Source organism: Amia ocellicauda, chromosome 5 (genome assembly GCF_036373705.1).
Source record: "Amia ocellicauda isolate fAmiCal2 chromosome 5, fAmiCal2.hap1, whole genome shotgun sequence".
Classification (NCBI taxonomy): Eukaryota; Metazoa; Chordata; class Actinopteri; order Amiiformes; family Amiidae; genus Amia; species Amia ocellicauda.
Genome location: NC_089854.1, coordinates 23,348,861 through 23,488,029, shown reverse-complemented (window position 1 = coordinate 23,488,029; position 139,169 = coordinate 23,348,861). Strand labels below are relative to the sequence as shown.

Here is a 139,169-nt window from a genome sequence, read left to right as displayed (position 1 = left end):
AAGGTGTTTACCCTTTAACCCTATGTCTGTGTAAATTCAATTCCAGCATCATAGTTTACACTATACCAAGACTGCTTTGTCTAAATAGGGGTCAAAACAAACCTTTAGAAATGTGAACATATTTCTGATGAAATTCAAGTAGCATATCGAGTGTTCTTCCCAGTTCTAAATTGTTCTAAGTCGACATGGAGTTTTTGTGGATATAAATACACCTAGCAAAATAATATTGACATTGTAGATAGAATAAGTCTTAACATATTTTTAATATCTCTTCAGAAGTTTTTATTTATAGAAGTTCAGTTTCTTTCCTTTTAATGTTTGAATTTTTCCCATCGCCCTGTGGTTGTGGTGTGGGTCTCTGTGTTTGTGGCTTTGGGCTGCAGCAGCAGGATGAGATGCCCTCCTATGATACTGTCCTTCCCCGGGCTGTGGTCAACACCCAGGCCCACGGTGGCAATAGCTCCATGGGCCGCGCTGAGGAGGCCCATCCCACAACCGGACCGCAGCACAACGCCAGCGTACGTGGACAGCAGCCCCCCGCACCAACTGTCTCTCAACTGTCTACCTCTTTCTCTTCTGGAGATACATGTTCTCATAATGTGTTTTCGTAAAGAACCACATCTGTGCATTCTGCAGTTTTGAGAAACTCCCTTCTTTTCCCAGTATCCTTTCCCGTTTTTTAGTTTCTGTTTTTATGTTGTGCGTTTGATCTCAGTGTGGCATCAATGCGTGATTGTTGACACCCATTCACCAGTGTTGCCTTCTATCTCTCAACATTTGCCTTTCTTCTCTTGAGCACCCTGCTTGTGTCATTCGACTTTGTGTGCCATGTCATTTAACATCTCATTCACGTTTATTTTGGAAAACGAGACATCCATCAATAAGGTTGTCTGACCTCGATTCTTCTGCGTGTAGTGGCACACATTTTAGATGCAACAAAGCTCTGGTTTTAACACTGACAGTGTGTTAATCTAGAACTATAGGAAGTGTAATTACAGGCAACATTTTAAATGTGTAATTTAACCTTTTATAGTGTGTTGAAATGTGTAGAACTTAATGAGTGAATTAATTTATCCTTCTTGTTACCCTTTCATTTTAGGGCAACGGCTTGTACAGAAATGGTCAGTGGTGAACCCTTGTCTGCCCCCTCTCCTGGTTTGCATCAATTAAAAAAACTTCTTGTGGATTCTGTTTGGCTCTGGCTTCTTCCTCCTGTTTTCTTTGATTTGATTTGATTTTTGCCATTGTTCTCCGATTACTGTTGGGCCAACCCTGACATAACTAAAGATGAGGCTCCGTTACAAACTCTGCAGAGATCCCAGCACCTCACTGCGGGGATACCCGAATCGGAGAGGGTCTTGTGGGAGGCCAAGTCAATCCAAGGTTAAACCCTCGTTCACTCTCCTCGTCATCTCTGTCCCAGCCAATGATGTCCCGGTGTGAAATTCCACTCCAAACCCAACAGCATGCACTGTTGTAACAGACAAAAGACTTATGATTTTCTTCTTATCCGTGTGTTAATCCTAATGTGACACAAAAAACAGAAAAACACCCACACCATGGGTCTCTGACCGAGAAAGAGACAATGGCATTTTTCTGAGGAGGATTTTTTCTTTTTGTGAAAGAGACAATTTATGTGGCAGCCTCATAGAGCGAGAGAGGAGCAGGGGCCAAAGGTCACGGCGTACCTGTCATATCTGGCGCACACGTACTTCCAAGCACAAGCCGGACATTTTGACCATTTTCGGGAATTCCTCCGGAACCTGGAGCTGAGCTGAGGGTGGGCAGATAACCACAGGAAGAGACTGACAGACAACAGGACAATCCCTTATCCTCAAGAGCATGGTATCAGCAAGGACAGTGTTGCATAGTACTGAGTGTTCAGCAGCCTTTCGTCCAACACAGTACATCTGGTATAGAAATCTATCGTCACAATGTATCTTTGACACAATTAGTTGACGACAGTTGTACTGGTCTTCTTAGCTAGATAAATTACACTCACCTAAAGGATTATTAGGAACACCTGTTCAATTTCTCATTAATGCAATTATCTAACCAACCAATCACATGGCAGTTGCTTCAATGCATTTAGGGGTGTGGTCCTGGTCAAGACAATCTCCTGAACTCCAAACTGAATGTCTGAATGGGAAAGAAAGGTGATTTAAGCAATTTTGAGCGTGGCATGGTTGTTGGTGCCAGGCGGGCCGGTCTGAGTATTTCACAATCTGCTCAGTTACTGGGATTTTCACGCACAACCATTTCTAGGGTTTACAAAGAATGGTGTGAAAAGGGAAAAACATCCAGTATGCGGCGAAAATGCCTTGTTGATGCTAGAGGTCAGAGGAGAATGGGCCGACTGATTCAAGCTGATAGAAGAGCAACTTTGGCTGAAATAACCACTCGTTACAACCGAGGTATGCAGCAAAGCATTTGTGAAGCCACAACACGTACAACCTTGAGGCGGATGGGCTACAACAGCAGAAGACCCCACCGGGTACCACTCATCTCCACTACAAATAGGAAAAAGAGGCTACAATTTGCACAAGTTCACCAAAATTGGACAGTTGAAGACTGGAAAAATGTTGCCTGGTCTGATGAGTCTCGATTTCTGTTGAGACATTCAGATGGTAGAGTCAGAATTTGGCGTAAACAGAATGAGAACATGGATCCATCATGCCTTGTTACCACTGTGCAGGCTGGTGGTGGTGGTGTAATGGTGTGGGGGATGTTTTCTTGGCACACTTTAGGCCCCTTAGTGCCAATTGGGCATCGTTTAAATGCCACGGCCTACCTGAGCATTGTTTCTGACCATGTCCATCCCTTTATGACCACCATGTACCCATCCTCTGATGGCTACTTCCAGCAGGATAATGCACCATGTCACAAAGGTCGAATCATTTCAAATTGGTTTCTTGAACATGACAATGAGTTCACTGTACTAAACTGGCCCCCACAGTCACCAGATCTCAACCCAATAGAGCATCTTTGGGATGTGGTGGAACGGGAGCTTCGTGCCCTGGATGTGCATCCCACAAATCTCCATCAACTGCAAGATGCTATCCTATCAATATGGGCCAACATTTCTAAAGAATGCTTTCAGCACCTTGTTGAATCAATGCCACGTAGAATTAAGGCAGTTCTGAAGGCGAAAGGGGGTCAAACACAGTATTAGTATGGTGTTCCTAATAATCCTTTAGGTGAGTGTATATGTATAATCAAATTTCCTATGAATGTTTTTCTAAAAAGGCGGCTAAGCAACTAGTGTCTTGTCATTCTGCGTCAGTGTGTGGGGAAAAAAAACGCTAATTCATCTGCTAGATGTTTCCATTGTCTCTTTAAAAGCATTCTACAGCATTAATGGACTTAATAAGCAAGTCAGGATCATAAAAGACTCCAATCTATTTTGTAAATTATGTTTGTTAATTGTTTTTTTTTTATGTATTATTTTCATTTAAAGTAAAATGCATTTGAGAGGTATTAAAATGTTAAATACTGGCAATTTAGGGCCGAACCTTTTGTAATAATACTAGATGGATGTAGGATGGGACACAGGACCACACTTTTACAGCTAGCTTTATTTACTTGACATTTAGTTTCATTTCCAATTTCCTTGTTATGATCGCCTTTGCATTTACCTTTATGACTGACTGGTCTGTTTGTACGTAAGTACTAAATGGGACATAGTGATAACACACTAAGCCGCACTGAATAGGAAAAATAGGGACCCCTTTGTATTCACCTGCAAGTGATATTTAACACATTTTGGGCCTGGAATAAGACAATAATTACCTATGAAGAATTTAACATTAAACTACAGTCTTTTCAAAGGAAAGTGTATTGTGTTTATATATATAATGTGAGAAATTAAAAATAAAACAATTAATGATGAAAGTTAATCCTGCAATGGCTGCTTCAGTTTGTTAAAGGCTGGCAATGAAGGGACTGTCTACAGGAAGTGCAAAGAATGGAAACATTCAGTAAAATATTTACATAGGTCTATTACAGTAAGCCAAATACAACCTGAAAATACTTCGGACTTGTTCATTTTTGAGTATTTCAATACAAAAGCTGATCAGAGACAATGGTTCACAACATATGTAAAAATAGTTTATTCAATACTATTTTGCATTTTATGTAACTGTACCTAAAGCTTTAATGAAAGTGGTCTTAATGGCTTTTGATGGCTTTAGTGTCGTTTTTCCTTGTTATCTAATTATCCCACTTGAAAACTTTGCACATTATCTTTAGAGAAGCGGTTCAGATGAGTCTCATTTATCAAGGTCTGAAAGGCCTGCCCCAGTTCTCTGCCTTATCGTTGCACACACGCCAGCGACAAGCAAATAATAATTTAATCCATCCTTGTACATCACAATGTTACTGCTTTGTCAGCTTTGACGCATTGTATCTCATAGACCGTACATGATAGTAATGAAAATCAATACAAGCTTTTATTGTCTTCTAATTTTATTATGGAAATACTGCCGTTGTAATGCCCACAAAAGTGGAAACTAGGAGTCTTGTTTCACCACACCTGTTTCATTACTTTGTGTTCGTTTAAAAAGCTGCATGTTTTGTAATCTGTTACACACACAGACAAAGCCCCCTGGCTACACTGGGAATAGTGTTTTATATTCCTGAATGTGCCATTTATAATACAGTGCATTTAGGGGACTTTATTGATTAGTTCAAAAACAACACCAATTGTTTCAGGGACTCATGCTTAAGGGTTTTAACACAGTTTGACTTTAATCGTCATGATTAAAAGAGCTACAGTAACTTTTGTGGGTGTTTTTAGAAGGGTAACTGCATACATTATAGATATTATCATATAGTTTCCCAAGGCAAACCCACTTAAACAAAATGGTATGTGGTTCACCACTCCCTGACACCTGCCCACAGCATTCAAAACATACATACAAATCTTACTTTCAGAAAGAAACCTGTGGTTGTTCTAATGTACATAATTGTTTAAGTTTGGTAGGGATTATTTATTTAATGTTTAATTTGTCTCTAGCGTCTTTTCCAAAAATCCGTGGCACTCCTGAAATATGGAAAACTTCAGAACTGGCAGTCTTAATACGGGATAAAGTAGCTACCAATGTAATACAATGGTATATAGTGTAAGGTCTCTCCTTTCGACACTGCAATACAGAACCTCAGTGCCGAATAAAGAGTCTGAATATTGTTTAGCTGTTATTGTATTTTTCTCGTTTGTGTCTTTTTTGTGGTAAACCTGCCCTCTCTGTTGCAGGGTTTGGGAAATGCAGGAATGGACAGTGTCAAATGTTGCCTTTTGGTAGTTTGAGTTGAAACTGCTTTGACGTGACTTTACAGCCCCTTGTTCCCTGACAAGACCAGCAGTGTGTCAGATAAGGACCGAGGGAGAGAAAGGGCTCCTCTGTTCCTCGATCCCAGTACACCTGCAACCCAGGCATCAATGTTCCTCTTTAGTGATTAAGTAACACATTTTTTTCTTTAACTCTCCCATTACACATATACTGTGTGGCAAGAGTGTTCCTTAGCTTTTTCAAACTATCAATATTAACAGTGTTGAAGTGATGGTGCACCAGCGTGTCTCTCTCTTGGTACGCCTGTCAGCTATGGTACATATATGATTCACAATGGTGCTTAACATATTTTCCACCAGTTGTTAATTGTAAAAGGAGTAACTCACCAGGGTGTGTGCATGACTAATTGGCCACATACCTGACGACATATTTGTCAGGGAAACCAAAAGAGCGGCATCAAATGCGAATGCTCGGCTTCTGGGTGGTTCTGACTGCAGGGCAGGTAACACGGAGTATCACTGAGTACTGTGACCATCCTCTGCTTGCACAACAACAGCAGGGACATCAACCCACAGCTGTGCAACCATGTATTATTGAAGAGCGCCCAGGGGCAGCAGACAGCCAACGATCGCAGTGCCGCCTGCCCGAGGGAGATCACTGCGGCACCGAGAGCTGCGGCCCCCTGCCCTCGCGCATACCGGCCTCACAGGCAGCTCATTCATCCTCCCTTCATCCTCCCCGCCTTCCTGAGAGCAGCAAGGAGAAGTCAACAGGGGCTCGGGTTTCACCTGAACCCAGATTGCAGCTCCTCAGCTCAATGATACGCTGCCCAGCTTGACTGCGGCTGACATTGGCACCACGCTGGTGACATTCCCTGCCTTCAGTGTAACCTGTTATTTATACTGATTATTTAAGTTGCTTGCAAACTTATTTTGCAGCAGTAGCGTGCAAAATAAAAGGAATGTGTATTTTAACCCTATGATGTCCGACAGGAGTTATTTTATATATTGCACAAATATTCAAACAATAAAAATAAAGATTAAAGTGTTTACATAAACACAAAACGCCAGTAAACCCTTCAGATGACATTATGCAACTTTCTCGGCTATAGAGTGTATTTCATCTGCTCCCAAAATAGGTTCATGGAAGTTTTTGTAGAGTAACGGGTAAAAATGGGAAAGAAAACAACAACAGAAAAAGAATAGATCAATCCGCCAGCAATCCGGTCTGACAGGCCAAGGTCAGACCTGTTAGGAAATCTTTTGCTGGAGCCAATCCATTCCCTATCACATTCTCTGTCTGTCTGTGTGTGCAGGGGTATTGTCTCCCGTTTGCTATTCAAATATTACAGAAATACATCCCTCGTTAAATTATACATGATACAATTATAGAAGGTAATATTTTTTCAATTCCAAAGCTTTTCTGTATAGATGCCTTTTATAGATTAGGTATTAAATAACTGGAAGGCCTATACCAGGAAAAACATTCAGGCAATTAACAGAAAAAACCTCACAACTAGACAGGGGATTATGCGGATTTCATAAACCTAAACAAGTGCCAGAGAGGAGCCATTCTGCGCTCGCACCTTGACCTGGGGCAGTTTTCCAAAAGGTGAATAAAGGATAAATAGTAGATTAGGAAGTGAGGGGGTTGGGATTTTCTGCTCACTACGATTCTGTGTCCACACCCAAGATATTCCTAAAGGGAGCAGCATTCATAAATAAATAAATAAATAAATAAATAAAACCTTATCATGTATCTTGAAAAAAATTCCACAATCACACCCAGTTCTGTGAGAAGCTACTTTTAATTCACAATCACTTAAAGACGAAAGATTTGTAAGCAGCGTTTCAGGTTACACATACCACCCAAATATATTTTATTTTCTACTTGTAGTTTCTGTTGTGAAAAAAACAACATAAGCACAACAACCAAACTCGTACTAAAGATCAACCAACTCATTTATTAAAATTAATACAACATCCTTTGTCTTTGTTCAACTGTTTTAAATTGTTACAATGATTGTATCACATAACTTTGCTTGAGCAGCTTTTCACAAAGAAAATGGACATGCAGAACAATGTATTAATGTTAAGTCACGTTTACAAAGCATCACCCACACCAACCTAATATACTACTATATTCTCTAACTATACTAATCATAATCATAAAAAAAAAAATATATATATATATATATAAAACTTTGTGAGATGAAGCTTTGGTTTCTCAACCACTTCAATACAGCACATCCTTGGCTTCATGTCAGGGTTCAATTCTCAAATCATTCATCTCCCAGCAGAAACGGACCTAATTCCCGATTGTAGCGTAACAACAGGACCTGCTCAAAGTACTCATCGTTCATGCAGTTGTGCTGTGGGACAAGAATCTGTCCTTTGTGGCTAAACAGGCGCTCCACGGGAGCACTTGATAGCAACGTGGTGTTATACTTAATGAAGAGGTGCTTCACAGTGGGGTACTTTTTCAGAGACGAGATGCACTTGTCTGTGTCCTGCAGGTAGTTTTTTACCTCGTCTTCTACAGTGGGGTTTGCTTGCTTGTGGGAGGTGGCAAAGCTGAAGAAGTTGTCCTCCGACTCCGAATCGGAGTCGCATGTGGCCTTGGCATCTCTCCCGCCACGCCACATGTCCTCCACTACGGCCGCTTCCACCAACATATTCTCCACCTCCACCTTCTGGTCCAGGGGGAGCCACCACGTGCGGAATTTGGGAATGGTGACGGTGGCCACTTTGGCATCCCGGCTACTCATGAGCTTCTCGAAACGACGGTCGATGGCACCGATGAGGGCATCGACGAGTTGCGCACAGAAGCGCACATGGGGCTTCCTCTCGGACAGCTTTGTCTTGAGTGTGAGCAGCGTTGGCAAGAGGTAGCCGAGAAAACATTTCTTCTCCCCTTGAATGAAGTCTATGGAGTATGCCAGAGGCTTCAGCACCTCCACGTATTCCTGCAGGAGTGATATGTCTTCACTGTGGAACTTGTCCACACCCAAGCTCTCACAAGCTTCTCCCAAATGTTCCTTCGAAAGCAGTACTATCTTCTGGATGGCACGATACTCATGCAGCCACCTTGCTGCGTTTCGAACAACCGTGTCCATATTGGCAAGGTCTTCTAGCGCTTTCGAAGCAAATGTGTAATTGTGCGTTTTGATCCACAGAGCTGAACATTTCTCCATTGCATTTCTGTACAGACTGCGAGTTACCCCACTCGACATTGCTCTGTCGACCTCTTCAGAGGCAATGTCACCCAGGGCGTTAGCAGCACAGCGCTGGTGCGGTGGAAGCAGGAACTGGAGCTCCTTGATGTCACTCTCCAGAATCTCATTCACGTCTTCGAAGATTATCTCAAAAGTCTGCACCGCCATTTCTTTTTTCTCCCTGTAAGCAAACTCATCGAACGGCTTCGCAAAGCTGCTCCCGTTGTCTGTCACCGTGCAGCGTAACTTATTCTGGAGGCTGAATGTCGAGTGGACTTCGTTGAGCTTTGCGACAATGACATCGCAGGTGGAGCTGCCCTGTATCGGTGCACATGACAGGGCTACCGACTTTCGCTCCAGGGAGCTTTCATCTATCCAGTGGCAGGTCACCCCAAAGAAGTTGCGCCCGTGAGCTGACCAGATATCAGCCGTACTGCACACTGAAGAGACACCGTTCAGCGTCGCGGTCACCTTTTCTTTCATAGACTGGAAAGCCCATCCAATCCTTTCCAGTAGAGTCTTCTGGCACATGAGGGTCCTGCCCGGCTGGAGTCCTTCAATGAGCTTGATGAAGGAAGGCTGTTCGAGGAGGGAAAAGGCTTGTACGTCTTCCACAATGAAGTTGAATACCAGTGTGTTCACCTTCTTTTGCGACACTGTCTTTATGGAGGTTTGAAGCTTTGCTTGCTTCACCGGCCTCTCCTCAGCACCCTCTCTCGGCACTTTGATGGGACAGTCTTTCTTGGTGTCAGGCAGATGGCTACTCTGCTCTGAACTCTCTGCATGTCTTTTGCGTGCAGAGATCTTTGAAACGTAGTTGGCACAGGTGTTGGGATGTATTCTCTGAAAAACAATTATTGAACAGTATAAGGATAGCAGTATATTTGAGCATCAACTTAAGCATAACCAACACATTATATTGCCATACTTAATGCAAAATGCCATGCTTTGACATAACTACTGCTTTTTTGTTTGAATTTTAATAATTAAGTATATCTTTTTTTTATTAATAAAACATTATACACCCCCTAAACAACTGTATTTCTACTATACCGTTTAGGAGAACAAACTACTTTAACATGTCATATTCTGTTATTGTTTCAAAGCTACTTTAAGTGAAATTATATTTTTTTCAGAAAAAAGGCACATACTGATTATTGAAATGACAATTTTTGATAATTACTGAAAGTGTGTGATGAAAGGGTTCTTTTATAATACTCCAAATACATTGTCACATTTTTGCTGTGTTTAAATCATTACTGTAAGTGGTCTTAACATGTTTTTTTGTATTGTTTTATTGTTATTTACAACATAGCTGAAAAATGTATATGTTTCGCCATTAAATTGTATTTTCTCATTTTGCAGAGGTTTTAACTGTACATTACTTGTTTGTGCACCATTTGGATTACAGCTGTGACTAAACATACACAGCAAATACACAGTTTTTAATATAGATTAAGAAAACTGCAAAGGTGTAAATGTGGCTACTGTCTTGCTTTGGGACCGATCTGATGTATTTCCAAGTCCCCCTGGTGTCTACAAATTGAGTGGGCATCTTCAGCAGTGGACTTGGGGGAGGGGTGACGTGTAAGGGGCATGTGACGTCAGCGTGAAGCCCTGTAAACATTCGGAAGCAGAGCATTCTGGCCCTGAAGCGACAGCAGCTTTCCAGCTCCGGCTGAAACGGGCTTTACAACTATTACAGAGAAACGTGAAAAAATGCAGAAATGAGACGTGATTCATGAATTGTATGTAAACATACTCGGTAGTCAGTCAATGCACCATTTCATGGCACTTTCTTTGCTTATCGCTTATTTTAGAAAGTTTGTAGCGTGACCTCTTTTAAGGTAAAGCGGTATTTAGCAACATTCAGAATAAATAAACGAGCCCTTACCTCCAGGTGCTTCTTCAGGTTGGAGGTGGAGCTCTTGGAGGTGGACAGGAACTTCTCCAGGGGTTTGCACAGCTTGCACTGCACCGTCACGTTCTTGCCCTTCTCCTGCTTGAAGATGAACAAAGGCGCAAACTTCCAGGAGGAGAAGGCAATGATCTCGTGTGGGTTCATGCCGCCCCTGGCACCCGTGTCCTCCATCTCCAGGGAGTGCGGGCAGCTCACAGAAATGTGCAGGTGTTAGTGCTAATAAACAGTTATTTTTGCCAGGACAAGAGACAAAGTGATCAACTAGTGGGTGGCAGTGTTTCACGGGCAGCGGTTCCCCTTTGCAATCGCGTACCTGGGCAGACTGCACTACCCTACACTGTGCAGTTTTTCGTTTTTTGTTTTTTTTTCCTCCTTGTTGCTTGATGTAATCCTCCCAAAGTAACGTGGACGTGAAAACTTGCAAACACACGTTGTTTATGCACCACTTCCGGAGAGCTGCTCAAAACACTGGGTTTGCACAGAGCAGCAGGGGGCTGAGCGCCTGCAGTGCATTTCCTCTACGCAATGGTGCTCAGTAATCAGATTACAGGGCCATGTAATCCGTTACCGGTAGTTCTACCAACCACAGCTCGGGACACTGGTTCAAAACTACCTATCAACATCGGCGAGGAAGGATATGGGGGGTGGGGGGTGGGGGGTGAGTGAGGACAAAGAGGGGTTTAAAGAGACAGCCAGCATTTTTTTGCAGCAGCAGCAGCCTGATGCAAACCACTTGAGTCTGCTGCTGATTTATCAATAACAAATGCAGTACCACAAAAAAGACAATAGATAAAACCATGACCAGTTATTACCTTCATGATTGCAATCTCCCTTATGTGCAGATTATGTGTGGCAAATTCTAAACTATACCAACACATAAAGGTTTAATCTAAAGCTCATTATAGTGGTCAAGGAAATGTTTGTGTAATTATTTTGCACAGATTAAACAAAGCTACTATTAAGAATGGCATGTGCCAAATAAAATTCAAAGTTAAATAATGGCATTATTAAGCCCCACACAGAAGCTTTTTTTTGTGATGTGCAAAGAGCCTGTCGGTTTGCCCGTTGGTTCAGTCTGTTTTTGTGACCCTCCGGATGACCCTTGTGTGCTGACGTGGATTGTGTTTACCCAGGCTGACTGGCCACTGATAAACCCAGCCCGATTCCCTGTGGATTACTCTTACCTGGCCTCCATCCAGCATTTACACAGAGCAGCCCTGTCAAAGCTCCCGTGCAGCACTAAAATAATCCCAAACTTTGTGCCTTCGGGCCCCTCAGTAAACTAAAAAGCACCACAGTGAAAGCTTGCTGTTAAAATCGATGAGTCTACAGTGGCAAGTCTCTTGGCCTTATAAATATCTCAGGGTTCGGCTTCCACTGTTGCTCTCAGAGCTGCTTTTCAGCACAGGGTATGTAAAACCAACCTGAAACAAGGTCACCTGGGATGTAAAATACATCCTGTATCATTACGGCAGTTTAATTTTGAAGCTTTTAGAAGAAAATCATTTATACTGTACAGGCCGTAAGAAGAAGTGGCTCCCGAGTATTCTGTTGAGTATGAACTGTTATTTACTTATACTTACTTTACTTAGCTGACTGAGCTTGGACTGATTCTTCGTTGATACGGATAAAATCATTAGTGTTTAATTTCAGATGAAGGATCTTTGCTATTGTATTTGTACCAAGTTTTTAAAACTTTTGTTTTTTTCTATATGTCAACCATGTCTTAGAAAGTGCCTATAATTTGGCATACATGGACAAACAAAACCTACACTGCTATTGTAACAATTACAAAAATGGACAAATCATCATTAGAAGGATGTGTATGTACTTTCCAGAGTTTCAACTAAATAAAAAAGTGCATCCAACATCCTTTTTTACTCCCGTTTGTCCCACAGACTGGTACTATGTAGAACAGAATCTCCCCAGTCCAGTTACAGCTACTTCCTTGGTTTCAAATTTCCCTTCTCTTAGCATTTTTTACATGTCCCTGCATGCCCATGCCCATTCCCCACACATTTACCCAGACCTGTTTAGTAGATAATCAACAGCAAAGTTGTATTAATGAACAGTTAGTACTGTTGCTTAAATCACAATGCTTATAAAATATGCTTTCCAGCAGTGCATGGTGTTGTCTGATAGTTAACTTTTAAATTTAACCTTGTGGTTTGTTTTTTATAGCAACTGTGGAACATTGTAGTGCCTTGTGACTCGTCTCCAGAGCCCCATTAATGCCCAGTCTTAGCCCACATCCTGGTTCAAGAACTTGCCGATGGTGGTGTCTGGGGAGGGTCCGTCGTGCTAGCTGGGGATGAGTTATCTCTGAATGGATATGTATTGTTGATGCTAATATCCATTTCAGGACAACTCCCCCCCACCTGTGTTAAAAACCTATAACCTGTAGGTTTATAACCTGTCAAAATATATAAAAGGACAAATATAGCATAATTGGATAATCACGTAAGTTTGGGGCATTTACTGATGTGTCATTTATTTCATATGCAAATGATCCAGAATCCACAGAGGATGAGAGATCAAAGGGAGTTTTGGAGTGGCATTTCGATTTAAATATAGATATATGAAGAGCTGCATCTTTTGATATGAGTAATGACCTTTGGTGATACAAGTGTGGACAACAACATCATATTAAAGCTCAGCTGACAGATGCAATACCAAGGATTATTTGCATTTTCAAGCACAAATTCAAAGCCAACAGGGAAACCCTGACTGGAGATAACAAGAACCACAAATGTTCAAGTTGAAGTCTGTCATTTGAATTGTGCACAGAACTTTCCTTGTGTTTTACATTCTTTAAACAAAGTAGGTAAAAGTCAGCACAAAAATGCACAACATCAAATCACACTAGAATTAAATACATTTACATGTTCTCTTTCCTTTTGAATCTCCATTTCTTAAATTTTTTCCTCTCTGCTCAAGGTACTTGTTGATTCAATATATTAGTGTTCTTCAAGGGCTTATATCAGTCTTATATCAGTAAGGGATCATCAACTGGGCTTCGTTTAGTTGAACTGGGGCGGTATAATTGAACCTTTGTTTGTCTCATTACCAGTCATGCTCTTCCTCAGGGACTGTGTTTGTTGTACTCAGTGATTTATGATTACGCACAACAATCCTGTGTACAATTAACCAGCTAACAATCACCACGTGGGTCTGCCAGCCACCCAGCACATTTGAATGAACATGTTTGAAATTAAACATGGTCAGCGATCAGCTAGAATCAGTCTTTACCTTTCTTTCATCATGGTTTTATGTTAATGCTGTTATCAGATAATAAAACATCCTGGAGCATTTCTGCTTCTATCAGGTGTATCAGTCCGTTCAACTGAAATCGTAAAACAGTGTGTTAAGAACGCAGAGGTGGTTATTATTATCATCCTCATGTGATAATACATTTTAAACTATTTTTGTACTGTTCAAATACTTTTTCAAATCCGTGAGTTATGGTATTTATTGAATTTTATTCCACAGAACTGCTGTACACAATGTTCTTAATGATTGTCTCTACTGTGCCAGCAGGGAGCCTTGTGCCCTGTTTTAATGAGGCTTTTATACCACGAGGGGCTTCCTGTGGGCCTATATTCTGCCAGTCTTCACCCAGCACACAGCACACGGCACACACACGCAGAGTCAATCCATTTGGGATTGCTGCTCGTTATCGCACACAGAGCAGGAGTGTTGCCACGGTGTCGGGGGCTTTGTCAGAAGGTTCAACAGCCAACGAGATGAACAGAGTTCTTTTGTCATTTGGGGACAAAGCAAGACCGGTGTAGATTGAAGCACACTGATAAATCACAAGCCAGGAAGTGGACGGTACTAACCTCAGACAACAGGGAAGGACAATCTGTTCTCCTTCCTTACAATTGAGGACACACGCTTCTCACTTCATCTTTCCTGTGCAAGGAGAGAAACGCTATGGACGAAGAGGAACCTAAGGATGGTTTCCTCTCATGTCAGAAAGGGCGAAACAGCTGACCTGACCTCTGGTGTTAAAGCCACACTACTCACTGTACATAGATCAGTCCTGGCCAGCTCTACACTCATTGTGTATGTATGCATATGTGTGATCACCTGGGTGCAAAAGGTATTTTGATTTCCAATGCAAATTTCCATTGGTTTCACAGTGGTGATGACAAGATGTCATTCTGTCAATGCCCTTTTTCATAATCAGAAATGGTCTCAAAAATATGAGCTTATGTAGGTGTTAAAAACATATATTGGGGAAAATAAGATCAAGAAAAGATTGAGACAACATATCTAAATTATTTGACTATAAAAAGTTGGATTTGACACAAAGGTTTGTTTCTGTACATCAAGTTTCAAAAGTGAGATCTAGTAATGAATTTGCAGTTGGAAGAAGTAACTGATCTATAAACTGTTTAAAGGCTGTAAAAAAATTTAATAGTGACCCACCTTGGGACAGAACTGCTTACGGTTCAGGAGGCACTGAGGGCTAAATGTGTTTATTCAGTCTATTGACACAGCTGTGTCGGGAACCTGCGAAAGAGCCTCACACCCAGGACCACAGACTTAAATTGTCAGGTTGGACCACAGACAGGCAGCTCTGCACAGACACAGTGCACCTTGCACACGACCGGCAGCGGGGAGAGAAAAACAACCCAATCAGACCACAGAGGCACAGGCAGGCATTGATAGCAATTGTAACCTGTTACGCAGGCTGGAGGAACAGTGAAAGGGAATGAGGGAAAACCACAACAACAAGGGGCAGACAGGGAGACATGTTTTCTTTGGACTACCAGTTGGAAAAAAGTCTGCTTTTGTTTTTATTTGTTTGTTTTATTTAAACCCTTTGGTTTCGCCTTTATATCTTTCAGTTGTGCAGTCTGTCCAGAACGTCTGGAAAAATCTCCTGCAGTCTTGCAGTACTCATTTTCCTGGTGAAATCAAGGGTCTCTGTGTGAGTAACAGCCAATGTGTGTGAGTTGGACACAGGCAAGATAATAACACAATGGAATAACACACTCTCCCAATGGAAGTGGCCTTAGATATTCAAAAGAGAGGTTTCCCTACTGAAGAGCAGTCATTTGCTTAATATAAAATGTGTTTTAGTAATCAAATGCAAATCTATAACTTTAACCGTGAATATGAGCTGTTTTCTTTCCTGGGTTTAGTTTGGCAGGTACCATGTGTGCTCCTGTCTTTAGGATTTTGATTTACCAGCAGCGCAGAGGCAATAGAAAAGGAAAAAATTGCTTATCTGAATAATGAACGTCCTGTTTCCTATAAAACATTGGGCAAAACTGTATGTCAACCAGTGTGACTTAAAGGAGCCCTGAAGCTGTTCCATTGTGTTCCAACCTACAATTCAATTTGTATCATCATATCACCACTGTAATGAGATTTGCTACACAAAACTTTGTGTACAGATTTAGGAATGTGCAGGCACTCGCAATTCGTATAGAAAGTCATTTTGCAGTGAGGCCAAATGGAAACACGATTAAAAAGCTTTGTCACACGGAGAGAGTATTTCAGAGAGGGGTGAAGTGAACAGCAGTTTCACAGTTTAACACTTGCTTTCCTGAGTTCACGGAGAGACAGCTGCAAGCATCCTTCTTTACCAGTGTGGCCTGTTCGGTAGTCTTGTTACTAAACTGTCACCGTATATGCTTCAGAAACAAACGTAACAACGGGGACATTAACAGGGAAAGTATATTGTGAAATCCCCAAAAGCCACCTTGTGGAAATAGCCGTGGCTTGAGGTAAAATAAGGTCTTTAGTTACCAAGGAAACAAGCCAGGCTAAAAGAGCAGAGCAAGAAACATGAGCTGTTGCAGCTGAAAAAGAGTCTACTGTAGAAAGTGTACTGTCTTTGCTTCTGTTTACCGTACAAGGCAGGCCGTGTCCCTGCATATTCTCACTGGAAAACTAGCAGTCTGTTTTAAAACATTGTCTAAACATATTACTAAAGAAGGTGAAAACTCCCTTGAGGAAATAGTCTCTTTGTGTCTCCCCTCTGTCGCAAATACAGTTTCACTTTTACTAATAATACACATAATAATCAGCTGTTAATAGATTTGCCCTCTTTCCTGCTGGAGAGCAAAAGCAACTATCAATACCTCATCATGTGATGATAAGCCATTTAAGACATTGTTGACATTAATTTTTCTTCTGTTTGTGTTGTGTTTGGTTAATTCCAGTTGCAATAGAAAAGATAGTATCGCTGTTTGTGCTTTGTAACCAAATTATGTCAGGCAAGCAGGGTTTAGTTATCAGTTTCTGGCAAAAGTTACCTAGTGTTGCTAATAAGAAAATATGACATATCTCAGTGTACATTGGAATATTAAAACAAGCATGTTATTCACACATTTCACACAGTACACAAGCAAATACCAGAACCAGGCTAGCATAACAGATTAATAGAAATGTACCTACAACATATTTGACCTATGAATAAGCAATCGCTTATTTGTCTTCATGCAGGCTCTTATGAAATACTTTCAACTCCAAAAGCCTGACATTCCTATAGATACCACAGAAAGACCCAAAGGTACCCTTTGAAGAATCAACCTGGCAAAGATCAACATGGCATGCAAAGAGTCTATCATTACGCAAGAAAACCTATATATAACACCTGACAAAACCAAGAATCAATAAAGACGTTTTGGCCCTTCCTTTGCACAACATCACAATACCTAACATGTATGAGCAACACATCGATTTTGCAACCTATCTGACCAACTCCACAGCCATTCACTAGAAACCTAACCTGGGATCAGCAAACAGCAGCAAATTGTCAGGAGGCCCAGCCAGCCCATCCCTTGTGTGATTAGGCCTGCCTTGTGAAATATCAGTGATTTATATTCCTTCTATAGTTGGGCGCAGATGTACAATATCACAATCGCAATCCTCCTTTCCCTGCCCTCCACACCTAGCTGCAGACATCCCAATAGGTAAGTAAATATACACAAACGTAAAGCAAACAGATGTACAAAAGGCCACCGTATTTATCAACTGACATCATGTATTTATAGTACCGGTACTCTGTGTTCCATTGCTACATACGAGTGTGTATACATAAAGCACACAGGATTTGTATGTAAAGGGGATGTAAATGTCACTGGCACTGTGTTGATTCTCATCCCGTTTCACTGTTTCAACTCAGAAAGAATTAAAAAATAGCCAAATATTTTTCATGTGATTCTGCATTCAGACATTGAAAAGTGGGCATGTGCTCTTGCTAGTTTATGAAATTAATTTGCATGAGCCAATCCTGTAGTATATATATGGTAGATGTATTACAAAAAAGCCAGTGACACATTGATATATTTATATTATTTAAATACTAAATTAATATACTTTTATTGTATCTTAACTTATTGGTAGTTTCATACATTGGTGTTTGAAAGAAAAACTTTTACCTGCACCTGCCCAATAGCATGTAGCTTTGTGATTTGGGTTCAGGTTAGATTTCCCTGGAAATGTAGACTTCTATTCATGTTCCGTTTCTACTGGATTAACCAAGAGAGATTCAGTCGTGGACGTGCTGTAGCTGCAGATGTTGGTGTCGGTTTGATTGGGGGCTCTGGTTATGGTTAGGGCACAAAGGGGGTGGGTATCTTATAACCATCAGCCCAATTTATCCCTCTCTCCAAAGACAAGTATATACAAAGCTTGCTCCTTTTACTTTACCACCTTAATCTCAAGATCTTCCTTATAGGAAATCTAATCTCAAACCCAATGCATTACCATCCCCTGACTATTTGGATCACTAGTCTTCTCTATTGACATTTTAATTCAGTATAACCGTTTGAATAAAGATTTAAAATGTTATTTTCCTGTCAATTTTGATGTTTAAAACCTTTTTCTAAATAATACTTACATTAAATAAATAATAGAAGAAAACAAATAATTATATATATATATATATATATATTCAGTAGGCCCCTGTAAAATAGTTTTCGATTGCTAGAGGCGGTCCCAAAAGGTATTGTTTTCTGTTAAAACCCTTTGGACGACATTCTGTTGGCAATTCTACTTACAAATAATTAACATTGAATGAAGGTTTATGTTATGTTTGAAACACAAGCGCTAAGAACTACTTAACATTCCTAACTTAATTAAACAATTAAAATGATCCCTGCTGTAATGTTTTTCCCTTTCCCAGGCGCCACACTACACATATACATTTTCATTATACAACATTTATCCTGCCCCAGGGTTACCAGTGTTTTGGTTCAGTGAAACCTGTGCTGTTACCATGGAGGCGGCGTGTAAACGGAGTGGGTTTTGGTGATCTACTATACGACACTTTGTGAACCATAAAAAGGGGTCAGAAAGTCACTTTACTGGTTGATTGGTTATGTTAGCATACATAATTGAATACCAAACGAATGTGTAAGTGTCCTATACGGATAATCCTAAACGTGCACCACCAGTTATCCATAATTTCACCAAGAACTCATTAAACAGCCTACTGCACCGTTGTACAAATAACCAATACAACAAAAAAACTGCGTAACAAATTTTATTTCACTTTTTGCTGAAATAGCAGTTATATAATCATGCTCAAAGACAATATTTCAGACTGCTCAGTTTATGAGACAGGCTGAAATCGCTTTACATGAACTAGATTCTGCCGCACGGTGGTTAAATATAGCTGAAGGTCAGTGTCATGTGTCATCTGTACACAGGTACAGGTTTAGGGAAGTGTAGCTCAACCCAGGAACAAGGTAGTGTGACGGGGAAGTATGCATGGAAAGACAATGGTATTTTTAACGCCATTTTGCACAAAACAGCACAAAGGCCTGAACGGCCGGGTGCTGTTGTTATCTTATTCTTGGCAGTGCTGTTCTCCACTCGGGTATCCCAGACACCATGTTACTTTGCACTAGACTGAGGGGAAAAAAGGTTGGGGTCGGGGGAGGGGAAGTTAAATATCATTGCGAGAACGGAGAGAAAATCATGAATAAAGGAACCATCTTGCCGAGAAATCACAGACTGTGACAATCAAGACTCAACTAAACAAAAAAGTCATAACAATATTAATTTGATGATTTAGGGTATCAGTCATCATGAGTGTCTTTGTAGAGAAGGAACAAACAGGTTTTCAAAGCTTCTCGAAGACGTACCAGGAGAGCCTTCACAATGAATTTGCTGCTTCATGTTCCATCACCATGGCCACAGCAATCAGCAAGCAAAATTCAGGAAGACAACTATGTAAAGCTGAATAGATGAGCTTAATTCTGAACATAAGGAAGAGAGATAAGAAAAACTTCTGTCAGTTTGCTGACCCCTCTACACAGTCCCACCCTCACACAGGTGCTTCTTCTTTATGGTTATGAAATTCAAATGCTGCAGCTCTCTGGCATTTCCTAGCAGTATTATGCAAACCTGTTGCACACCATTTCCAGTTCAGCTGGGCCCAGAAGCCACTCATGACAAACATTTATTAAAGCCGGATAATTACTGCATTTTACTTACTTGTTTGTATAGAGTAAATATGCACAGCACTAATTATTTAAAAAAAAAAACTAAAGATGTTCAAAGGAATACAAATGAAGTAGATTTAATAACTGTATTGGTCTATATTTTCATTATTCTTATGATGCTTAAGCTCATCTGAGTCGAGGGGAAAGGCACCGTGTGATCAAGTATCAAAATCAGTCACTTCAGCCAGGCAGCTACTCCCACCTAGTGGCAGTGAGGATGCATGGCCATGTCCCCAAACCACCCTTTCCACTGAAAATTGCTCCTTTCTGCTCACTCTAGGCTGTTATTATAATCACTTAGCATTTGTACAAAATGATGTTATGTTGAAAAAAGGCACACGTGAGTTGGTGAAATAAGAACAGAAGAAATGTACCAGTGGCCTCCTTATCACTTATCGTATCTTTAAATCCAGACAGTACCTTGCACTATACAACCTTAACCTCACTTCACTGTCAGACACAGCCATCAGAAAGAAAGAAAAAAAAAATACGGCGTTATATAAAATCCCCCCTATATGGATTTCTGTTGATAATACGATTTCCAGTTTAAACTGCTCAAAGTTGGTTTCCGAAGCATCCGAGCTACGGGAGAAAAGTTACAAAAGCACCCGAGAGGCTGCTAATGTGATTATCTGCCACTGTCATTTTTTCTGCACCCCTAAAGGCCCTGTTTCCAGCCTGTCATTGGCCAGAAGCCCCTGAGAAGTCAGTTGTGTGGTCTCTCAGTGCCTCGCACGCCGACGCTAACCCATGTGGCCAAGCACTTCGCCGGGGGAGGCACACTCCGAGAAGGACAGAGGACTTATTCCTTCCTTTTTACTGCAGCTTTTTGTTCCGTCTGTCTGGCCTGGCTGCGGCGGAGTCCCGCTTCTCCTGCTTTGCTGCTTTGAGACGGCGGTAGGCCAGCACCACGCGTTGCCTCTCCTCCTCCATTATCCTCTGCCGGGCCATGGAAGGTTTGACGGCGGAGACCAGGGCCGAGCCGAGCAGGGGACTCAGCAGCAGGTTCTTGCATCCACCCTGCAACACAAGACACGGCACTGTACATACACCCCTCTGCCAACCAAGAGCACTGCTGCTGACCAATCAGCAGACACAGGAGACGGTGTTTTATCTCCTAGACAGATGGAAGAATGCTCCCACAGAATAGTTTTATTTCACTGATCATTAGGTCTATTTAAAGACAGAAGGCACTATATAAGTGTTTGATATGAGCAGTTTTTTACCCAGCTACTCGCAAAAGTAAGACAAGAAAAATAATTTATATCCCTGCCTATGTTTCTCAAACCTCACCTTTGCCTTGATCGGCGCTTTCCTGGGCTTCGCGGTGAGGGATGGGGGTGCCATGGCAACCTCACCAAATTTCACAGTGTCTGCAAAAAATAAAACAAAAAACAAAATGTTACACCAGGTTTCTACCCCCAAAGCACATCTTTCAAAAGCATCCACAATGTCACACACACAGACCAACACGCATTCTTTACATACCTGTGAACATCTCCTTCTCTTTTCTCTGCTCTTTCCTTTCCACCTTCTTCTTCAGCAGCCTGTTGAGTCTGGTCTTGTCGAAGCTACATTCAGGGGAAAGATATTCAGGATTTATTCATATAAAGATTAAGGGTTATTTGCAAATGATGAATGGCAATTTTCTCCGGGTACACAATTAACAATATTAGCTAATGACAAATGGGAAACCTCTCAATGAGACAGGGATTATAACACAAGCTTCCCCCAAGACATACTCTTTCTTCTTCTCTGACTTGGCCTTCTCCTGGGGCGCCTCCTTCTCTGGTTGGTTCTCCAGCTGGTTGTTTGTGAGGAAGAGGACGTGCTGAGTCTCCTGGTTCATGCGCCTGAAGTATGCTTTCTCCGACTCCCTCTTGCCTCTGTGGAACTTGGGCACGGGGATATCGGTCTGCAGCTGGAAGGCCTCGGCCTGGAGCCGCTTGGAGTCTGCAAAACACAAGCAGACCGCAATCCTGGTTAGTGGCAGTCTGAGCACATCAATCAACCAACCAACCAATTTGTATTTGTATAGCACCATTCGCATAAACTAAAATAAAGCAACATAAAATAAACAATGAAGAAGAAAATCTAACCCCTTCTCTCAGATTCTGTTCAACAACACACCAGGGTTTAAATGAGAAACATATTTCAGGGGAGGAAGGATACAGAGTAGGGAAATAGGTTTTGTTGAACTTGCAAAGGTTCAATATGCCTTCATTTCGCTTTACTACAATGATATATCACAATACATTTACTTAAATAATGCTAAAAGATCATTCAGATGCATCACGTCCACAATATTTCATTGCCTGCTGAATTATTCTTATTTCTACCTTTTTTCTTGCTCTTGCCCACTTGTCTTTTCATCCTTTCCTTGCTCTTCATGATCTCTCGAAGCCGGTAGGGGATGTGGTCCAGATCTTCTCCGAGATTGGGTTTAGCATCTTTCTTCGGCGCTTTACTGCAGAACAATTCAAAGATCAGTTTGGGAAGCATAATATAACGATTCAAAACGACGTGACCAATACAGATCGTACTAATTCACAAGAACTGACGTCACCAACAAAACAAAAGTTTCGATAGATATAAAGGAGCCGTTCAAACTCAGTTGTACGTCCCTAGTGGAATTTAATCATTTTTAACAGTGCGATTTAGCTCATGTTATTATCAATTTGCATTACAATTCCTAACATACCTTTGCGGTTGATCTTTTTTGGACCCTTTCTTAAAGGGATCGACTTTCTTAATGTTTCTATGTTTGCCCATATTCTCAGGTAGTTTGATTTGGTAGGTTCAATATTTTTAATCTTCACCCCTAATGGAAAACAAACCACATGGCTTCAAACAGGAAACCAACAGTCTTTGACCCCCGACCTCTAACCCTGGACTGCTGTGCCTTAATGCGAGTTTCCGATTGGGCCAAGAAACAGGCTATGTGGATTCCTATTGGTTGAGCTGGTATACGTAACGCTATGTGGATTCTTATTGGTTGAATTAACAGAGCCGCTGATGTAAGGGTCGCGCCTGCGCAGTCATTTGACAGCTGTGAGGACGTAAACATGGAAGACAGAGGAGAAAGTATTAACACTGTATCTTACCGGACATGTTCTAATATCACGCTCTTAACCTAACCCACAGGGCAAAACATGTACATAACATCAGGTTCATATTAGAATGCACTGTTTAACTTTAAGGAACATGGGAGTGGCGTCTGGTCTTCAGAAGGTAAGATAATTAACAATATCAGGTTAATTGAGTCGGGGGTTAAATCTGTTATCATGACACTAAACATCCCTTTAGTCAAACAATCCCTTCTTCTGATTTCAGAGTAGTATTGTTAGTTACTGTGGGGCTGTTAAAGTATTTCAGCAGCTGACCAGCATTTGACACAAATTAAGTATTTAAAACTTAGTCTTAACAGATCGAGTTTAATCAGACCAGGTGAATCTTAATCCTAAATTAAAATGTGCCCTCCCTGTTCATGATTAGAGAGCAATTGATTTCAGATTCAAACAACTTTGTAACTGTTGTTATATTGTTTTTAAACTGGAGTAAAGTGGACAGAGCCTAGCAAAACTATTGTTACAGTCTATTAAGAAGCCAATTAAAATGATCATTTATTAGCCTTTCTGTTCAATGCATCTATTTCTTCTGTCTTTATTTTCCATGCCTTGTAGCTGTGCCTCTTCTCGCTGGGAGAGCTGAGACAGAGGCTGGTAGTGTCTCCACTGTGGCAGCAGAGTGCAGCAGCCCTGGCCCTCCACTATCAGACCCACAGGGGCCTCTGCAGCGACCCCCACCCCCAGCCCACCACGCACCCCCAACCCACCCCACACAGCACGGCCACAGATCACAGCCAGGCCCGTGTGGAGGCGCTAGGGGGTCCGGAGCGAGAGGACCTGGCCTCTCTGGGCTCCCCGCCCCCTCCACCCACATACTGCTGCATGAGCGGCTGCCCAAGTTGCGTGTGGATCGCTTATGCCGAGGAACTGTTGCAGTACTACAAGGATGGAGGGGAAAAGGCCCTGGCAGCCATCGAAGAACACATTCAGGATGAGAACATGAAGACCTTTCTAAAGATGGAAATCCGACTAATGAAAAAAACATAATGATGTGTGACATGCACGGTGTCTCTTGTGTGGTCGTGTTCTGGATTCACTGCAGCTCAATGTAGCTCTTTCACCCTAAATCCAGAAACCAGTAAACCCTTAGTACAGGTCATTATTAATTGTGAACATGATGAGATGTTACACCTAGAGTGGGGTAACGTTCCAGGGCATGGACCCTACACACCTTCTTTCTTTCCGTCATTTTATGTACAAGTCGAGACTTGGGATTCCTTTAATCACGCACAGACGTCGCAACGACACCCTGATTAGATTATATTATAATACCACTTAATATTTTTTCATAGGTGTAAAACAGTTTTTTCCATTTTCTGTTTCACCACACAAACACTGGGAGTGTGAATTTAAACCATATAATCCAAAATATTTTGCAGTTTTTACAGTATTTATTTAAGTCTATGTGCAGTATTGTATTTTGAACTGCATTGTGTTGTAAACATTGTATGTGATTTAAATTAAAGAGTTCCATCACATTTAAAATGGATTAGCAGTCCATCTGCAATGGCAAAATGCAGAAATATAAAATAGAAACTATAAGGAAGGTTTCTGCACTCACTGGTCATGAATTCTCAGTACCATTTTGTACCATGTTTTTTAATTATGTGTCTTACCACTAGGTGGGGTTTTAGCTTGTAAATTGAATTAATAATTCCCTTTACTTAACTGAGTAAATAATCTGTAGAAATAACTGGATCTATCAGTAAAATACAGACTAATCACTCTTGAGTACTGTAACCTAGTGTGTTAGGAAAGAACAATATTCTATAGTCATCTCTACAATAATCAATTTGTAATAATATACCAATACAATTGAAGGGATGGAGGTGTGACTAAATAGTGAATCTATCTTCACCTTTACTTTGCTGCATTTTTTTGTCTAGCAACCAGAAATAAGGTCAAGAAATAATTGATGGATTATCAGGCATATTTTATAATCATTTTGTGCCTTTGTCCATTGTGCAGTGATTCTGAAGAGCATCTGTCACAAAGCTGTTCATTGGATGTCTGTTCAGTATTAATTATAGCCTTCAGAATAATGTCAATCCTATAATCCTATTAAACTATCTATACAGAAGAAAGATAACTCATGATATCTCTCCTCCATCACTTAATTTAGACGTGTTGCATTACGTTTCCACATTTTGATTCAAGTTAAAAGGGTTTTTGCTCTCAAGGAAAACTTTTTTCTGTAAGGTTTACATCTTTTAGCCACATATCACAGAGAATCGGGTATTAAGAGATCATAATATTGTCAGTGTTTTTTTAAGAAGTAAAGTCTTTGAAAAGGGGGTGGGAATTCGGGACACTTTTTAATACTGTTTACTTTAAAGCAGAGGAAGCTATAATTCAATACTCACTGTGAGGAAGATCCTCTTGCTGTAAAGGAAAATCAATGTTTTTCCTGTTACTATCAATCAATCTTATTTCCTTAATGAGTAAAATGCCCATAAACAAAAAAAGGTGAGACTTTAATTGCCACGTGAATGTAACTCGGAGAACCAGACAAAAGGAGACGCTGTGAAATGCTCCTTTCAAGAATATGCTTTCCCTTGACAGTAACCCTGACATGAAGTGTGGTGAGTCAGCATGGAAAATTAAAGCCTGCGTCATGATATCAACAGTGATTAGGTGTCCTTTGCATTATACCAGTCTGACATTATCTGATCTGTCCTACTGGAATTAAAGGTAAGGTCTTTCTGTATTGTGTGGTGGTGGGAATTTGTGATTGGCTGGAAAATAAGCTTACATAACATGTGACTCCTGCACCTTCAGATACATGATTTGCAACATGAAGAAGGGTCTTTAACTTTTCAAATAGAATATTAATTCACTGACTGCATATTCAACGCCAGTAATATTAACAGTAACTTTGGGACAGAACTCAGATTTACTGCAGTCTAACTGTTGCATCTGTGTTGTCCTTGACAAAGTCCACACCCACAAACAAGCACCAAGCCAGTTTTCAAGTGAAACACAAGTGATCTCCACACACTGACATATCCTGTAAATGTACCCAAAATCCTCATGCCATTTTTATTTATTTAGCCCTGGCGAGTATGATCAATACTCAGGTATGATAGATAATGTGTTAAAGACCAGTTAAGTGGTCTAATTTGTACATTAAACGTCCATCCATGCACGCCTTTAATACGATACCTATGTAAACAATATAACTCCTTTTCAAGGCTGAAGGGAGTCCATCAAAGCAGAGCAGCAACTGAAGATCATATAAAGACAGTTCTGTAGCTGTAGCAAAGCACGAGGAAGCTAATTTATTATAATGTTCCTGGGGCTCTGGTACATGTTGCCTTATTATATGTGTGTGGTCATACTATCATTCATTCTGGAATTACAATTACAGACCCATTGAATTAATAATAGGCATTTGTACATGCATTCACAGAAAACATCTCTGTATAGGATTAATGTATTTTAGTACTTAATACATTTCATGCACCTCATTGCAGTCTCACAGCCCTGAAATTCATGTAAAACCCCATAAGATTTTCATGTTGATGTTGATGACATTTCTTTGCTTGCCTTTTAGTCAAGCAATGCTACTGGTGCCAAACATTTTGCTTAATTTCTACATTTTAATCCTTACACTATCAATTTTATGTCATCAGCTGTTTCGTGGTCCCCCAGGGGTTAATTTTGTACCCATTGACAGATGACTTGAGTGTTCAATGAGGCACAATAATCCGGGTCAGAGTCTCTGAAAAAGTAATTGCCTGTCCCTGACTAATAAAAAAAAAAAATAGATTATATACCTCAGGACTAATTATTTTTCTGATTAGGGTATGGCACTTGTTTTTAGTACAGCCTTGAGATAAGAATATTACAGAGTGTAATCCGTTGGTTGAATGGAGGTTTACTTACTATGCCTGAAAAGGATTACCTGGAAGGTCTAATTAATTAAATCTTCAAGATTGCTGACTTATACAGATTCTAGTTCATTATTATTAGGACAATAAAAAAGCACTCCTGATGTGACACTATAGAAGACTCTTTATTACATAACAACGCTGACAGTATCTACCACACCTGTTCATAATATTGGTAAATGTTCTTGCAGCCAATTGGAAATCCAAAATGTTTATACTGACTTCAAGGGACCAGTAAAATGCTACTTTTGCCTTTACTTAGCCACTTTTCTATACATTTATAACATTCATTTAGATATTACATTGTTATCCCTTGAGATGGATTGTTCTGAAAAAAGAATATCATCCATCTTTACAAAAAGTAACTAAGATGAAAAAGACTCATTCTCTGTTCGTGAACTGACTTATTATGCTTCAAACAGATCAGAACTCATCTCATGGTTTTTGATTTCCATGTTATTGTCATTTTTCACGACTTCAACCAGAACATTGTGACTTTAACCAATTGTTCCTGGATAAACTATAGACATGTATGATTTCATAGAAAGAATAGTTTAAAGCAGTGTTTTCTCAAAAGGTGACATCCTTTGTTTAAATTGGTAATCTGATTTATAGAGGGAAAAACAATTATAATAATACTTCCTTCACAGTACCAACCAAGTATTCATTGAAATTACATTTTCCAAATTACTATTTTTCCTGTCATAGTCTTTAGTATAAGATAATGCGCATTTGCAATATCTAGGTTTTCTCTTTGAACAACTGATGTTATATCCACACATTTGAAAACATATTGTCCATATTCAAGTGATATTGATTTGATGTAATCATGATTGAATCTTTCCATTCATGACTGAGTTCCTTGCTTTCAGCCCCACACTAAATCCCTGGATGGTGTCCTTCAACCCAACCCCCCCTACTTCCACCCCCCACCCCTCCAACTGTTCCCTATTGTTGTTATCAGTAGTGATGACAGTGGATCAGCACTGACGGCTTCTTGCCCTAATCCCCTCTGTGGCAGCGGGTATAAGAGGCACCCAGGCTGGGCTCCACACTCAGAGCAACCCTGGCTTAGAGAGACAAGCCTCGGCCAGAGAGAGCCGTGGTACGCTCTCGCCTTTGTCTGGCAAATGGTCACCGCCACATAACCGGTAAGTGAGGAGACACGGGGGCACGATGGTGCTGAGAGAGAGGAGGCAGTTGGTTTCAGAAAGGAACTGTGTTGTACTTTTGGTATCTTAAATATTTGAATACAAGGCATAAATAGTTTGGATTTAGTTTTTTCATACTGCTCTGATTTTTTAATTATTCATTGCAGATTGAGTATATAGAAAGGACTATAAGCAGTCGTTTTACTTACTGCTTTGTGTCTTTCTTCCTTGAACAAATTTTGGGTGATCAGTGAGAATTAATATTAACATAGTCACTATTAAACTATTGAACCGTATTGAATTAGATCATATTTAAGATCTCCTGTTGAATCTATAGTTGTTCTGCAAGTTACCACTGTCAGTGTGTGTGACACTGCTGAGAAGTGTCCCACAGAGAGATGGGGATACTGATGTCAGGGAAATGTGCAGGAAATTGAAGTATAGGGAGTCTGTTAGACTGTCTTAGGTTAAATTAAATGGAGATACTGATGTGTTTCCTCTTCTTTTGGAAGTTTATTAAACTGAATGTATGTTCCTTGCTATGTACCTTATGCTTCTGATGTTTCAATGGCTGTAGGTCTGTAACATTATTTCTCAAGCACATTATGAAGGAAACCATGAACTCTTCTTGGCACAAGGTGTCCATTTTCCAGTTAAAAGAAATATGTAGTAAGTTTAGTATTGAGAAAGGGTTACAGGAAAGTTACACTGTGACTTGTGCATCTGTCAGGACACTGTAATAATACATAATAACAATGTATTAAATGATAATGTTGATGTTCCATTAAGCGGATACAATTGTTAGAGCAGGTTTTGTGGATGTTTCTGTCTTGTACAAAACAATGATAATAATTGAATGACATAATCCATTCAAATCCCTTGTATAAAATTACATGGGTTGTAAGTAGACTCTAGATGACATAAGAGGATACTAGAAAAAATCAGGGAACGATCTGGTTGCTTTCCTGATGCATTATCTTCTGGTATTTTTCTGGACAATTTGTGAAGTTCTTGACTGTCATTTAAACGTAGTGAATATGCAAGGAAATAGATAACTTAATAAGTGGATAGAGATGGAACAATATGAACTAAATGGAAGTGGTCACCTAAGACATAATGGCACAGAAATCCATAATGTTCAAGGATCATATGTGGGGACAACATGTTTCCATGTCAGCAGATTTGAGTCAGACGGACCCTGCAGATAGGGGTTAATATCTCCTGAGGTTAGTGCAGTGATGCACACTTAATTCTCAAATACTGTGCTGTTTGGATTACCGTCGGCACACAGCTGTGAAGGAGGAGCAGGTACGAGGCTTAAGCTGATTTAGAGAGGTGGCTCTGTCACATCAGCACATCTCGCCTGCAGCATTTATTCAAACTGGGAGACTCTAGCTCTCTGAGCCATAGAGGAGGGGGAGACAGAAACTAAATCTAACCTGCATCTGAGGTAAGCGTAACCAGAAAGCTGGTCTTAACAAGATTTATAGTCATTCATTTTACTCTTAAATCCACTGACTTATAATCACTGTTTAACGTACATCTTTTCTGGTTTCTTATATCTTCCTCAGTCACGAATGTCTGCAATTGTTGAACATGATATTGTTCAGGATGTTTGTTTTCAAGACGTTTATTTTGTCTTCTGTTAGGCAATGATGCTTTGGACTGAAATTAATGGGCAGTTGTTTTCAGTGAATTACCTGAAATGTTGCATTGTACTGTTAAAAGCTTCAAATGGGGTCCAGGTGAAGCAAAGCATAAGTCCACACTTTTCCAGCTGTTGTTGTTTTTTGCAGTTTTTTTGTGATCAGGTTGCATTAAATCAACAGGTTAAAGCAAAATCTCAATTGAAGGTTATGAAATACTAAACTTCCTACATATGCTTAAAGGACTGTGTTATGTCTTGCAGAATGGCAGTAAAACTCCCAATATCTATGATCAACCAGCTTCAGTTGTCAAGTGTAGCACCACAGTTATTTGTGCACAAAAGATACTAAAACAACAATTAACAAACTTAAAAGTAATTTCATAAAAGCATTACCAATCAATAAATGTGCCAGTACTGCTATTACTAACACTAGTAATGATGATGATAATCTAAATCTATTTTTCTAAATGATCAATTAGTTTGTAGTATCTTTTTATTACTAATGATACACAGAAAACATATAATACATTCACCAACATATTCAAAGATAAGGTTTTGCAGGTTTGTTTTCTGACTCTGGTGCGCTGTGTATCAATATGGAGGGCATATGTTTACAAGTTTTAGAAGGATTTTAAAATCTTTTCTGTATGTTCAGCATATTCCACAGTGTCCTTGTTCTAATGGGATTACGACTGATCCCCACTCAATAGCACAGCAGAGGGATGCTAATTAAATCGAGCAAGGTTGTTGGAGGGGATTAAATAAAGTGGGTCATCGCCACCGCAGTCATACATGGCACCTTGGAAAAGCCACAGCCAATCACACTGCAAAAGAAAATCCTCCTTGGGATTTCTTCTTATTGATATATTTTTAATCCTGCTCGGTACTCCTCAAAACAGGAATAACGTGTCTCTACCGAGCTCAGTGTGATGTTTGTGGTGCACTGGGTCACCTCAAGTGAAACCAAGAGGACCTTGATTGTGAGACGAGATGAGAACATCGACTCACTCTGTGTCCCCCACCCCCTTCCATCTCCTCTCTGCAGTTCCAGCAACTTAAAAACACCAGCAACTCTCCATAACATCCAAGGAACGTGACTCGGCACCACCGTAACAAAACCCACGCCGGCAAGCGCACGGCATCCTCAACGCACCCTCTCATCATCCGCAAAGCCACCGTCGGCCCCCACAATGAACCTGGAGCCCCCCAAGTCCGAGGTCAAGTCAGCCACCCGAGTGACTGGTGGACCAGCCACACCCCGCAAGGGACCCCCCAAGTTCAAGCAGAGGCAGACCCGCCAATTCAAAAGCAAGCCCCCAAAGAAAGGTGTTCAGGGGTAAGCATCACCATCTGTCCAGCTCATTCTTTGGCAATATTCCTTAGGCTTTGGTGGAATCATAGGAAAGGTTAGAATGCAGGGCACACACACAATATTTCTGTCATGTGGAATGTGGAAGTTTGAGAACCATATTTCCTTTTCCTTTTATAGATTCGGAGATGACATTCCTGGAATGGAAGGTTTGGGCACAGGTGAGTTTCTTTCGGCTGATTCAGTGTGATGTGACCAAATTCATGCCATTGTACAGCAAACTTTGACTCATAGAAACACACCCACGGTAGACAAGTTCAGCCTGCACTGGCCTATGCTTTTCAGATAGCCTATGCGTAGCCCAGATCAAAACTTTGACCTACCCACAGATTGCAAATAACAAACATGCAACCTATCATGATCAAATTTATTGTCAGAAGCCACTTTTTGCCATTTATAAATAAAACACAATAGGGTACAGAGGTGTAATTTTGTGGGTACATTTTGATTTAGTCCCTAGTCTTCAGAAAGTGTTGTTAGTTGTGCTGACAGCTGTTGCTTTGCTTTGCAGACATCACTGTCATCTGCCCCTGGGAGGCCTTCAGTCACCTGGAGCTCCATGAACTGGCACAGTATGGCATCATCTGAGACCTCCAGCTGGCCCACAATCCTCTGTACATTTCACTCCTCACCTCTTCCCTGTTCAACACCCCACCTAGTCCTTTCTGGACAGAAACATATATTCTACAAAACTATAAAAAAAAGAGCAAAAAAATTGAAAACAGAACATTTCTTACAAAAAAATATATATTTCTATTCTAAGAACTCTCTTTCCTATATTGTTTCTGCCTTTTTTTTTCTGCCAGAATTAATCTTTATTTCTGCTCAAGTCTAGTATTCTCTTAGCATCTCTGTACATAAATGGCATCTGTCACCTGCAGTCTACTTCTGCCTACTTCTCTTGTTTTTGTACAGCCTAGCAGCCAACATCCATATCTTAGTCTATCCTCTCTGCCCTAAACTTTCTCTTCTCTTCTCTTCACCCTTCTTATCTCTTCTCTTCTCGTCTCTTCTTCACCCTTTTTATCTTATCTCTTCTCTTCTCTTCACCCTTCTTATCTCTTGGAACAAAACGTGAAACTTACGCAAGCGACGCAGCCTCATGTGAGAATACAAGCAGACAAACCCATGAAACATCTTGCATTTGTTTCATGAGCCGAGTGTTTTCACCAACATCTTGAAAACCCACCCAAGCTAGAAAAAAAAAAATATCTGGGACCTGTAGAGGTGGGACTAAGATCTGGGACATTTGCTGACCATCGCAGAGCATAACTTTCACTTCAGTCACTGCAGACACCCCCGTGCTGGGTTCCATTTCTTCACCCGGAAAACTCAAACTGAACCCTTCTCTTTCTCCTCCTCCTTGTATCTTCTATTAATTTTTTCTGTTTCAATTTCTTACTTCTGTCTTTTGTATCAATGTATTATTATTTTTATTATCTCTTCGTTTATTGATTTTTATTATAAAATACAGAAAAAAACATACACTCAGGGATAAATGCTTTCTTTCTCTATGTGCGGCAGTCACAGCAGCATTTACCAAGCTTCTATAGTCTTTCTTGTGATCTTTTATTTCTATTAAATAAATTGTGCCCTAAGTGACATGGGGCACCTCCATGTTTACATCCTTGTTTGTGAAAATGCAATGTGTTCCCAGACACACAGAGGTGGACAGACATGCTTCAACCAGGTGCTTGTAAACACTCCAGCCTGGTACTGTAACACAACCTGATGAAACCTGTCTTTATCAAGGTCACTCAGTGGCTGAGTAGCTTTTGCCTGTTAAGCAGCGTGTCTTGTTTCACATTTTCTGATGCTGATAAAGCTGAGTTCATCTTTGTTGCATTTGTTTTGTGTTTCTTTTTCTTGAGCTCACCTGTTTACATTTCTTTTCCATGCTATTATATTAGAAGCACAGTCCTTGTCAACCCGGTGTTCATAATTTTCTCTCTGTTTCAGTGTTTTCAACCCTTTCTTTTTGACATACTTTTCTGTTCCATTGTGAATTCATCTGTAGCCCCATCGTCATGACTTGTTTTCCTGTTGTCTGCATGTTTACACAAGCTATTGAGTAGCTCTGTAGCTTATTGTCATTGCATGCTCATTTTAAGTGTTGTTTTTTTTCTCATGTGGCAGGCTTCCTTTTTATTGCACGGTTATCTTGCATGTTACTATGTGTTCAAGCTTGCATTTTCATTCATCTCATTTCACTGTCATGTGCATGTTATCATTGTGTTGCATGCCTTTGTTTTCTTGCATGCTTATTTGCATCTCATTCCTTTTACCATTGCATGGTCATTCTTTCCTGTACATTTCATTTAACATTGTGTTGTATTGTATTGTAGGGTGTCTCTTTCATTATCTTTCTCTTTTTCCATGTTAGATTCTTCATTTTTCTGTGCTTTTTTTATTTTATTATGACATATTGTTTCATTAAATACATCTGTCTTTACTTTGCACCATCCCTTTACATAATTATATTTTGCCCTTTTCCAATTCAAGAAAAGCTAAATATTCCTGCATCACCCATATATCACCTTCTGTTGAGCTTAAGCTGAATTTGTGATATACAGCTTGAATTATAAGGAGATATAAAAAAATAATTATGCAAAGTGATGGCACCTTTTTGCACTACTTGCTTCCCTGCTTGCTTCTTTTCTTCATATGAGTTTGTACTGAAATACTGAATGTATTTTTGGGCACATTTTCTCTCCAACCTTTCAATCTTTATCTGTCCTTTTTTCTTTTATTTTCTCCTATTCTCATGTGTGGGTTCAGGCCACTGAATACCAAAATGAGATTAGTTTGGTTTGGCATCCAGTGTGTTTTGTGTGCTGCCGCTGACAATAGAGGCACACCTTTAAATCAGTGCATTGTGGGTAAACGTCAGAATGATCTGGCAATGCAGACCTTGATTCAGCAAAGGCAGTGGTCCCATGTCATCAGAAACCAAAGTGAACTAATGTCCTCTCTACAGGACCCAGTGAAAATAAAGCTTGAAAAAAAGAGGGAAAAATTAAACTTGCTTCATTTTCTGTGTGTTTATTTCAGTGTTCTTTAGAAAGTAATTTTAGTATACATAAAACACATTGTGATTATATTCTTTACAAAATACAACTTGCCAAAGATAATTGAATTACTCTTTTACATGAATGTGTACTACACAGAAGAAACTGATATAGTCTAGTCCTCAACCTTTCGTTTTATCTGCAGTGCCTGAAAACTGATGACCCTTACTGATCCTTACTTCCCTGTTTTAATCTTATCAAACCCACAACATATCCCAATGAAGAGCTATTTCTTATTACTTGTTCAAAAGAGTTTGCTATTTATAACCTATTAAACATTTAATGATATTTCTGCAATGTGTTTCTAGGATACTATCTAGCACTGCACCACAACAGCTAGGTTTAGCTAGTTAAACTGGTATTCTTCATGTGTGGAATAGTCAAGACTCTCCCTCTACTGGCTGGAGTACGTATTTAAAACAATACTAAGCTTTCCATGATGGGTGCCAGTTGGTTTCACAGACGAGGACTGACACCAGTCCTGGACTACCCTACCTAAACTTACATTGAGTCGAAGACAAGTACTAATCTGGCTCCATGAAATCAGCTCTGATTGTGTCTGTGAGGAAGAAAGCCCTCAGATTAAGTTTGATTCTTTGGTGTTATTTTAAATGCTGGGCTGTATAATCAGGTTTCTGAGTCCCAACACCTTCTGATTCTATATTGCAAGATGAGTTTTCAATAAAATATCTTTCCATGACATATTATTTGTGTTCACAAACCTTGAAGTGTTTTAATAAATAGAACATTGCCTTTCTTAGTACTGTGTAAGTGACTGCTAGAGAGCAATCACATGTCACCCTGCCAGTATGCTTTGCTCTGCTGAATGTTGTCCACCATGTGGGTGGTAATGAACAGGCTCACGACTTGAACACCCAGGAGCACAATGCCCACTGCACCCACAGTGCCCGTATGTTGCCCAATCCAGCGTGAGATGCCACCCAAGCACCCGCCCAGGTAGACTTCGCTCTGGGCCGAGAACTCGTCCAGCCGCTGGGCCCCCAGTCCGCACTGCGAGTTCCACACCGTGCCGTTTTCCAGGGGGTTGACACAGCAGGAGGGGGGCACGCCACACGCCTGGATACCGGGAGCGGTGCAGTTAAAGTAACTGTGAAGTGAGGGACATCAAAATCATTCTCAATTGGGCACTGTGACCTACTGCATAACTGTAACACTGGGCCTTTGAGAGCAACGGACCTGCAGGTTTATATCTTAACAAGTTAACAATGGTTAAATGACCAGCGGTAAAATAGTAATTTCCACCAGTTAAGTAAAATCCATTAAATTCTGCTGGTTAAAGTAGAATCTAAACCAGACAGTGTTGCAATGTTAGCTACCCATGCTGTTATGGTGTATCTAATTTAATGGCTAATAGGTTTACCGATGTATTTTATTATATTTTACAGTATTATACTATTTCTTCTGAGGCTGTTTTTCACCTGTAACAGTGAGCACCTACATTTTACAATCTTTATAAAACTACAAAGAACTAACATTAACACTTGAGAGGGGAAGCTAAAAACATATTGCATTTCCTAACTCATGTTCCTTTCATATTCTGTGTAAGCTGCAGCCTGCTATTCATTGCTGAATGTTTCCAGTTGTATGGAATGCAGTGGCGGTGAAATCACTCACACGTTGAGCTCCCAGTCACGATAGCTGTCCGCCCCGCAGCACCGCAGGCCAGTCTGGATTTCATCCATGATGAAGCGCAGATCCAAGTCATCCTGGTAGCGTCTCAAGGCAATAATCATGCCGTCACGCAGGTATCCCTCAATCTGATCCCGGAGAGAGTATGCCACGATGGCAGACAGTATCTGCAGGGTCAATAGGACCAACACTCCCACAGAGAAGACCTTGAGTAGGCACTGGTTCTCCCGAAGGGCGCCGACACAGCCCGAGAGGCACAGCACTGAGAGGATGAGCCCTAGGGTCATGAAGAGCAACATGGGGTCAGAGCCGATGTGCCCAATTTTCTCCTGGGCAAAAGACTCCTTGTCCACCAGGCCCCACAGCCCGATGGCCAGTGTCAACAAACCCAGTACAGTGAAGGTAAGATTGCTAAAAAACAGCAGGTATTTCAGACAGCAGTTGGCCATGCTCTTGGGTTTCCACTCCTGCCGTGGTCCAAAGCGGTGATCCAATTCTGCCTTCGGTGCTGTCCTCTTCCAGAACACTTCTTTCCTGGGTCGCATTCTCCCCATCAGCCTGGACAGCAGTGAGGTGACAGCTGTATTTCCTCCATGTCTATCAAATCCAGGGGGATTTGGTTGCTCTTGCTGTATCTTCGTCTCTTTAGGGGATACTTCATACCTTTGTGTAAATTGTAAATTGGAATTTGTAAAATGTATTATTTTGAATTGCTATGTTTTAGCTAAGTTGAATTTGTAATGATTGATGCCTTGTACTTCTCTGTATTTTTGCATTTATGTTGTAAGTCGCCCTGGATAAGGGCGTCTGCCAAGAAATAAAAAAAAAATAATAATACCTGTCTCCAGAGTCTGCGTATGCAATCGGTGCTAACAACTCCTTATACCTGTTACCCTTCAAGAAAAGGAGAAATCCAGTGAAACACATGGAAGGAACAACCCTGAAAAGCTTTAAAGAGTCACCCTTCATTTCAGAAGCAAATGTAATGGCCTCCAGGTCCCCAGTTTAACACCTGACTATTACAGGCAACAGACATTTTGGTTTCTTCCACTGAGATTTTCTCTGTAACTAAAGAAAACTAGAGTAAAATACTCAACAAATAAATATTATTTTCATATATTACTGGTTTGTCTAAGTACAGTAGCTCCTCTTATGCCTTTGCTGTGTTTTCACAGTGGACATTGAAATCACATATTGTTGTTGGCAGATACAAAAATAATTATAATCATAAATACAGTTTATTTTTACCTTTGGTATCAGAAGACTTGTCTCATCACTCTGACTTGCACTCCTCTTCATCCAGAAGAATGGAAAACGTCTTCCTTCCAGGTACCACCCCATACTGTAAGACTCAGAACTGCCACCAGTAAAATCCCAAGGTGGAGGATGTCTCTGTAGTTGTAGATGGGAGAATGAGACCGTTCCTCTCGGAGTAGGAGTAAGGGCTGTACAAGTTTGTAGCCCAGGGCTGCCAAGTCATGCATTCCCACATCATGTGAGAGTCACAGCACACAGATTAAAAAGCTCTCACTGTGTCTGGGGTACTGGCAGTGTTGTATGTGTGTGCATACTGGGATGATTGTTGAAATACTATATAGAGTGCAATATCCTTTGTACCAGTACAGAATTATAATGGTTTGTAATGTTTTGTCATGCATTTTGTGTTTGTATCCTTCACTGAACTGGAATAATTTCACATACAAATGGCTCTTGAAATTTGAGACGTTTAATGCACTAGCATAATTTACATATTTTCAGTGTGTGTAAACTGACAGGTTAAATGTTATAAAACAAAACAGAAAGAATGGAGAGAAATCACAAATCAAATGTGAAAGTAGAACAATGCATGATTGTTAAAATTGTATATATATATAACTTTCAACGTTGCGCTTTATCGCAGTGTTTGAAGGGGCGGAACCAACGTCATCCCGGAACCGTGCGTCCCTCTCCCATGTTGCAGCCAGCTCGGCTATTGGCGGCGAGCCCTGTCGGACGTGTTAGCGTGTGACACCCGGTGCCTGAGCTGTGGGATGGAGTTTCGGTGACTCCGACAATTGCAAAAATAACAGACGAAAATCCTGCGGGTGGTAGTTGATCGAGATAACGCACATCGGGAGGGAGAGTGGATCCGGGAAGCATGGCCGAGAGCATCGTAAGTACCGGAGCGAGGGGCCGGGCGGGGAGTTCTGCGGGACGGAGGGACTGTCCGGAGTGATGAGGCAGCAGAATTAGCAGGAACCGCTCCGGGCCTCCGAGGAGCCGGAGACCAAACCCGGCCACAACAACAACCCCTCCGCCTCCCGGAGAGAGACCCGAGTTCATCCCGGGGACAGGCCGGGTGTCCGGATGACGTGGGTGGCAAATAAACGGCATATTATTGTTAATAAACTTGGCATTTATCAAAACTATTCCCCAATGAAGGAGCATTGGTGGATTTGTGTTTGTATCAGCAAATGCCGTTTTTTTAAACACATTTAAGATCTAAATCAATAAATCCCTCTTTGGATGTGTTTTTTCCGACACCCTCATCCTTCATTTTGGGTGCAAACTAGTGATGGAGCGTTCGGTGATCTTTGACGTGTCAATCAAACTAATCCGCGTAACTTTGTATCTGCTGTTCAGTTTATCCATAACGATACGCATTGCCCTGGTTGTAAACTTTGTAGATGTGTGTGTTTTGTTACTGTGTGATCGTTTTAAAATGACACGATTAGATACCGTGACAAGATAATATTTTAATAAACCCGAATGAAAAAATGCTCCTTTAAATGCAGTGTTAGTGTCACCCCAATCGCGCAATGATAGAATGACGGCCAGTGTTTACAACTGTATGAATCCTCTGAAAGATGGAGGACAGCCACCAGATACCCCCTCCCCCATTGCTTTTTTTTTTTTTTGCTAAGTCACTGCCCGGCTGGCTTCAGCTAAACGTTTACTTTAACAAGTTTGTGTACCTGAAACATATATAAAACCTGCCAATTCTAATTGTAAATGCATCTCTATATATTTATGGATATTTCTAACTACCCCCCTTTCCACCACAGGGACAATGCTGCAAACTCGCCTGCAAATACATGTAGTCACTAATTAAGTCAGAAATACAAATTCGTTTATGGTTAGTTTCTATAATAATATTCCAGTGTTTTGGTGGATGACTTTATTGGAAGATTTTCCTTTTGGCATTCACATACTCAATATTCATCTCAGCAATATACTAATGTCATCACCTGCAGTCTAATGTTCATGATCATGATTTCTCTGACTTTTTTTACAGGTCATTCGAGTACAGTCCCCTGATGGGATGAAAAAAATATTTGCAACTAAGCGAGAAACGGCTGCACTGTTTTTAAAGAAGGTACACCAATCCTGTTACTCAATTATTTTCAAAATCGATCTTCGGTTGTAATCTGTTGCTGCTGTCATCTTGAAAGCTGCATGGCAACGTGGAATTGTTTGATCGATGGTTTGGGAGATCGTTCAATGGAAAGGGAAGTGTATTTGTTATGTTAGTGTCTTTAATGAACTGCAGACACTGCACAACAAAATAGTCATCCTGAGGCAACCAAACCCTAGAAATAAATAACAAGAAGTCTATTTCAAATATTACCATACCTTGCTGAAAATCATTCTTTACTGCATTTTTTTGTCATCATGCCACAAAAAAAGCAAAGAAGGAATCGCTTTCCCTCAAGGCTCAGGAATGCACTGCACCACGTGTTAATTTATTTATAAGCTCTGCAGAAAGTAGAACATAGCTCTGCAATGGATACAGTTTTTTGCTGCCATTTACTTCTAAACTGTACAGAGACATAAAATATGACAGTTCCACAGTGCAGCCCTGTAGTGCAGATCCAATATAAATACATTTCTTTTTTGGGAGGGGAGGAGAGAGGGCACACCAAAAAAATGTTTTTTAACTGGTTTTGTAGATTTCACTTATTTACTTTCCTAAAAATTTGAATTGTGGGGGTAGAAATGGAAGATTTTAACATTTATTGCTGACTAAACTCACAATTTTGCTAGATCTTGCTGCATTTAAAGAGAGTACATTTCCCAGTTCTCTTTAATGGTGTAGATTAGATCACTGTTTAAACCCAGTTAGGAACTCCTGTTTTAGTCTGGGAAATGATTTCAACCTCTGCAGTTCCTTGGTGGTATTCAGATTAATCTCATTCTTGGATGAAAAAAAAAGTTTGCAGTTCCCAGTGTAAGAGTAAGATAGGCTAGAGCACAGCATTAAGCTTTAATGCTCTCAATCCATATGTAGATGTACATTTTCGACTACATAATGTTTAATTTCATATGATTAAGTGTTTCTATGAAAGCTCTTATGAGTTACAGTAACACATCTACTTAACGTAGCTCTGGGACTCTTGTCTTTCTTTCATTTATCTGATGGGGCCACCTGATCTCAAAAAATGAAACAGAATAGGACAAAAACAAGAGGTGCTTAATCTTTTTGCAGAATATTTAATATCCATTTGTTCAGTGTCTCAGTGCAAAGACAGTTATCCTGCAATTACATACAACAGTCCACTCCGATGCCGATTGCTTTTGGGGATGCTGCTGAAATATAATATGGGGAATTAGTTTCTAATGACACCAGGTTCATGGGAAGTAATCAAGGTATGCTCCCTGGTTTGTGCCAAGAAAGCTTTGTAATCCAGAGTTCGGTTGAAATGCATACAAAGACTCGATGTTGATTTGAGCGCAGTGCAGCTGCCTGCTGATGGCATGCTGCCAGGAACTTGTCTGCAAAAAGTACCATTCCAGGTATTTAGCTGAAGAAATTGGTCCATTTGATTGAATATAAGCTTTATCAATCTTTATCATCCTGTCTCTTATTAAGTATTGCTGCAGAACACACAATCCAAGCAGTGCAACCTACTTTTGCTCCCAATGACATAATATGATATTATCTCTAGTGAAGAAGCATCCTGCATGTCAGATTTACATCCAGTGCAGAAGTTTAACATGCAGAGAGGAGGCAGCTTGGAAGCCATTGCATACTGATGCCATACTGAATTGACTTGATCTTTCCTCATGGTGCTGTACTCTGATCTGTGTGCTGCTTCCCTCCAGGTCGCCAAGGAGTTTGGCTTCAGTACCAACGGCTTCTCCATTTACCTGAACAGAAACAAGACTGGAGAGATTGTCTCCCAGAACAAATCACTCAGTCTCCTCAAGATCAAGTGAGTATTACCTCAGACAGTAATTGACTTCATATCAAAACATTATGAGACTATGTAATGAGCTGCTGACCCACAGGAAATTGTCTGTCAATTTTAATTCTTAATCGTTTTTTTAAGAAATATTTCTGAGAAATGCAGTCAATACTATGTTTGTACTCTGCATAAATGTTTTTCTCTGTAGAAATGTAAGACACCTGATATTCATTAACATGAGGAGATTAATACTTGTCACACTGATTTATATTTCCTGCCCTCTTTACAATGAGTGGTCCTACGCTTAAGCTTTTGATTTGTTTTTACTAAAATGTAAATCTTTATGGACATACTTAGCCGATAATGGTAGTTCTCCACCACTGATCTCTGAGTCACGCCTGTGCGTTATTGCCCTGCAGGCATGGAGACATGCTGTATCTGTTCCCCTCCGGAGTCCCTGGACCCTCTGGTGAAGTTATGGATGTGGTGGCTCCTCTGGCATCATCATCATCATCTTCATCATCATCATCCTCATCATCGCTGTCACGAGGTCAGAGTGGTCCGCAAGTCGTGGAAGATGAGATCGACCAGTACCTGGCCAAGCAGGATGGCAAGATCTACAGAAACCGAGATCCCCAGTTGTAAGCACTGATTGCACCTTTGCCATGTAAACGATCCATCTTTATACCTTGGAGAGAATCTAATTCATTTTTGATAGTCTGCCAATGTTAAATGTCAGCTTCTCTTGACATTTCCATGATCACCTTTAAGCACTTGTTGGAAAAAAGGCAGGGGTAGCTAACAGTCAATCATGTGACCAAGCTACAAAAACAGGGTTTCTTTATTTTCCTCTCTCTCTCCAAAAGTCTCTAGATGAGCGGTCTTTCATTCTTTTACATCAAGCACTGCTGGATTTTACCCCTCCTGCTTTTCTCCGCTTTATTTAGGTGTCGGCATGGGGTCATGGGGAAGTGTGTGCACTGTGTCCCCTTAGAGGTGAGTTTTAAATTGTATTTTGTTTTTACTGTGTGCAGCTTATCTCATCTTCAAATGCGTATACTCTTGAGCTCTCTGACTCCCAAGACACGACTGGATTCGGACAGTTATAAAGATCTTCTTGTGTTACTTGTGGCTTTATTTTATTTTTTTGACAGCCCTTTGATGAGGATTACCTGAACCACCTCGACCCCCCAGTCAAACACATGTCATTCCACGCCTACATTCGCAAGCTCACCGGAGGCGCCGACAAGTGAGTGGCTGAAAGAAAAAAAAATGTACCAATGTGACAAAACTAACAAAAAGATAAACTGACATGCTGCGATTGTGATATTGTGAATAAAAAGGTATCGTTGCACCTTCAAGTCTTCCTAGGCTTTGGTATCTTGATGCTCTTTGGCTTCCTATATAGAAGGCTTTGAGATCTACAGTACCCGCCTGCTGGAGTCATGTTTATGCCTCTTCTTTCTCAGAGGGAAATTCGCGGCCTTGGAGAACATCAGCTGTAAGATTAAATCAGGCTGTGAGGGGCATCCGCCCTGGCCGGAGGGCATCTGTACCAAATGTCAGCCCAGTGCCATCACACTAAACAGACAGGTATGACCTCCAGTGGCCAGTTACACTCTATGTAGTGTTGTGATGCTGCTGCTTTGTTTCCCGCTGTTCTGTCCTTTTAACAAGGCTGTTTAACTGAATATTGAACCCATGTAAAATGGGACAAATTAAGTGCTGAATGTTCTTTTTATTTATGGTCATATCTGTGAGAGAGGAGCAGTTTTTCATTAGGTCTTGCTTGAGCATTTTTAGTTCTATAGCGGAATAAACCTTATAAACAGTTACGGTATTCACATTTCAGTCCTGTGCTCCCGCATAGCCAGGCAATGGCGAGAGAATATTCACCAGTTGATTTTGAAAAGCAGGAATCTAAACCGAACCCATGCCCTTATCCCAGCAGCCCTGAGGAAGGATATTCTTGTGTTCTCTCTCAGAAATACAGACATGTGGATAACATCATGTTTGAGAATCACACCATCGCAGACCGCTTCCTGGACTTCTGGAGGAAGACGGGCAACCAGCGGATGGGCTATCTCTACGGGCGCTACACCGAGCACAAAGACATCCCGCTGGGCATTCGAGCCGAGGTGGCTGCCATCTATGAGCCCCCACAGGTGAGCATGACACCGGTAGAGAGAGAGAGAGATGGCCTGTATCTGTGTCCCAGCCCTGTCAACCCCCTCCGGTCTACTCACCCCATAATACACTTCAAAACAAGGTCTACATCCTGTGAAAGACCAGCTGTATCATATTTACAATTCTGTTATTATGATTTCGATGTTAGGTTAATGATTTTACTGTTTGACGCACAGGAATTGTCCTGTAACTGTCGGTGATGTCTCATTTAAATCCCTTCTTTTATTCATTGGTAATTTTATTTTTGTGTTAAATGGGCGCACTGTGCAGAGTCTTCCTCAAGGGGGCAGTGTCTCCACTTGGGCGTGGGTGTCATTAGACCACGGCTAAACGGTCCCAGCAGCCACCTTGGGTTATGCCCAGATTGTTTTCAGTCACGGGATTAAATGGTTCTCTAATGTTGTTGTATACAAATAAATCTTTAACAGACTTACATGTGAGTGTAATGAAGTGATAATCATCTTAATTATTGTGCTCAGTGTGTTAGCAATTGACTTTTTTTTTCCTCCATCAGTGTAAGTAGTTGTTTCAGGTATGGCTCTTGAATGATGATGGGGTGTTTGCCTGCTTTCAGATCGGTACTCAGAACAGCCTAGAACTGCTGGATGACCCGAAAGCTGCCACGGTGGAAGAGATTGCCGCTAAACTGGGCCTTTGTAAGGTACGTCCGTGCATACTTTCTTTGAATAAAGCCAGAGGAGTCCTCCAGGAAGTCTCTCATACATTAGATTCCATCCCAGGTCCCGTACCTGGCGGCATCTGGCACGTTCTCCCTTTAGGAAAGAGCCTAATGTGCTGGAATCCCATTTGGAAGTTATCACTGAAGGGCATGCAAGGAATTCCTTAGCATCAGTTGATGAATGGCTTCCATATGCTATCGAGACATAGTGGATGTGTTTTTTCAACCCTTTTGGGAATCTGTTAACGTTACAGTGGTAGGGTGACTTGCTGATGCTGATTTGGTTTTGTGTGTGTTTTGGGTTAGTTGTGATTTATTTTTAAATAGAAGTGGCTTGAGGTAAATGTTTCTTAATTGTCTCCATACGCCACCAGCTTTAAGGACAATATACTCTGTTTTAATATAAGAAGGTGGTGATAATATACATGTAAAGCTTTCTAGTTGCTCATGACAACAGAATATGTAATTCCAGGGTATGGGAAACAAAATCTAGTCCCCCAGAGCTAGGTATTTTAATTGTGAAATCTAATTAGGGGAGTGCCTGAACTTGATGGCTGTTCTCCCTTTCTGACCCTTGTTTCAGGTGGGGTGGATATTCACAGACTTAATGTCCGAGGACACCAGAATAGGTACTGTCCGGTACGGCAGACACAAGGTGAGGATTGTAGGACAGCAGAATCTATTTAACTCTGGTTTTGAAGACGGTACAGACAATGTATAAGTAATGTGTTTCTGGAGGACACCGATCTGTTTTATTATGGCTTGGCTCACAATCCAGATGTCTCTGATTTTCAACCGTCGGAGTTTGAATATATTGGTATACTTAAGTTTCTTTTGACAACCTAAAGTCTAGGAAGTTTCTCTCGTTTCATAATTGGAAGTGCTGATTTTGACAGAACAGTGACTAGATAAACTGTTTGAGCATTAGATTTCAAGATGCAAGCTTAAAACCGCTCAACTCATGTTCACCAATACCCAGATGGGTATAGTTACTCTAGTATAACCTTTATATAACCCAGAGAGCAATGTGTGATGTACTAAGGCTTATGTCTCTTGGTGTGTGAGTGCTATTAAGTTGTGGCCCTTGAATTGTAGGACTCCTATTTCCTGAGTGCGGAGGAGTGCATCACGGCCGGAGATTTCCAGAACAGACACCCGAACTCCTGCCGCCTTTCTCCCGACGGCCATTTCGGCTCCAAGTATGTCACCGTGCTGGCAACAGGTACGATTTGGGAGACTGGTTCAATTAGGGTCTCTGTGTACACCGAACCTTGAGCTGTTCATTATTTAACTCTGAGCAAGTCCTTTGTCACACTTGATGGTATGCAGGCATCTTCCTGACTGCTTGCCTGAGGATGCAGTGTCAGGATGCGGGCAAGCTTGGTCTTACAGCCAGTTAAAGGCACTGAACTTCACTGTATGTAACCATGACTTGGCACAGTAGTCATCATTAATACAGATGTGAAGATCTAACCCCCACAAACATGTAGTCAACCCCTTCATCTCTGTGTCCAATAGCTGTTTCTATGAATCTCTCTCCTCTCTCTCTCGGTTTCCCTGCAGGTGGCCCTGATAACCAAGTCCACTTTGAGGGGTACCAGGTGTCCAATCAGTGCATGGCGTTGGTACGAGACGAGTGTCTCTTGCCGTGCCGCGACGCCCCAGAGCTGGGCTACGCCAAGGAGTCCAGCACCGAGCAGTACGTACCGGACGTCTTCTACAAGGTACCGGCTGGGGAACGGGGCTCTGCGCACACGCATGCACGCACGCACACACATACACAGGGTGCTGTCTTCTTATGACACATGTGGCACCCAGCCCTGAGTGAGGGCTAAATTATTATTATTTTGCATGTTTTATTAAATTAAATAAAGTTTGACATTGTTATAGAGACATAATGCACTTTCTTTCTAAGATTGATTTATTTTTAAAGTAGTGCCTCACAAATATGCTCTGAACCATGAGCATAATCCTAACTCAAACCCTAATTCACAAACGTAGGCCCATTTATTTTGTCCCTCCCTCCCTCCATTGTAAATCTATGTTAGAATGCCACAGTAATGTAACTGTGAATATTAAAAAGCTATGTAGATCTCAAGAACTTTAGAATTAAGCAAAGTGTCACTTTCCTGGTGGGAAGTCTTTCTCTAGAGTCTAGGGTGGCCTCTGGGGGCAGAGCCAGCCTGGATCTTTGTTGCCTGAGCCAATCAGGAACCAGGGCCAGCAAATTCTGGGGCTTTGCCAGCCGTAAATTGCAACATGTTTTGGATCACGACTACTGTAATTAGCCTTTTATATGGGAGTAAAAATCTAAATAGTTATCCAAGTCTGATCAGTTTGTTTCAAGGTGCAGATAAGCTGATCTAATGAAGACTAATTAGGGGGTGTGTGGGTGTGCAATACGGGTTTGAGAAATTATTCGCAGTGAGAAGTGAGCTAATTGCAGCTGAGGGGCCAAAACATTTAATTTCCCTTGGCTGTAAAAATCAAAAACAGTGATCCAGGCTTTTTGCTAGGTTTATTTTCATAGTTTCCTCCAAGCTGCTGTTTTTTTCCCTTTGTGTAACTTCTGCTTTTGTTATTGCATTTGTACTGTTCCATATGCAAATGTGGTTGGGTTCAAAATTCTGTTGCTTTCTTTCCTCAACAGGACAAAGATAAATTTGGCAACGACATTACGTATTTAGCACGGCCGTTACCTGTGGAGTACCTGATCATCGATGTGAGTATCAAAACTGGCTATTGGTCGGCTGCTTTGATCTCTTCTAGTGAGGTTCAGGCGTTGCAGTGTTTCAGTCAATTATGTAACCAGGCAACGGCATGTTTAGGAATATTGCAAGAGATGGAATACATCAAAGTGTGAATGTAATGTTCTAGAACAAGAGAACACGGTTAACCCTTTCAACTCTGCATGGAGAGGTTCACTTATCAAAAAAGAGAAGTCTGTATATATTTCATGATTCATAGATTATTATGAAAGTAATCTACTTAAGAATCCAACTGAGGGTCATCTCTTTGGTGGATGCTTCTGGTCTGATGACAACATCCTCGGCACTGTCAGATTCCTGAAACAGCAGCTCTTCTACTCGTTTAGCTGAAAATGTTCCTGATGGAGCTGCTCCAGACTTCTCTTATGTCTGTTTATGACATAATTTTAATCTTTCCAAAACAATCCAAGTTATAAAATCCAGAGATTCTCCTCTGACGCACTCACTGTGTGTTCCCTGAGGGTTACAAGGTTATAGCTTCTGAGTTTGAAGGGCTACCACAACACGACTGAGTTAAATCAATGTGCTACAAATTCACAATGCAAGGGGTTACTGCATCACTACAGAAAAGGCATTCAGCAACCTGTTGCATTAAACGTTGTGTATAGTAGAATGCTTGATGCACAAGTGAGGGAGTTAAGCAAAACAAATTAATGAAACCTCACAGCAACAAACTTTCAGAAGCTCCAGATTATGATGAATTTCCCTTCTTTGTGAATGCAACACAAAATAGAAAAGTTAAACTGAGATTTTTCTCTGAATGCACATGCCTGTTCTAATTATAAAGGGACACATTTAAATCCGCAGAATATGTTGAGGTCCTGCAAGGATTACTCGATCATTTTTGATCAGATCTTAAGCAGATTTTGAAACTTTTAATGAAAGGGAAAGATAAACTCCCTGTGGAATTTGGCATCCAAGGAATAGCAGACGGCCAGGCCAGCATAAATCAGCATCCCAACTTGAGTTATTTATGGAGGTGCCTAAGAAAATTAACAGATGGGAGACGGAACAACAGGAATATGAGATCATTTTAAAACTGCAGTTTTTGCTGCAGATCTAACCACAAAAGGTTCAGTTTAAATATCACACACATATTGCGTTTACATGGTATGGTTTGTGCATCACAGGGTTGTTTGCTATAGTAAGATTTCTTTATTGTACTTAATGTGTGAGCAGAGGAGTTACTGTCTTACACTGTGTTCCCTTAAAGATCACCACCACCTTCCCTAAGGACCCAGTTTACACATTCACATCGACGCACCGCTTCCCGATCGAGAACCGTGACGTGCTAGGAGAGACACAGGTGGGTCTGCAACAGTAGAGAGGACATTTTTGTATCCTGCTCTGTTTTTGTTTTGTGTGCCATATATTCTTGCTATCAATACCACACTTCAACATTTTACATCACGGTTGACGTTCTGCACAATATTTACTGCATTTGAGCACAACTAAACATCTATAAATTGTCTTAACAAGTGACACCATCATGTGCCCGATGGATGTCTACAGGAGGAAGAGAGTTTTAATGAGTACAAACTTCCATCTTGAAATGCCAGAAAGTTTTTTCAATTTTTGTATATTTCCTCTGAATGTGTCTGATGGTGTGATTTTCTCTCCTCTCTCTGGATTTAGGATTTCCACAGTCTAGCAACGTATCTCTCCCAGTGCACCTCCACTGTGTTCCTCAACATCGTGTCTGATTTCCATCTCCTGCTCTTCCTGGTCACCAACGAGGTCATGCCCCTCAGGGTGAGAATAGTGGGGTCGTGACGGGGAACTGGAGGGTGGGTCTCGGCTCGGGGTCTCTCTGCTTTCTGTGTGACTCTGTGCCGGACACACAGGTCCATGTGTTTTTCCTATCATCTGTGTTTTCTAACCCATTCACATACTCCCTCACGTCCTCCTTGAATATATTCAGTTCTTAATCTCCTCTTCCTCCTGAGTACGATTTTTCATTCTGTCAGTCTTGGCTCGTCTTGATTCTACACACAAGTATCCTTGTAAAGACCTGATCACTTAACATGAAGATCTGAGGTTTGTGGTGTTTAGCTAGCAAAGCCGGCCTGCATTCTACAAAAGAAAACCCTCCAGGCGACTTTGATAAATATAAGCTACAGTATAAACAGCCTGAGAATGATTTCCTCCCAGCTGGCCAATCTGGATCAGTTCCGTCATTTTTTCCTGTTGAGTTTCTCTGGACTTTAACTGGACTGGGTTTCGGGCCCTGGCTGAACCCCAGGCTCTGGAACTGATTAGCGCCAGTGCTCATGGGAAGGATCCGAGCTCGGGAACTGGTCTGAATGTCTCCCAGGCGAACGGCCGGCGTGCCTGGAGGACAGTGTTGGCCTGGGGAGCAGGCTGAGATGGCACCCGTATTCAGAAGAGGGCAGAATGATTGGGCCAGCCATGTCGAATGTTTTTAACGTTTGCTGAGGTCTTGTAGAGCAAAGTGAAAACATTAATGTGCATAAACAAAACCAATCACACTCTCCGATGATGTCACCCTGCTCCCTCACGACACATGCTAAAGTCCTCCACTCCTGACTTTCCACAGCATTCGCCCAATTACCATCAAAGGTGAAATGTGTGTCGCAGCTGTAGTGCTCCTACGTTTAATACACTCAGTCTGTCCAATCTCAGTTTTGCAAAAATTCCTTCTTCATCTGGGTAACAATCCTTAAAATTAAATCGAGGAGCATCTTTTTTTGTGTTGCTATCTGTTATCTATAGGATGTGTTTGTCTCTGTGCACACAGGACAGTATCGGGCTCCTGTTAGATGCAGTGAAGACCTCCAATGAGGAGCTGGCACAGACCTGGAAGAAATCGGAGCAGTGGGCAACGATCGAGCAGCTCTGCAGTAAGTGGTGGTGGTGTCGAGGTGGCTGGGTGAGGACCTTGTGGTCCGCAGTGAAAAGACAGTGGACTTCACTGCAGGATGGTCAATGCCAAGAGTCACAGCTCACTGGAGGAAAATGTGACTGTTTGCCTTGGAATGAAATACAGATTAGGCGCTGAATTGGCCAATGTTGATTCCCAGTGAGGAGGTGTTGCTGGACTGCTTCTGGAAGGCTGTCGGGTAAAAGTTCATCCCCTGCAGTGGTGTAATTATGTCTGGGTCTGTGTTAAAACATTTAGTCATCGCCTGGGGAATGGCCTGTCTGATTCTGAGAAGCTGGGTAATTAATTTGTTAATATCAGGGGTAATTGTCCTGTACTTTTTTAAACAGATTGACTTTCCTTGCTACAAAACCGATGTGTATGTTTAAAAAGGGACGCATGATTATTCACTACACCAGGGAATCCCAAACTGGTCCTGCAGGAGGCCCTGTCCTGCTGGTTTTTGTTCCAACTGAAATCTTAATTGCTTAATTGAACTAACAATGCAATATAAAGCACAATTCTATAATTAAGAGCTCAGCTGGAACAAAACCCAGCAGGGCAGGGGGTCCTCGACTACACCTTGTATTGTGTTTATGAAGCTGAAACTCATGGGTCAGTGTGCGCGTGTGCGCAGTGATTTTAGTAGAACGGTCCTGTGCCTTTGCCATGCATATGTTGAGTAGCATTTCTGTGTCCCGTTACAGGTACAGTGGGTGGGCAGCCCACGGGTCTCCATGACTATGGGGCCATCGGAGGCCCCTCAGCGCCCGCCTCCACCTCCTCCATGTGGTCCTGCCGCCACTGCACCTTCATGAACCAGCCCGGCACCGAGCTCTGCGAGATGTGCAGCCTGCCCCGCAGTTAGTGCCTGCCCGGCCAGGTCGGGGATGGGAACAGTAGGGCGGAGGACTCAGATCGGCAGCTGCGTCACTTGTGCTTGGATCGGCTTCAAGACCCCAGGTCTCCCTCTCGAATTCTCCAAAAAATAAAATAATAATAAATCACCCTCTCCCCCCGGCACGTTCTCTTCTGCCCTTCCTGCCTCGCAGAGGAAACAAAATGCATCTGATGTCGGCTCTCTTGTCCTAAATTGATGTCACTGTGCTATTTGATCACCGCAGCAGGAGGCCCTTAACAGAACTTTCTGATCATGTCCATTGGACTGGTTCCTGAGCCCCCCCACACGGTCCCGGGGGTGCCAACTCTTTGCCGGTCGGGATGTGTTTGGCTAAGGATTGCTCCCCTGAAATGTTGGAGAAGCACTTTGGTCAAACCTGTTCCGAGGTCCGACCGATCCGCGCCCCCCCACCCCCACTCTTCACTCCCCACTCTCGGTTTGGCAGTTTTCAATTTGGAGATTTGTGTAAATACACTTATAAGGAATGATGCTGTTATTTAATTGCAAATTAAGCTTTTTTTTTTTTTTTTTTTTTTTTGTTATAATTCTATTTATGGAAGTGAAACCATTCTATTTTTGTTCCGTTTCTTCAGGTAAGAGTTCAGATTCAGGTACAAGACCAAGCTTTGAGCGAGAGGTGATGAGATTGTGAGGCACCCCCCCGACTCCAGACGGGTTGTCCTCTGACTCGACTTTGTCTTCTCTGGTTGATGGCAGGTAGCTTTGCCTTTGGATGTTTATTGGGCTTTATGCGTAACCCAATACTTTACACACGGTTTACTCCACTTAACAACTGACAGCTGCCCTTGACACAGTCCGTACGATTTTGAAACGGGCTCTGCTTATGGTTTATGTGGACTTGGCTAGTGTGGACTTTCCTCATTTATTTCACTACTCAGTATAAATCCTTGCTTCTTCAATCCCGGACTGAATTTCCCTAAATTCATCTTCAGTTTATTTTTCTTTTGGGGGGTGGGGGGGTCTCTAAGGGTCAGCTCTTGCATTTGGGGGGTAATCCAATTTTGGTGGGTGTGAATGACTTTTTGACTAAACTACACCCCCCCCCCCCCACCCCCCGAAAAAAAACGTAACTTTTTATGGATGAAACGCAACTGTTAATCTGATTTATGAAGAAATTAAAGGCACTTGATTTTTCAACCCCTCCTTCAATGTAATTGTCATGCTTACAACCACTTCCAATGATTTCCAGCACTTGGTTGCCTTCATATTGGTCTTTTGATCTGAGATACAAAAAGATATTAAGCTTAGAGTGTCAAGCTTGGATTATTGTTGCTAGTTTGAGCTATTTTTCTAATTTTGCCCTCCTTTTATGTCCAGATGAGAGTGATCTGTTTTTAGCTTTTACAGACCTAACTGACCTGCAAACTCATCAGATTTGATTTGGTGTTAGAGGTAATATTACCAGATTACCTAATTCTTTCCACATTCCCTTTTTCAAAAATGTGTTGTAATCTGCATCACCTCACCGTTGGCTGCCTTGCAGAAAAGCAGGGTTGTGTTTTTTGTCCGCACACATGCTGTCACTCCATAATGGTGTCTATTACCAAGAGAGCTAAATACACTCGACTGGCGGCTCTCCAGAGCGAAACAAACATGGTGAAAAGTTTTCCTGCTTCCTATTGATCTTAATGAGGAGTTGAACTTTCTACGTGTTCAAAGAGTTGGAGGTTAATGGTTAGAAGGGTCGCAAACAGTTAATCTGAATGGTTCATGGGAAGGCCCTCTGAAGGCCAGTATGCTTATTTTGCAAACCATGTTGTTCAGCCCATATGGTTGGACAGGCGACTGGCAAATAACTGAACCAGGGTCATCCAGACCTTTATTCCTAAGTGCAGAACCAACTGCCACCAAGCTTTGTATTCCCTCCTATATATTTAAAAGTGAACAACCTGTATTGATTTGTTTTCTCAGTCCCACCAGGTTTTTTTAAATTTATTTTATTTAAGAGTTTGTCATGCAATTGCAGCACTAGAAAGAATTAATTTATCATTGGCACTAGCAGGACCTGTGTTTATGTACTGGATAGGCATGGAGCTTCTAGTCAAGCAATTTGAAGGCAATAGCGTTTCGGCAACATTGCCCCTCAGACTAATACCGAAAGCATTCTGAGTTTAATTGACGGCAGATCTTTACCTTTGGATTTTATCTGAATCCTTCCTCTTGTTAATGGGATTCATTTCAGTTTAGTATAGTACTTTGTACTTTGTACGTGTACAACCGCTCATTGGCAAGTTACAGTTTCACTACAAATTGTTAACTCTGCCTCATTGAAAATGAAAATGAAAGTAGTGGAGAAGATCAGGGGTGGGCTGCAGATTTTGTGGTGTGTTATTATTATTTTTTTTATCCCCAAGAAACAAAGCTTCTTAGTATCTATAAAGTTTGTTTTGTTTTTATACTTAATATTCTTAATGCTTTGTGTGTGTGTTGGTTCAGAAACAAGCACAGGGAGCTGTGTGAATGCACTATGAGTATCTTTATGAGAATAGAAGAAAGAAGTTAAAATAAGATGAGAACGATTGATGGAAAAAAGTAACAACAAAAAAGAGGTTTCCTTTTCCGTGTTCTGTTATCTAGATCCTTATGCTTTCTGTACGTGAGTGGGAATGATTTGTACATTGGGTAACCGCTGGTGAATGACAAGTCAAGATTGAACTTCTTTCACTGTGGCGGATTGAGATCCTGGGGCTTGTGAGGTGTCCCTGAAATGACTGTAACCATCTCATTCTCTGGCTTGCCAGCGCGCAGTATGTTGTTGGGTTTGAAGTTTTAATTACAGCCCTGCCAGTGAAAACTCTAAATAAAATCAAAGGAACGATGTCTTGTCTGCCTCCTTCTTTTCCCCATTTTGATCGATCATGTTTGCTCATGACAGGACTCCCCTTCAGATTGATCAGGAAAACGAGATTTGGAATACAGCTTAATTTCCTGAAATCAGATTTCTGATTGATCAAGCGTGTATGGTATTTTATGGTCTGTTTAAGCATGTACTTAATATTGGACTTTTTCCTATACTTCGCATTAATTGTATTTTTTTTTTTTTTTTGTTCTATTATCTTGTTACTACTGTGACTGTGTAAAAACCAGGTCACCATTTGCCTGTTACATTTGGAGAGTCTCAAAGAAAAGTACATTTTCTGTTCTATCTATATCTATGAGTGTCGGCCATGTCAGCTTACATTTTATTAAAGCTGATCTTATTGTGATAGATTTTGTTTGAAAAATAGTCTGAGCAGCAGAAAGCTCCATTTGATATTTCCCATAGAAAATAAGTTTTTGTTGAGATTTTAGCAGTATAAATGTGCACCCATGTGTTTTGAGTCTTGTCTTAATGTGTGAATCACTGACAACAAGGCACAATAGGTTTAATATTTTAAAGTGATTGTGTAAACCCCTTTTCTACTTTTCATTACTCTTCATATTTAGAAGATAATTATATTTCCATCCTTACAAGATAATGCTGCAAGGGAAGATTACATACTGTACAGCTGAAGTGTGAAGGCGATAAATCATCATTTTATATTCTGTGTGGAATATATCTTGTCCCCCAGCCAAGGAGGCAGTTGATTAGGTGTGCAATTCAGTGCCTCTAAGTACTCCTAAAATCCTTATCTGCATTCCCCAAAGAGCGTGCTTTTGCCAACCCAGATGCCTGCAGACTGGTTAACCTACACCGACCCCCGCCTTGTGAATTTACTCCTACGTTGATTTCCAGGAGGATCTGTAACTTTCCAATTTTAAGTTGGGAGTCGAAACTGCCAAATTAACTTGGTTGAATTGTAAACTTTGTTTCTCCATAATATTTTTATCGACAGCCCATTTTATCTGGACGGCAGCGTGTTCTGTTTGTGTAATTAAGACACCACTCCAACTTTGTCCTGCCAAAGATAAACCACACAGCTCCCCTATGTGCTAAACAGAGGTTATAACCTGCTTATGAACCTGAACTCGTAGTAAAAACGCCCTGCCTGTGACGCAGCGTTCAATAACCACTGAAGGATCACGATGTTCTGCCTTTTCAATGAAGGCTAACTGTGCTCAGATTTCATTTTCAACCCGGATTGTGAGCCAAGCCTCCTTATCCACACATGTTGTCCAACAGTGCAGCTGCATGTCACTCGCACACAATCCCAGTACTTTGCATGCACAGCATACGACACTTTCATCTGTCGGGGTTATTAACTACACGTACAGCTTCCCCTAAACAAGAACTCTCCCTTGTGGGCCACAGATGTGTGCGAATTATTACGTCTGTGTGGAGGAATGCGGTGTGGAGGGAGCATGGCCACATCAAACGGACACACTGGAGTGAGCCCTCTGGTAACTTGAGCCAGTTTATAGGCTTCCACAGTGTCCGGGCTCTCTGGAGTGATTGGTCTTGATAAATGTACTCCTTTGGGAATGATCTCGTAACTGGAAACCTACAGGCGGGCGAGGGCGGTGTGGCATGAGATGGCATTATTCTGTTGAGCATTTTTTCTCACTGCAGGAGAGAAGGACACATGACTTCAGCAGGAGCAGAGGAAGATTGATGGTGTGGTGGCCACGTTATATCCACACACACAGCAGTGATCTGAGCTGATGAGCTAATGCCATATGTGCGGTTATGTGTCGCTTGGTGGTTTGAAGGTTAAATCGGAGAGCTGAATTGTAAGTAGTCCTTAATTTAAATCAGATCAGCGGTCAGAACAAGAGTAACCCCCAGTAGAATTAAGAGCAGGCAAGAGTCTGATTTCCCTATAGCACCAATAAAACCACAGAGATTAATGACACCAGCATTTTCAACCCCAGAAAACACTCTCTCCAAATGGATGAATGAATCTTAACCCAAGGAAACAACTTACAAAACGTTACATGTCGAACATGATGCAATTCTGGCATTCGAGGTGCCCAGTGTGGAGAACCACACACTGTTGATGGATGCCTGTAATTTTCCAAAGCACTTTATGTTGTAAAATGGCTGGGGGGGATGGGGACCTGTTTAGAAAGTTTGCATCACATGGAGCTACAGGAGTGGAAAGAGGTCTGGGAGACTCCCTCCTGGAATATAACGGCTTCAGTATGAGATAGGCAGGCTGGGAAAGGGGTTGGGGGGGTAGGATTTAAGGGAGCTGCCTCACTCTCACTCACCGCACTTGGCTTTCTGGTATTGCAAGGATTGGGAGCTCCTGTTAATAGGAATAGTCTGACTGGGATACCGGAAACTCAGCCCCGCACTCCTGCTTCCCTCTCAGGTATATCATTGTTTATTATACCATGCATTGTTTTACACGCTAATTGAACCTGCTAAGAAAAGCTGATTGATAAATGTGGTTAGCCTTTTATGTGCAAAATATCCTGAAACATCTACATTTGTTAAAATATAAAATACAATGGATAATGCTTTTTTAGTTAGGTTTTCTCTGCATTTATTAAAGAAGAAGCTATCCAGTCAGTTAGTTGAAATGATTTATATTGCTGGATCCATCAGTAGAAATAATGCTCAGTGTTGTGTATGCAAAGTGATTTTACTATCAGACCAGAAAAGACAAGACACAATAACATCTGTCATCACAATAATAGCCAAGGTAAAGCTGTTGTGAAAGTGGCAATGGCCATGCTTTTTGTTTTTGGAGGGGTGGGGAGGTTGCTTTAGTTAGCTTGCATTTGCAAATATCCTTTATGAAGCATGTGTTGCATGGGGTTTTAAAGATGCATTTGCTTTTGAATATCTCCTGTACATTTGACATAGACGAGCATGCTGCCCTGTCGAAAGGTCACAAAGTAAGCTTTTAGCATTAGTAAGCTTTGTTCGGGGAGCTGGACTGTCTCACAGCAGGGAGTGTTAGCCTGATAACACTGCAATGCCAGGTCTCCCAGCTCTAACTTATACCACATGTGTCTCCAGTTTGCAGATCCATACCTGCATTCATATTGACCACAGATTTACAGCCCACTTGGTACAAAAAAAAGCTTCAGATTTTTCACAATTCAGACCGATTCTACTCATGCAGGATGTCAGTGCTGTTGAATTGAGGTGAATACTAGTGTAAACAAGTTGACCAGTTTTGTCAGTGTCTGCTGTGTGTGTCTCGGCAGTGCTCTAGTCGTCTGTGGTGTGGCGTGGTGTGGCGGGTCCTGAGAGCTGTCCTGGTGTTTGAGTGACGATGAGGGCAACCTTGGCCCTGCTGTGTCTAGCTGCGCTGTGCACTGCCAGCAAGAAGAGGAGGCAACACTCGGACTGGGATGACCGAACTGACAGTGAGTCTGCCTGGACCTCCTCTCTGTATGCCAACCCCTGCCATGCGTCGCTCTCGCAGACAGTCCTACACTAAGGGTTCAGCCTTTGCACAAGATTAGGCAATCAATATGGGGATCAAGTATTAATCTCCCTATCAAGGAAATTAAATTTCTGGTGTCCAATATACCAGTTGCTGCTGTTTGACCAGCCTTTAGTCACTCTGATTTCATGAAGCATGTTTGATCCTCTGCAGAAACTGGTCAGTAATTCAGAGTGAGCTGTGTGTGTCTCTGCTGAGGTGTCTGTAACTGTGTGTGGGTTGGGTGTCACCCTGCAGTGGACAAAGTGAACACGAGGAGCTGTGCCAACCTCACCACGGTGCTGGACAACTGGAAGTTTGCCATAATGACTCAAGTGAAGGACCTGCTGTTAAACGACCACAATACTGTGCTCCCGGATTACGGGAGGTAAGTGTCTCTGCTGGAAAGAGGACCTCTGTGTGTCTCTGTGTTTATTTGGACAGGAATATGTTGCAGACCCTGGTTTGTTTGTTTGTGTTATCTAGCAGTGAATGTGGATAAGGACAGCATAGGGAATTTGGAAAGCTGCTGAGTGCAGGATACAACACACCGACAGAAGGGTTTGCTTCTAAGCCCACGGTATCAATACAATGCAAATGAACTAAAACAAATATATGAACAATTTTCACAATGAAGGCTAAAATAAGGAATGCATAACGAAAGTTATGGTTATGAACTTGGCACATGTTTCACAGTTTTTAACCCTCTTTCTTGGATCTGGAGACAATTATAATAGAATATCTACATATGAATGTCCTGATACAAACCCACAGCATTTTCGTTCTTCCTCCACCTGTGATTTTACATTATTAATTCCTTGAGTTGTCTCATCTGCCTGCTCCCTTGTCTGTCATTGCTCACTGTGCTTGCTTCCCACCCAGAATCCAGTCCCTGTCTGACGCTTTGGGAGACCTCTACAAGGAGTTCAACGTCTTGAAGGAGCGTCTGGGGGAGCTCACCAACAAGTTTGATGGGGTTGAGGCCTTTGTGGATGACATGCAGGCCGGCAGGGGCCCTTCAACTCCCCGACGGGAGCCCACCGCCCCACAGACCAGTCCAGAGAGAGCCCCCAGGACCAGGATTGTGCTCCGGAGAGTCAAGAAACCTAGGATACCTGAGGCCTGAGAGGGGCAGATCCCACAGAAACAACCAGCCCCCAAGACTTCCTACATGGCTTGACACCGAACCGCTCAAATCTTAGGAAGGTTAATGTGAGAAACGCAAAAATGTATATCTGTAGAAAATTTAAAGAAACAACCCCTGTTCTGACTTCTGTCTTCTGTGATTCGCTGAGCTGATCTAGTTTCTTTTAGTTTTCTATAGATTATTACTTTCTTCTTTCTTTTTGGCTGTTTTAAATTCAAAATTATCACTGAGCACCATCCTGGTGGTGGGTTCAGAGAATGGAGTGTCACTAGGTGGCAGCAAAAAGCTATATCATAGCAATGAGAAAGTTAATCAAGCAGACAAGCTATGTATATTAGAATTGCAAATTAAATCAATTATTTTTTACAGAAAGGATTTCAAGAGAGTGCTTAAATTGGCACGATAGCTGATTGTGATGAATATGGACTTGTATTTGACGAATATAGATATTTCTGTATTTTCTGTGTATTGACAACATCTTGCAGATGTTTCTACTGTGTTCAATAAAATGTTATAACAAAGTGGTCTGCCAAGCTTCAGAAGCAGATCTGCGGTGAGGATGTGTGGTATCAGGACACTCCTGTTGAAAAGCATGCTGAGACAGACAGCCTGGGCTCCTTCACGTGGAATTGGTGTCCTTCTGCCTGTCTTTAAGGCAATGGATTGAAAGTGATGCGTGATTTCCTGTTTCCATCGCTGTGTCCCGAGTGATCCTTGTTCTGTGCCTTCAATGCAAAGCTATGGGTATCAATGTATCATTCAGAGTAGCCATTCATTAAAAGTGTCACTTTACTTGATTGGTTTGCTTGTTGAAAATCCACTATACTTGCTATACTATACTTCTGCAAACAGCTGTTCATGAACACCAATGCAATCTCATATGCAACACAAATGTTTATGTCTCTTTACTTTCTATATTGTCTCCAGCTCCACAGATTTTTGTGTTGTTGTTATCAGGGAAGGAAAACGATTTCAGTGTTATATATATATTAACACATAATAAACAGTAATGCACAGTGTTTGACTTGTGTTTCTCTTCCTCCGGGGTCGGGATCTTACTTATTCTACTTCAATAAATTGAACTATTATGTCTTAAAGCCGCTGCCAACAAAACTCCCCTCAATAATGCATCCCAAAACTGTTGTCTAAGTGGATGTAATAGGGGCAAAAGAGCAACATTACTATAAACTGATGCACAGAATAAAAGTAGGATTTTTTTTCTTCCAAAATTGAAATATTAAACATTTAAGTGTATTGTATAGCATTACTTTTTAAAGGTCACAACAACACGAATGCGGGAACGATATGTGATCACGCTGGGTATCAGTTCACTCCCCCACCCTGTCCGTTTCCTCATCAATGGCAGCCAGAAACGAAACTGAAATGTTTCAGACCCGTCATGGGCGGGATTGCCAGCTGTATGTAAGGGACCATTCATGTTGTGCTACAACTGTAATAATGTAAAACCCATGCAAAGCACTTAAAGTAACGTCTACAGTAAACGCAGCTGTCTATGGTGGTCTGAACATTGTAGCAATCCACAGATTACTATGCGTTTTACATGAAAAATACATTACATTACAAATGCTTTAAACTGCATAGAGTCACAATACTGCAGATGGTCCCTTAATCTTGCAGTAGGTGGGTCTTGGCAGGTTTCCTGAGCCTGCGATGGGTTTGCACATAAACCCTGAGTCTTTCTAGGAGCATGACAACAAAGTTTTGACGGATTAAAACGAGTGCAAATTGATAGACCACTTAATGACAACATTTGTAGGTACGTGTGGACCTTTTAATATTGTCTTCTTTATCTTACTTTTTCTTCCAAACTTTCAATTGCCGCATAAAAAGGTAGAATGGGTCGCATTAGGATAGTACTGAACTTGATCAGCATCATTGATATTTGATTCCCTTATTGTTTGCAATCTATATTGAATAATATAGCTATTTGCAAAAATCATAATATAAGTGCAACAATGTAGCCTACTTGTTCTTTCAAGAATGTCTTAACCAACCCTTGATCAACAGAGCTGCGCATACAACAAGTTACATCATGCATTAGAAAATAATTGTTGTGGAATTGTATAATCCATTATTTGCATTTGAAATAACGTACTTCTACTGTTGTTTTGATGCACAATTAAAAACAATGTGTACATTTATTGTGTATTATCCAGATTTCTGGAAATGTGAATATGTGTATGTGCTCATGATAAAGCAAACTGTATCTTAATGGCTTATTAATTTAAACATTCCTGGACCAATTCCAGCAAGTATTCTCTCCACCTACTTTTCTTTTATTAGATAGCGCAAACTGTATTGAGGCAATGTAAAATAAAGACTGTTATGGTGAATAGTTCATGATGCAGACAGGATTGGTATTATTTCCAGTTGAGATATTCCCTTTCTGCCTGTGAAGTTATCCCAGGATTTCCCAGTGGGAAAGAAGGCTGTGACTGGCAGGACACATCCACAGGTAAGGGCTGTGTTTCACTGCCGTCTCTGTGGCTCCAGGCAGCTGTATCTGAAAACTTGACCGTCTCTCTGTAAGATATATAATTGCATTAAATCCTAGACTGAATCCCTTTATCACCACAAGAGCATGAATATGTTGGTTCCACAGAATGAGTAGAGAAAGTGGACTGATTAAATCATGACCCTATCCTTTCTGTCCCATTAAGGTTAAAAAAAATGAAATTCTATATGGAATATAACGATATTTTCCCCTGCATGTATTTTTCTCATGGGAACATAAAAAAAACATGAAGACAAGAGATAGGTAATGATAAAAAGATAAGTAGGTTACATTGAAAAAGATAAGTAGGTAAAAGACAAATGTCTTTTATTTGGCTGTACTTTTGATAGTCGCTTAGCAAGGTAGCATTGCTCTCAGCCATGTGCAAAATTATATGATACTTTATTTTCACAGGAGAGAGTGAGGAGTTGTCCCCTGTCCCCGTCCCCCCAATTCCCATATAGGCTGTGAAGGGAGTGGTCGAGGAGGAATGGACCCCCAATTAAAGGAGGTGTCCACAGAAGGAGGTGTGAAGATAAATCTTGAGACGGCAGGAAATGCCACCACGACTGAAGACAATGGGAACCCAGCGGTGGAGGAGGCAGTTGCTGCCCAAGAGGACACTACGGCCAGCAAGTCCGGTACAGAGCAGGTGAGATAACATTAGAACCCTGTCAAAAGGTGATTCTACTAACAAGGTAGATATTCTCCAAAAGCTGAAGACAATGTTTGCTCTTTTTTTTATTTCCTGTAACATTTTTCTGTTGAATGGATTTGAATACTTTTGGTTTTGTTTTCCAGCCATGTGAACAAGGAAAAACCTCAAAGAGAAGCAGAAAAAGGAAAAAGAAAAAGACAGAGAAGGCAGACGTTGGAGGAGAAAGTGTGAAGACAGCTTCTGGTGGATCGGAGAGTGTACAGAGAAAGAGTGAGGAGGGGAGTGGGGTGGGAGAGATGGGGACTGACACACTCACTGGGAACAGCAAGGGAACACAGACAGAGGACCAGGAAGACAAGTCAGAGAAAACCAAGACACAGGCTGGGAACAGAAATCTGAGGACGAAGAACAAGGAAACACAGACAAAGCAAACAAAACACAAGACACAGCACACACAGACGGACCCCATGAAAGAAAACACTGATGTTGTGCCGGAAAAGATGGAGCAGGAGCAATCACAGGCAGACACTACCACCCCAGCTCAAGGACCAGAGGAATCTAAACTGAAGAGGACTAAAACAGAGAAGGACACCGAATCGAAGGATGGACAGTCAGGGTCTGAGGATCTCGGGAGTGGAGTTGTAGAAACATTGGCAACACAACAAGCTGAGTCTGCATCATCAACAGAGGTCAAACAGACCGTGAAAGACAGTGTCAACAAGAGTGAAGAGGCGAAGGACGGCGTGAAGAGTCCAGAGAAGCCCTCGGATTCACCGGCTGAAGGAAGCCAATCCCAGGTGAAGGGAAACCGGTGAGTCATGGCTAATGTATATTTTCCCTTAATCTGATTGATCTTGTTAAATAAAAATGTATGAAATCTATATGATAGAACTATATTTTTATGATTGTTTGCGAAGTGATAATCTGTTCTAATTTGAAAACAATTATGTAAATATATATCTTTAAAGTCATATTCAGATTACTTGAGTTACAGGGCAAATGGTTGCTGTTGGTGACTGATCAGTTAACTATGATGAACTGAAGGCAGCCGGCCAGGATTAATTTATTGCGGTGTCTGGTCTGTGTCTCCCTGTTTCAGGAAGTCGTCCCCAGTGAGAAGCCCCACTGGTCCACCAATGTTCACCATTTATATTTATGCCGTCCTTGATAAAAAGTTTCGGTTCAACACAAAGCTGCACCAACTGGTCCTGCTGTATTCAGGGGGTTATAACATTCTTCAAATGACCCATTTCAGGTGAGTGTTGTTTCCTGGCTGATCTCTGAAACAGACCTTGTGCATCATATGTGCTTGTTTAGCATAATTTCCATTGCACTCTTTGTCTTTCAGAGGGTTGGGTTTGCAAGGCTATCTGGTTGAAGCTCACGTCTCTGTGGAAGAGAGATTTTTATTCAGAGGAGGAGTTATGTCCTACCAATATGCTGTACAGCAAACACAGAAACAGATCGTAGAAATGGCTGAAAGAAAAGTGAATATACCCACTGACCCCCAAGTAAAAGGTAGACAAAAAAGTTATTCCAGAATTATTTATTGTGTACCTGGTTTTCAAAGTGTCTTTTTCTGAGCTTTTGTTATGTATGCACGTATGTATTAATGTGTTGAGGAGATTCATTCTCACTGCTGTATTTTACAGAGTTGCACCTCTATGAAGGTTTTATACATCATCAGGCGTACTCGAGGTTAACAGAATGGGTGTACAGCTTCACCCGCTCAAGAGATAATGAAATTCTACAAGCAAGACAAACTTCTAGCAAAACACTGCTGGACAGAATCTTCCAAAAACTCGAAACTTCAAATAAGGACAGTATTGGACAGTTCATTCAGCATTTACGACACTTTCAGATGTGCCTTCAGAAGTCTGATCAGTGTGTGGTTTTCCCAGGCAATTTCCTTCCGTCCATGGATGTGAGTTACTGGTTACTTGATTTTTTCAGAATTTCCTCTGTGTGAAAAAATCTGACTATACTCTCTGCAAAAACCTTGTGTTGTAATACATCAGGACAAACATAAAATTATAGTTTTTAGTATATTATTTCACCAACCTACTAAAACGTACTAAATGAAAAACATGAAGGACCTTCCCTTTTGTCTCGTGAGCAGGTGTCCCAGGTGATTGTGGAGCGCTTGCTCCAGTTCTTGCAGACTGGCCCTCAGGGGCCTCTGCAGAAGAAGTCATCTGGACACAACCCCCTGGTGCTGGGCTTTGTAGTGTTCCAGGCCAGCATCGCCTGCAGTCTGCAGCTGGGCGTCCAGGGCTATGCTGCAGTGTGTCGCCTGCTGTCCTCCAGCCCTGCCGCACAAAACACGGAAAACCTGGAAGAGCTAAAAGTCCTCTTTCAGAATCCACAATGGTATGTGTCAGAGGAGTTATTTTTGTTTTCTATTGCTTTTTTTTTTATTGGAAACAAAGAAACCTAGTTTCAAGCTACTTAATAAACGTATTTCAAAAGTTATATGTTAAATGTATAATGAATTGGCTTTGGGCCCTGATTTGAAAGGTGAAGGAAGTGATTCAGTCACATAAGCTGAAAAAATTACTTTGCAGGGTTTCCTGGGTAGCTTTTGTAGTTTGACTTATGTGTCCATGACATCACTCTGATTCAATGTGACACACTGCATTCTGGGAACTCACAGACTGGCTGCTACTCTGTGTCCAGTACAGTGATCAACCTGCTGAACCGCTGTGCCCAGGACGCCCTTGTCGAGCTGCCCCTGCTCCTTCCTCTTCTGCACATGCTCAGAGGGCCTGGCGAGGCTGGTGCCAGGACAGACCTGGGCCGAGCTGTGGAGAAGTGGCACCGGGCAGGACTGGAGGGGGTCAACTTCTCTACTTTCAGAGAGAGGATCAGATGTCTTCCAGACAAGAGGAGGTGTGTTTTTTCCATCTGCACTTTGTTTTTGTTTTATTTTGTTTTTGATGTTGTGATTTTACTCTGAGGCTCTGGCAGGGCCCTTGAAACCACAAGGTTTCTGTAACCGGAGTGTAAACTATCAAATATGGTATACATACAGTGGGGGAAAAAAGTATTTGATCCCCTGCTGATTTTGTACGTTTGCCCACTGACAAAGAAATGATCAGTCTATAATTTTAATGGTAGGTGTATTTTAACAGTGAGAGACAGAATAACAACAAACAAATCCAGAAAAATGCATTTAAAAAAACTTATAAATTGATTTGCATGTTAATGAGGGAAATAAGTATTTGACCCCTTCGACTTATTACTTGGTGGCAAAACCCTTGTTGGCAATCACAGAGGTCAGACGATTCTTGTAGTTTTCCCCCAGGTTTGCACACATCTCAGGAGGGATTTTGTCCCACTCCTCTTTGCAGATCCTCTCCAAGTCATTAAGGTTTCGAGGCCGACGTTTGGCAACTCGAACCTTCAGCTCCCTCCACAGATTTTCTATGGGATTAAGGTCTGGAGACTGGCTAGGCCACTCCAGGACCTTAATGTGCTTCTTCTTGAGCCACTCCTTTGTTGCCTTGGCTGTGTGTTTTGGGTCATTGTCATGCTGGAATACCCATCCACGACCCATTTTCAATGCCCTGGCTGAGGGAAGGAGGTTCTCACCCAAGATTTGACGGTACATGGCCCCGTCCATCGTCCCTTTGATGCGGTTCAGTTGTCCTGTCCCCTTAGCAGAAAAACACGCCCAAAGCATAATGTTTCCACCTCCATGTTTGACGGTGGGGATGGTGTTCTTGGGGTCATTCCTCCTCCTCCAAACACGGCGAGTTGAGTTGATGCCAAAGAGCTTGAATTTGGTCTCATCTGACCACAACACTTTCACCCAGTTCTCCCCTGAATCATTCAGATGTTCATTGGCAAACTTCAGACGGGCCTGTACATGTGCTTTCTTGAGCAGGGGGACCTTGCGGGCGCTGCAGGATTTCAGTCCTTCACGGCGTAGTGTGTTACCAATTGTTTTCTTGGTGACTATGGTCCCAGCTGCCTTGAGATCATTAACAAGATCCTCCCATGTAGTTCTGGGCTAATTCCTCACCGTTCTCATCATCATTGAAACTCCACGAGGTGAGATCTTGCATGGAGCCCCAGACCGAATAATCGCACCAACTGTTGTCACCTTCTCACCAAGCTGCTTGGCGATGGTCTTATAGCCCATTTCAGCCTTGTGTAGGTCTACAATCTTGTCCCTGACATTCTTGGACAGCTCTTTGGTCTTGGCCATGGTGGAGAGTTTGGAATCTAATTGATTGATTGCTTCTGTGGACAGGTGTTTTTTATACAGGTAACGAGCTGAGATTAGTAGCAGTCCCTTTAAGAGAGTGCTCCTAATCTCAGCTTGTTACCTGTATAAAAGATACCTGGGAGCCAGAAATCTTGCTGATTGATAGGGGATCAAATACTTATTTCCCTCATTAACATGCAAATCAATTTATAACTTTTGTTTCTGGATTTTTTTGTTGTTATTCTGTCTCTCACTGTTAAAATACACCTACCATAAAAATTATAGACTGATCATTTCTTTGTCAGTGGGCAAACGTACACAATCTGCAGGGGATCAAATACTTTTTTCCCTCACTGTAAGTGATCATACATTTCTCTTTTTATTTACCTGTAGAAAAATGCTTAACTTGATGGAAGAGCACAGATCTCAGGCAGGGGTGAGCCCCCTGGTATTGCACAACTGGCTCTGTCTGGTGGCCACAGAGGACATTCCGGAATACTCTAAGCAGATGGGGACTGTTCTAGAACATGTGATCCAGAACCTGGACTACAGGTTACAGGAGTACGAGAAAAGAACACAAGATAATAATCATGTTCAGAAAGACCTACAGGTATGGACTCCTGACTTTTAGTTTTTTATTATATATATATATATATATATATATGTGTGTGTGTTGGTTTCTTTGGAATGACCATGTGACATCAACTTTATCCTTTTATCTCTAACAGGCAACTGAGGAAGTCATAATGTATATCTTGAAGAAACTTCAAGAAGATAAAGAACGGTATTTTAAAAAATAACAACATACATTACAAAAAAAATAAATGTTTATGTATAGTTTTGTATTAAAACACGTCCTTTATTTTGTAGGATACTGTACTCTGGGCTCCTGGATAGCGTCTTGCGATTGTGTGTCAGCAGTCACAGGAGCATCTGTAAAATGGCCATACTGGTCCAACGCTACAGAGTCACAATAGTATCCTTCCAGCTGGTCCAAAAAGTGGCTGAAATTCAGCTGTCATTCCTGGAAAAGGTATTGTGCCAAGTCATCATCTTAGATTCCCTCTCTTTCCCTTATTTAAAATATGTACATCTAGCACAGAATGTTTGAGACCGTTCATACTTACATTCAACTGAAATACTGAATTAATACTTTCACCGTAGTAGCCATAATTTTTATATAACCTTCCTCCCCCAGGACTGTGAGGGGGACTGTGCTGAAAGGACTCGTCTCACTGCCCAACTGGAGGGAGTTCAGAGTGAGTTTGTGCAGTGGAGGGGTAACCTCCTACAACAACCACTATGGTCAAAACAAAGAAAGTCTCTCAGCTACCCTAAAGAAATAGAGGTAAGCAGAATAAGCTTTGTTGATCCACATCCATTTATCAATTAAATCACAGAGATCTGATGCCATGTTCATTATGAACTCATTTCCATTAAGGAGGGGCTCATTAAACTGCAATTTAAATGGAAAGGCATTGGTAATAAAGGTGTGATTCATCATCAGATCTCCACAATGACGAATTGCATGAGAAATGTCATGTCCTACATAGGAGTAACTGCAGTAGCTCAGTTCACTAAACTGTAAGGAAGTGGCCCAGTTTCCATGACAGTCCTGCTCCCCCTCTTGCCCTTGTTTCCAGCTCTGGGACAGTTTGCTGGGCGTGGAGTGTGCCGGGCAGCCTTTATCAGAGCAGTGGAGACACAATGTGGAGGAGGACCTGAGGAAAAGGCTCAGACAGGTATGTATGGAAGCCCCCGGGGGTCAGTCTTCACTGGCGCTGCAAAGAACTGGAGCATTTCCTTCAGTCATAGCAAAACCTCTGCAGCAGTAGAACTAAAGCTGTGGTACAACATCTACATCAGCTTAAGGTGCAGCTACAGCAGCTCCTACTACATTCAAGACGTTGACAAAAGAGTGAATCCATATCTAACAAGTATACCTCTGGCACTACAGTGTGACTCCTATAACAATAACATGCTCTACAGTGAGAGGATGAATGTGTGTGTTGAGTGACAGTTTTAGTGTTATTTGCTCTGCAGGCCAGTCCGTCTGACAGGGTTGCCGTGTGCTGCGCTGAGCAGCTGGCTCTGGCCTCGACCAGCTCCACTGTGCAGATGTGTTTCAGGGAGCTCTGTCAGGAAGCCATCACAGAAGTCTGCCAGGTCAGTGCAAAGCTGTCACACTCAGCAGCAAAATGGACCTGAGCCATTGATCCCTGTATCCATCATGTTCTATAGGTATAAACAGTTAAACATGTTAAAATGTTTTGTTAACTAGCTAACATAACAATGTCCAAACAACATCAGGGCATATGAGGGCAGAGATGCACTTTTTCTCATGAATGACAAGGGTATTCCAGTTTAAGTGTCTTTTTTGTTTTGCTTCTTTAAAATCCAGCAATCTGTTGAAGGAAGGTACAGAGGATGCCACGCTCTGTGTGTTTACTGTAGTAGATTCATCTAAACTCTGCTTTGTGTTCAGACTGAAAGGGAAGGGGAGCTCCTGGCTGTCCTCTCAGCATGCTCTAAAGACATCCTGCCTCCCATTCTGTCCCAAATCATCCTGGAGTCCACAGCCAGGGCTGGGGGGGAGATGGTGGCACAGCTTCTCAGACAGCAGTCAGCGGTCTACTTCCTCCTCTCTCAGAGTACGTGGTGGGGCATGATATAATGACAACATACTTCCTATATACAATTTTAAGTATACTCACTTTTTTCACCCTCCCTTCTTTTTCAATTGCCATTTTCTCCCCATCCTCTCTGTCATGTTGTCAGGTGGCTGGCAGGAGCTGCAGGTAGTGGACGAGGCCCGGCAGGCCCTCGGTAAGGCCCAGGCTGCCCTGGCGTCCCTGGTGAAGGGCTTGTACCTGGGTAGCATCCCTGTCGGCCATCTTCAGATCACTCTGGAGCACAAAGACCAGTTCATTAAGCTGTACCGCCAGCGTAAGTGCTTTTGAGGTTTATACGGTTTGTGAGTTTATCAACCTGGCACACTTACGTCTTCCTATGCAAGTTCTGTAAGAATGAAAATAATTTCCTCTCTGTTTGTGTGGTATGGGAGGTATATTTTAAATGACGGGAAGGATTGCAATGCAAGAGCTTTTTTATTCCATCTATTGGTAACTTATATGGATGTTGTCCTCGGCAGAGCAAAATATCTCCAAACAGGATATCTTCAAGGCCGATGTGGAGAAGATGCTGACTCAGAGAGAGAAGGATCTGCAAGTCTTTAATCAACAGAAGGAGTACATGGACACCCTGATAAAGATGGTCAGCAAGATCAGTGAATCTTTCAAAGGTGAGTCCTGCTTTTTACATTAATTTAAAATCAAGTAGACGAGACATTGCACTTGTGACCCTAAAGTGGATTTCCATTGTGAGACATACAGTACTGTTTGGTCATATATTCTGCTCATTCTGGGTCACTGACATGCTGCTGTTCTTCCCTCAGTGGACGAGCTCACCACTCTCGAGCAGCAGCACAAGGCGGACCTCCAGTCTGTCAGCCTGAACAAGCTTGTTGAGGTACAGGTCTATGGCCAGGCAAAGCAGACCGATGCTACAAGGGCCGTACAGTGGTACAGTGTGTGTGATGGGGTCCGAAACATGGCTTGGGAAATGCACGAGCTCCGAGATAGCACCCTGGTCCTCAGCCTGTGGGTGGAGAGAGCCAACCTGACAGCATCCTCCCAAACCAGCGTCATCCCTTTCCCCATGACCCTGAGACAAGTCCAGGCTCTCATCTGGGCACCAGGGCGGCTCCGTTACCTTCAGCTGGGCTTGCAAATCCTGAATGGTTCAGTGACATTCGAGGAGCTGGACAGAGCTCTACAAAGGGCGGGGGACCGGGGCAAAGGGATGGAGATGCAGATGGAGCTGGAGCTGATGGCCAGTCTGCTGCAGAGAGATGAGCATCTGGACTCGCGGTGGCCTACACTCAGGCTGTGTCAGATCCGGGAGTACCAACAGCTCCACCTGGCTGCGAAATCTGCCAGCGCTGTGCTGAGGACCTCTCGGGAGCTGCACCTCACTGGGGACTTCACACACATAAACAGCCTCACACAGCTGGTAAGAATCTTTAACTATAGTTCCAACTATATTATGCAGTGCCATGGGATGTACCAATCCACAGAAGGTTAATCTTGTCTGCTTTCTCAGGGTGAGGAGTCCTTCAAGCAGAGAGCTCTGGAGTCCCTCAGTTCAGACCTTGTCGAGGCAAGGGAACAGCTGGCGGGAGTCACTGAGCAGCATGCAGTCTGTCTGGAAGAGTTCCTGCACTGTAAGACCTTGGTTGATTGGGTCAAGGACAACCTGAAAAGTAGGTGCATCGGGAAGTGGATGTATTTAAAAAAATAATTTATAAATGAAGGTGACACAGTCTTGATAGTTCTCTTGTATTGAATCGCAGTGGCTTATAGTTTAACAGCAGAAACCTCTACTGTCCACTGTCTTGTCCATATGTGTGTTGGCTTGAGTTTCTGAATCTCACGGTAACAAGGTTCATATCGTTGTGACCTATATCCCCTTTCCTTCCTGCTCACAGCAAAGTAATATTCAGTAAATCTCCAGTTCCATCATCACCTGTTCTTCTAACAGATATGAGTGACCTGAAGGTGTTTGTGGACCTGGCCTCCATTTCTGCGGGTGAGAATGACTCTGAGATCGACAGAGTGGCCTGCTTTCACGACGCTGTGATGGGGTACAGCCCCTTCCTGTACTATTTAAAGTCCAGCGCTGGTTTTGTGGAGTTTATGGACTGTGCACGTCGAGTGTGGGTGGCCCTGGAAAGAGATGAAAAGCTCCCAGAAAAACTCGTGAGTCACATTCAGAGTTCATACTGGACTCATTGTTTATTTTTATGTAGCAGACTTAAAGTACTATATAGTATAACTATAAGGTATATGTCACCAAGTCAGTAAAAGGGTTCACATTGTTCTGAAATGTCAAATACGCATTTATTTCTTCAATCTCACTGCACTTCCTTCACTATTTAAATGTTCCCTCTTCCATCAAGAGCCAAATCTGTAATGAACTTGATGTTTTTTTCATAAATTAAAAACATAACATATATTGGACCATATCTTATTATATCTTATTTTTGTTTCTTTGATCAGTTTCTTGACTTTAAAAAGCAAAAGTCTCAGTCTTAATATCCCCATGATGTTTTATGTCTGCAGAGAGATTCAACACGCTGGCTGGACTGGCTCAAGGGCCTACGAGAGACCCACGGATCAGTGGAACAGTCCTCTCTCTCTCTCGCCACTGCCATTAACATGCAAGGGGTTTACCGGGTGGGCAAGCCCAGGAGCCAACAGGGAAAGGTATAGACACAACCCAAAGAAACAGTGTCCCAATTAATTAACCTTTCTCTATGGACCTAATCTAATTCTAAGATTTGGATTGGCCCCTATCTGTAATGAAATATCTTTCTAAGGCAAATTCATAAAATGTCGAAGTTCAAATAATGGTACATACCTGTTTGTTTTATGAGTGGTGCCATATCTCAGTATCCTTGTTACTGGTGTGATTTTCTTTTGCTTTTAGACCTAAGGGAGTTTATTGTTAGAGATGGGCATAAGAAAACAGTACATGCTAGTTCTTTAATTATTTGCAAGAGAAAAGTAACCCCTGCTTGTTTTTTAGAGGTCTTTGCAAAGCCTCCTGCAGGTGACCGTGAAGAAGGACAATCAGGAGAAACAATACACCCTGGAAGAGCTGCTGGAGCTGCAGAACAAGCTCATGCTGATATCATCAAAAGGAGAGCATGGCAAGGAGCAGGTCAACAGATTCATGCAGGTGCCTTATTTAGATTTACCTTAGGACTGCTTATTTCTCTGCAGCATGTATGTGTCATCTCTGCCTCTCATCTGACTTCATTTTAATCTCTGCTAGGTGTTTGAAAGTGTTCAAAGGCTGGGTGGGATCCTCCTCCAGCTGCACTCCTCTGGCAACATGCTCTTCCGTGAGTGGGAGGCATTCATTACCTGCAGCCCAGACCGACAGCCCTGCGTTCAAGCCAACTTCATGCTGCCAGGGGTCGCAGTCATTCAGTACACTGGGGAAGTCACTATACAGCTCCAGGACCTGTGTCGATCCATGGAGATGTGCCACCAAGAGTGGTGCACCTTAGTCACTGAGATGCGATATAAGTTTTACACTCTGAATTACTACACAGCGGGACAGATTGTTTACTTGTGCAGCCAGCTTCGGGACTGTCAGACAAGAAGGCTGCCACAACAGGTTTTGGCCTTGCTGTCCTTCTTGACACCTGGGTGTACTTCGAAGGACATCCTGGATGCTTGGGCCCTGACTCCTGGTTTGTCCAGAAAACAACAACGTCACACTCTTCGTGCATGTGAAGCTGATGAAGTCTCCCTTGAACATGAGAATCAAAGGGCTTCACAAAATGAAGGGTCAATAGAAGATAGCACTGACAGTGAAAGCATTGAATTTTGTGATTATGATGAAGTAGGCGTAGAGCTGGGATCTGATCAGTATCAGTATGTCGATGAACAGGTAGAAATCAAAACAGGAATGCTTATTGATCTTTCACAGATTGAAGAAGTCTGTATGGAAGAAGGCACTAAGGAGAATGTAGAAGGTCTTTGGAGGCGTTTCAAAGAAGATATGGCAAGGTACCTTGATGGACATTTAGACATTATCACCCTGGCTCAGTTTCTCTTATGTCTGTCAGAGAAGAACAAGCAAGAGACCAAACGGACGCTGTCTCCCTTCCTGCAGGAGGGTAAACCCAACCTCGTCCTCTGCCCAGAGTCTGATATCCTCAGCACAGCTCTGGGACTTTATGTGGAAAGCCGCAATGAGCCCCTGCCCTCTAGCGATGAAATGTTGCTCTGCAGGGAAGACACCACATCAGAAGAGGTTGAAATCTTCCTCAGGAGGTCTCTGGGATGGGGGGGCCCAGGTGGGACTGGGAAGATTTTCTCACTGATAAATCCAGGGCTTCTGGCCTACGATGTGAGTGTCACACTGGGAGAACAGTTTGAAGTCCTACAGAGAAGCTCACGGCCTCAATATAGACTAGTTATTGTCTGTTCTGTGAAACACCAGCACAGATATGTTCCCTCCTTCTTCAGTAACTACAAGGTGCAAGCTGGACTTGGAGTTCCAACTGACAGAGCAAGGAGCTACTTAAAAGACCACTTTGCTGTCACACACCAACAAACCCGTTTCTTAGACGTCTACCCTGACTGCATCTCTGTCTGGACCATCTCATCTACACGACCAGCTGTTGGTAAGGGAGAATGAAGGTCACACTGCTACTATGGTCTGTTGATGTGTAAAAGTCTATTATTGCTCACTCAATACTATGTGTATATTTTTGGTCCACCATATATGTCATTAAACAAAATTGTTTTGAAATACAACTAAGAATCGGTGAATGCTCTCTGTGTGATAGTCTGTAAATTCTGTGAACTAGTGTTTAAATCACATTAACCCTGACTCCATATGAATCTATGATCCAAAGATTTCCCTCTCATTTCAGGAAAGTCCTTATACGTGAACCGACTATTTCAGAAACTCCAGCAGGTGTCTCCCCGGGCACACCTGTTACGCATCCGTCTAATCGAGCCTCGTATTGACCTGGACTGGTTTGTAAAGACCCTCTTTGAGAAGATGGAGCTACTGAGAGAGCAGGACCCCGTCATTCTTCATATTGACGCTGCTGCCGTATGTACCTTGATGTCTTGTCCTACTAGTCAGTGTGTTCTTTGACGTAATAATAGTATTTATCGTATTTTACAGATATCTGTATATCTGAAATAACTGTGGAAACATACATTGAAAGTAGTTTTCCACACCACCTGGCAGTATGTCATAACTAGGAGTAATTCAAATAGTAATATGTCAAGTAAATGATCAGTTGTTATTGTTTGTCACATGCAGGTCCGCAGTGGTTTGGAAGAATTTCTGTTCCAGGTGCTGATTCTGGGCTGTGTGACTGACAGTGAGGGCAAACTGTGGAAAAGAAATCCAGCTCACCTTTTACTGACTGAACTTTTAAGACCACGTTCAACAAGTCAAAATCAAGCTCAGACAGAGCAGGTAGGTACCTTTTGTTTCCAAGCATATCAGAATGCTTTTTTCATCCAAATGGGTAATTCCTAGGTCTCTTATTATGGTATAAACACATTAATGTGTCATCCATGTTAATTTCAAAGTTGGATTTCTTTCTTTGTTCGAAGTTCATTCTAAATTCAGGTTGTGTTACAGTGTTTTCACAACTTTTTTTCTTGTTTTTGCTAGCCAAAACAAAGCCTTCTTGACATCCTTCCCACAATCCACTGCCGACCACCCAAGGAGGTCAGAGAGCTGGAGGTTTTGAGACGAAACAGGAGTTCTCTGGAACCACTAATGGATGAATTGGAGTTTGCCAGTGAAGGCGTACAGAGATCCTATCAGTACTTGAAGAGATACAATGGGAAGCAGAATTTGGATGAATTCAAATATAAAAAAAGATCCACAGAGGGAAACCCAGCTGACTGTCTCTTTTATCTTCTGGCAAACTGTGGAATGAAAGACCCATCCTGGGCGGAACTGCGAAATTTTGCTTGGTTTCTTAACCTGCAGCTGAGTGATTGCGAGAGCTCCATATTCTGTGATCCTGACTTTGTTGGGAAGCACCTGCTGGGCTTCAAGAGCTTCATTGTGAAGTTCATGGTTTTGATGGCACGCGATTTTGCCACCCCATCCATGGAAGTCTCTGACCAGAGCCCTACTTTCCCCTCCGCAAATTCAGAGGACAATGACCTGCTGGCCCAACTGACCATACGCAAGCGCTGGGAAAGTGAATCACACCCATATATTTTCTTTAATGCTGACCACATGTCCATGTCTTTCCTGGGCTTTCATGTGAAGAACTGTGATGCCGTGGACCCTCAAAGTGGCAGAGTGCTTATGAGAAATGTGATGTCTTATGACCTCCTTCAGGGTATTCAGCGGCAAGGAATCTCTCTGACTGAAGACTTTGACAGCTTGTCCAGAGAGAGTAAGATCAAGAGGCTCTCCCTTGTTGTAGGAGCAAAAAAGGGATTTGTAGAAGGAGCTTTTGATCCAGATCCTACTTATGAACTCACCACAGACAATGTGATGAAGATGTTGGCCATTCACATGCGATTCCGCTGTGAGATTCCTGTGATTATCATGGGAGAAACAGGCTGTGGGAAAACCAGACTTGTCCGCTTCCTCTGTGACCTACAGAGGGGGGGAAAGGCAGCAGAAAATATGAAACTGGTCAAGGTCCATGGAGGAACAACGGCTGAGATGATCTACAGGAAGGTCAAGGAGGCAGAAGGGCTGGCTATAAAAAACAAAAAGGAGTTCAGCCTGGACACTGTTTTGTTCTTTGATGAGGCCAACACCACAGAATCGATTTTTGCCATTAAGGAGGTGTTGTGTGACAGAACAGTGAAAGGCCAGCCTCTGCAGGCAAACACAGGGTTGAAAATTGTTGCTGCCTGCAATCCCTATCGGAAACATTCTCCAGAAATGATCAAACGTTTGGAACTGGCTGGACTGGGCTATAGGGTGAAGGCAGGGGAGACAGAAGACAGACTTGGTGCTGTTCCCCTAAGACAACTAGTTTACAGGGTTCAACCATTGCCTCCCAGCATGGTTCCCTTAGTTTGGGACTTTGGACAGCTAAGCGACACAACTGAGCTTTCTTACACCAGACAGATTGTATTGAGACAGGTCATGGATCATGTTCTTCCCCTTGACTGTATTGACATCATTTCATCAGTATTGGCAGTTTCCCAGAGGTACATGCGAAGTCGTAAAAATGAGTGTAGTTTTGTGAGCTTGCGTGATGTAGAGAGGTCCATGAGGGTGCTAGTGTGGTTCTACCAGCATAGTAGCCTTGTTTTCCTCAATTCTGATAGTCTTAACAACAGTCTCAGGACAGTAAAGTGCTTGGCTCTGGCAGTAGGCGTTTGCTATTACCCCTCCCTGGTTTCAAAATTGCAGTATCTAACATCAATCTGTAGATACTTCCCAAAACCTCTGGACTCTGCTGCTGCTATAGAAAAAGAAATATCTTCTTGTCAAGATGTTTTCCTTCACAATATAAAGACAAGAGAGACTGTGGCCAAGAATGCAGCTCTGAAAGAGAATGTCTTCCTAATGGTGGTTTGCATTGAGCTTAGGATCCCACTTTTCCTTGTTGGGAAACCAGGAAGTTCTAAATCCCTGGCCAAGACTGTGGTAGCAGATGCCATGCAGGGTCAAGCCTCACACTGCAGCCTCTTTAAGCAGCTCAAACAGGTGCACATGGTCTCCTTTCAATGTAGTCCACATTCAAGTCCAGAAGGAATCATTGGCACATTCTGGCAGTGTGCTCGCTTTCAACAGGGCAAAAGCATGGATGAATATGTTTCAGTAGTGGTACTTGATGAGATTGGACTGGCAGAGGACTCACCCCAGATGCCACTGAAGACACTGCACCCCTTACTGGAAGATGGATGCATTGATAAAGACAGACCTGATCCCCACATGAAAGTGGGTTTTGTGGGGATTTCAAACTGGGCTTTAGACCCAGCCAAGATGAACCGAGGGATTTTTGTATCACGCTGGGATCCAAGTGAGAACGAGCTGGTAGAAACTGCCAAAGGAATCTGCTCTTCTGACAATTCTATTCTCCTTAAGATCCAGCACCTCTTCCTAAAGCTGGCCAAGGCCTTTTTGAATATCTGCAAAGATCGAGAGAGTAACCAGTTTTTTGGCCTCCGGGATTACTACAGCCTTGTCAAAATGATTTTTGCGGCAGTGAAGGCTTCTCAGAAAGAGCCAAGTGAGAGCCAACTGGCGGAGGCCATCCTGCGCAACTTTAGTGGACGACCGGAGGACTTTGACCCACTGAATTACTTCAAGGATCTCTTTCAGAATCCTCAGACAGTTCCCAGACCAAACACCCTGCAAATGGTCGAAAATAACCTAGACCACAATAGCCAGGAGGAGAGTCGCTACCTTTTGCTTCTGACCACCAATAATGCTGCCCTCCACATCCTCCAGCAGCGTGTCTTCTCCAAGGGGGACCAGCGGCCTCCGGAGATAGTATTTGGATCAGGATTCCCCAAAGACCAGGAGTACGCCCAGGTTTGTCGCAATGTAAACCGAGTGAAGACGTGCATGGAGACAGGTCGGACTGTGGTCCTTCTCAACCTGCAGAACCTCTATGAAAGTTTGTATGATGCCCTTAACCAGTATTATGTTTACCTCGGTGGTCAGCAGTATGTAGATCTAGGGCTGGGCACCCACAGGGTGAAGTGCAGGGTTCACCGAGACTTTAGGCTCATAGTGGTGGAGGACCAGTATAAGGTTTACAAGCAGTTTCCCGTGCCTCTCATTAACCGCTTGGAAAAACACAGAGTGGACAGGAGTGCCGATCTCACTCCTATGCAGCAGAGGGTACTGAAGAAGATAAAGAAGTGGATCCAGGACTTCATCTCCATGGCTGGAGCTGGGGTGGAGTTTGAACCTTCAGATGCTTTCATTGGTTTCCATGGCGATGCCTGTTCCAGTGCCCTGCTGCAGGCCCTGGAATTTAGAAATCAATGTAAAGACAGAGAGGCTAGGAATAAGCAGCAGAGTCAAAATATTGGTGAACAAGTGGAACAGGCACATTTTGAAGGTGAGGTAAGGGAAGGAGGGAGCCAGAAGAAAGGTGGTGAGGCTGATGGGCCAATTGAGGACACAAAGTTGGAAGCTCTGGAGCAAATCCCAGATGACAGTGGTTCACAAGGGAAAGATGAGAGGGATAAGCCAATGGAAGAGGTGAACAATGACGGGCATGTGGTGGAAGGAGAGGGGAAAAGTGATATGGCTATGGGTAGCGATGAACATCAGGTGGAAGAAACAGTGGGTGAACATGGAAGGGAGATGGAAGATGGAGAGAATATCAGGGACAGTGTGGAGGTTGAAGAAGATGAGGTGCTTGAAACGGCAAAGTATTTCTTGTTGAACTGTGCTACACCAGACGCGGTGCTGCGCCTCAAATACTCAAACCTGGAGGCTCTTGAGACCGGAGAGCTGCAGAGGATATACTTTCACCAGCAGCATCACCTCTCCCTCAGAGATTTTATGGAAGACCACTTGAGCAAGACTGAGGAGTCAAGCAAATTCATAGAGGTGAGCGATGCATGAATCTCAGTACTAAATCATATTTAGTGACATATTACACCTGGCATTTCTGAAATCCTCCGTGAATATATGTTGCATAAATATTTTAATACACACTTGGTCAACTTGAGGTTTACATAGTCTTTTAAATGCATTTTATTAATGTCTAGTTAAACCTATATGCTCTCCATATTATTTAATCTATTCTGTGAGACGGATCATGTAATTGGAATTGGTTTACTTATGAAATGGATAGGGATACAGTATATTCAATTTACCTTATAAAGGAATCCTAGAAACCATATAATGACCTGTACAACATTGATAATAGAAAAGTATAATAGTTTCACTATTAATTTAAGTATATTTGCGGCATTAATGACTGTTGAGTTAAATGATCTCCTGTTGATTGTGAATAATTTTTTTCTGTACATAAGAAGCTGTCATTGCTCTATATCACTGTCAGGTCACCACCTTCTCTAGCTTGCTCACTCAGTCTGATGTACGGGCCATGGCACAGGCTTTGGACTTGGGCATCAGCAGACTCCTCCTACTGTCTTTGCACCAGTTCGACACAGAGTCATCTTTCTGCACCAAAATACGGTACCTTCACCAGTTTAAACTTATGAAACCTTCATTTTCTTAGTTTCCATGGAGTTTGCCAGTGTTAACCGCCATACCATAAAGCACTGGACAATATACTTACATTTTATTGTATTAATTGCTGATTTTAAACAATGCAAAAATAAATCTAAAGAAATGTATTTGTCAAACAATGATAAGAATGTTCTATTAAATGTATATGAGTGAGAATAAAGGTGTTCATTAGGTTCCTCTTAACTCTTTCTCTTCTGTGATTGGCTCATTCCAGGATCTTCCTAAGAGACAGTGGGCCCGGTCCCCAGGTCCTGATCATTCAGACAGACATTGAGGAATCTCTGCACAGTGAAGAACTCATTGCTTCTGCAAAGTGGGTGCCTCTTCTTTTGCCTTGTCCAAGGCAGTCTGCAGTTAAATGTTTCCACTTCTTCAGTGATATTTAATATAGGGGAACTGAGAGTAACATTCCTAATTTCTTATACTTTTATGTTGTAGTACGTATAGTTCAGTTTTACATAACCATCCAAAATGAGCTCTTACAGATCTGTCACCTTCCTTACATTATGGACCCAAGTGCTGTGTGTAAAACTTTAGTAAACCCCAGTGGGTATTGCTCAGATTATAGGTACAGTATCTGTTTTGCTGTTTTTGTAAAAGTTTTGCTTGGTGATCCCCTCTCTCCAGATACTGCACCATGAATGAAATGAGCTCGATGGAGCCAAGTCAGAACCTGTGCTATGTTGTCTTCATCACGAAGCTGTCCAGGATTACAGGGGGCTCCCAATACTCTGGCTTCCAAGGAGGTATTCAATCATGTGACTGATGATATGTCAGGAATGGGATAGCTGCTGCTTCTGTATTAAAATATGGCAGAGTTGTATTTATCTATGATTCCTATCAGGAGTCTTGAAAGAACCAGAAAATAATCATGGCAATTTCTCTCAATTAAACTGGTCTCACACATTTCAGCGATTACACTGAGTTGGGGACTGAGGCCTGGATTTCCTCTTACTCCTGCTGTGTCAGATTGCATGTGTTCATGCCCAGTGACTGTGTTCTGTTCTTGCAGGCATGTGGCTGTCAGTCCATATTGACGATCTGCGAGACACAGAGGAAATGAGCTCAAACCTTTCCTCTCTCTGTGGGACCACTATCAGTGAACTATTTGCCCGGTCCATACAGCCAGGTACCACTGCAGACCTCACCAAGGTCTCCATAGCAACACTTGATAGAGATCTAGAATTGAGATGGACAGTTAAACCAGTATAGGCCAGTAGCTGTCTTCATCATGGCCTAGAAAAAGTGGATAATTTTCACTTGTTTCCATTCTACAAAGGCTATTGTCTCATTATATCAAACTTTTCTTAGGATTAGACATTAAGTAAAATTGTAGTTTATGAATATTATGTGAGGTCCAAGAAGTGTAATCTTATTAAAAAAATGTATTGTTTGTTCAACAGTTTCTTATGCAAAACAGCAATCTGTTGAAAAATAAATGTCTTATTTGATTGTTTTTCCAACTCAGAAGAAACTGGGACGCCGGCAGACAGCAGGTTTGAAGCCCAAAAGGTACATGCTTGTTAAATGTAGTTAATGTAGACACACATGACAAACAAATTTGATTAGGTGTTGCAAGAGTGACAGTGTTTGCAGTTTCTGACAGTGCTGTGTTTGTGTCACTGCAGAAAGATGTTCCCTGTCTGGACTGCGTCTCTCTGTTGAGGTCTTGTGTCCAAAGAGCTGTTGGTTTACTGAGGGACACCAACACCAGGACCACTCGGAGCATGGAGCGTGTTCAGATACTGCTGAGTCTCATGGGAGAAAAGCCGGGAACCCCAGGAGGTACAAAGACAATGACTTTAATACAGGATTGACTTTCTCTCTCTCTCTCTCTCTCTCTCTCTCTGAGTTTTGCATAAATTTTGCTTTGTATTTTGTATCAGAATCAAGGCTAGAATTGTTCTGATTAATTTACATAATAATTCTTGGTTTCTTCATTATGAAAGAAGAGCCTTGTTATCAGTGATAACATACTTCTGCTTTGATTATCCTAGTGATTGAAGCTATTTAGGAATAGATGACAAGCTCTCTATAAGGTCAAAAAGAGAGGCACGTGGCAAGTTATCTTGTACGTAATGCATAGCCTGGAATTATTCCTTAATGTTTCAGTCTACACATTGCTCTGTCTTTCTTCCCGGTGTTCCTCAGTGCGGTTCGTACAGGCGCTGTTGAGCAGGTTGACCCAGGCGCTGGCAGTGAAGGAAGAGCTGGTGCCCTCGCCAGGGGAGTGGGTGAACAAAGAGTCCAAGAAACGGCAGGCCCTGCAGGAGGGGGGCACCCTCAGGTATAAGACCTTACACAGTCCTTGTGGGAAAAAAAGTGTCTTCAGAGTGTATTTTTAGAATGCGTCAGAACTAAAGGGACTTCGTGTTCCAGGCACACTCTGTGGCGCCATTTGCAGGCCACAGTGACTCCAGTTCTGGCTCGAATGCTGGGGGAGCTGGACAGAGACGCCAACCTGGACCTTCTCTACAGTGAGCTGCTCGGTGGGGGACTGACACGGCTATGGCTGGACATTGTGGAGGACACACAGATACTGGACCTCATGCTGCCCCAGAACTCAGGGTAACTCCAAGCACCACACACCAGTCATAACTCCCTTTCATTGATTAAATGTGGACGTGGTATCACATTTCGTAAATGTTTCCAAAATGCAGATACAATTTTCACTCACACCCTGCCTATTCCTCAGTGGGGCCGACAAAGAGATCCCAGTGGAGTGCAACCTACAGCTGGGGGGCCAAGAGCGGAAGACTGCGGCCCCCTTTAGCTGGCTCGTCAACAGACAGTGCCAGAGCCTGTGGGAGGAGTCACAGTATGTGCAAGGTTAGTGACAGCATTTTCTGGTCCTAACATGTCACATATCAAACAGCATGTAAGCTTTTAAATAAAGCACCTGGCAGTTAGGAATTATCGATTCGAATTTAGGATGTAAATCAAACTCAGTTCAACATCAGACTAGTCTGAATGCTCTTCTATTCATCTAGACATCTAGACATTTTCCTTCCCATATGCCCAAGTTACAGATTGAAGCCACCCTAGGTTATTGGACCAGTGATTCACAATTCCCTCTGTGTCGTAGGTTCTGGAGAGGACAGCAGACGGAGGGTGCTCCAGTTCATTAGCAGTTTTGCCAGCAGCAGGTTGGGCATCTACTTCAAGAAGCTGTCAAAGGAGGAACGCGTTGAGCTGGGGAAGCTATATCTGAAGGACTTCCTGCTCCTGTCCTTCACCATCTCTTCTGAGGCGGCATTGGAGGTAGGCCCCATGAATCCACAGAGTGTGGGGAGCATGAATTGCATTACAAGAGACCGTAGTATTGAAATAATCCCATAGTTCAACATAGTTTTACATCATTGCCTACATGAGTGTTGGTTGTTGTGTGTAGGTGTTTACAAGGGCAGTCCTGTGTGGTGTGTCAGAGCTACAGTGTGACACAACAGCAACCGCTGACCTTTCTCCCGCCTGGATCCTGGCAGTGTTCAGGCACTACGGACCACGACTGCACAATCTCTCTCACACCCTGCAGCTCCAGCCTCGCATCCTGAGCACACTGGGTGACACTCTGGATATGGTGAGTGTTCAGGAAAGCGTTGGGGGATTTGATTACAGTAGCTTTCAAATGTCCAATGCAAGTCCAAGGCTGAAACATTAGCCGTTTGTAATCGACTGATGAGGATACGTAATGCATTGTCGCATGTATCAAAACAATTGTATAAAAAACGAGAAGTGCGTCGCAAATATCTTAGGGTGTGTTCTGGTGTGTCTGTTCCGTGTGTCAGAGGCAGGACGTGCTGGCGCTGGGCATGTGCGTGGAGGCGGTGGAGCGGTGTGCTGTCAAGACGTTGCCGGACTGCCGCTCCTTCCTGCACAGAATGGAGCTCCTGCAGCCCTGCGTGGAGAGAGCGTGTGGCGAGAGCTACAGCGCCCTCTGCAGTCCCGGCTGCCTTGAACAGCTGACTGCAATCAGGTGGGTGCAGTGACAATGATGATTAGCCTGTAGGGATGGGATGTAAATACCCCATCAGATGAAAGGATGATTAGTCAATTTACTGCATTATTGTTACATCAGTTTTGTACTCTCTGTACTTTGATGAACTGAATGAATGACCGTGGTTGCAGCATATGTGACTCCATTATTGTCCGTGCAGGGCTGTGTGGCGTGGGGTGCTTGTAGTGGCGATATTCATCCAGCAGGTGGTGCTGAGAGTGAAAGAGCTGGACCCCAGACTGGAGGCTCTGGCTCTGCAACACTGTGCTCTGCTGCACAAGGTGAGAGACCCCCAGGTCCCCATACATACATGATGAACCCCTGGCATTGTGAGCGCTGACTCTGTGCTTCCTGTACTGATCTGAGATTCCCCTATGTCCAGTTCATGCAAGGATCTTCAGACCTGAGCGACAGCGACACTCTGAAGGGACTCATGAGGATCCTCCACTCGTGCAACGAGAAATCGAGCCACCTGGACTTCAGGTGACAGCTCTCATTGTCACTAAGAAGAAGTTTTTAATAGGAAATACTTAAGGAGATCTGTGTGGTCAAGCCAGACAGCTCTGTCCTCTTCAACGGAAATTGAATCTCCTGCTGTTGTCTTCTTAGGTTTGGCATTAATAAATGCACGGTGTGCCTGCTGGATCTCACAGAGCCCACCATTCTCCCCTGCAAGCACGTCTTCTGTCTCCCCTGCCTCAACCAAAGCATTGAAGGAGGACGACTCTTCTGTCCCAATTGCAGGGTTGGTCTCTCACCAGATTTCCGCCCTGCTCCCTCGGACACGCTGAAGTAAGTAGGACTAGGTCTTCCGCTTTCTCCAGCACCTGACGTGAAGCTCAGACAGGTAAACACCTCTCACACCTCTGTCTTACTCTCAGGTCCGGCCTGCAGAAGCACAGAGAGCTGCGAAAGCACTGCAATGCGTTCTTCCTGGAGGTGGTGTCGCGCTTCTGTCTGGCGGAGGGAGTCAGTCCTGGGGAGGGAGTGGTGGGGCTCCTCTTCTCTCTCCTCATCTCTGCGCAAGGTGAGGGGAAGAGGGACGGGGGCCAAGACAGGGATAAGAGAGGGGTTTGTGGAAAGGGAGGGAGAGTTTGAGAGTGGTGGATTACAGCAGCTTGTGTTGGGGAGTGTCTAGAGCTGTCTTTTAAATCTCAACACCACTGCTTTGTCCTCTGAAAAGTAAGTAGGAGAGAGTGAGCCGCTGTATTTTTGTGCCCACAGGCGCAGTGTACCGGACCAGAGAGCTCAGCCCTTTCTTAGAGTGTGTCGATCGCAGCCCTGTTGTTCGCTCCGTCCTACCCAAACTGCTGCTGAACCACAGGTACCGGCACTACCGCTCTCCACACATTGTGGAAATATCTTTACATCACCCCCTGGTGTCTGTGGATGGATGATGCTGCGCCATGGCCCAGATTAACAGTGCTATCTGTGTGTCAGTTTTGAGCAGGTGAAGGGTCACATCCAGGAATATCTGAAGAACTTGGAGCAGAATGTCCTGGACAAGGAGGACCTGTCCCAGCTCTATCTGCTCTTTGTCAACTGCTTCCAGGTAACAGCATCCACAGTGACCCACCCTTGTGTTCAAGGAATGTTTTGTGCAGTTTGCAGGGCAGCGGGAGTTGTTATGCAGACTCATTTTTAATCATTTACTCTATAGTTAAGTGTCCAATATAACCTAGTCAACAAATAGTTCTTGCAAGTTTTGTGGCCCTGAGAGCCCACTGTGCCCACTTTGTCAGTCAGGCTTGTGCTCTGTCTTGTTCCAGGACGCCCTGTACTGCCCGGGCAAAGAAGAGGGGAGGGTGCAGGAGGGGCAGCTCCAGGCAGACACTCGGTTCCTCAGCAGGGTCGCCCGCAGACAGACCCCCAGCTGCCAGGATGATCCTGCAGAGTTTCTGCAGACCATGGCAGGCCTGCAGGCCTGTCTGGACACCGCTGCCAATGTACTGCGGAAGGTGCTATCTGAATCAGGTCAGAAATGAGTCCTCTTTTATCATTATCATAATTATTTTAAATAGTTGATATAGAGAGAGATGTAGTAGTATAAGTAGTAGTATAATACTAGTATACATATTTATTAACTTAATCATGTTCTACACAACACAAATCAAGCATTTATTGTTCGGGACCATTTAAGGATTATCCAGACATATTCTAGGTGTCCCAGACATGTGTCCATCCACAGCCATGTCCGTCCCCTGCCCAGACATTTTCTAGGTGTCACTTCCATAGCAAGAGCAATGGGGACCTGTTGTCTAAGGGGAGGGGAGCTTGATCAATCAATGTGACTGAGTAGCTCTGAGCCTAGAAGTGGGAAAATGGTTTCTGTAGTGGATCTTTACTCTTGTCCTGCAATGTCCTCCTCTCTCCCTGGCAGAGTTGCAGCTGGCCGGGCCGTACCTTACGCAGGTGAAGGCGGTGTGTGAATACTCCCGCAACGACTGGTACCGGATCTATCTGCTGAGGGCTGTCAACCGGCTGGCGGGGATGGACAGGGTCCAGGCCCTGCTGAGAGACGCGCACTGGCACTGGGTGTTTCCACCAGAGGTCATCACCTTACAGGTAACAGGGCCAGACTTCAACAAGGTGTTTAGTGGAGATTGATGAACATTTACTCTCAGAGAGTACAAAGGAGAGGCAGTTTACAGGTCTGGTCCCTCTGACTGACGGTTGTGCATTCTTTTGTGCAGCGTCAGGTCCCTGCGGTGATGGACCGCTTTCTGTGCGTTGGGCCTGTGTACAAAGCCCTGCGGGACGAGGTGTCCAGGGCGGTGCTGGAGTCGCAGGCTGAGCCAATCGCCACAGCTTTACAGGTCAGGAGACGTCTGTGAACAGGACTGTACATCCTGGTCCTGAAGAGGGTGCTGCACACCCCACGAGCACATTATTGATTTAAAATAAGAATTGAGAACATCCTCTATCTCATGAAATTAGGAAATAATAATAATAAAGCACACACATTATTATTATTATTATTATTATTATTATTATTATTATTATTATTGTTTGTATTATTATTATTTTCAATGTAGAATTGTAATGTGATTATTCAATGCACAACAGAAAATGTTTCATGCAATAGAAAGTAATCAAACAGAGCTTTAGCAGACATTTCAGGTGAGTTGAAGCTGTTGGATCAGAGAGCATTGAGATCCATTTCTGTCCTGTCGTTCCAGGGTTTGGGCTGCCCCCCCAGAACGGCCTATGTTCTCCTGTGCCTGACGCTGTTTCGTCAAGTCACCTGTCACTATGCATTGCCTGACGCCCGACTACACCCCCGTCCACAGGTACATACACTTGTGCTGTGGCACCTTTACTGTCCCAGAAAATGTATTGAGATCATGTTCGGTTATATTTCACTTTTCTGCTCTTTATGAATTAAAACAGTTTGACAGTAATGCATTACGTTTTCCTCACTAATGCAAGAGAATTGTGTTTCAGTGGCCAATTCTGTAATTCAGATGTAAAAGATTTTAAAAATACTGACAATCTTGTACCCCAGTCAGAGGTGGGATGACTGATTAGCTCTTCATTGTGCAGGATATGCAACCACTGGAAATCTTCCTGAGGGGAAGCTCTCTCTGTTCATCAAGAGAACTGAAGGAATTCTGTTGTGGCCTGTTGACCAATCGGCTCGGAGTGTCTGGGTTCTCTCTCTCCATCACACCCACACTCCCCTCTCCACACCGCACCCTGCTGGAGCTGGTGGTCCACGCGTCCGCCGTTTTTCTAACTGGAAATGCTTTGCTGTCCCCCCTGCATCAGATATCTTGTCGTCCCCAGACCATGACGGTGAGACATGGTTCACCATAAAAAATAAACAAAAAAGAGATTGAAATGAATGCCTGTGATGCCAGGGGATCGTACATTTCTTGTAAGTCTTCAAATCACACATCCCCTTCACAGCCTTGTGTCCTCTTCCCCCATTCAGAACTGCTTCCTTCCCACAATGCCCGATGATCACACAATGGAGGCAAGAAGCTGGATGAGAAATGAAAAACTACAGATGTACGGTGAGTGAGAGCTGCCAGGTCACTGGCACCATACACATCAGTATTCCAGAATAAAATAATAATAATAATAAAACAACTTTTCACTGTGGTGGCAAGAGATACTGCATATTCAATTTTAACATTATCATAAAAATGTATATTGTTTTTATTATGATTATTATTTATGAAAACTTTTAAATCATATTGAAGTTTGCGTGTGATTGATGGCCAACTCTTTCATTTCAGTTTGTGCCAACGGTCATGTATCCTTTGTTGGAGAGGTAAGATCATTTTTGTACATATAGCTTATTGGAAATCACAAACTAACTGGAGAGATTTGGTAGAAAAACGCTTCTCTGTGTCCCTCTTCCCTGGAGGCAAGGCTGGGAAAGTGTGAAAGTCCTGAATGAAAGAAAGACATCAGAGCATACTGCTTAAAGGTTGTGTTGATATGATGAGATGTAATAATAAAACCCTTTTTGTTTCTCTGTCAGTGTGGAAGGCCGGTGGCAGTGGGCCGTTGTCCAGACTGTGGAGTATGTGTTGGGGGCAGTAATCACAACCCAGTTCCTGGTTTCACAAAAACTCAAAGGTAACCAAATATTCTTATTTTGTTATTGAACCATATAATCAAAAGATGTAGAACTAATTTTACATCATCATAAAAGTGCCATTCTAATGGTAGTCATTAAATAGTCAGTTTGTTGTCATTTGGTGTTTTTGTTGTTGTTTTGTTTTCATATCTTAAGTGTGACAGACACAACACGCACCGGCCACGTTCTGGGCGAAGCAAGACAGAGGTCAGATGCACCTGAGAGACAACTATCCCTGGCAGCCTCCTGCACGCTGCGCCTCCTTACACACATGGCCATGCTGCTCGGAGCAAGCTGTGATCCAAGAGTAATGGAGTGTTATATTTCATGTGATTTACGTCCATCCCAACACAGAGAACTGTTTAATCGCATGGGGAAAACCTCCCTTATCTTATACGTTTTGTCATTAATCTGTGACTACCTGAATCTTCATAATGTACGTATTATTTATGTTTAGTTTTGAACAGCTGCAATTGTACGATGCTCCTCCATCAATGCACTCATACACACCTGATCTTTCTATTGCTTGATAAATAAAGTTGTTTTGTCTTCGATTTGGTCATTTATTCATCAGCATCCTTATGCTTTGGTTCACACACTGTATGAACCATGTCTATGCAGAGTGTCAGTGATATGATATCCCCGAGAGTGCGTGATGTGATGGATTTTCTGTGGAAGCACCTTGAGAAGGACATGGGGGTGTTGGGACGCGCCCTGGACAAGAACATCGATGACACAGCCATCACTGTCCACCTGATCATCCACTCCTTCCTGGACAACGGTTCAAGTGAGTATGGTGCAAGCCAAACACAACAGTGATACATTCCCAGCTAATGCATCCAAGGGACTGTGGCGTTTTGTCCATGTTCTGATTGGTGTTTATCTCTTGTTATGACCAATCAGGATCAGGCAACATCGACAGCTCGTTATCTACTAGACAAGCTCGGCAGTGCTGGGAGGAGCTGGTCTGCAAAACTGTGGTTAACCCGGTTATACAGGTGAGGGAGTTTCTGAGGGAGTCTTCTTTACATAAGACATGCATTAAAGCAGAAGTGGCTATTAGTGAATATCATTGTACCAGGATCATTGATCATTGCCTCCCCTGCAGAGCCTGGACCGTGCTCTGATTCAAGCTCAGCAGCAGATCAACGCTGATGACCGGCTCAGCGGGAGTCCCCTGATGAAGGTGCTATATGGAGACCCTGTGTCTATACTGACCCTCCCATCCAACAGTCCCGCTGACTGCTCCAGCTTCTGGACCTGCCCTGAGAGGGTCACGGTGGAACGAATCACCCAGCTGCTGGACCAGAGTGGAGAACACAGCAACACCACACTGCTCGGCCTGTTCCTGAAGAAGGTAGCCTCTCCCGGGAGCTCCTGTCTCTGGTGCTGGTTTTAGTCATGTGATTCCCTGTGCTTTTGAGTTCAGCATGAATTCTTGTAATATACTACGGGTAGAAACAGGGCCCAGGGAACTCTGAAATCGTGCCTCACTGTGTGTGAACGTGTTTCTGTGCCAGGTGCGCTGTGTCAGACTGCTGCACCGCCTGCCCGAGCTGGCGGCTCTGCAGGCTGATCTGCTGAGGATGTTTCCACATGTGACAGACGTGGGCTCCCAAAGCATCGGCCAGCTTTTGCGGCAGCTGCCATCAGGTACACACTCTGTCCTGGATGACAGACCCTTTCGCAAGATGTACACAAAGTCCGATGGGCCTTGTAATATCTCTGCAATGTACACTGTTGGAGTTTCAGTGCTTCCGTGGCTCTGGTTGCTCTTAAGATCTGGAGGTTGTTGGGGTCAAATCCCTTGTTTCTGAAGCTTGTCTCCACCTACCCTTACAGGTTCTCAGAAGACAACATTGGAGAGAAGAGTGAAGGTCTTCATGGAAGTCTGGAATCAGCTGAGGACAGAGATTGCCAACAATCGTGAGTGTTTACAAATCTGGAATTCGTCAAACTGCCTTAGGGTTTGTATCTTCAACCAGATAAGATCGATAGAGACTTAAAAACTGCCTGATTTGTTAGGTTTGGGGTTGCTTAACAGAACAGTTAGGGGTTCAACCCATGTCTGGTGAAAAAGGTTCCCGTTATATTTTAAGGCCACAATACACTGTGAAATTTCCATGAACTCCAATTGCATGCAATCCGAATGCATTCGATTTTGTTGGACCAATTTCTGGTGATTTCACAGTGAAATTTAGATGAAATTTCAAGGAAATCCTGGGCTGCATTCAAATTTCATGAAATCAGATTTCATGGAAATTTCATAATTTAGAACGTGTCCCTCGATGAACATGTCCGTTGATAAACGTGTCACTCTCTGTGTGTCAGCTGAGACAGGAGTCACGAGGGATCTCTGTGAAGTGGACCTGACCAACGACAGCCCAGCCAGTTTCCTGTCTCTGTGTCGCCGTGGTGCTGGCTCCTGCCTCAGTGCTCTGATCGAGTTCCTGACGGAGATACATAACGGGCTGGTGAGGGAGAGCAGGAAGCAGGCCTTGCAGGCAGACAGGTCGGTGCCCATACCTATAACCTACAATCTGTCTCTTATTACAGAACACTAACACTATATGGAGTATAATAGTTGTTTTTAACAGATTTACAGTCTAATCGCATGTTTTTGAAGAATGAAAATCAAGTCAAAGCATTTGCCTGGGACCTCATTAATAAACCTTGTGTGTGTCATAAAATTCCCATCAAGGTAGATTCATGACCTCTTAGAATTTAGTAAGCTGCTGTTGTCTTGTGAAAGTGACTGGTAGCAACTGCTCTCTCTTTATGCCCGCTAGTACCTACAGCGTTCCCCTGGAAGGTGTGTCTGAGACTCAGCTGGCTATGTGCCACCCTGAGAGGGAGCTGCTGCCCCTAGTGTTGGCACACTGCCACTACACCCTGAAGAAGGGACAGGAGACCGTGACCAGCTACGACATGCAGGGCATCCAGAGCCAGCTGGCCCGCCGCTTCCTCATGGGCAAACCCCTCATCCAGGCAGTGAGAGCAGGGGCTGCAGCAGAGAGAGCGGGGTGGTGGGGAGCGGGAGAGAGTGAATTTTAGCTGGAGCTTCAGCCTGAGTAGAATAATTAAGCAATAGAGCCCACTGATTGGAGTCCTGTGCCGAGCATAGGCATTTACAAAAGTCAAACTTTAGAGCCCACATCGAGAGAGCTCTACTTGCTATTAGAAAAAGATGTATGTGTTTAACCTATATTTACCAACGTAATTCGAATGAAAATAACAACGTTAAATCTTCATCAGAGAACTCTTTCAATTAACTTGCAATGTAATGGATTTTGTTGTGTCTTATCAAGGGGTTTATTGTAACTGGATTTAGAAGTGTCTTTAATTTCTTAATTTTCATTGCAGAACACGTCAAAATACCTCAACAGGCACCAGCAGGACTTCTCGTTGATCTTAGCAGAAGTGAGAGATAAGATTCCTCAGGTGGGTGTACCGAGAGAGCAGGCTGTGAGTTTCTCTTCGTGGTCTCCGAAGATTTGCAGCAGAAAGATAGGAATACAATGAATAAATACAAATATTACACATTAACAAAGCTTTAACCACCATACTCTGTGAAGAATTATGATCAATTAACATTTGCGTAGAGTAGATGTAATTGTGAAATGCTTTACTGAACTACACAATGCGGTTTACGGGTTCACTTAATGTTCACTGTCATGAGTGGCGTTCTTACAGCACTTAAGTTAAAAGGCGGCAGCCAGTTGTGTTTGTTGTTGAGTCAAGTGTGCCGTGTCTGTGCAGGAGCCTCTGAAAGGCTCGGTGAGCAGTTCTGTGAAGACCATGTTGCGCTCCTACACCGATGTGTGCGATACTGTGTTGGTCATTGAGACCGGCCTCCGATTCCTGAGCAAGACCGGCGGAGAGCCCCGAGGACTTCTGCTGCCCTACCTCAGGGACATCCTGAAGATGGGCAAGCAGGTGTCTAGCAGTGTGGCCAAGGTACAGATCTCCCCCTCTGTCCACCTGTACTCCACCACACACTCGACTTAACACAGTTGACCGTATCTGAGAATCATTAATGCATTATAGTGTCGTAATCAAGGCTAGTATTACTCCACTTCACAGCACTCTGTCCATTTTTAATTTTCTGTACTGTAATGGACCCCCCAACACTGCCACCTGCTCTATCCCTGTTCGGCACAGTTTTTACCTCAGTCTGTGGTCTTCACTACGTTGACTTGATCTGTATCTCACACTAATGCAATCTGTGTCCCTCTCACTTTTGTCTGTACTGTTTGAGGCAACCCAGCCCCAGCCCTCGTATGCCATATGTCTTGGGTTTTCAGTGGCTTCAGTGGATCAAATTGAGTCTAATGGGCTCTTCTTTGTCTTCTCCCAGGCCCTGAACGAGTGCAGGCTGGAGCACAGCACGGCAGCCTGGCAGCTCCTCACCTCCTGGAAGTCGGAGCTGATGCTTCAGAAAGGAAAGGTGAGTATTGAGTGCAGCTGTCCCAGGGCTTTGATCTCCACAGCGGCTAAACAGGTTCTTCTGGGTTTCTTGTTTTTGTAGAAAATACAATGCCTTAGCATTGCTCTAAAAAGCCTGAAATGAATGGTATCATATAATTGCATGTGAATATCTATTACTACTGTATTATACACCGATCAGCCATAACATTATGACCACCTGCCTAATATTGTGTAGGTCCCCCTTTTGCCACCAAAACAGCCCTGACCCATCGAGGCATGGACTCCACTAGACCTCTGAAGGTGTGCTGTGGTATCTGGCACCAAGACGTTAGCAGCAGATCCTTTAAGTCCTGTAAGTTGTGAGGTGGGGCCTCTATGGATTGGACTTGTTTGTCCAGCACATCCCACAGATGCTCCATTGGATTGAGATCTGGGAAATTTGGAGGCCAAGTCAACAACTCGTGATTCATCAGACCAGGCCATCTTCTTCCATTGCTCCGTGGTCCAGTTCTGATGCTCACGTGCCCATTGTAGGTGCTTTCGGCAGTGGACAGGGGTCAGCATGGGCACCCTGACTGCTCTGCGGCTACGCAGCCCCATTTGCAACAAACTGCGATGCGCTGTGTGTTCTGACACCTTTCTATCAGAACCAGCATGAACTTTTTCAGCAGTTTGAGCTACAGTAGCTCATCTGTGGATTGGACCACACGGGCCAGCCTTCGCTCCCCACGTGCATCAATGAGCCTTGGCCGCCCATGACTCTGTCGCTGGTTCACTGCTTTTCCTTCCTTGGACCACTTTTGATAGGTACTGACCATTGCAGACCGGGAACACCCCACAAGAGCTGCAGTTTTGGAGATGCTCTGACCCAGTCGTCTAGCCATCACAATTTGGCCCTCATCAAAGTCGCTCAGATCCTTACGCTTGCCCATTTTTCCTGCTTCTAACACATCAACTTTGAGGACAAAATGTTCACTTGCTGTCTAATATATCCCACCCACTGACAGGTGCCATGATAACGAGATTATCAGTGTTATTCACCTGACCTGTCAGTGGTCATAATGTTACGGCTGATCGGTGTAAGTAGCAGGAATATTACAAGCTTTTATTTATTTTTGTTTGTTACTCATGATTCTTTTTTAAGACTTACTGGATCCAATCACTGTTTTTAAAGTGGATGAAGTAGCTTTTAAAATCGACATTATCAAGGATCATATTATTCTACCATATGAAAGTTTTTATTTTAGTCCTTTAAGATATTTAAGATGGGAAATCCCCAATCTACCAGCACAATGGAATTTGCTTCAGTCGTATCTCTGTTTAGCCCTGGTTGTTTCTCAGTATGTGTGGTATCGCTGTATCCGTCTGGTGACAGAACCCCTTTGAGAGGCTCCCAGAACAGTACCAGCAGACGCTGTCAGAGCAGGAGAGGCTAGAGACCAGGGCCTTCCTGGGGGTCACAGACATTGACGCTTTCTGCTGGGAGCTGCACGAGATGCTTCTGCTCAAAACCAACAACACCGTCCCTGAGGACAACTATCCTCCACACTGGGAGTAAGGGCCCTGTCTTTGTCCTTCATCTTTGTGAGGTTTAAAGTACTGGGAATTGGTAAATTAATGATTGCAGGTTGTATTGTATAAAATCTTTATGTTCTGTGATGATTCCTTACATTATTCCTTCTCTGGAAATATTTTTCAAGACTTCTGCTAGGTATTGTTAGGTTGTTGTTGTTCCATCCACAAGGGTTTTCCAATTCAGTCCTTTTGGTGTTGTTAGTTGTCTTAGTTGGGCTCATGATATGCTGCAGCTGCAGGTGGTTTAGAGGAATGTGTTTTAGGAAGCAGAGGAGTCAAAGTGTGACTTATTGCTTCGTTTGCTGTTTCAGTCTGAGGAGCACTCTGGAGACCCACATGGAAGCGAAACAATGTTCGGCACTCCCTGGTCTGGAGACCCTGTCTGAGGCACTTACCCTGGATAAGGGGGCAGACATCTGGCATGTAGCAGTGGAATTCAAACGATAACTGGGGCCTCTGCCAACTGGTCCCCACATGGAAGAAACCTGTGGACTGATATGACTCTGATCCACAGTCATTGACCAATCATTAATATTCCTAGACTTTTACTATACTAAGCCTTGACCAGATTTATGGAAACTTAGTAAAAATCTTGGGTGACCCTAAATAGTGTACTTGAAAGCACCTTATTACTCTAGTTAAGACATCTAAGATGAGAAGGAAGTGTACTGTGATTATATATAGCAGGATAATGCAGAATATTTTATGCAAAGATGGAACAAATATATTATAATAATGTAGCACTGATTCCAAGCACTGGTAATGCTCAGGTAATTTAAATACTGTACTAAGGGTGAAATGCTATGCTTATGATATGCTTTTATTGAAGCCAATGTTTGTAATGAGACCCATAATTTCTTAACCTGCTACCCAGGAATGTGTGTGTGTGGGGGGGAGATTATGTGTGAAATGACGGTTCAAAAACTAGATTCAGATTTAATAATACAATTATATGTTACAGTTTGTTAGATTTTAAGAGCCAAATTATTGTGTCAGCCAAAAAACTAAATTTAATAAAATGTTCAAATCACAACAGTTTTGTATATTTTTGTTAAAAGTTAAAATAAAATCCTCGAGTAATTGTGAAGATACAGCTGCAGTTTCTTAAAATGTACAGCTTTACCTTTCACCGCAGTTTTAATTACCTTTCATCATTAGCTTTTAGGAACTTTAACTAACGTATAATCTTATACTAATTATATTTTAGCTCTAAATAACAATTGACAATTCCGACAGCTTCACCCATGGCTGGTACATCTGTTGCCCCCCTCCTACCCCTCAACCCATCACTGCACAGGCTTGGCCCCGCCCAGTCTGCCATCGCAACCAACCTTGGAGTCTGGCCACGCCCACTTTGAACCCTCCACCGTTAACTGAAACACGCCTTTCACCAATGACATCGTCGCAGCCCGGAGAGTGACGGCACGTCTCCGCCAATCACAGCGCTCGGCGGGCGGGGCTCTTGTGTTTGCTGGTTGCCACAGAGAGAGTGTTGCGCTTCATGGTCAGTTGCAACAGTTTCTGTCTGTGATCGATGGGATACAAATTGGGATGTGCATTAACTTTTCCAGTTGTTTTGGATGAAGCTTCAAAGGAGGCGGTTATTTATTTGTCATTTGGGCTCATTGGGATTATATAATAGGCCTAAAACGTGTATCGATCAGTCTAATGGAGAGAAAGACGGGCGATGTAATATATATAGTGCTGTATCCATCAGTGATACAAAATTGAGCTTTAATTGCTAAATTACTGTCTGATTGTAAAGAAATGATCTGTATCGGGCTGTTTACGAATATATGCATCATTTTTATTATTTGCTTCAGTTTTAGATTGAAAAGGAGAGAAGATTATTGATTTATTTATTTTGTATTTGATTCAGTCTTCGAAGTGTGTAATTGTGGGGCTTGTTTTGCAAAGAACAACATTTTTTGCAAGTCAAATGATAATACCAGTAAGATGTATTATTATGTTTTATCAATAATGACTTAGTGTATCTTGTGACAACCTTTTGATTGGTTTTAACGTTGTGTGCATTGGCACTACTTACTACGTGTTTAATACAGTGCACAGTTTAATGAATGGGGATACATTAATCAGAGTATACATTTTATACATCATAAAAATCAGTTCATTAATCAACCAAACTAACACGTTACTGGTTTCCTGCTTGCGAAAACATCGTCTCACGACTGGACTGGAAATACTCAAGGTAAGATAGCATGTATATTGATGTAGTTATTTAACAAGAATAAATTATGACGATGTTAAAAACAATATTTATTATGTATTTATTGTTATTTTCCAACAGCAAGTTACACAGCCATTAGTTCATTTTTTAACCGATATTGCATTTAATGTAACGTTTTTTTAAAAAACAAATTCAGTTGAGGAAAATGCTGGAAAAGAACATGTGATTTTTTTAGAAAATAGATAGATAGATATCTTGGGGAGGCCTTCAACAGTGTATGGATATAGGCTGCTGATGATAATGTGTGTGTGTGTGTATATATATATATATATACACACACACACACACACACACACACACACAGACGTGTGTGTATGTGTTTCTGTATATTGTATATATAATAACAAACCTCTGTCCTTACTGATGATGTAATGTAACTTACTGTACTGATGTCATACAGTTGGTAAGAGCAGTGGGTAAGCACCACTGTAATGTATGGATAATTATATAGCTATTTTTTGCACACACCAGACTAGTGTTTTGTACACCTTGCTTTTAACCTAGTTTAGGAATTGGACGACTTCACAATGCATTATACTAAAAAACAAGTGTTTCTGTCTCTCCCTCAGCGTTGCACTGGCAATCCTACCATGTCCTCCTACACACAGTGGCTTCTAAACAGTGTAACTGACACCACAGGAATCTGCGCAGTATTAATCCTCAATCTCAAATGCTCTACACCCACAACCAGAGTGCGTTACACTGCAGCAGAACTAAACCAAACCCAGTTGAGTTCCCATCCGCGTATGGATTTAGACTGCTAGCTGCAGCCAGTCTCTTATGTGATGATGACCGTTCTGCATTAGCTAATGACATTCACAGTATAACAATCCTTTCTCACAGAAACCGGGCTTTTATTTTAGCTGTGTGTGTAGCAGTATTCTGGCAGTTACTGTGCAGGGAACTCATGAGAACGACTCTGAATGCGAGTCGTGGCTTCCTATCCTCCTTGTCCTTGGTTTCACTCCAATGGCACTGTCAACGTTAAATAGACGTGGTATCGTTCTCTCTAACACTGTATCCTGAATACTTAGTGCCGTGGCTACAGATGGAAATCTTTGCCTGGCATGGTTCAGGTAAGGCTTTTATGTGCGAGTTGGAGTACAAGCTGACATTTCAGCCAGAGAATGAGGACCCGGTGCTGCTGGTAGTGTGAGGGCCTAAGCGAAGACCCTGGTTGCTAGGGGTAATTGTTTACTGAAGAGAAAATCTGCAGCCTTCTATTTCTGTAGAACAATTATAACAATGTGTTTTTTTTCCCCTCGTGCTTTTGCCAAGATAACATAAGAAGATGATACATTTTCTATAACTAAAAACTCAAGGCACAGAATGAAAAAATAAATGAACTTGCCACATTCCGACATTCCACAAAGCCGCTGCGGCGAGTTCCCCCTAAGGTGCAAATTGCCAACAGGCTATACAAACAGGTGTTTGATTGACAGGTTTTCAACGTTTCACTACTTTCCTACGTGGCTCCACTCACTGAGTACTGCTGCTGCCTTCTGTTCCCCTCCAGGTCCGTTGAGGATGCACTCTGCCCGCAGCCCGCCCTCTCTGCCTGGCAGCGTCTCGGTGGGCGCGGGGGACGCCCTTGATCTCAGCCTCACGGGCTCCCAGCTGTCTGTGTCCCGCAGACCAAGCAGCGCATCTCCGGCCAAACAGTTCTCCCGCTCTGTCTCTGTCTCCCTCGCTAGCGACAGCAAGGGCAAGCGCAACACCCTGGTGAGACATGTCCGGGCTCAGAGACTGGGGTGGGGGTGGGGTGGCTTGGTCAGGGTTATTTGTCCGGGACGAATTATTTCACATGGGGAGGGGTGGAATGTTTTTAAGATTTCTGTAAACTGAAATGGCTGTTCTCCCCCCCCCCCCCCCCTCTCTCTCTCTCTCTCTCTCTCTCTCTCTCTCTCTCTCTCTCTCTCTCTCTCTCTCTCTCTCTCTCTGTTTGTGTCTTCAGGCAGAACCCGGCCTGGGCAGCTCTCGCTCCATCAAGAATTTGCGGAGGTCAAACAGCACCACACAGGTCAACCAGAGACCCAAACCCTGCGTCAGGTATATCGATCTGCAGAAGTCATACCCGTGATTTGTTATCAGATATATGTATAGTATTTATAGTTTTCGTTGTTGTTTTAAGAGCTGCTCCTTTGAGTTGGCTGGCTGCTCTGAGGTGATCAGGAATGGATTCCCTCACTGAAGTTGGTCCCTCACTCTTGTATGGTTGATCTCAATTTAATTCTGTATATTAGACAGACAGTAAACTCGGACTAGAACAGGCTTTTTTTAAATGCACCGAACAGACGCAGGCAGATGCTGCACACACTGGACTCTGAGTTTGAATGTTGAAGCTTGCACTCTATGGGGTGGGGGGATACAGGCTTGGCGGCCTCTAAACCCTGAAGCCTGGCTGCCCTGGATGACATTGTGATCTGTAAAGCTATCTGGTGCTTCCTGTTGACTGGAGAGCATCTTCCAAGAGCAACAACTGGCTCTGCGGTCAGACAGGCCCGCTTGGCTGGTACAATAGCCTTTGTGGAGTGTGGCTCCTTCATAAAGGACTGATTGGGCGCTGTTGTTAAGGAGCAAGCCCTGGGCAGCAGGCTGTATTGTGGGGACCTGGAGGGGGAGGGTTGGAGTTAAGGCTGCTGAAAGGAGGCTGACTGAATGCAAAAGTGTGTGCATGCAGGGGCCTCATTGTCCAGCAGCTGCCGCTGGTCCTAAACCCTCCTGGGGACAGAGAATAGGGTCTTAAATTCTGGACAGTCTAAGGCAACCCCCCCCACCCCCCGCCCCCTTCAGAGCTATCTTCCCCCCTCTGTTATAAACCTAAGCGCAGAGGAATGTGCTTTTTGAATCGGTGTCAGTGAGTTGCCTTTCAGAGGGCCAGCTGGCCTTCTCAGAGTGGGCGCCAGCACAGATGCTGTAGGAGGGCCCAGACCGAGTGGGAGAGCATGCATCTGCATTCATTCACATTCAGACGGCGGCAGCATGTGAAAGCTGAATAGGAAGGAGTGGGCAACATGTGTTTGCGCTCATTTATAATGTAATTAACCCCTGGTTTAAAAGGATTGAGACGTGTTGGAATTCCAAAAGGAATCTGCAATTCATGCAAAATAAAGCTGAATGAATGGTATTATGTGCAATTAGTAAAAATAATTTCTAATGAAGGTGGTAACATTTATCAGAATAGCTGGCATATTTATATAAGAATAATTAATCTAGTGTGTTATGTGTTTTGCTTTTATTGGGGGTCATTTTCAAAGTTAGTGTCTAGTGAAGTGCGGTCCAGAGTGGACAGAGGTACTGAGATCCTGGTGAAGTCCAGGTTTGTTTTCTGTAGAGGTCAGTCATGTCCGGGCCATCCACTCGCCATGTCTGACCTGTCACTGTTCTGTGTCCCAGTGAGGAGCCACCAGACGACTTCCTGGCCTTATTCGACAGCAGCTCTGATGGCCGCAGGAAGCTGGCCAGCCTGAGCAAGACCTCCCCTGACCGCACCACCTGGAACATCCTGGTAAGCCCGCACTGTTGCGCCGATTTTACCACTGCCAGCAGATCACCACCAAACCTGCACTAACCAGGGATGGTCATTTCTCACCTTAATTTCTCAGCCCGACGTCATTTTTTTTCTGGTAAGTTGCTTAATTTTTAATATAACAGTAGTGTACAATGGTTAACCCAGTCTCTCTGTGATAGGATGACCAGCCCAGAGTTTTCCCCACGCCTGGCAGTGCCCGCAGAACCAGCACCACCGACTCGCCAGCAGGTCTGAAGAGGAGAGAGGCTGCAGTGGCCCTCGCTGCCAACTTCACCGCCAATAACAGGTCAGGACTCCTGCAGTCAGAACGAGGCGTGTGTGTGCGTTGCGTGTGTGTGTGTAGCTTGTACCGTGTGGACTTCAGTGCGATCTTTTCTCTGGGACGTTTTCAGCCCTGTTTCTCTCTCCCCCTCTCAGGAGTAACAAAGCAGCCGTGGGGAACTCTGTGACCACCATCCTGCACAACAACTACTCCGACAAGCCCCTCACCCCCAAGAGCTCCAACCAGAAGCCATCTTTCAAGTAGGAGCAAGATTCTTTATGGCCGCTATTTCTAGCGCCAAATGTCCTGGATAAAGAGTTCGATAGAAGTGTAATTTTGCAAACCTTTATATGTTTGTTAATTCTTTTTTTTTTATAGACAACCTATTATGAAATTCAGTGTTAATCTCTACCATAGTATCCACACTCGACTCTTATCTTGTGTGGATCATTACAAGTGTACAAGCGCACAATTGTTACTTATGAGTTACATATCTATGTATGCTGTGGTTTCAGTGGTTTTGTACACATAGCTGTTACATTACAAGGCCGACTTCCAAATCTCATGTCTGTATCAGTGGATCTGTAACCGTTAATGACCCGCATGGCACAGCTCCTGCGGTCACAGCTGGGTAATTTGTTTATGTACGACTTCCCAAACCTGCTGAAACTAGATTTAACCCCAGGCAGTCCTGTTTTTTTTTTTTTTTGTTGTTTTTTAGTTGTGCGCTCACCTCTGTCTCTCTCCCTGCAATGGTAGTAACATCATCAAGGCTACAGTCAATGACGAGGGCCCTCTGGAGAGTGCCTCATTGACCAAGTCTCAGAAGAACTTCTCCTCCCCCAATAACAACGCGGCGCGCAGCAGCCCCTCCCAGCTGAGGAGACGGGAAGTAACAGAGGAGGAGGCGGAAAGGTGACGTCATGGCCGATGTTCGAGTAATGACCACATCCCCTTCGGGGGGGCGATGGCTTGTCTTGAGATTGTGGTGTCCCCACAATCGATGTGATGCTTGTACTTTACGCTGCACTAACAATTACCTCAAGTTTGCAAAAGAGTCGTGTGGCTAAAAGTATTTGCATTTATTTTTTCCGACACTGTATGCACTGCAGACCGTAATAGTTTTGGTTTCTTACCTAACTGTTTAATTGCTTTCTAGTTATAAGAGTTTGGCATTGAAGCAGTCAGAATTATAATAACACGTGTTGTCCAGTCCCAAGTGTGCTTGTTGTAACAAGGAGTGAGAATTGTAATGACTCCCAGTGAGTGACTCTCTGTCTCTGGTGTTAGCAGGTTTATCCAGCAGGTCAACCACGCAGCCGTCACCATCCAGCGCTGGTACAGACGCCATGCGCAGAGACAGCGTGCCAACGAGGCGGCCCTCAAACGCCTGCTGACCACCAAGAAGCAGGTACGAGTGTGTGTGCAAGGGGCTGGGGAGATAGACGCTTGGGGAATGGGGGAGGTGCTGAAAGTGTCCTGGTTTTGATCGCTTGACATTGTCAATGTTTCTAAGTGTTTTGTGTGCGTTAGACTGAAATAATTAAAATAAACTAACTAATGGCTCTGTGGGACTGTTATCAACGCTGCAATTTCAACAACGTCCAAAATTAGAAATCACAAGTGTTAGCAAGAACTTTGCTTCAGCACAAATGGCAGTAGATTTTTTGTTGTGTGTTTGCTGTCGCACCCGTGTACAAATGTGTGGTTGTTATCATTTCCATTTGTTACCTTCTATATTCGCTCTACTGTTCTATAATTTACATGGGCTTAGATTTAGTTTTAGGATGGAGATTGATTTCAGAGAATAAACAGAGGGATCTCACTGTTCCTTATTCCTCACGTAGGAGAGGGAGCAGAGAGCGGAGGGAGGGAAGGCGCAGGAAGTGCTAAAGAAGAAAGAGGATGACCGGAAACGCATTCGGGAGGAGAAGGCACGACTGGCCAGGCGAGCTGCTATACAGGTACTTCAGGATTGAGTTGAGCAACCATGGAGGATTGTCCTGGACTATTGGGCTGCTCATTATAGAAATTAATGTTCATTAATAGAAATTAACAAGCATATAAGTTTCATACATGGTTAGTTGAAAAGAAAATTAAGCTGCAGGCTTCGGACGGGGGCTTTACTTTAGGTTTAATTCGTTTTTCAGGTTCTTCAGGAAACTCGCTGCCATTGGGCTTGATTATGTTTTTACCTGATTCTCTTAAATAGGTCGATTAGCAGATTTGGCATCTCATAATGGTGTGGGTATCTTAAAATTCAACACACCAAACCAGTACCTGTAAAAACCTAACCCAACTCCACTGTTAGGCCTATAAATAGCATGAAATCGCACTAAAGAGGGATTGTACTCTTGAGTCTCTGATCGTCTGTGATATTTCTGAGCAGGAACAGTTGCAACCCTTCGCACAGCAACGTAAATCAACAAAACTGAAGGCCCGTCCCCGATTGCTCTGTCTTTATCCACAGGAGCTGCAGCAGAAGAGGGCCCAGCGAGCCTCCGAGGCCCAGCGAATCGCGGAGGAGGAGATCGAGGCCCTGAGGCAGTGTGGGAAGGTGGGCCGAAAAAAACCTGCAAAGCTGTCTCCTAGCAACAAGGGTACTGGTGCAGCCGGCGACATCAAGGCCAAGAACATGGGTGAGGGTGGAGCGGGGGCCCCGTGGGTGAGCGATCTGCAGAGGGAGAGAGGATCGGTTAAAGGGGGGCAGGGTTGTTTGTAGTGTAGACTTATACTGAGAACTTTATTGGGAGTTTAGTGTTAAAGCTTTGATTTTACCATCATTCTGACCTTAACCTGGTAAATCTACGCTGTGAGCAATCGTATGAAAGCCTCAAATCCATGACAATCTCTCACTCCTCCCACAGACTCCAATGTGAATGTTTCCGCTGATGTTGATGATGCTTCGAACCTGAGATCAGGGTCCCCCACTGACTCCCCGGGCAGAGGGTCCCAGTGCTCACAGGTAACCCCGCCAAACTGCCAGTATCATTGCTTCGTAACAACACACAAGGTTTTGTACGTAAAATATTTAAATTGTGTATGTATTTTTAGCTGTTGTATTGTGAGATCTTGGATTTCTAGAGAGAAACACCTTTTCTTTTTACACAAATATACAAAATGCAATATTGTTTTGTTGTCTGTTGTCTATGCAGGAGCTGGTGCACAGCGCAGTGAGCCACGAGGAGCAGCGGCAGACGGCACCATCCAGCAGAGCCCAGTCGAAAACCACTCTGAACGACCTGCTGGATACCCTCAAACTGCTGGAGGAGGAGCCCGAGAAACTGCCTGAGCCCAAGAGCTACAGGAAGGAGAAGTACTCCTGGATTGATGAAGTGAGGAATCAAAAAACAAAAATGTGACCATATAATAGTGTACTAACTACATCGATGTATTGTCTTCGTGGTCGGTCCTGATCTAACCTCCCCATCCTTCCCCCAGGACGCAGATTCCAACTCGCTGACGGCCGACAACCTGGAGCGCCACGGCAAGCTGAGCCAGTCACCTGCCCTGCCAGACGGGGGCGCCCTGCTCTCGGAGGCCAAGCTGCAGAGTATCATGAGCTTCCTGGACGAGATGGAGAAGTCCGAGCAGGAGCGGCCGCGGTCAGTCACCTCAGGGTCGCTCCGAGAGGTGAGCCTGTGAGAGGACTGCAGTGACCTCTTGTGGTCGGAGAGGGAATTGCACTTGCCCAGACATAGGACTTGGTCAGAGTATCAGTTTCTCAGCACTGGGCCTAAAACAAATCAAAATGTTAACCTACCTATGAATAGCAAGTGACAAGCTTGTACCCTATCTCTGTTTATTTTATTTAGAAATAAATCTGGTATAAAAGTGATAAGTTGCGATGCCCAGTCATGTCAAAGTCTTGATTTGGTCTAGGCCAAGCTTCCAAGGGCTTCTGGAGGAAGTACCGCAGTAACACCCTGGCATCCCTCCTCTCTCCAGGTGCTGCTGTCTGAGGAGGAGCTGGCGGGGGTGGAGCAGGCCTCGGCGACGGCGGCGGAGGTCACGGGCTCCATGATGAGGGTGAAGCTTGAACTGGAGGAGAAGAGGCGGACTGTGAACATGCTGCAGACCGCGCTGGTGAGGAGGGGCCCAGAGCATGCTTTAGTCACTTTGGTTCATAAGCATCTCAGAGTGTGGCCGGCATGGTGGAGTTCCATGGTTTCTGTTGAAGGTTAAAGGCCTGATATGAAAATTAAATACAATCTGTGGGATGTCACTGCAGTGGGAATGTTGTGTGAATCCTGACCTGACTCCCGACCCCCCCTCCCTCTAAGGCCCAGCAGCGTGAGTTGACCGTCCGACACGTCAAGGAGACAGAGAAGGAACTCAACCGCAACTTCCAGCTGCAGAAAGAGCAGTACGAAGCCACCATCCAGAGACACCTGGCCTTCATAGACCAGGTACGGATGCAAGTTCACACCTGGGCAGATGGGTATTACACAGATCTGCAGTACCACAGTGATCTAGGTGCTAGGTTAATATTAATGCAAGATTTGGATGTTCAAGAAAAAAAATGCAATAATAGAAAAACAGGGGGGGGGAGCCTAAATTTGACCAAGCCAAGATGAATGTGGGAATGCTCTCAGTAAACTATGAGTGAGCTGCGGGAAACTGTGGTGTTACCGTGTCGTCAATGTGGCTGATCTCCTGCCCTTCTCCTCAGCTCATTGACGATAAGAAAGCCCTGAGCGAGCGCTGTGAGGGCGTGGTCACCGAGCTCAAGCAGGTGGACCAGAAATACACCAAGAAGATCGCCCAGATGCAGGAGCAGCATGACTTGGTAAGAGAGTGTGAGAGTGCTGTGCATGTTAGATAACAGCTCACACACCCACAAAGTGTGTGAACCAGTTAGATACAGTTTTATATACATAAGATGCAAATGAGATCATCCACGTTAGAAAGACAAGGATGCTGTGGTGTTAACGCAGTGGCAGTGAGGGGTGTCTTCACTGCACTCATGGGTAGTGGGGCTTTACTCTGGCAGGCGTCTCTCGCTTCCCTTTTGCAATTTCATCTCAGCTGTGATTGCTTGCAGTGTCTCTTTGCTGCAGTGTTGGTGCTTCTTAAATACCGTTTTTATTTCTCTCTTTTTTTTATTCTTTATGGTTTCTGGCTGTCTCTCTTCTGGCTAGGTATGGCACATTCTGGGTCCCTTGTGTGAGGTAACACTTTTTCATCGTCTAATCCCCTTATTCTCAATCCTTCCTCTTCCTCTCTGTCATTCCTTGAGGTAGAAATCTCTGTGTGTCAAATCTGACAGGTCCACAATCAGTATTTAATCTATGGCTTGTAATGTTCTTCAATTAATCAGGAAAGTCCATCTTATTGTAAATTGCTTGCCAAGAGATCTCTCCTGGCTGTGCCAGTTAATGTACATTGCAAAAAAACACGTATGATATTACGTATATGTCATGTGTGTCATACGTGATACGTATGACACACATGACACGTATGATATTGTCTACTAATCCGTGCAGAATGAACCGAAATTAACGTCCGGTTAGATGCAAAATGGGAGTGCGTGAACCTGAGGTCCTGACAGGTTTGACTCACTGCCGTAGAGACTAACCCGCTTCGCCTGCCCCGCTCAGACCCCTGCTCTCAACACACAGCCTACCTGTATAGCGCCATCACCCTCACCTCCATCTGTAACCCTGCATGACACTAACAGGTTTAGAGGCTGGAAGTGTGCTGTATCTGCTGAACCAAGACAAGCAGAGTCTGTCAGTGTGGGCCAGGGATTTAATATCTGCAGCACCAAAGCCTGATCCGCAGCGTGACTCTAAAGTTCGTCTGCACGTGTGTGTGTCCGTTACCTTCTGGAGGGGACTTGGAAAGGTTTAATCCTGGCTGAAAGCTGTGGTGGCTTTGCTCTCGATGTTGATGATGTCATCCCTGCCCTCGTGGTTTCTTGCAGGAGATCAAGAAGCTGAAGGAGCTGATGAGCGCCACCGAGAAGATCCGCAGGGAGAAGTGGATCGATGAGAAGACCAAGAAGATTAAAGAGATCACTGTGAAAGGTAAGGATGGGGGGGTAAGGGTTGTGAAAGTTCCTCAGGGACTGCAGGGTGAGGGATGCCAAAAGATAATTACTAGTGACATTTCTCACTATACTGGGAAGTTACATTAATGTTAAAGAGATATTTGAGTTTTTTTAACACTTTACACCCATTTGGTAAATATGGATATTATAAGCAGTACAGGAATGTGACACCTATCAAATTAAATTAGAAAACCTGTACTATAATATTTTGCATAGTTGATGATTAGACAAACTATATTACAGTGTTACCAAGTTTTTTCACACACAAAAAAAGTCTATGGGAGATCGTTTTTGGAAACTTTTATATATATAAATATATTTATATATATATAAATACCACTCAGATTAAAATTTGTAGAAGTTGTTGTGTGAAAATTGCATAAGAAATGAAGGAATAATGTGCATTTGAAAGAATTGAGCCTAGTTTAGAGAAACTTTGTACCTCAAAATCTTGCCAAAGGGACATTTCTGCGTTATAAGGTCCACAGGCATGTGGGACCACTCAAATGAAAGCATGCAAACTACAGAATCAGTTTCTGCATTGTTGATCATGATTACACATGATATATTGCATCACTACCACATTATAAAGACATTTTGTGATTTTATGTTTTTTTTTTTTAATGTAAACAGTTTAATTATAATAATGCCAGATATGAATAGATACAGACAGGTGACAAATTAAAGGAAAAACCAACATAAAGTGTCTCAGTAAGGAGTTGGGCCACCACGAGACGCCAGAACAGCTTCAAGCTCTTGGCACAGATTCTACAAGTCTCTGATCTACTAGAGGGATGAACACCATTCTTCCAAAAGATATTCCCTCATTTGGGGTTTTGATGATGGTGGTGGAGAGCGCTGTCTAACACGTTGGTCCAAAATCTCCCATAGGTGTTCACTTGGGTTGAGATCTGGTGACTGCGAAGGCCATAGCATATGATTCACATCATTTTCATACTCTCCAAGAGGATACTCGCCACTCCCATCAGGATAGACATGTTTCACCATAGGATAAAGGTGATCACTCAGAATAACTTTGTAATGATTCCAGTAAGTGTACCCAAACCATACCAGGAAAATGCCCCCCACAGCATAACAGAGCCTCCTGACCCCCTTACTGTAGAGGTCAAGAAGTCAGGCCTGTACCGTTGTCACCACACATGCACTCACCCACTTGTCGAGAATATGGTGAAGGATGGCTCTGTAGAGCAGTGCCTATGTTTTATGCACCACTTAAATCTCAAATGTGCATTTGTCTTTGTAATGAGGGTTTATGCACTGCTCAGCATTTTTATACTTGCCACAGAGCATGATAGGATGTTAATTGCTTTGTATCATTGTATCATGCAGTATGCCTGTTTAGAGGCATATGGTGTAATTTTGCAAAGGTTTCAAAAAAATATCCTATTTAATCTTACCAAAAATTATTATTTGTATTAGGTTCTCATTTGCAGGCAGTAGGGGGCACTGTTTTTCAAGCATAAGATAAAAGTCCACACTGTATGCACAATAGTGAATGATTGTTCATTTCTTTACCCCATATAAAAGCTATGCTGACATTAGTTGTGTTCTGTGAATAGTATTGGAAAATATATTCTCTTGAGAACCCTGCTCTCAGCAGTGGAAACAGTTCCAGATGAGGAACGGTTTCTCTCCCTCAAACGCATGATTAACAGACCGTTTGACTTTTGTTGAAATGTGCTATTTAAAGATGCTGCAGTTGGCTTGTGGTTTTGTTGTGTATGATAGATAAGAGGAGAATTAAGTGTCTATGTGATCATCTAAATATGTAACAACACATTCATGACCATATCTCCCTCGCTGTGCATCTCTGCAGGGCTGGAGCCGGAGATCCAGAAGCTCATCGCCAAGCACAAGCAGGAGCTGAAGAAGCTCCGAGCCGTCCACGAGGCCGAGCTGCTGCAGGCGGACGAGAGGGCGGCCCAGCGGTATGTGCGACAGACGGAGGAGCTCCGCCAGCAACTGGAGAGGGAGAAGGAGGAGCAGTGCCAGCGGGAGAGGGAGCTCGCCAAGCAGAGGTAGCCCCACCGCAAATATGGTCATGCACACGAGAAGAGATCCACACATGTTCACCGAGCTACGGGGGCGTGCTTATTGACGGTGAGGTCAAGGTTGTGGGTGAGTGACTGATCTGCTCGTGTCGCCCCCTGCAGGTATGAGAAGCAGCTGGAGGAAGAGGAGACAGCTCTGCAGCAGCAACGCCGGCGGCTCTACGGCGAGGTGGCCGAGGAAAAGGAGAGACTAGCTCAGCTGGCGGCCAGGTGAGGCACAGAAGCTTTATTGATTATAGCTCTTTATGGTGTTTTAAAACAGCTAGTAGACCTCTGGGAAACCACGGGCAGTGCTGTGGAGGACTTAGTTGACTGGAGCCAGGGAGAGAGAGGGCTGGGAAACAGCTATGTGGTTTAATGTCACTGTGGGGCCCACTTGCAGACAGCGTGCTGAACTGGATGAACTTAGGAGGCAGCTGGAGGACAACAGCTCTCTGGCGGGGCGGGCGCTGCGCGAGGAGTTCGACCGGACCCGCGAGGAGCAGGAGAGGAGACACCAGGTACTGCAACTGCACTTGCCCACTCCCCCGCCGACAAAATCACGGCAGCTGAGCCCGGTTTCTGTCTTCCCTCCGAGGTGTGATGTTCAGGTCTGCTTTTTTGCTCATGTTCTCTATTCCCGGCTCTCTGTCTGTCTGTCCAGGCGGAGATAAAAGCCCTGAAGGAGAGGCTGGAGATTGAGAAGCAGGCCTGGGAGGAGAACTACATGAAGAAGGAGGTGAGGGGTCTGAAATGTCTTCCGTGCGTTCACTCTTCGTATCTGTGGTCAACTAAAATTGAAGTGGATGGTGTGGCAAAATGAGGCCTTGTTGTGGGGCCAAGTCTCTCATCATTACGGTGCTGTGGACGGCAGTGCCCAATTAGATATTGTGCAGTTGGGCATTCGTTGGATGTGCCAAGACCCGTAGAAGATGCCCAAACTGGTCATGTTTTTGACATTGTAGTGAATCGCTGAAGGACTGTTGACAGAAGGAAGTTGTCTTGTGACGGCTCTGTTGCTTTCAAAAGCCTTTGAGCCTGATTGGGCGTCTCTCACCTGTAGGAGGCGTGGCTGTTGAGCCGCGAGCGCGAGCTGAAGGACGAGGTGCGCAGGGGGCGGGACAAGGAGATTGAGTTGGCCATTCAGAGGCTCGAGGAGGAGACGAGCGGCGCCAGGGACGAGTGCGAGAGGGCCGCCGAGAACCGGTGAGCTGAACGCGGTTACGTTTAGTGCCGTCTGGCAGCGAGTCATACGTGGTAGTGGGTTCATGTCCCAGGAGCACTGTGTGCCGAGCTAAGCCAGTGTACCATGTGTACACAGGGTGAAGCGCGTGCGGGAGAAGTACGAGACGGAGCTGCAGGAGCTGGAGAGATCCGAGAGGAACCTGCAGGACAAGCACAACGAGCTGAAAAAGCGTCTGAGCGAGACGGAGGGGGAGGTCATCCGCCTGCAGGGTCTCCTACGGCAGAAAGAGCAGGAGGTCCAGGACATCACACAGGTGGGGGATTGGAGTGCGCCAATGAGAGAGGGGTGATGTCTACCGTCAGTCTCTCCCTCTTGCCTTCATCTCTCCACTGTCCATGTCTTCCTGTCTCCATCCTAACTGAGCTTTCCCGGGGGGTTGTGGGGAATGCAGATCAGAGACCGGCTGGCGGACGAGCGGCGCAGCCTGGCCGACGTGGTCCGGCAGGAGTTTGCCGACCGCTTGGTGGCCACGGAGGAGGAGAACCGGAGAATGAAAACGGAGGTTTCCGAGACCAGGGCCCGTCACCGACTGGAGGTGGAGAGGGTGACCCGCGAGAAGGAGGAGGAACTGGCGGAGGTCCATGAGAGGTGAGGCATCCCTCACCACCCGACACAGCCGCTGTGAATCGCAGTGAAAGAAACGTATACATCGCTGAAAACAACACAATTTGTGCCAGTTGTTTTTGTTACTGTTAAGGAAGCAAAAGGCCTCTCACTTACTGGTATGCTAACGGTAACCAGTGTGCTAAATCAGTATGTCTTTCTCTGTGTCAGGGTGAAGGCAGCCATTTTGAAGAAGGAAGAGACAGTCAATAACTTGCGGAAGCAGCATGAAGTGAGTACCTCAATAATGTGTCTCCTGTGTGACTAGCTGCTCTATTGGATCTGCGTCTGTCAGGAGTTTAAAGGCAAAGTCCCCCTACATCTACATTTTCGGTTTTATGTGTTGTTAGTGTGTAAGTAAGATACAGACCTCTCTTCCAGATTGAGTCCATCATATAAACAACTTTTGTTTTCTTTTAAAAATACAGTTAAGCTAGTTTATTTATAGAATGTGTATGGGGATGTTTGGAAGTTTAATTTCAGGGATTTCTAGTAGTTGGATTTTTTGCTGTATACCAGACAAGCACAAAGTTGGTTTAATGTGTATTTTATGGGAAACCTTAAAACCTCACAATTATGTCAGTAACCTTTAAATTACTGTGTTCTTGTTTTGGCAGGCGGCACTGAAAAGAGCTGATCACTTGGAGTCCTTGTTGGAGCAGCAGCGAAAACAGCTTCTGGGGAAGTGAACGAACAGGAACACACCGGCATTGTGCCCAGATATTTTCAGTTTTTTCTTCCTTGGACCAACAGAGAAACTGCAGGGGCCTGTCTGCACACTCCGGGTTCTCTGAGTCCTTAAATCTCACGGTGGAACGCTAGTTGTGCTAATTTTAATGTTCAGGAAGTCATGATTGATAAAAGTATCCTGTGGAAACTGTCTGGAAATGGCACTACAACTTTATTTTCCCACATTCCCTGTAGGAACCGGCCTCCAAAGTTGCACATTTCACCCGAGCACCACCCTGATGGAAGCCAGTGCCCCAGTCAACGAATGCTTTGAAATGCTGAGGGCCAAAGTATTTCAATCCCTCAGTAAAAGCAGAACATCCAGCATATGATAAATTCAGACTTTTCTGTGGATCACTTTGGAAGAACATTCTGCTAATTTTAAAACCATATAATGATCATCCAGCACTATAATATATTTTTCTGTCCTATAAAAAATGTTCTAAAAAGACCTTCCAGATGTTCACAGCTGCTTGGTGTTGTCACAGGGTTTCCACAGCTTGTGCTCGAGTCGCTTTGTGGACACTGCAGTGGTATGCTTGGCCTGTGTTTCTGTGATGTGAGCGCTTGTCTACAAACTAGAAGACACCAATTTACTTGTTTGGCCGACACATTTCATTCACACATTCACCCACAGATCTTACTAAGGAACCCGACCTGCTTCTCCCAATGTTACTGTACTGTTTTGTATGTAAAGGGTGTGTTCAAAGCTTGAGTAAAGTTTAAAAGTGCTAGAGAACTTCTGAGTATTTGGCAGAGTAGTTTTGGAAGTATGGAGAGGAATTGAATGCAGGGAAGAAATGAGGAATGGAAAATTGCATGAAGTGATACAGATCAGTAGGAGCTGAGTACGGGACTAAATAAAGGAAGGCGAGAGAAAGGGAAAGGAGAGGAAGTAAAGAGAAAGGAGGGACTGAAAGAAGGAGTGGAATTGGGGGAGTGTGGGAAGGTTGTTAGAAGGTACTGGAGGAGTTTCTTATGGCATTGAGCATGTTGACAGCCATTAGTATAGTTTCTGACTTAGTCTTTACAAAGTGGCTAACAGGCACACTGTAACCATGTGATTGTCTTAGTGTTTCAAGTCTTAGTGGTCTTTTGGCTTTAACAATCTTCACTGACAATCGGGTCATATTGTTGAAGTCCACAGCTGTAGGTAAGACTTTTTGGTCCAACAGTTGGAAGTAGTTAGCCTTTAAAGTCAGCTGTTCAAAGCCTGAACGCCCTTACACACACACACACCTATAAAAGAAAATATTTTAACTAGAACACAGAACAATCTGGGCATGACGGATAAAGCTGGTTTCGGTTGTTCATGCCAGATGTCTTCAGAAGATAAAAATGTGGTAAGCATCCAAGCAGTGGATGAGGTATTTTCACTTTTTGAGGATCTATCTTGTTTTGTTTTGTTTTGTAATGGATGTAATCTTTGTTCTGGTAATGAACTCAGAATGCCGTCTTGAATATTCAAGGCTGTGGGATAATATGAAAAATGTCTTTATTAATCCTGCTGCCTTCTGCATTTTTTTCCGTGCTTGTGAAATGCTTGTGTTTTTGCTCAACCCACCATTGTCTTGCAGCCAGGCTTTTCTTTCTCTTTTCCTGTTGAAATTGTCATCATTGAAGTCAGAAAACATTGACTCAAACTGCAGGTCTCCTAATTTCATATTTAATATGAGCATAACATTTCACTGTTATTTTTCTGTATGAACCACTTTTGTTTTTGTACTGTATGTGTCTCAATGTGCTGGTGAATGTAGATCCTTTTAAAATGATAAACATTTTCTAAAAATACTTCTTCACTGAAAGCAATATGTGAGTGTTACTTTTTCGGAAAGTCCCTCACAATGAGTTGTGCTCCCCCTCACGAAAGTTCACACTTTCGTTCCCCGTTACAGATTCATAGCTGCCTCTGCGCCAGAAAAACATGTTTGTTTCTCTCTGTCTTCACACTCTGAGGAAGAAAAAAGACCAAACAAACTTATTTTAATAATAGAACTTAAAAGCTTATTTTCCAGACTTATTGCCCAATTCTCTCTATCAGACCTCTCTGTGAAATAATTTCCATTTCTCCATCATTCTTTAACTATTTTGGGACCTTTTAGACTGAATCACTACAGCTACTAGGAAGAAAAAATACTGACTGAAAAGTGACTAATAAGAGTGACCACAGTTGAAGACTGTTTGCTACTTATTTATTGTATTTGTGAAGTAGTCTATGTAAACATAACAATTTTTTGCACTCTCAACATTAAAAACAACAACAAAACTGCATGTGAAAAATGCTTTTTTAAATTGTAATTTTAGTAAATAGGACAGACAGATCTGCACTGAAGTTGAGGCTGCGTGAACATCCTATACTGTTAATTTTCACTTCCTTTGTTTTACTCTCTGATTTTAAAACACATTGTTAAAGAACAAAAGCAAACCAGCAAAACAGGACATGCCTTTTGTGAATTGCTCGACCCTTTAGTCAAGAGAAACATTTCAAATTCCCTTAACACTGGATGTGGTGCATGCGTTTCTATAGTCTTAACAGAAGGTGAGTGGGGGGAGGGAGGGAGAGGAAATGATGTCGGCAGGCTAGTGTCTCTCAAGTTGTAAAAACAGACTTCCTTCAAGCGCATTCTTTTAATCTAGTTAGAACCAACTGTGTCTCTCAGTGTCTGCCTGTAAGCTGCTCCAGTGCCTTGCAGACGTCTGTTTTTCACTCATTTTCAGTTTTATGGTGAAGAGTTTTACTTGTGGAAGAGGGGTTGGGGGGGGGGGGTAGGCGGGGGTTGTCCTTCTTGCAGCTGTTGTTAATTTCAGTCATACCCTCCCATTTGCCTGGATGTGAACGGTTTCTTTTAGAGTGCTATGGTAGTCCTCAGCAGTTCAGCAGTGCAGTCGGCCACACCGTGCTTGCTGGTGAGATTTGTTTTAATTAACTTGTATTATTTTCCATATACTCCTGACATGTTTAAGTAACTTTCATTACATTATTGAAAATAACTTAACTTTATTTTTATGGAAAAATACAGTGTGTGTATGACTAGGAAGGAAAAAGTGTGTGTGTTCAGTAATTGATTACCTTTTTTAAATCGAACACAATGGGATGTACATGGGTGAAGCTAAAGGTGTTAATCTTTAGTTATTACACTGTTTTCAAGTTAATATGGTGGGTCAGAATGTGCCTTTATATATTAATAAGTCATTTAATGATTAAATTAACTGTCTAGAAGCAGAGTCTGGGTTACGAAATCTCTCTTGAATGTTACTGCAACTTTTTTTGTGTTTTCTGTTTGTTCATGTAAGAAACTTTACTTTTAAACTAGTCACCTCATATAGTCTTACATTTATTGAGGTTTTCTTTAAAAAATAAGTTTGCAGTTAGCCATGAAAATGTAGCCAGGGATAAACAAAGCTCAGCAATGCCGAGCAGAACAAGACGAGTCTGAAGATGGATTGTTCTCCTATTGAGCAATCTTATTATCTTAAGAATTTTTATTTGGGATGGAGAACAACTGATTTGTTTTCTATTTTCCAGTTTCAAAATATGTGCACAGGCAGGCACTTAGGGGGATTGGGTTAGGGGTTATTGTAAAATGTTCTTATCACAAACTGATCCATGGTCAGTTGACCACACTCGATAAGAAGTGAGGAAAATTGTATATTCATTTGTATTGTCATATATATATTTAATTCATACAACAAGATACATTGCGTCATGTTACTTCACAATCATATATATTTTTTAAAGGGTGCATTGACTGTGACTGGCCAGAGATGATTTGCTCAAATACGATTGTCTTGTTTGTCCCCCAGGTTGGCTAATAATTGGAGGCCACCCCCATCTTTTCAATCCTGCATCATATGGCAGAATACAGAAAACACATTGCTCCTCCTTTTTCTCCTCATCTGATGTCCCACTCGTGACTCACCCTGGGCTACTGAAAGCAGTCATGACACTGCTGTTTGGGAACTATCAGACAAAAATGGGCTGCCTTTCGCTAAAGAACCTGGCGTGCACTTTCTCTGTGGCCTGTTTGGTGTTGACCCTGTCTTACATTTCTCTCGGCATGTGGTCTGGTGGTGGTCAGTGGAGTCGGCCTGACAGTTTCCTCTATCCCATCAGGTAGGTTCCCCGTGAGCTCTAATAAATGATCACTTGACTTAAGATTAGAACTGTCTGCAATCAAGTTAGCAAATCCCAACCCAAGTTGTAAGTTATCTTCACACATGAACTATTTCTCTTCTGGGCTTGATTTTTTTCTTTTTTGTTCCTGCACCAGGGGTTTAATAATATAATGGTGTTATCAACTTTTAGGGAAATAATGTTTTAGTTTTTCTAAAGGGATTTCATCTGAACAAATACACTGAATTAATCATGGAATACAACCTTTTTACAACCTGCAATGATGCATTTTAGGTTGCATTGCAAGCAAGTTACATATTTACCCATACAATGATAAAACTGTTAAATATTTGCTAGTAAATTAGTAATTAAAAAGTTACTATGCAGTGACCACAAACAAGCCACTTCAGTAGAACCAGAGGTAAATCGCTAAATGGCTAGATCTATTACAAATGAACAGTTTTCACCTGTAACCTGTCAACATTTATTTGTAAAATATCAGTTGGCTTCTAAAAGATGTCTTTATATAGAAAGATATCTTTATGATGTATGTGTTGTAAAAAGTTTGCATATGATCAGAATTTTACAAAGCTGAGCAGCAATAGGTATGATACCTGTCCTTAAAGATTCAAAATGCTAAAGTGGGAACCATTTTAAGCTTTAAGGAAATCTGTGCGCCACTGTTTCGGAGCTGTGCATGTATTTCTCATCCCTGGCCCCTAATTGGTGGAACGACCTGCCCACTGAAGTCAAAACAGCAGAGTCCTTGACCTCATTCCGGCGTTTACACAAGACGCATCTTTTCCGACAGTACTTGTAATACTATTCCTTTTATCCCTGCTAGATAGCACTTCACAGTTTTATTATGCTTCTTGCGTTCTTGATTGTTTTCCTCCTTGCTCCCTTTCCCATAACCTTTGACTGTGACCCTACATCTTGACAGCACTTAGCTTTTACCGTCCAGGATGTAGGACCTCACTTACTGTACTTGTATAAATTGTATATTGGAATTTGTAAAATGTGTTATTTTGAATTGCTATGTTTTAGTTAAATTGAATTTGTAATGATTGATGCCTTGTACTTACTGTATTTTTGCACTTATGTTGTAAGTCGCCCTCGATAAGGGCGTCTGCCAAGAAATAAAAATAATAATAATAATAATAATTTCCTCCCCGAAATTTGTTCTGGGAACATAAAACACGTTCTGATATGTTCATCTTAATTTTCTTAGATTCACTATGTTGGAACATTATGACCTGATATCAACATTATAAATTCTTTCCAGTCTTTCTGTGTGTAGGTATCCATTAGTCAGGTGTGAATTCTTTATAGAATAAAGGGAATGTGCTCACAATATTTGTTTTCTCCAAAGTGCTTTTAAAATACTTTTACTCTATTCCTGTTCCTTTGTAATGGAATTCTGTATATCTGACTGGTCATGAACTGACCTCTTCAGTTCTCAGTGTTGCAGACATTTTCTGCAGTTTTAATGTGGTCTGTTACACGATTGGGAGATAATCTATTTTTAAATTGATTGTGTATTTTATAAGTGAATATATTATGCTATGTGGTAGGTAAGTATATGCATCAGATGTAAAAACAAAACACAAAAAAACAGTTCCCATTTTTAAGCAGTGCTGTATGTATTTCCTTAATTTTTCATGAATGTCTTTAGTAAACCACTGTTGAGGTTTAAAAGGCCCTGTGTGAAATTAAGTCACGGGAATGCCACGGTCATACACACAATAGTTAGGTCCAAGGTCCAGGACCAGTGGCGTATTTGGGGGGAGGGTGCCACAATGCCATGCCTCCCCCTCAGGGCCATGGCAATTTTGGAAAAAATAAGTGCGGACAGCGTTGCTCTCGCAGGATTTGAACCACGCACCCTAGCCCCTCGGGGCCCAAAGGCAATTGCATTAGGAAAACACGCCACTGTGTTCAGGACACATCAATCTACCAAACAGGATATCCTGCATGACTCAGCCAATCACAAGAGCCTGTCTCTGTGCCCAGCAGCCTGGCACCACACAGATTTCAGAGCCGGGAGGTTATTTGTAATCAAACTATCTTCACACGGCTGACACAGCTTTGATCTGTTAGTCTGTATGACCTGCTTCCCAGGGTCTGCTATAGCCTGTTTCTACTGACTGTCTTGAAACTGTAGCAGACCTCCAGGCTGCATTCCTGCATGCATGTGCTGTCGGCCCATGTGACAGACATAGCTCAGCAGAGTTCAAGGCCAGACAGCCTACACTGCTATAAGAAGGAAACCCAAAGGCTTTTAGTACTGGGAGGGTATCTGCACTAAACTGAGTGCATGGTATCTGCAGAAGTGAATTGGAGAAGTGCAACTCAAAAGGCTACTTTGAAGTTATTATAAACTAAAAACCTGAGAATGACCAACTATTGTACTGCAAAGGCACTTTATTATAACTATATATAAATTGTAGTCAGAACATAATTTCTTCAATTTCTCAGTTGTGTTGTTTTTAAGAAGAACCTGTTCTGTTTTGTGATCCTTTGGTCCTCTTTAGCATTTATCCAAAATATATTAGTGTTTAAATTATTTGTAGTATTGTGTCATTGGTATAACATTGTGTACATGTTGTACATTTCCATAATACCAAACCTAATTGTGTTGTTACAAAGCTTGTGTTTCTATGCAGCTCTCAATACCTATTTAACAATGTTTGTCCAAACTCACATTACTGTTCACAACGTTGCTCTCTGTCATACTGACAGCAGTTTCTCAAAGTTCCTGTAAACATTAACTGCTTTGGACAATAAAAGCCAGTAGAAACAGAATGACATTTGAAGGTCTCAAACTGAATTTATAGTTTCCCTTGTCTGTCTTTTATTATTTATTTATTTATTTATTTATTTCTCAGCAGATGCCCTAATTCAGGATGACTTACAAAAGAGCATTATAAAAGTGCAATACAAGTCTTTCAATGTCAGGACACTCTACAAAATCATTCGAATGGGTGCCTTATTCTGGAAATAAAATGATAAATTAATTAAATAATAAGGGAGGCCCTGGCCTTGTGCCCCGTCTCTGCCGAATTGGGCAGCAGTTTCACTCAGGCAATGTTTCCTGTTGACCTAATCAGCACATCTTGTACGACTGTGAGGCTGTGAGGCATATGCTTTGTAAGGACCAGATTTCAGTGATTTCACTTTTAAATAATTATTTGTTTCTTGGAGGACTCTTTAAATATTTGCATATTTGGTTAGATGGAAGTTTGACACACATACACACAAGGGTGTACACACATGTACATTATATCTGATTGAATAGTTAATTAACAACTAAGATGCTGCTTCTCTCACATTACACCTGACTCTGTGCCCTTCAGCCTCTTGGGTTCAGTGTGACAGAAGAGTAGCAATATTTCTGTGACGTACCTTTTAAGGGAGTTAGACAGATGCCATAAGTGAGATATATTCTATAGAGCAGTGGTTCTCAAACCTGTCCTGGAGTACCACCTACCCTGCTGGTTTTTGTTCCAACTGAGCTCTCAATTACTTAATTGAACAAATTATTTTTAACAGTAGTGGTTTTAGTTTAAATATACAATTGTATAAGGAAATTATTAAGGAACCAACTTTTTTTTAGTTACACAATGTAAAGAGTCAAATGTAATCAAATATCTTCAATTAAGGGTTCAATTAAGTAATTGAGAGCTCGGTTGGAACAAAAACCAGCAGGGTAGATGGTACCCCAGGACAGGTTTGAGAACCACTGCTGTAGAGCGAACCCGATACGTGACTTACTTTCAGGTAGTCGTGCCCTGACTGTATTAAGTTATAGCGCTTCAAAAGAAAAAGAGCGTCTAAATCTGTTACTAATGCTAAGAACAAAAGTACAATAATCATAATAAGTGATCATCGGACAAAGTATATTTGTATTCGTTTTTTTTATTTAACCGAATCATTATATTAAACAATCATAATATTATATCAGGTTTACAGTTAGCCGTTTATTTAGAATAAAAATAAAATATTATTTTAATTAAAGATTGCTTAAAGAATACCAGTTGTGAAAACGAAAATCCCTATCACGTTATATTGTTACTGTTGTTTTTATTATGTAAATAAGTGTTGACTGATTTAGTTTTTATGTTAGCTTGTCTGCAACTCGCCTTGAAGTTTCCAGGATTATGACTTGTAGCAAAGTGTTGCAGGCTTGTTTGGATCTACAGTGGTCAATATTATCAGAGTCATGTCATGATACAATTTTCATTATTTAATAAACACATTTGTTAACCATATTTTGGCTATACTTATTGTAGTTATTTATATGACCCTCCCTTGGTTGGAATTTGGATCATTTCAAGGGGTATTTGGCAAGTTTATTAGGAACATGGCAGTACAGATGCATAAACTATCAATGATTACAGAGCAGTGCAGATCCTGATCACAATGCATAAATATGTGGGCTGTTTTGGATTTACACTGAATGCTTCACAAAATGTTAGCAATACTGATAATAATCATTATTATTATCTTAGCAGACGCCCTTATCCGGGGCCACTTACAAATTAGTTTAATAAATAATTTATCGAATTGAGATTGGAACCTGGCAGAAAAAACATAATAGTTTAAACTCAGTGGTGGAATACATAATAAATAGTGATCCCAATGGACTTTATGGGTTCCAGTTCCACCTGTAATTGAATGGAGATACCATAAACGAACATGGAAATCTGGCAAGTTTATACCTGTAACTTACAGGAAACTCAGATTCATCTACCAACCACCAAATTGTGCCAAAGTAGCGCAAAATATTTTTAAAGATCAAAAAGGCTATGTGGTTCAAACAGTAACCGTCAATCTATATGGGGTTCCTGTAAGCAAAACCACTATGAACACTTTGCATTTCATTTCAGGTCAAACGTCGAGCACAGCACAGAACCGCAATGCAAACAGTGCGACGAGTCAACGCAGAAGCCGGCGGGCAACGACAGCGCTGCCAGCTCTCACCAGGCCGGGCTCAGCGGGGCACCGGCCGGTCACCCAGCGGCGCCAGAGGCACAGAGCAGCAGCACCCGCTCCGCCCCGGCCCCGCACTCTGACCCGCCAGCCACAGCTGCTGCGCAAACGCAAATGAAGCCAACGCCACCTAAACCAACCGATCCATTCATAGGAGACCGTTACGCCAAACAAGATCTAGAGCCACAAACGGTAGGATTATGTATGTTTTTATTACATTTTATTACATTTATTTAATTTTAATTGTATCCACATTAGCTGTGGTGCTACAGTCCAGCCTCCTGAGTAAAATCTGCTCTATCAACTGAATTTGGGCTTTGCTGTGTTTGGGGTGGGGGGGTCTTTTTTCACACATTTAACTTAAAATCTTCTGTTTTGTTCCACATTTAGTAAATACTTAAGCCGTTTATAAGGATTTCATTTTTTTTTATAAATACTTAAATACATGGTTAATTTACGTTTTTGAAAAATAAATATTTATCATTTGATTAAATATTTAGTCTAAATATAAATGTTAAATATCAATGTACATGTTAAATATAAATATACATGCTAAATATCAATATAAATGTTATATATACAGTGAGAGAAAAAAGTATTTGATCCCCTGCTGATTTTGTACGTTTGCCCACTGACAAAGAAATGATCAGTATATAATTTTAATGGTAGGTGTATTTTAACAGTGAGAGACAGAATAACAAAACAAAACAAAAAAAAGTTATAAATTGATTTGCATGTTAATGAAGGAAATAAGTATTTGATCCCCTATCAATCAGCAAGATTTCTGGCTCCCAGGTGTCTTTTATACAGGTAATGAGCTGAGATTAGGAGCACTCTCTTAAAGGGAGTGCTCCTAATCTCAGCTCGTTACCTGTATAAAAAACACCTGTCCACAGAAGCAATCAATCAATCAATCAGATTCCAAACTCTCCACCATGGCCAAGACCAAAGAGCTGTCCAAGGATGTCAGGGACAAGATTGTAGACCTACACAAGGCTGGAATGGGCTACAAGACCATCGCCAAGCAGCTTGGTGAGAAGGTGACAACAGTTGGTGCGATTATTCACACAAAATAACTGTCAGTCTCCCTCGGTCTGGGGCTCCATGCAAGATCTCACCTCGTGGAGTTTCAATGATCATGAGAAGGGTGAGGAATCAGTCCAGAACTACACGGGAGGATCTTGTTAATGATCTCAAGGCAGCTGGGACCATAGTCACCAAGAAAACAATTGGTAACACACTATGCCGTGAAGGACTGAAATCCTGCAGCGCCCGCAAGGTCCCCCTGCTCAAGAAAGCACATGTACAGGCCTGTCTGAAGTTTGTCAGTGAACATCTGAATGATTCAGAGGAGAACTGGGTGAAAGTGTTGTGGTCAGATGAGACCAAAATCGAGCTCTTTGGCATCAACTCAACTCGCCGTTTTTGTTTGGAGGAGGACCCCAAGAACACCATCCCCACCGTCAAACATGGAGGTGGAAAAACAAATTCTGCTTTTTTCTCTTGAGCCTTTAAGACCTGATTCCACAAAGAAATAAATGTCTGACTTTGTTTCCTTTCAGTGCAGTGTGCGGACAGGATCTCTCTCTTAATAACAGACACATTATACACTGCACTGCCACCAGTTAAGGCATCATGCCCCCCCACTGCTGTGAGAGGCTGACTGACCAGAGGGGTGGGGCTGTATTTGCATGTTAGCTATATATTTATTTTGCAAACTCCTTATTTAACATTTATATTCATATTAGCATTTATATTTCACATTTATATTTAACTTTTACATTTAACATTTATATTTATATTTAACATTTACATTTATATTTTACATTTAAATATTCATTTCAAAGTTAAATGTTTAGTTTGCAAAGCCCATATTTAGGATTTAGCTAAATATTTAATCAAACTATAAATATTTATTTTCATTGCATTTATTTAAGTATTTATTAAAAAAAACGAAATATTTATAAATCTCTGAAAAAAACACAAGATTTAAAGTTAAATGTGAGAAAAATGACACTTGAAAAAAAAAAATTGCTGTTTTACATTTGGCGCCACATACAGCTGAGATGATAAACTTTTTTATTGAAAAAAAGTTTTTGCAGGGAAGAAAGTGTAGTTGCCAAAGTCAGTTGATGTGGAGAGATGATAATCTGGTGTTCTCCACATAGAACAAAAGACTAATGGCCTAGAAAACAAAAATATCTGCCAAGCAGCAATCCTTACTCATCGGCTCTTGTGCAGATGTTTCACACAGATTCCAAGGACTGTAATCTTGTGTTTCCTATAATCCTAATGAGGAAGATGGAAAATTATGAACATCTGCATCACATTGACTATCTGTGCTTTCCAATCATCACAATTGGGTGTGTTTGTCACCATGGTACATGACCAAGAAAATGAAATCATGTCACCAAGGAACTAAAGTTGATAGGATCACATGAAAAGAATGCTCCAAAGCCGCATGATGTAATGAGAATAAAAAACAACCCCCCCACCCACCCCCACACAAACATGAACAACTGCACAACAACAACAATGAGCAACTGACATCTCTTGTTTCTCAAACACTGTTAAATAAACATTTCTGTCTGCAATGGAGAATTATCATCATTGAATCTGTTATTATTAGATCCCGGCATAAGTGCTGCTTTCAGCGCCACAGAGGGCCCTTCTGCTGAGATCAGCCATTGAAAGGAGCAATTGTGCTGCTTGGTCATTTCCCTTTCATTCCAGTGCTTGATAGCCTTAATCCTTGCTGTTCTACTTGGGTAACTAAGAATTGAATTAGTATTTTATTTCTCTATTGCTCACATTTCATAGGAAAGCTTTTTTAAAAGACCTCTCGGTAGTGCTTGGGCATCCAAGGGCAAGTAGCTCCCCTGAATACAAGCAGCCACAAACTAAAATAACCTTGCTTCTCTGAGCCTCCCACCCACTCCAAGAAATAGAAATCAGAATGGAAAGTTTGAAACAAGCACAAGCCTCTCCGAAGGATGTACAAGAATCTGGCAACAAGAGACAGAAGGGAGATTAGTCATTACATTTGCATTGCTTCATGTTTCGGTTACTGCGACCATTAACAAATAAAGTAAATTATAAAGACCTGGTTGTTAACCTTTCTTCAAAATAAGATACATGCCAGGTATTCATAAAAAATGCCTTTTTCTCTTATATATGTAATTACTGTCAGAATTGTTTATCACTTTACCATTGCATGGAAAACAGCAGGTATCACTATTCAAACAGGCTACTTTTATTGTCTGCAGACCGAGCAAAGTTGATTTATCGAGCTAGCTAGATGTTCAGGGCATACCCTCTAGACATTCTTCTCTCCACTTTGACTTCTGTTTATTATGATAAGAGGAACACCCAAAAAGATAAATAGCCCACAGATACCAGTTTGCTTAGTGTTTGTTTGTGGTTTCCTGTTCTTCTCTCAAGGCTGAAGATGTTACATTACAGTGAATGATTACCTCATTGTCCATTGTTAAAGAAAACTGTGAGATTGGGCAGTTTGTATGCCATAACAGGAAAAAAACCTGCTTCCATGATAACCCCCCTCCTCAGGAAGGCAACCACAAACATTACAAGGGTCAGGGACCTGACCTCAAGACAACACTTTGGGAAACCTGTGACTGACCCTGGCCACAGACAATGGCCACTTGTCATGGATTGTATAAAAGCTGTTAACTTCTGCTGTCCAGAGAGAGACTCTGCTCAGGTGGAGAGCTTCCATGTCAGAGCCTCTCAGGCCTGACATGTAAAATAAATAAATGTATCCTCTGTACATCAAGACTGGGTTCTTCAGTCATTTGTTGATGTTTCAGTGCCTGTTCTCTAGCCTGTAAAGGAAATTCCAGACATTTTTAGGACACGTGTCAACAGGGTTAAGAGAGAGGCGAACAGCGACGGTCATCCTAATTGTAGGGGCGGAGGTGAAGTACAAGAAGAAAGGGTAAAATTCCTACATCATGCCCAAGCAACAACAGGCTTTCCTTTTTTATTTGTTTTCTTCCAACATCTCCCCCTCAGAAATGCGCAGACAGCATTCGGAGCAGGTTTTTGAAAAGCGGTTTCAAGGAGAAGTTCCTGGTGTCGGTCCCTGTCCTGCAGTGGAAGAAACACGCCACCAACCAGGAGTACCAGAGGCTGCGGCACTACTATGGAGCCTTTGGCTGGGGTGCGCTGTCTTTTGACAGTAAGTCATTTTCCTAAAGAGTTTGAAGACCAGGATTTATAGTTGTCATGACCTCTCTATCTATCTATCTATCTATCTATCTATCTATCTATCTATCTATCGCTATCTCTCATTTAAGTTAAGTCTGATTTGGAACTAAACACACTTCCTTTCTGCTGACACACACAAATGTGATGCATTACTATAAATACTTCTCAGCCAAACAAATGTAGAATTCAGCATTATAAACAGTCTTGTTTAGATCCATTTTTATTTCTATAATTTTTCTTTTTAATGAAGTGTAGTGAGCTTATTCCAGTCTTTCACATTGTGTACTCTCTTTATTATACTGATTTGCTCAATTATAACCTGTACATCCTCTATACAAACACAGCTCTTTACAGATAACTTGAGTCTTTTTGAGATATGGTATCCTGTTATCTTCTGAATGTTGATGTGAACTACCAGGCCTTCTCCCTTCTCTTCAATCTGTGCAATCCTCCCCAGCTCTGGTGCAGTCTCTGTCTGTCCTCAACACTATGGACAATCTGCGCATGTTCGATGACTGGGAGAGCAGGCCTGCCCGATCGCCGTGTATCCGCTGTGCGGTGGTGGGAAATGGTGGGATACTGAATAACTCCAAGAAGGGCAGGGAGATTGACCAGCATGACTACATCTTCAGGTATATATAGCCACCCGATCATGAAATCTATTGCCACGAAGAGGGGGCTTGTTTTCTATAGATGGCGAGAGTTTTTTTCTAATGAATTAGGGTCATTAGTGCACACTCATCAGGTACAGGACCATATAATCAATCGATAATTAATTGATAACACTGTCCATCACTCATCAGTAAACCTTTTGCCAATTTCAGAAACATTTGGCCTTTAAAGTAAAAACGTTACAAAACATTTCATAACATTCCTAAACTAAATGACCATCCCGAGAACGATCTCACAGGTGGATGAAATGCTGATCGTGTTTTTCTTTGGATTGTTGTAGAACAAACGGGGCTGTGATCAAAGGGTTTGAGGAGGATGTAGGAAACCGGACGTCCTTCTATACGTTTTCCACCAACACCATGCAGAACTCTTTGCGTAGCTATGCTAGTGAAGGGTTCAAGGGGCTGCCCCTGGCTGAGGTAGGTCCCAGAGATAAGGAACAGCTGTCTTTATTTACTCATTGCTTAAAGCTTTAGTTTACTGATAATTTCCATGTTTCATAGCTATGGGCCTTGGCATTGAGTCAAGATGCTGCTCTGTCTGTGCTGATTCCAATGATCCTTGTTCCTTGTTCTGTTCTGTGGCTCTTATTAGGAGACTAGGTACATCTTCCTGCCAGACCATGACCGTGACTACATCCTGCTGAGGGCTGCAGTCACCCACACGCCCATAGAGAAGGGACCAGAACGTTCTAAGAAGTAAGATTTTTTTATAACTTTAAAAGGGAGAACTGGTGTCAGTTTTGTTCCTGGTAACAGACTAGAAGAACATCCCGCAGACTAAACTTCCATTAATCTAGAAATTGGTTTGTTCAGCATTGTCAAATTTCATCCATATCTCTTCTGTTTCACTGAATCCGGTTTGCTAATGGGGGCAAAATACATTGTATGTCATCTGCAGCAGCAGGGGCCACCATTTATAATGTGATTAAAAATTATAAGAGGAGTAGATGTTGACCAACAAATTGCTGCTGCTATCAAACAATATTTTATGTTATTCATACCCTCTCACCTCAGCCCACCAACATACTTTGGGGAGCATGTCACAGCAAAGAAATTCAAAATGTATCACCCAGACTTCATCCGCTACATCACAAACAGGTAAAAACCATGAATTCAAATCAGCAAGACATGCTTTTCAAAAATGTTTTGTTTCATTCTCCTATACACTCACCTAAAGGATTATTAGGAACACCTGTTCAATTTCTCATTAATGCAATTATCTAACCAACCAATCACATGGCAGTTGCTTCAATGCATTTAGGGGTGTGGTCCTGGTCAAGACAATCTCCTAAACTCCAAACTGAATGTCTGAATGGGAAAGAAAGGTGATTTAAGCAATTTTGAGCGTGGCATGGTTGTTGGTGCCAGACGGGCTGGTCTGAGTATTTCACAATCTGCTCAGTTACTGGGATTTTCACGCACAACCATTTCTAGGGTTTACAAAGAATGGTGTGAAAAGGGAAAAACATCCAGTATGCGGCAGTCCTGTGGGCAAAAATGCCTTGTTGATGCTAGAGGTCAGAGGAGAATGGGCCGACTGATTCAAGCTGATAGAAGAGCAACTTTGACTGAAATAACCACTCGTTACAACCGAGGTATGCAGCAAAGCATTTGTGAAGCCACAACACGTACAACCTTGAGGCGGATGGGCTACAACAGCAGAAGACCCCACCGGGTACCACTCATCTCCACTACAAATAGGAAAAAGAGGCTACAATTTGCACAAGCTCACCAAAATTGGACAGTTGAAGACTGGAAAAATGTTGCCTGGTCTGATGAGTCTCGATTTCTGTTGAGACACTCAGATGGTAGAGTCAGAATTTGGTGTAAACAGAATGAGAACATGGATCCATCATGCCTTGTTACCACTGTGCAGGCTGGTGGTGGTGGTGTAATGGTGTGGGGGATGTTTTCTTGGCACACTTTAGGCTCCTTAGTGCCAATTGGGCATCTTTTAAATGCCACGGCCTACCTGAGCATTGTTTCTGACCATGTCCATCCCTTTATGACCACCATGTACCCATCCTCTGATGGCTACTTCCAGCAGGATAATGCACCATGTCACAATGCTCGAATCATTTCAAATTGGTTTCTTGAACATGACAATGAGTTCACTGCACTAAACTGGCCCCCACAGTCACCAGATCTCAACCCAATAGAGCATCTTTGGGATGTGGTGGAACAGGAGCTTCGTGCCCTGGATGTGCATCCCACAAATCTCCATCAACTGCAAGATGCTATCCTATCAATATGGGCCAACATTTCTAAAGAATGCTTTCAGCACCGTGTTGAATCAATGCCACGTAGAATTAAGGCAGTTCTGGAGGCGAAGGGGGTCAAACACAGTATTAGTATGGTGTTCCTAATAATCCTTTAGGTGAGTGTATATTGAGTTCTGTATATGTGTACACATACTGTGTGTGTATGTGTATTTAATGCATCTTAATTTTGTCTCCATTTGCAATTTAAATTCTTAATTTTATAATACTTTATACAATTACTCTTAATGTATATTCTTTGTAGTAAGCTTAATTAAATAATTCACAGGAGGTGTGTGTTCACTGAATCATAATGAACATTTAATATAGGAATCTGTTTTATAGAATTGTTACATGATTTATTATCTATTTTGCTTGGAAAAACTGCTGATTGCAGCCTGAAAGTCAAACGATCAGACATAAAAGATTGGAATTAAAATTATTGTAGCCTAGTCAATTAAGCTGTAACTCTGTATACATGATATGTACTCACCTGTGAATTGTATGTGTATGTATTCTGCAGGTTCCTACGATCAAATATCTTAAAAACAAAATATAAAAATTTGTACCGCCCATCGACGGGGGCCGTTATGCTGTTGGCAGCTGTGCACACATGTGACCAGGTAAGGGGCTGTGAAGGAGCATGTGTCAGGAGTTGAGGAATTGTGCAGAATATTTATATATATTTTAACATATATTATCAATCGAAGGCAATTCTTTACAGTTCTCTGGTCTTTGCCAAGATATGAGGTCCTTTTTCACGTTGCATCCTCACAGATCCTGTAAGTGGGATCGATATATTTTCCCTGTATTCCAATAGTTAAACTGTACATAGTTGGATTGAGAGTAGGACAGACAGTAGTCCTTGAATTTCACATTTTGTATTCTTGTGGGAAATGCAAAACAAGACACAGGGAGATGAGAGGCAGGCAAGAACTCTGTCTTTATTATTTTTCTAATCCCCCCCCCCCCCCCCTTCTTTGTCCTCTTAAAGGTGAGCGCCTACGGCTTTATGACGCCTGATTACAAGAAATATTCCAACCACTACTACGACAGCTCCTACCATGAGGTGGCCTTCTATGTCAATCACGACATGCGCATGGAGATGAGCTTATGGCAGCAGCTCCACACTGCCGGTATCATAACGCTGTACATGCGGAACTGAGCATCCTCTGCCACTCACCATGGAAATGCCAAGAACCTCCCGTCCTGGGACTTTTGGCCGGATGCCCAGATTAAGTAAAAAAAAAAAAAAAGAAACCTGTAACCTGCAGAGGGTGAAGGGTGAAGAGACAGGCAGAAAAAACCTTGAGCTATTTTATTTAATATATATTTTTATACATTAAATTATTTTTTTATTCACAAGAGAGTGACTTTTGTTCTTGTCACTTAGCTGTCTTGTCTGTGAGTTAGCAGATGGACCTCACCACCGTCACTCCTAGATATGGATTGCTTCTGGGGGGCTGATGTTAGATGTGTTCCTGTCCACTTCCATCGTTATGTGTCCATTCATTACACCCGTTCTAATGAAACTGACTTTTATGCAGAAAACATGTATGGACCTCTGGAGATTTGTTTTTTAAATAGTGAGGATTGTTGGAGTCTGCCTCCCGAAGTATCAGCTCTTACTTTTACTACAGGGAGCAAGCAACACTTTGAGTTTTTGGACATGAATGTCTTCATATGGATGTTTCAGAGAGAATCTTTTTTTAATCCACATCACATCCGCATTTTTTATGTTTTATTTCTTGTCAGTGTGTATCCTGTCCTATCATCCGGTTTCAAGTAAAAGAGCTGCAATAAACACACTCCGTCCATATGTTAGCTGACTGGAACTAGTTTAATCTGGTTGCAAATTGTATCTTTATGTTTGCCCTGTTTTAATCGTGTCTGTATGTGATTATGATTGTTTGTGTCAATGTGTTTGTGATTTACTGTACAGAACAGAAGTGATTAACCACTGAAAAAAGAGAAGCTTTATCCACAGTGTTTTATTGACAAATTATATAACATTTACACAAATGACTTCAGTCGTTGAATATAGATACTAAGATTCATGTAACAAAGAATAATGTACATATTAAAAAGCTGCACAGCCATCAGGATATGTCTCAAAGAAATGTGAAGGAACTCCAAAGTATAATTTCTGCAGTATTTCTAAAGGACAAGCATAATTCTTCATAAAATATAAAGGCAAGGAAATACTGAACAATTAGCACTCAATCCCAACCACCCACTCATCCCTTCTCTTAAAAAAAAAAAAAAAAAAAAAAGTCATATTTTGGCAGTGTGTCATCTTGAGCTGATTACAAGTTGTCAGGGCTAGGCTGCAGTGAAAGAATAACTACACAATGATCATTTTTAGTAATTGTATACCATCAGAGCAACTTTGACTTTTTTAAGAATGTCTATTATATATATATATATATATATATATATATATATATGAAAACATCAAAATAAATGGGTGTCTTTTGTTTATTTTGTTTTAAGTAGTCAAGTGTTGTGTTAAGTTTGCTACTTTTCTTTTTTGCTAGTGCTGAAATACCCAAATAGATAGTGAGTTTAAATACCCGATCTAGAACACCATTTTTAGTGCTTTGATGAGAAAACTTGAAATGCTCTATAACAGCATATCCATGAGAGGAAACGGTGTTTGTTAATTGTTTTTCCAGGGTTTATTGTCACAGATGGAAAAACAAAACATAAAAGGCCCAACATTTGTTTAATATGAAAAAACAGTGTGACAAAGAGACTTATTTCCTGTGTCTTGCATTAGGCTTCCCTTATTTTTTGACAAATACTGAAGCCTTCACACTAATTGTTGGAAACAAATGTGTCAGAGATCTGTTCTACGTTCTTGTTTACCTCTGTATCTCATAATTGCAAGCGATACCGAAAGCTGTTGGTGTAAGTGGATGTTACATGCACACAGGAATAATAGAGCCAGGTATAAAGGAGAACAAAGTATGTTGTAAGCACTTTACTGACTTCCTTTCCAGGGGGAAAATGCGACCCTGTTTTCGAGATGACAGCCAACAGCGTTGCCTCCAATTTGTTTGTGTCGTTTTGGTTTGGTTTTGCTCCATATCCCTAATTTCAGTGGCCTTGAGTCTGGCAAAAGCCTTCAAATTTCCAGTCACAAGTTCAGTCGCACACAACAAACTTGACCTTTGGTCGCACAGAACTGTTTAATGAATGCACATATTTACATAGTAAGACTGCATTCGCCAAGCTACATCTAACAAGCGTTAGTGGATGTCTTGCCCTCTCCCAGCAGCCGGACCCATGACTGCCCACAAAGCGATGCCAAGCCCACAGTGTGAATGCTGAAAGGTTGATTCCAAAACCCGGTGCAACCCGGTTTACTTCTTTGGTTTCTTCTCCAGTTTGACCAGATCAGAGAATTCTGCAGGGCCGCATTCAAGAGGGTGTTGATCAGAAACAAAGAGGAATGCAGCTCAGTGAAATGTTATCTGTCAGTCTTGTCTGTTTTCAAGATCAAACTCTCCCCCTTCATATATTGTCTTATATTTTAGGGCAGTTAATGCATAACATCAAACAGTGTTTAACCTTGCAAAAGTACAGGGTGCTTGTAAACGTGTAGCTTGACTTCAGGAATTAGTCCACAATTTCAGACATTGCATAATCTGAAAACATGTAAGTGTTTAAATGCTTAATTATCATTCACTTATAGTTTTGGCTAATTTTTTAGGCTGTTATATAAAGACAAAAAGTATACACAGTTGTATTTCAATGTGATTGTCTTCGTTTACACAACTTTCGACCGTTAAATTAAAGCGTTTTTTTTTTTTTCCTGTATTATTCAAGCCCATTAAGGAAGCAACCACAAGAGGGCACTTATTTGTTTAATAGTCCTTGTCAGTGAAGCACCCAGCAATGCAAAGACACTTAACAAGTAGTGTACAGTGTCTCTGCTTTGGATTATCAATATTTAATGGTGACCTCTCACCCTCTGTGAAAGAGCCTGTCTGCTGTAAACTGTACCACACACTCACTTTCCTTTTGTCCTAAAGCTTTAATGGTCTGTTTCAGAGCTTTTCAGTTCCCTTACAATACACAATAACCGAATAACTTGATCCTGAAGTCATCAATCACTATTTATCTGGAAAAATAGGTTAGTTATGACTGATTAGCCCAACAGCTGACTAATGTAAAGCGTTAAGGACTTAAAGAACTAAAACCAGAAGTCTCCTGGACAAGACTTAGCCTGGACCCCTGGGTCTCTGTCTCAATTCCTCCCGCGCTCTCCTCACCTCTGAAGTCGATCCTGCCGTCTCCGTCCACGTCTGCAGCCTGTAACATGGCCTCGGCCTCCTCGTCTGATAGGGGCACCACGGGCATCGAGCTGGGCACCGTGGACAGGATGTATCTGCAACAAGAACACTGTGTCAGACGGCACCTAGATATTCCACAACTGCACACAGCCTGGTCTGGGTAGGTGACACTTTCTACTGCTGTTCTAGATTCTGTTTCATAGAGCGTAATCCAAATATGGTTGCTATTAAAATAACCCTAATAATAATAATACAAATGAAATAAAAACATATAAAGATTGTTTCATGGATTTTAGATGAATATACTGTATTCAACAACCCTTCATTTCACCCCTGATCTGGCTCAGTTTAGACCTTCTAGACCTCGATTCAACTACAGAAACCCTGACTCTGGACAGCCCTCCACTGTCCACCGGCCATACTTGATCTCATTCCACTCAATGTAACCGCTGCTGTCTTTGTCCAGCATCTGAAACGCTTTCTTGATATATTCCTCCTTCTGCTCCGATGTCTTGAAGTTCTGCATGTACTCAAAGAACTTGCTGTAATTAAAACTTCCTGCAGACAAACAGATTTACTGGTTATTCAAGTTTTTGTCTTTCATATAACCCTAAAAATCAACCCTCAAAATGGTCCCTAAAATAGCCAATATAAGATTCACAAGTGACATGTTACCAGGTTATCATATGGCATGTGGACAGCATGCTTTTGGTACTTCATTAGACTGTTGGATTTTAATTTGATTTTACTATAATCAGGTAGAATTTAGAGTCTTTGTATCCACAGTGGCAGATTTTGTGATGTTCAACTAGCCCAGCACTAGCATCTTTCACCTTGGAGCCGCATCTCCCTGGGCATGCGGTCGATGTCCTTATCGCTGAGCGAGGCGCCCATGGCCAGCGCCATCTTCTTCACCTGCAGGTTGAAGTCATCTGACATCCTCTCGGCTCTGTGTGCTGGAGACAGGGGGAAAGGGTGAGAGGGCCACTGTATGCTGGTGTCACCACGCATCATCGCTATGGTGGGCAACCTTGACAATATAGGTCAGTGGTCTCCAACCCTGGTCCTGCAGAGCCCCAGTCTACTTCATCTTATAGGTCACCTTTTATTACCAATTTCTAAATGCTGGGAACACATATGAGTTATGAATCAATTAAACAATTCAACCCAGGGATTTCTTTACTTGAGAGGCTGAAGGTATTCAGATGATTGTTCCAATGGTTTCTAAATGACTGAATTTACCAAACCACCAGCTTAATTGGTTGAAATTAAATATTTTCAGGTGTTTATAAATTGGTGATAGAAGGGTGACCTCCAAAACCATTGCTGTAGTGCATCACAAGATGTTTTTAGCTCCTATATTTTTAAAATGATCTTGAGTAGCTGAGTCAAAAAGTCATTTGAAATCAGTCATGTAATTAAGGAACAGTTTGGATTAAAATCCTGTGCTGGACCATGATGGAAGTACTAAGGTTACCTCTGCATCTGATCAGACATACAATTTATTATTGTGTAACAGCTCAGGTACTGAAGGAATGGAACTCTACTTGTTAATTACATTTCAATTCTATCTGAAGAAAGGAAGATTACCACTACCATTTAAGTTATCTATACTTTCCAGTATGTTTGGTCTTTCCTACTTTATTTTAGATGGTGTTGTGGATTTGACTGAGATGCTTCTCACATGTCGGTCTAAGCTTTGTGGCCATAAACTATTCATTTTTCTTCAACACTTTCTTAGTGTAATAGAGAACAATGCATGGTCCTTCTCCTTTGATTAAGGTGAGCTGAGCATTGAAGACAGGAAGGGTAACAAGTTTTGAGAAAGGTCTGACAGCACACCTCAGACTGCAATCACAAGTGTTCTGCTCAAACATGTGCTGAAGTCTTTTGCCATATGGTCTAGCAATAACAGTAGAATATCGATGTTAACTTCCTCTATGGGCATGTGTAATTCAGATTTTGCTTTCCAGCAAAAATGTGGCCACATCAACCATTTCCCTGAATTTTATTTTATTGTCTGGTCACACTTTCTCACATCACGCGCAGCTGTGACTGAGATTCACCTCCCACGGGTCTGTGTGGGTAAGTGCAGTTGCAGTTTAAGGTGATGCAACATGGTCTGCCCCTCAGCTTGTCATGTTGGCAAACCTCCCGCCTTGTCGGTATGTTCTGTCTGCCCACTGATCCTCCCCTGCTCTACCTGAGCGGGTTTCCCTTTACCCCCACCGGGACCTTTATTTCTGGAAAGGAGGTCTTATGATAACAACTAGTAATGTCATATCTTCAGTTACACTTAGCTTGAATGTTTTGTGGGTCTCCTGGGGTTCTCTCCTTGCTATTTCCATGTCCTAAACTTGCTGAGACGGCAGGACAGACCAATGGCAACAGAGCGCCATGGTTTCTGCCCAGCATTATGGCACACGCCAATAACAAACCGCTCCCACCACCACTGCCGCCAACCGCACACCCTCAAACTCAATCTGCAGTTTAAAATAGTTGCCTTCATGTGCTGTCCAAATTGTGTGGAGAAGTTGAGAACAGAGATACAAGTATCTCACCGAAAAAACATGATTGCTCTTCAATTTCTGTGTCAGAGGCTTTTTTTTTTGGAGCACTGCTGAGAGGGCTGTGATGAACCATTTAATTTCAAGTTTCATGAATATTCGGATGTGTTTGTAAAATGGAAATAGTGGGAGTCGGCTCATATACATTTAAAGGGTCATTTGCTTAGCACTTGAAAACCAAAACTGATATTCATCCTATGAATCCAATTTTGAGTTGTAAATACTGCCATGGTAGGCTAAGACTGTAGGACCATTGTTAGATTAATTGAAAAAAAAAATCTTCTCCAAAAGTCATTAGATAGTCATTCAGCGAGAACAAGTAAGTTGCAGCTTAAGTCTATATGCAATCTAAATGGTTATCTTGGATTCTGTCATTCTGGACCAGAGCCCGTCGCCTGTGGTTCCCTGGATCTGTCAGTACGATCTGTATAATTTCCCTCTTTGATGTTAACAAGTTGATGGGTCTTGTGACTACAATATCACCCTTCCCATTTGTAGGCACTCTGCCAGACAGCCATCAGAGAGGGTCTACCTTCCTAATATGGTAGGTAAATGCTGTAACTCAGTTATTGCTTTTTCAAAATCTATGTTTGTCCATTCACTGACTGTTCCATCAAATTCACATCTCTTTTTTCTGATTTCGAAAGCATGTTATCAGCCTTGCCATTACACACACACAGACAGACACACACAAACTCTAAAGCAATACATTCACATTCAAACTGAAATTGGCAAGGCATCTGGATTGGACAATGTGATTAAATTAAACCAAACGAGACACACAGACACCACTGTAATATCCATTGCAAGTCCCATCTCTTTCAAAGAAGCATCTTCCAGTGCTTTTCAACACAAATTGAAAACATGACCAGCCACAATTAATTTTATGATTAAAATTGCACCTCGTTGCCTACTCTGACTTCATAATATTTTAATTGCAAATCCATTACTTTTAAGTGCTGTTTTATACTATGATCAACATTTTTTCCCCACCACATCCCATTTTGCCACTTGGCCATCCGCAACAGTCCACTCACCAGTGCTGTGACCAAGATACTTGGTTGTTAGAAACCCTGGGAATGTCTTCTCTCCCTGTGTGCTCTGAGTGCTCCTCTCTGTCCTGTGTCTTATATACCCTTCTGGTCGAGCTATTTCAATCCCTGTGTTGCACCTGTCAGTGCCCCAGTTCTCATAGGTCTCTCAGATGCTTGGCTCTGCTGGCCAAAGACAATCACTTCCTTCTCCCTTTGCTGTGATTTATCATAATAACATTTTTTGTTTCCCTCCTTTCTGCACATCTCCCCTCAGTGTCTGTTTACATTTCAATTACAGCTGGGGACTGATGACAGCAATGCAGCAGACTGACAGATGACAGAGACAGTAATAGTTTAACAGTTTATTTTTCAGCTTAATTCACAACAAGCCAGCTGTTCAACATTCTGTAAAGCAAATTGCTTTACATTAAAACTGTCTCTCTCTCTTTTCTCTCTATATATACACACATGATTTACATTTATATGTATAAGTATATATATATATATACAGTTAGGTCCATAAATATTTGGACAAGGACACAATTTGCATCATTTTGGTTCTGTATGCCACAAAGGATTTGAAAGGAAACAATCAAGATGTGCTTTAAGTTTAAACTTTCATCTTTAATTTGAGGGTAGTTACATCCAAAGTGGGTGAACGGTGTAGGAATTACACACATTTTTAGATGTGGTACCCCCAATTTTAGTGGCTTAAAAGTATTTGGACAAACTAACAAAATCATGAATTCAATTGTGAGTTTTGCCTTAGAAATCAAAACAAACCCATCAGAGAGATTGCAAAAACATTAGGTGTGGCCAAATCAACTATATGGTACATTCTTAAAAAGAAATAATGCACTGGTGAGCACCAAAAGGCTCAGAAGACCACAGAAAACAACTGTGGTGGATGACAGAAGAATTATTTCACTGGTGAGGAGAAACCCCTTCACAATAGTTGGCCAGATCAAGAACACCCTCCAGGAGTTGGCGTATCTGTGTCAAAGTCAACAATCAAGAGAAGACTTCACCAGAGTAAATACAGAGGTTTTACCTAAAGATATAAACAGGAAACAGAAAGACTAGATTAGAGTTTGCCAAAAACACATCTAAAGACCCCTGTACAGTTCTGGAACAATATCCTATGGACAGATGAGACAAAGATCAACTTGTACCAGAATGATGGGAAGAGAAGAGTATGGAGAAGGGAAGGAACTGCTCATGATCTGAAGCAGACCACCTCATCTGTGAAGCATGTTATGGCATGGGCATGTATGGCTGTCATGGGAACTGGTTCCCTTGTATTTATTGATGATGTGACTGCTGACGAAAGCAGCAGGATGAATTCTGATGTATTTAGGGCTATAAGTTCTGCTCAGATTCAGCCAAATGCTTCAAAACTCATTGGTCGGTGCTTCACAGTACAGATGGACAATGACCTGAAGCATACTGCGAAAGTAACCCAAGACTTTTTTAAGGCAAAGAAGTGAAATGTTCTGCAATGGCCAAGTCAATCACCTGACCTGAATCCAATTGAACATGCATTTCACTTCCTGAAGGCAAAACACTCCAAGAACAAGCAGGAACTAAAGACAGCTGCAGTGCAGGCCTGGCAGAGCATCACCAGGGAAGAAACCCAGCAGCTGGTGATGTCTATGGGTTACAGACTTCAGGCAGTCATTGACTTGCAAAGGATTTGTAACCAAGTATTGAAACTCACAATTTAATTCATGATTTTGTTAGTTTGTCCAAATACTTTTGAGCCCCTAAAATTGGGGGGACCACATCTAAAAAATGTGTGTAATTCCTACACCGCTCATCCAATTTGAATGTAACTACCCTCAAATTAAAGATGAAAGTCTACTCTTGATTGTTTCCTTTCAAATCCATTGTGTTGGCATACAGAACCAAAATGATGCAAATTGTGTCCTTGTCTAAATATATATGAACCTAACTGTATGTTATAGTTTTTTGGTATGCAGGCAACAGTTTATTTCTGCGATGGCCTCTGTACAGTGATATTTTAGAGGATTATTGATTTTCCAAGAATATAAATTGTTGTGTTCTTACCGCTTCACATGACTATAACTTCAGGTGGTGTTTATATTAAATAATTAAGGAATATTGCAAAAGGAGTTTGGGAAACAGCTTTACTCAAACTTTTAAAGCCCAGACATACTTCTTGTTGTGCAGTGTGTTGTTACTCATCTGCGACCTGCAGACCAAACTACTTTTTTTTTTTTTTTTTTTACAGAAACTAGAACAACTTTGATCTGTCCTTTTTAGGCTAAGACGAGTGCCTGCCTCACACCTAGATTGCTTTAATTTCCTGTATTGCTGTTCTCATGAACATCGAAACAGGATCAATTTACTCTGTTACCTGGGCTCTGCTTTGTGCCTTTTCACTTAATCAAGTCTACTGGATCCTCACAATAGGACAGGTCAGGGCATCTGAGTGTTACATCAGATGAGTCACAGTCCAGCTGAACAAAAACATATCAGTTCCAGTATGGTTCTAGTTAGCGGTAATACAGACCACACCGCACCAGCTAATTGGTCAATGACGAGTAATGTTTTTCTCAGAACAGATTTCAACAAGTGTCTGCTTTAGCTGATTTTGACTGATTTTGTGAGTAATGGCACTTTGCTGCAATACCAAAAAGTTACACAGAAAGCCCAGTCAGTCTTGTATATGTATAATGTACATACACCGATCAGCCATAACACTATGACCACCTGCCTAATATTGTGTAGGTCCCCCTTTTGCCGCCAAAACAGCCCTGACCCTTCGAGGCATGGACTCCACTAGACCTCTGAAGGTGTGCTGTGGTATCTGGCACCAAGACGTTCGCAGCAGATCCTTTAAGTCCTGTAAGTTGCGAGGTGGGGCCTCCATGGATCGGACTTGTTTGTCCAGCACATCCCACAGATGCTCGATTGAATTGAGATCTGGGGAATTTGGAGGCCAAGTCAACACCTTGAACTCGTGATTCATCAGACCAGGCCACCTTCTTCCATTGCTCCGTGGTCCAGTTCTGATGCTCACTTGCCCATTGTAGGCGCTTTTGGCAGTGGACAGGGGTCAGCATGGGCACCCTGACTGGTCTGCGGCTACGCAGCCCCATACGCAACAAACTGCAATGCACTGTGTGTTCTGACACCTTTCTATCAGAACCAGCATTCACTTTTTCAGCAATTTGAGCTACAGTAGCTTGTCTGTTGGATCGGACCACACGGGCCAGCCTTCGCTCCCCACGTGATCAATGAGCCTTGGCCGCCCATGACCCTGTCGCCAGTTCACCGCTTTTCCTTCCTTGGACCACTTTTGATAGGTACTGACCACTGCAGACCGGGAACACCCCACAAGAGCTGCAGTTTTGGAGATGCTCTGACCCAGTCGTCTAGCCATCACAATTTGGCCCTTGTCAAAGTCGCTCAGATCCTTACGCTTGCCCATTTTTCCTGCTTCTAACACATCAACTTTGACGACAAAATGTTCACTTGCTGCCTAATATATCCCACCCACTGACAGGTGCCATGATAACGAGATTATCAGTGTTATTCACTTCACCTGTCACTTCATGGCGGACAATGCTCTAAAAAAGGGACACTCTGAGTTCACAGGAACTGAAAATCTGCGCTGGTCACTGAGATTTAATGCAAAATAATATCTATACTTTGGACAAATTATTCTGAAACTTGCACTAACACACTCAAACACAGTTTGTGAGATAAAACAGTGATAATGTTAACAGCGTCAACCCACTGTGTGCCGTCCATATACGACAGGTAGAAACGCTGAAAGACTGTGGTAAGACAAATATTTAAGAGGAAACATCAGCGTACTGGAGGAAGACCTCCCACAAAACCTAAATGGACCACATGATTGGTTACTGAACTCTTTGGGGCGGAGTGTGAGATTTATTTGGGATTGGGATGGGCAAGAGCGGAGTGTGTGGGATCAGTGGGAGTCATCATAATTGACATGTGTGAGTGGGAGGAGTCAGCATCAATGACACGTGTGAGTCAAATGGAGGAGTCATATATATAATATTTATATTGTAGCATGTCATGGGGTATGCCTTCGTCCATTACTATGTGCGGTGTTACAGACAGGGGTGTCACAAGGGGGTAGGCATCCTAGGCAATTGGGACCCCCCCCCCCCCCCCGCGGCTCTCACAGAAGAAAACTCCGCCGCACCCCCCGACCCCCCCCCCCTCACGGGAGAAAACTATACCGCACCCAATCGCCTCTGGTTATAGGGTGAACCGCATGTGATGTCCCCCTGTTGGGGACTAGTTCCTCTCGCATAATGGTGCCCACGGTGTGTGTGAGGAGCTGACCTGAGCTGTGGTGGTCATGCACCCCGAGGCATGGCTGTCTGTATTAAATAAACCTCTTTTGTTTTGAGCAACATGCCTGGAGTAGTGTGTGACTCATTACCCTACCGAAATCGTTACAATATATTATAGTTTTATGCAACTGGGCTCTAATTGAGCGCTGAGACCTTCCTAGCCATTTCTGACCATTTTAATGTTTCTGAATCAACTGTTTTGTTTGGGGTCGTGTTTTTGGAGTAGGTCTCTTCTGTTTAATAACATGGCCTATGGTGTTAAGAAAGAGAGACACAGAACAGGTTAATAACTCCTATTTTCTATTTCACCATCCTCACAAATGTGCAGTGACAGCTATGATGTATGGTAAAAAAACAGTAAAACATGGCATCTGCTAAACCAGAGTAATTTTCAATTCACTCTTCCCGCTCTCCTCTGTAGCAGGTGGGCAATATTTGGTAATGGAACAAATTTACATAATCTATCAGGTGTGGAAAGCATGTTGTGCTTTCCTGTTTTTAATATTGTTTCTTTTCTGGAACCCACTGAGAATTTTCATGCACTGTTAATGCAATTTTATATTATTATATATCAATTGTAGATACCTTTTTGCTACAGGGCTAACTAAAATAAGAAAGTTTACAAATGAGAGGAGGCCATTCGACCTATCGTGCTATAGCACATCATATAAAAGAAAAGCAGATAAGCCTTGACTAACAAGAGCTGTAATTGACCAAGGATTAAATATATGTTTTTACTTAAATATTTTTCTGTGTAACAAAGCCGCACCTGTTACACAACAGTTACACGGATATAAAAATGAATTAGTAAGACATTACAGCCTCTTGCTTTTTGTAGTTCAAAAAAAGCAGTTTATTTATATCCAGATTTCAATCAACATTAATTTATACTTGTAACGTTCATTTATTTTCCTATACTGAATGATTGCAAATATGTAGACAACCATTTCTCCCCTCCATATAATCTAGTGCTTATAACAAAACTTTACTGAACATATACCTTGATCTAAAGGTAAAGCTCTGTGTAGATATTAGAATACCTGCATCACCTGTAAAATGTTGGAGAACATTATTAGACAGAAAATAGAGGAGCATCTTAATGAAAACCATATTCTTGGAGATAGTCAACATGGATTTAGACGAGGCAGATCATGTCTTACTAATTTATTTGAACATGCAACTGCAGCTGGAGATCATATGAAAGTATATGATATGATATACTTAGATTTTCATAAAGCTTTTGATAAGGTTCCACACCAAAGACTGACCCTCAAATTGGAAGCTGTAGGCATTCAGGGTAATGTAAGTAGATGGATTATGAA

General features: G+C 42.5%; 12 protein-coding genes across 23 annotated transcripts in view; 8 read left to right on the top strand and 4 right to left on the bottom strand.

Moving 5' to 3' along the window:
* The window catches only part of gprc5c (G protein-coupled receptor, class C, group 5, member C), an 8,089-nt gene extending 6,903 nt beyond the window's left edge, over nt 1–1,186 (top strand). For 2 of the 4 annotated variants that reach the window (XM_066704410.1, XM_066704408.1), the window contains exons 4-5: nt 384–518; nt 1,100–1,186. In XM_066704410.1, coding sequence (XP_066560507.1) covers nt 384–518; nt 1,100–1,132 — 168 coding nt within the window. In that variant the 3' untranslated portion in view covers nt 1,133–1,186. The remainder of the gene's footprint in view (nt 1–383; nt 519–1,099) is intronic. The other 2 variants (XM_066704409.1, XM_066704411.1) reach the window with 2 other exon arrangements.
* A 5,890-nt stretch (nt 1,187–7,076) lies between these two features.
* On the bottom strand, nt 7,077–10,982 carry zbedx (zinc finger BED-type containing X). Its single transcript, XM_066704407.1, has 2 exons — nt 10,397–10,982; nt 7,077–9,345 (listed from the first exon to the last, which is right to left on the bottom strand). Exons 1-2 carry the CDS (start codon nt 10,592–10,594, stop codon nt 7,570–7,572), a joined length of 1,974 nt encoding a protein of 657 aa, XP_066560504.1. The 5' UTR covers nt 10,595–10,982; the 3' UTR covers nt 7,077–7,569.
* Nucleotides 10,983–18,913: 7,931 nt separating this feature from the next.
* Nucleotides 18,914–22,766, bottom strand: ccdc137 (coiled-coil domain containing 137). Its single transcript, XM_066704406.1, has 6 exons — nt 22,592–22,766; nt 22,230–22,357; nt 21,633–21,843; nt 21,379–21,461; nt 21,184–21,263; nt 18,914–20,910 (listed from the first exon to the last, which is right to left on the bottom strand). Exons 1-6 carry the CDS (start codon nt 22,660–22,662, stop codon nt 20,707–20,709), a joined length of 777 nt encoding a protein of 258 aa, XP_066560503.1. The 5' UTR covers nt 22,663–22,766; the 3' UTR covers nt 18,914–20,706.
* Nucleotides 22,767–22,927: 161 nt separating this feature from the next.
* Nucleotides 22,928–25,642, top strand: oxld1 (oxidoreductase-like domain containing 1). Its single transcript, XM_066704405.1, has 2 exons — nt 22,928–23,121; nt 23,574–25,642. The coding sequence occupies exons 1-2, from the start codon at nt 23,071–23,073 to the stop codon at nt 24,003–24,005; spliced, it is 483 nt and encodes a 160-aa protein (XP_066560502.1). The 5' UTR covers nt 22,928–23,070; the 3' UTR covers nt 24,006–25,642.
* A 2,326-nt stretch (nt 25,643–27,968) lies between these two features.
* pde6gb (phosphodiesterase 6G, cGMP-specific, rod, gamma, paralog b) lies at nt 27,969–34,101 on the top strand. Of its 2 annotated transcripts, none has more exons than XM_066704402.1 (4): nt 27,969–28,059; nt 30,753–31,043; nt 31,197–31,237; nt 31,588–34,101. In XM_066704402.1, the coding sequence occupies exons 2-4, from the start codon at nt 30,898–30,900 to the stop codon at nt 31,662–31,664; spliced, it is 264 nt and encodes an 87-aa protein (XP_066560499.1). In that variant the 5' UTR covers nt 27,969–28,059; nt 30,753–30,897; the 3' UTR covers nt 31,665–34,101. The 2 variants fall into 2 exon arrangements, with proteins under 2 accessions (XP_066560499.1, XP_066560501.1); XM_066704404.1 differs by lacking the exon at nt 27,969–28,059 and adding an exon at nt 28,209–29,509.
* Nucleotides 34,099–37,246, bottom strand: tspan10 (tetraspanin 10). The gene is made up of 4 exons (XM_066704401.1): nt 37,043–37,246; nt 36,633–36,688; nt 35,780–36,457; nt 34,099–35,252 (listed from the first exon to the last, which is right to left on the bottom strand). The coding sequence occupies exons 1-4, from the start codon at nt 37,133–37,135 to the stop codon at nt 34,934–34,936; spliced, it is 1,146 nt and encodes a 381-aa protein (XP_066560498.1). The 5' UTR covers nt 37,136–37,246; the 3' UTR covers nt 34,099–34,933.
* A 511-nt stretch (nt 37,247–37,757) lies between these two features.
* nploc4 (NPL4 homolog, ubiquitin recognition factor) lies at nt 37,758–53,214 on the top strand. The gene is made up of 17 exons (XM_066704400.1): nt 37,758–37,946; nt 39,069–39,149; nt 40,877–40,986; nt 41,379–41,600; nt 41,907–41,955; nt 42,114–42,208; nt 42,429–42,552; nt 42,945–43,124; nt 43,721–43,807; nt 44,409–44,480; nt 44,921–45,047; nt 45,389–45,549; nt 46,476–46,547; nt 47,807–47,899; nt 48,229–48,345; nt 49,352–49,454; nt 50,182–53,214. The coding sequence occupies exons 1-17, from the start codon at nt 37,932–37,934 to the stop codon at nt 50,340–50,342; spliced, it is 1,869 nt and encodes a 622-aa protein (XP_066560497.1). The 5' UTR covers nt 37,758–37,931; the 3' UTR covers nt 50,343–53,214.
* A 2,259-nt stretch (nt 53,215–55,473) lies between these two features.
* Nucleotides 55,474–58,861, top strand: LOC136749826 (uncharacterized). 2 transcript variants are annotated; one of them, XM_066704398.1, is made up of 4 exons: nt 55,474–55,630; nt 56,475–56,636; nt 56,954–57,083; nt 57,578–58,861. In XM_066704398.1, exons 2-4 carry the CDS (start codon nt 56,543–56,545, stop codon nt 57,819–57,821), a joined length of 468 nt encoding a protein of 155 aa, XP_066560495.1. In that variant the 5' UTR covers nt 55,474–55,630; nt 56,475–56,542; the 3' UTR covers nt 57,822–58,861. The 2 variants fall into 2 exon arrangements, with proteins under 2 accessions (XP_066560495.1, XP_066560496.1); XM_066704399.1 differs by having other exon boundaries at nt 55,478–55,630; nt 56,451–56,636.
* Nucleotides 58,862–59,529: 668 nt separating this feature from the next.
* On the top strand, nt 59,530–93,641 carry rnf213b (ring finger protein 213b). 3 transcript variants are annotated; one of them, XM_066704395.1, is made up of 66 exons: nt 59,530–59,619; nt 60,262–60,318; nt 60,772–61,009; nt 61,159–61,826; nt 62,115–62,270; nt 62,364–62,533; nt 62,668–62,939; nt 63,135–63,385; nt 63,692–63,904; nt 65,619–65,835; nt 65,954–66,009; nt 66,096–66,258; nt 66,424–66,573; nt 66,869–66,967; nt 67,269–67,391; nt 67,711–67,876; nt 68,004–68,171; nt 68,377–68,526; nt 68,680–69,296; nt 69,387–69,546; nt 69,825–70,042; nt 70,406–70,549; nt 70,872–71,024; nt 71,121–72,483; nt 72,736–72,920; nt 73,137–73,295; nt 73,497–77,375; nt 77,833–77,969; nt 78,238–78,336; nt 78,651–78,769; nt 79,036–79,152; nt 79,492–79,535; nt 79,652–79,808; nt 80,175–80,310; nt 80,403–80,591; nt 80,719–80,852; nt 81,109–81,284; nt 81,415–81,600; nt 81,809–81,996; nt 82,178–82,298; nt 82,400–82,500; nt 82,627–82,809; nt 82,899–83,044; nt 83,242–83,341; nt 83,458–83,569; nt 83,787–83,991; nt 84,398–84,582; nt 84,711–84,833; nt 85,197–85,307; nt 85,561–85,812; nt 85,952–86,033; nt 86,259–86,293; nt 86,507–86,604; nt 86,762–86,912; nt 87,227–87,392; nt 87,509–87,603; nt 87,714–87,962; nt 88,126–88,258; nt 88,448–88,531; nt 88,937–89,117; nt 89,395–89,596; nt 89,969–90,046; nt 90,365–90,562; nt 90,963–91,052; nt 92,409–92,587; nt 92,920–93,641. In XM_066704395.1, exons 3-66 carry the CDS (start codon nt 60,848–60,850, stop codon nt 93,053–93,055), a joined length of 15,540 nt encoding a protein of 5,179 aa, XP_066560492.1. In that variant the 5' UTR covers nt 59,530–59,619; nt 60,262–60,318; nt 60,772–60,847; the 3' UTR covers nt 93,056–93,641. The 3 variants fall into 3 exon arrangements, with proteins under 3 accessions (XP_066560492.1, XP_066560494.1, XP_066560493.1); XM_066704396.1 differs by having other exon boundaries at nt 59,543–59,619; nt 60,234–60,318; XM_066704397.1 differs by lacking the exons at nt 87,227–87,392; nt 87,509–87,603; nt 87,714–87,962; ... (7 more) ...; nt 92,409–92,587; nt 92,920–93,641 and having other exon boundaries at nt 86,762–87,159.
* Nucleotides 93,642–94,098: 457 nt separating this feature from the next.
* cep131 (centrosomal protein 131) lies at nt 94,099–111,122 on the top strand. Of its 5 annotated transcripts, none has more exons than XM_066704388.1 (27): nt 94,099–94,817; nt 96,373–96,578; nt 96,811–96,905; nt 98,253–98,364; nt 98,547–98,674; nt 98,806–98,910; nt 99,410–99,565; nt 99,944–100,061; nt 100,498–100,614; nt 101,121–101,289; nt 101,518–101,615; nt 101,806–101,985; nt 102,092–102,283; nt 102,599–102,736; nt 102,934–103,059; nt 103,323–103,439; nt 103,792–103,821; nt 104,577–104,679; nt 106,540–106,741; nt 106,877–106,984; nt 107,157–107,274; nt 107,418–107,492; nt 107,817–107,959; nt 108,075–108,252; nt 108,391–108,587; nt 108,774–108,834; nt 109,220–111,122. In XM_066704388.1, exons 2-27 carry the CDS (start codon nt 96,384–96,386, stop codon nt 109,289–109,291), a joined length of 3,333 nt encoding a protein of 1,110 aa, XP_066560485.1. In that variant the 5' UTR covers nt 94,099–94,817; nt 96,373–96,383; the 3' UTR covers nt 109,292–111,122. The 5 variants fall into 5 exon arrangements, with proteins under 5 accessions (XP_066560485.1, XP_066560487.1, XP_066560484.1 ...); XM_066704390.1 differs by having other exon boundaries at nt 99,941–100,061; nt 101,121–101,250; XM_066704387.1 differs by having other exon boundaries at nt 99,941–100,061.
* A 977-nt stretch (nt 111,123–112,099) lies between these two features.
* On the top strand, nt 112,100–127,695 carry st6galnac (ST6 (alpha-N-acetyl-neuraminyl-2,3-beta-galactosyl-1,3)-N-acetylgalactosaminide alpha-2,6-sialyltransferase). The gene is made up of 10 exons (XM_066704392.1): nt 112,100–112,238; nt 113,136–113,445; nt 118,335–118,629; nt 122,470–122,635; nt 123,122–123,296; nt 123,617–123,755; nt 123,931–124,034; nt 124,353–124,436; nt 126,120–126,219; nt 126,591–127,695. Exons 2-10 carry the CDS (start codon nt 113,273–113,275, stop codon nt 126,759–126,761), a joined length of 1,407 nt encoding a protein of 468 aa, XP_066560489.1. The 5' UTR covers nt 112,100–112,238; nt 113,136–113,272; the 3' UTR covers nt 126,762–127,695.
* Nucleotides 127,568–133,577, bottom strand: LOC136749824 (parvalbumin-like EF-hand-containing protein). The gene is made up of 5 exons (XM_066704393.1): nt 133,499–133,577; nt 130,728–130,850; nt 130,317–130,452; nt 129,874–129,989; nt 127,568–129,005 (listed from the first exon to the last, which is right to left on the bottom strand). The coding sequence occupies exons 2-5, from the start codon at nt 130,831–130,833 to the stop codon at nt 128,962–128,964; spliced, it is 402 nt and encodes a 133-aa protein (XP_066560490.1). The 5' UTR covers nt 130,834–130,850; nt 133,499–133,577; the 3' UTR covers nt 127,568–128,961.
* Between the last annotated feature and the right edge of the window lie 5,592 nt (nt 133,578–139,169).

Coding starts and splice junctions, on each gene's coding strand:
- zbedx (XM_066704407.1), bottom strand. CDS start 10,594: ATGGAGGACACGGGTGCCAGGGGCGGCATGAACCCACACGAGATCATT. Junction 9,346..10,396: donor ACCTGAAGAAGCACCTGGAG/GTAAGGGCTCGT, acceptor ATTGTTTTTCAG/AGAATACATCCCAACACCTG.
- ccdc137 (XM_066704406.1), bottom strand. CDS start 22,662: ATGGGCAAACATAGAAACATTAAGAAAGTCGATCCCTTTAAGAAAGGG. Junction 21,844..22,229: donor GGGCAAGAGCAAGAAAAAAG/GTAGAAATAAGA, acceptor TGTGTTTTGCAG/ACTCCAAGCGGCTCCAGGCC. Junction 20,911..21,183: donor AAGCGCCGATCAAGGCAAAG/GTGAGGTTTGAG, acceptor CTTGTGTTGCAG/GGTGGATGCAAGAACCTGCT.
- oxld1 (XM_066704405.1), top strand. CDS start 23,071: ATGCACTGTTTAACTTTAAGGAACATGGGAGTGGCGTCTGGTCTTCAG. Junction 23,122..23,573: donor TGGCGTCTGGTCTTCAGAAG/GTAAGATAATTA, acceptor CATGCCTTGTAG/CTGTGCCTCTTCTCGCTGGG.
- pde6gb (XM_066704402.1), top strand. CDS start 30,898: ATGAACCTGGAGCCCCCCAAGTCCGAGGTCAAGTCAGCCACCCGAGTG. Junction 31,044..31,196: donor CCAAAGAAAGGTGTTCAGGG/GTAAGCATCACC, acceptor TTCCTTTTATAG/ATTCGGAGATGACATTCCTG. Junction 31,238..31,587: donor AATGGAAGGTTTGGGCACAG/GTGAGTTTCTTT, acceptor TTTGCTTTGCAG/ACATCACTGTCATCTGCCCC.
- tspan10 (XM_066704401.1), bottom strand. CDS start 37,135: ATGGGGTGGTACCTGGAAGGAAGACGTTTTCCATTCTTCTGGATGAAG. Junction 36,689..37,042: donor CAAGTCTTCTGATACCAAAG/GTAAAAATAAAC, acceptor CTTTTCTTGAAG/GGTAACAGGTATAAGGAGTT. Junction 35,253..35,779: donor CGTGACTGGGAGCTCAACGT/GTGAGTGATTTC, acceptor CTCACTTCACAG/TTACTTTAACTGCACCGCTC.
- nploc4 (XM_066704400.1), top strand. Junction 39,150..40,876: donor CTGCACTGTTTTTAAAGAAG/GTACACCAATCC, acceptor GCTTCCCTCCAG/GTCGCCAAGGAGTTTGGCTT. Junction 41,956..42,113: donor TGCACTGTGTCCCCTTAGAG/GTGAGTTTTAAA, acceptor TTTTTTTGACAG/CCCTTTGATGAGGATTACCT.
- LOC136749826 (XM_066704398.1), top strand. CDS start 56,543: ATGAGGGCAACCTTGGCCCTGCTGTGTCTAGCTGCGCTGTGCACTGCC. Junction 56,637..56,953: donor CTGGGATGACCGAACTGACA/GTGAGTCTGCCT, acceptor GTCACCCTGCAG/TGGACAAAGTGAACACGAGG. Junction 57,084..57,577: donor GTGCTCCCGGATTACGGGAG/GTAAGTGTCTCT, acceptor CTTCCCACCCAG/AATCCAGTCCCTGTCTGACG.
- rnf213b (XM_066704395.1), top strand. CDS start 60,848: ATGGACCCCCAATTAAAGGAGGTGTCCACAGAAGGAGGTGTGAAGATA. Junction 77,376..77,832: donor AGTCAAGCAAATTCATAGAG/GTGAGCGATGCA, acceptor TATCACTGTCAG/GTCACCACCTTCTCTAGCTT. Junction 80,311..80,402: donor CAGGAGGGGGGCACCCTCAG/GTATAAGACCTT, acceptor TTCGTGTTCCAG/GCACACTCTGTGGCGCCATT.
- cep131 (XM_066704387.1), top strand. CDS start 96,384: ATGCACTCTGCCCGCAGCCCGCCCTCTCTGCCTGGCAGCGTCTCGGTG. Junction 99,566..99,940: donor ACAGAGGAGGAGGCGGAAAG/GTGACGTCATGG, acceptor CTCTGGTGTTAG/CAGGTTTATCCAGCAGGTCA. Junction 100,615..101,120: donor CCAGGCGAGCTGCTATACAG/GTACTTCAGGAT, acceptor CTTTATCCACAG/GAGCTGCAGCAGAAGAGGGC.
- st6galnac (XM_066704392.1), top strand. CDS start 113,273: ATGACACTGCTGTTTGGGAACTATCAGACAAAAATGGGCTGCCTTTCG. Junction 123,297..123,616: donor CAGCATGACTACATCTTCAG/GTATATATAGCC, acceptor GGATTGTTGTAG/AACAAACGGGGCTGTGATCA. Junction 124,035..124,352: donor GGACCAGAACGTTCTAAGAA/GTAAGATTTTTT, acceptor CTCTCACCTCAG/CCCACCAACATACTTTGGGG.
- LOC136749824 (XM_066704393.1), bottom strand. CDS start 130,833: ATGTCAGATGACTTCAACCTGCAGGTGAAGAAGATGGCGCTGGCCATG. Junction 130,453..130,727: donor CAGGGAGATGCGGCTCCAAG/GTGAAAGATGCT, acceptor GTTTGTCTGCAG/GAAGTTTTAATTACAGCAAG. Junction 129,006..129,873: donor CGGCAGGATCGACTTCAGAG/GTGAGGAGAGCG, acceptor GCGGCCCTGCAG/AATTCTCTGATCTGGTCAAA.